The 138,704-nt window shown below is 49.3% G+C and overlaps 8 protein-coding genes, 1 long non-coding RNA gene and 2 pseudogenes across 17 annotated transcripts; 3 read left to right on the top strand and 8 right to left on the bottom strand.

Annotated features, from left to right (window-relative positions):
* The first annotated feature begins 34,767 nt into the window (after nucleotides 1-34,767).
* Nucleotides 34,768-50,987, top strand: IGLON5 (IgLON family member 5). Of its 2 annotated transcripts, none has more exons than XM_088800032.1 (8): nucleotides 34,768-34,913; nucleotides 42,816-42,894; nucleotides 43,502-43,734; nucleotides 45,098-45,217; nucleotides 46,552-46,686; nucleotides 46,828-46,948; nucleotides 47,523-47,693; nucleotides 49,016-50,987. In XM_088800032.1, the coding sequence occupies exons 1-8, from the start codon at nucleotides 34,835-34,837 to the stop codon at nucleotides 49,143-49,145; spliced, it is 1,068 nt and encodes a 355-aa protein (XP_088656158.1). In that variant the 5' UTR covers nucleotides 34,768-34,834; the 3' UTR covers nucleotides 49,146-50,987. The 2 variants fall into 2 exon arrangements, with proteins under 2 accessions (XP_088656158.1, XP_074171676.1); XM_074315575.2 differs by having other exon boundaries at nucleotides 34,769-34,913; nucleotides 47,523-47,677.
* Nucleotides 50,988-51,853: 866 nt separating this feature from the next.
* VSIG10L (V-set and immunoglobulin domain containing 10 like) lies at nucleotides 51,854-59,568 on the bottom strand. Its single transcript, XM_074315447.2, has 10 exons — nucleotides 59,418-59,568; nucleotides 58,506-59,336; nucleotides 57,779-58,072; nucleotides 57,337-57,621; nucleotides 56,662-56,916; nucleotides 55,913-56,191; nucleotides 55,399-55,695; nucleotides 53,599-53,712; nucleotides 53,259-53,413; nucleotides 51,854-52,768 (listed from the first exon to the last, which is right to left on the bottom strand). The coding sequence occupies exons 1-10, from the start codon at nucleotides 59,455-59,457 to the stop codon at nucleotides 52,697-52,699; spliced, it is 2,622 nt and encodes an 873-aa protein (XP_074171548.1). The 5' UTR covers nucleotides 59,458-59,568; the 3' UTR covers nucleotides 51,854-52,696.
* LOC141567609 (uncharacterized) lies at nucleotides 56,911-60,944 on the top strand. The gene is made up of 2 exons (XR_016021986.1): nucleotides 56,911-57,200; nucleotides 59,699-60,944. It is a non-coding gene; the product is annotated as an uncharacterized LOC141567609 (long non-coding RNA).
* Nucleotides 60,945-62,245: 1,301 nt separating this feature from the next.
* On the bottom strand, nucleotides 62,246-73,445 carry ETFB (electron transfer flavoprotein subunit beta). The gene is made up of 6 exons (XM_019718298.2): nucleotides 73,285-73,445; nucleotides 68,844-69,002; nucleotides 68,522-68,680; nucleotides 66,369-66,431; nucleotides 63,074-63,232; nucleotides 62,246-62,457 (listed from the first exon to the last, which is right to left on the bottom strand). Exons 1-6 carry the CDS (start codon nucleotides 73,423-73,425, stop codon nucleotides 62,287-62,289), a joined length of 852 nt encoding a protein of 283 aa, XP_019573857.2. The 5' UTR covers nucleotides 73,426-73,445; the 3' UTR covers nucleotides 62,246-62,286.
* Nucleotides 63,574-64,610, top strand: LOC109438431 (prothymosin alpha pseudogene; annotated as a pseudogene).
* A 629-nt stretch (nucleotides 73,446-74,074) lies between the features above and the next one.
* On the bottom strand, nucleotides 74,075-75,686 carry CLDND2 (claudin domain containing 2). 4 transcript variants are annotated; one of them, XR_012490396.2, is made up of 4 exons: nucleotides 75,240-75,686; nucleotides 74,728-74,942; nucleotides 74,444-74,563; nucleotides 74,075-74,189 (listed from the first exon to the last, which is right to left on the bottom strand). XR_012490396.2 is itself a non-coding variant. In XM_074315588.2 (4 exons), exons 1-4 carry the CDS (start codon nucleotides 75,475-75,477, stop codon nucleotides 74,116-74,118), a joined length of 570 nt encoding a protein of 189 aa, XP_074171689.1. In that variant the 5' UTR covers nucleotides 75,478-75,686; the 3' UTR covers nucleotides 74,075-74,115. The 4 variants fall into 4 exon arrangements, 3 of the variants coding, with proteins under 3 accessions (XP_074171689.1, XP_074171690.1, XP_074171688.1); XM_074315588.2 differs by having other exon boundaries at nucleotides 74,805-74,942; XM_074315589.2 differs by having other exon boundaries at nucleotides 74,075-74,563.
* Nucleotides 75,687-77,320: 1,634 nt separating this feature from the next.
* Nucleotides 77,321-78,676, bottom strand: NKG7 (natural killer cell granule protein 7). The gene is made up of 4 exons (XM_019718301.3): nucleotides 78,075-78,676; nucleotides 77,855-78,001; nucleotides 77,634-77,768; nucleotides 77,321-77,543 (listed from the first exon to the last, which is right to left on the bottom strand). Exons 1-4 carry the CDS (start codon nucleotides 78,238-78,240, stop codon nucleotides 77,485-77,487), a joined length of 507 nt encoding a protein of 168 aa, XP_019573860.1. The 5' UTR covers nucleotides 78,241-78,676; the 3' UTR covers nucleotides 77,321-77,484.
* A 7,378-nt stretch (nucleotides 78,677-86,054) lies between these two features.
* Nucleotides 86,055-89,059, bottom strand: LIM2 (lens intrinsic membrane protein 2). Its single transcript, XM_019718295.2, has 4 exons — nucleotides 88,885-89,059; nucleotides 87,441-87,590; nucleotides 86,314-86,448; nucleotides 86,055-86,116 (listed from the first exon to the last, which is right to left on the bottom strand). The coding sequence occupies exons 1-4, from the start codon at nucleotides 89,057-89,059 to the stop codon at nucleotides 86,055-86,057; spliced, it is 522 nt and encodes a 173-aa protein (XP_019573854.1).
* An 810-nt stretch (nucleotides 89,060-89,869) lies between these two features.
* Nucleotides 89,870-95,618, bottom strand: C8H19orf84 (chromosome 8 C19orf84 homolog). Its single transcript, XM_088800730.1, has 3 exons — nucleotides 95,606-95,618; nucleotides 95,455-95,524; nucleotides 89,870-91,047 (listed from the first exon to the last, which is right to left on the bottom strand). Exons 1-3 carry the CDS (start codon nucleotides 95,616-95,618, stop codon nucleotides 90,519-90,521), a joined length of 612 nt encoding a protein of 203 aa, XP_088656856.1. The 3' UTR covers nucleotides 89,870-90,518.
* A 6,269-nt stretch (nucleotides 95,619-101,887) lies between these two features.
* On the bottom strand, nucleotides 101,888-108,700 carry SIGLEC10 (sialic acid binding Ig like lectin 10). 5 transcript variants are annotated; one of them, XM_074315486.2, is made up of 12 exons: nucleotides 108,622-108,700; nucleotides 108,344-108,382; nucleotides 107,883-108,266; nucleotides 107,460-107,744; nucleotides 107,121-107,168; nucleotides 106,722-106,985; nucleotides 105,590-105,637; nucleotides 105,201-105,458; nucleotides 104,824-105,108; nucleotides 104,401-104,503; nucleotides 104,169-104,316; nucleotides 101,888-102,643 (listed from the first exon to the last, which is right to left on the bottom strand). In XM_074315486.2, exons 2-12 carry the CDS (start codon nucleotides 108,378-108,380, stop codon nucleotides 102,380-102,382), a joined length of 2,124 nt encoding a protein of 707 aa, XP_074171587.1. In that variant the 5' UTR covers nucleotides 108,381-108,382; nucleotides 108,622-108,700; the 3' UTR covers nucleotides 101,888-102,379. The 5 variants fall into 5 exon arrangements, with proteins under 5 accessions (XP_074171587.1, XP_074171585.2, XP_074171589.2 ...); XM_074315484.2 differs by lacking the exon at nucleotides 108,622-108,700 and adding an exon at nucleotides 108,572-108,590; XM_074315488.2 differs by lacking the exons at nucleotides 104,824-105,108; nucleotides 108,622-108,700 and adding an exon at nucleotides 108,572-108,590.
* A 20,015-nt stretch (nucleotides 108,701-128,715) lies between these two features.
* On the bottom strand, nucleotides 128,716-130,887 carry LOC109438397 (sialic acid-binding Ig-like lectin 5; annotated as a pseudogene).
* Between the last annotated feature and the right edge of the window lie 7,817 nt (nucleotides 130,888-138,704).

Genomic DNA, 138,704 nt, shown 5'->3' with positions numbered 1-138,704 from the left:
AATCGTTGAGTGTGGGACATGCGTTGGGATTGCCCAGATTGGGCTCCATGAAAGTGGGGCTTCTCTGCCAATCGGGCTGTCTGTCAGTCAGGTGACCGTGAGCAGCCAGGCAGTCACGAGGTCAGTTAGGTGCCAGGGCAGCTCTCTGGCCTGAGAGGCCCGCTGGGACCTCTTGGCTGGACAAACCCCAGGTCTGGGTCAGACGGTGAGGCTTCCTGAGAGCTAGCCCGTGAACTGGTCAGTTCGCTTCTATATTCTGTCTCTATATTCATCAGCCTGCCACCAAGCCCGGCACCTGGTCGGCCTGAAGGGCAGCCAAGCAGTCTGTCTACTCATGATCAGGTTAGTGCCCTTATGAGTCAACAGTCAGTCCTTTTATAAATCCATTAATCACAATCCATCGCCTTCGTAAGCTGTCCTGTTAATCAGTTAATTAGACTCCCTCTAAATCAGTCCCTTAATAAGTTAATCCCACTGTAAGGCACTCAGTCCTTAGTCACACGTTATCCCATGTGTAAGCCAGTTAATCAATTTTGCTGTTAGTCCTGGGTTTCCCTAGAAAATACATTTCCAGTCAGCCTAAGTAGGTCAGTCATCCCAAAGCCAGCCCTTCCCTTAGCAATGGTGGAAAGTCCTTTGTACCATTTGCACTCTGCCAAGGAAATATACAGACCGGAATGTGCTTAGGACACGAATATTCTGGAGGCCTTGGAACAAGAGACAACAGTAAAATTGAGAAGAGCAGTGATGGGCAAAGGGCAATGTAAGGGGGAGAAAAAAGAGGGTGCATGGGGAGTCATCCCATATGTCTCTACAGCCTGGCAGAGAAAAGCAAGAAATCAGAATTTAAGAGCTAGAGTGATCATTACATCTCAAACGATAAAACCCACTCGTGGTGTAGATGAGGAAATAAAAGGAAAATCACAGAGGGGAAAATATTTGACCAGAGTTACTCAGTGATTTACTGGCAAAGCCTGGGCCAGGACCCAGACAGGGCTCATCCACCATGCAATTTTAAATGGGAGAAGGGGAACGAAAGAAATTGCTGTGCAAAAAGGGAGTGCGTGTGGGGTGTGATGAGGAGAAGCACTTCATTACCTGGCAGTCTGTGCAGCAGCTCCTTTATTAGAAGGAGAAAGAAAATCTGTTTTGACATGTGGAAGTTAAGGGCAGGGGCAGAATCCACTCAAAGGGGTCCTGTGAAACATGTAGAAAAACGGAATAGGAAAGCAGAGAGCTGATTCTAGAACCAGAAAAGCACTAGGGAGGGATTAGAGGTGGTTAAGAGTGACCCCAAGTCAAATACTGACAGGAGCCAGGCAGGTAATTTAACAAATAGTAACTGGCATTTACTGAGTATCTACTATGCGAGGCTCTGTCCTATTAACTCATTTAATTCTAACAACAACCCTCTGAGATGGGTGATGTTAGAATCTGTGTTTGAAATATGAGGAAACAGGCCTAGGAAGAGGTAAAACATCTTGCTTACCATCACACAGCTATCCAGTCTTCACACCCAGGAGACTGAAATTTTCTTTAAAAAAAAAAAGACAGAGAAGCTGAAAGTTTTAATTTCTTTGTGAAATACGCTGATTTAAAAATGTTATCCCACCAAAAAACAAGTTTATTTTAAAAATTAAGCATTTAATCGGCGAAACAAGACCATTTATGGATCAAATCCAGCTTGGGTACCACCACTTTGCAATCTCTGAAGCAGACCAACGGTGAGGGAAGTGAATCTCCCAGATGTGGGAGACAAAGATTAGGCCTTCTGACTTCTGCTCCACTTCCAGCAAAAATCTATACCCGTCCTGAGTATACAGTGTGTCACACCAGGTCATAGCTGAAGATGTCTTCAACTCATATTACTGTGTGGGTTACAGCTCTTTCCCTGCATACCTTCCCAACCCTGTGGATGCTAGCTGATTTATTCCCATATTTTATTTATGAGAATATGACTCAGAGAGGAGAATGGACTCGACCGTATCTACACAGCGGTTTTTAAGGGAAAACAGTGTCATGCAAAGGACACTGCATTTGGAGCCAAGGGTTGAGTCTGAAATCTGTCAACCTAAGGGCTACAGATATTTGGAGCAGTCATGTACTTCTGGGTCTGTGCTCTCTTCTGTGAAGTGATGATAATAAGCTCTATCGCACAGGGTTGTGGAGAGAATTTACTGACATAAAATTTCTAAGTCTCTAGAGTTGTAAATGGCAATGATAGATGTTAGATGTTAACTGAAAAGTAGTTACCAGTTGTAGCAGCAAGTATGATAATGGGTTCATAATAGCCAAAGAGGAGAAACAACCCAAATGTCCATCAACTGATGAATAGATAAACAAAATACAGTATATTATTCAACCATAAAAATAAAAGTACTGATATACCATAAATGAACTTTGGAAACATTATGCTAAGTGAAAGAAGCCAGACACAAAAGACCACATATTGTATCGTTTTATTTGTATAAAATATCCAGAATGGCCAAATACATAGACACATAAAACTAGATTAGTGGTTGCCTAAGACTAGGGGATGGGATGAGGGTTTGGGGAAATGAAGAGTGAAGGTTAATGGGTATCAGGTCTCTTGGCGGGGGGGGGGGGGGGGGGGTGTTACGTTCACTCTGATGTGTGAAAAATGGGTCACGTAGGGGACAAGAGTGGCAGCACAGAGACCATTTGGGAAACTACTTCAGGCAACTAGATAAGGTGAGGATGGTGCAGCTCAGAGTGGTAGCTGCAGAGATTTGCAAGTCATTGTATTAAGGATATCTTTTGGGGTTCAACAGAGAAGATTAGTTGGTGAATCAGATACTGAGAAGTGAGGGAAAGAGAAGATTCAAAGGCGACTCAAGTTTTCACCCAATCAACTGAGTGGATTCATTTTATTGTATCTATCAGTTGTCTTTCTCCCCCACCAAACTTTGAGAAAATCATTGTGACATCAAAGTCACTCTAACATGGTAAGTGTTCAATGAATGTCACTGGTGAAAGAAAAGTTTTGAACTGAGAGTTGAGTTTTAGCCATGGTCCGCTGTTAACTACATTTTTAATAATTAATTTAAAAAATTGAGATATAATTGACATTCCATAAAACTCACCCTTTTAAAGTGCACAATTCAGGAGTTTTTAATATTTTCACAAAGATGTATAGCCATCACCATTATCTAATTCCAGATATTTTTTCTCTTAAACATTCTAAATTCCTCAAGCTTTGCAATTGCTGTTCCCTCTACATGCCACTTTCCTCCCTCTAGATTTCTGCTCAGATGTCACTTCCTCAAAGAGGCCTTCTCTGACTCACCCTACCTACGCTGTTTCCCCATCCCATAACATCCCGTAACTATCCTATTATCATGTATTATTTTTCCTCATAGTACTTACAGCTATCAAATTATCTTCATTACCAACTTGTTAATTGTCTGCCTTCCATACCAGAGTGAGGACAGGGATGTGTCATTCTTGTTTACTGCCAGGTGCTTAAAACAGTGCCTGGCATAAAGGAGGTGCTCAAAAATTTTGGTTGATTGAAGGAATGTTTGAAAGAAAGGGTGTCATCACACAGGCATGTGCGTCTTGAGAGAGACTCATTAGAGGGAGCTGACTACTCTTTGAAGTAGAGTGACAGGAGCTGAGATCAGAAGGAAAAGGGAGAGGGCCACACTGTGCAGAACTTTGGCTTTTACTTTGAATAAAATGAGAGCTATTGGAGGGAGAGTTTTGAAAAGAGAACCGGCAGGATGTTACTGAGGTGTTGGTGAAATCCCTCTGGCTGCTCGGTGGGGAGTAGATTGCAGGGAACTAAGGAAAAGCAGCAAGGTCAGTGAGGTTATTGCAGTGATCTGGGTGAGGATAGTGGCGTGAGTCAGCGTGGCAGCGGTGGAAGTGGTTAGAAGTGGTGAGATTTTGAATATATGAGGTCGGACAATTAAGTTTTCGAACTCATCCTAAAAAAAAAAGTACATTTCTCATTGCTGAATATCAATCACTATGGTCACCTTCGAAGGACTCCCCTTGGGAAGCTATGCACCTACGCCAGCACCTAGTCCACCCTTCAAAGCAATTTTGGACTCTTTCTGGAATGGCCATCAGAGCTGTCATCATATTACCCTTGATGTCCTGAATGTCATCAAAATGTCTTCCTTTCAATATTTCCTTTATCTTTGTGTAAAGAAAGAAGTCATTGGGGGCCAGATCAGGGGAGTAGGGAGGGTGTTCCAATAGAGTTATTTGTTTCCTGGCTAAAAGCTCCCTCACAGACAGTGCTGTGTGAGCTGGTGCTTTGAAGTGATGCAAGACCATGAATTGTTGGTGAAAAGTTCAGGTCGTCTAACTTTTTCACGCAACCTTTTCAGCACTTCCAAATAGTAAACGTAGTTAACTGTTTGTCCAATTGGTACAAATTCATAATGAATAATCCATCTGATATCAAAAAAGGTTAGCAACATCATTGCAACAAGTTCTCAAAAGCCATGCCAACAGGATTTTCTGACAATTTGGCTGGCTGTGGGACATGAGAGAAAAAAGCCCAGTCAAAAAGAGGACTCCAACATTTTGGTTTTTTGTTTTTTTTCCACAGACTAGTCACAAACATTTCTTGGCATCATCCACAGAATTAACATTATTCATCCATCTTTAAAACTTCCCATTCCACAGTGTTTACGCATAGGTAAATATTTTCTTTTATATTTCCTGTAAAACTTAACATTACTTGATTTCTTCAATTTAGAGACAAGTTTCTTAAGTTTTATGTGATTGATTTTTTTCCTTTTCCTGAGATGAGGGTGTTTAAGCTTTTACTGTTACTGTCTACCCTTACTATATTGCCGATTGGCCAGAGAATGGGGGTGGACAATAACATTTCCTGATATTGAAATGAAAAGCTGATATTGAGAAAGAAGAGCTTGCGTTTTAAATCCGCTTCTAACTACATTTGCTGAATGACCCTGGGAAAATCACATTTCTCTGAACTTTGGCTTCCTCCTCTATAAAAAGGAAATGATAACACTTAAGCTCACGGGATTTGAGGAAATAGATAAAGACCACCCAAATGAGGCCAAGCGGGACATGTATTCAGACCTGGCTATGGCAAGAGGGTCGCCCCCATCACTTGCATTTAGCAAAGGTTCTCAGGCAGGTGGGGTAGTGCGAAACCCTTACAGTGAAAAAAAGAGGAGTTTCAGATTGTGTCTGACTGGCAATTGTGATAATGAGGAAGCTGGGAATTAGCCAATTAGAAGTGGGGGCACCTAATGTGATTGGATGAGAGAGCACATTTGAATTTCTTTGGTTGGTTCTGAAGTGAGGGCAAAAATTAGGGCAAAAATGGGGAACCTGGTACACGTTGTTCAAGTTCTGACTGTTCTGGCCAGTTGCTATGGAGACTTTGGTTTGGCTTTTTGGACTGGTGGCTGTAAAGTGAGGATCAGAGTCATAGGTCATATGGTTGAAGCTTGAGGGTTATCTACAGTCTGGCCATTATCTGTTTGTGTATCCAGTCTCTCAGGTTCTTGGGAGGAATAAATGAGATGGTGCACATGTGAAGATGACAGGCATATAGTAAAAAATCAACATTAGTTTAAGTTAAAGATTTTTAAATTTTTATCATGGCTTAATTATGTAATTTCTCCTTTCTTTCTTTTGCTAATCAATCTTTGCAAAAAGAATTTGTTCTCCAGTGTAGTACATGCGTGCAAATTAATCTAACAATATCTAACTGTATAGAATAAAAACTGAACATCACCTAGTTTGTCTTTTCTTACCTAAGGTAAGTACTGGTATCAGTTTATTATGGATCTTTCCATAGCTTTGTTTTATTCATTTATGTACATATATACTTATGAATGTATTATATATGAACATATAAATATATATGAGCATATATATTGATGTGTAATACACATATACGAAGATTTTACATAAATGACAAATGATCACATTTTTATTTAAATATTATGAAATATTTCAGATATATAGAAAGGTATAAATATGGTATAACAAGACCATGTATCTGCCACTCAGCTTAAAATTTAAATCAGTACCCCTTGTGTGCCGTTTCCCCAAATACATCTCCCACTCAAACAGAGAGAAAACTGCTGTCTCAATTTTGGCGTTTACATCCTGTGTAGTAGGGAATTTAACCTAGCCTGAAATGAGCCCTGGCCTTTGCCCATGACTTCTGGGAGATAATCCCTAAACCCTTAGGATATCATGCCAGACAAGAGTGTCTTTGTTTGTTTGGGGGCCTTGCGTCACACTGAATTGTCTAAAAATGTGATTAAAGGCAGGAGCTGGCCACACCGATAGTTTCACAATGTAATCGTGTTGCATCAGCTCAACTTCAAAAGGAGATGAAGACTAAGATCAGCCATGGGGGTGGGGGGAGGGGCCGGCCCGGTGGCTCAGGCGGTTAGAGCTCTGTGCTCCTAACTCCAAAGCTCATCCCCCAAGAAGCTCCGCCCGCTGACGCTGAGCTCGACTCCCGCAAGGGATGGTGCCCCCTGGAGCTGAGCAAGGGATGGTGCCCCCTGGAGCTGAGCTGCGCCCTCCACAACTAAGACTGAAAGGACAACAACTTGACTTGGAAAAAAAGGCCTGGAAGTACACACTGTTCCCCAATAAAGTCCTGTTCCCCTTCCCCAATAAAAAAAAAAAAAAATCAGCCATGGCGGGCAGTCAGCCATGCCCACGTGACATCGTTACAAAGATGTGTAAGTTATGCTTTCCATGACTCCACAGGGAGAGGACAACTGGAAGCTCTCTGACTGGAACTTTCCTGGACTCTGCCCTATATGCTTCCCTTGTCAGATTTCAATCTATATCCTTTAGTTGTAATAAATAACGTAGGGTAGATGTTGAAGAAAATTTGCCTTCATTGGTTGATGTGAGCTTTTGTCTATTAGCTTTTATCTGTTCCTGTGTGTGAGATAATTTCTGTGCTGTGATGATGGGCTGAGTAAATTCCCCCTTTGGTCTCATTCTCCTGAGCAGGGGAGACATGAGATGAGGTTTTCTGTTTGGTCTCATTCTCTCGAGTAGGGGAGATATGAGATGATGTTTGTTGTTCTGTCTGTGCTGTGAGCTGATGGTTAGCTTAGGGTTAAAGAAATTCTTGATCAGGGATTGAGAGAATTCCCTCTTTGTTCTGTCTGTTTCGCCCACATCAGCAGATGAAGTGAAGAAGTAGCTAAGTTATATCAGGACGACGTGACAGGCACGTCGCCAGGCTTTGGAAGACCTTGGGCTGATGGTCCCAAGCAAGAACAGCAGATATTGCTTATCTGGATGAATTGGCCCTTTGGCCAGATGGGCAGCATTCATATCAGTAACTGCTGGATCCTCCCAGAACTGGCCATTCCCGGAGGGGGAGGCAGGAACAAGAAACTTGGCTCTAAGGTACATCTGAGAAAATATATAAGACAGACCTCAGTTGGCAGTGTAATTATTATTATTTCATCATTTGGTCACTTGTCATTGGTGATTTCTCATCATTCTAACATTTTGAAAACTTCCAGCAACATCCAGCTCACAACACCAGCGGATGTCCTGACTTCCAGCTGCGAACCTGGTGAGGTCTGGCTGGTTCCCGGCCTCTCCAGTGTTGTTCCCCACGGTTAGCCTTCTTGAGAACTGGTTAGCATCTAGAAAACTTGTATGCAGCTTGCAGCTTACACATCAGAAGACGCCTTGACTTCTAACAACAAAGACAACAACAGCAACATTCTTGGGAACTAGCAAGCAGCGGTGTGGGAGACGCCTGAGTTTCTCTCAGCTACAGACCTGACAAGGTTTTGATTTATAACTTTTCCAGTACTGTCCTCCCCCAGTTTGGTGAGCTTTTGACATCTACTGTAATAGTTACTATTCTATAGAGCTTATGACTGCTTTTGGATACTCCTTACTGATGTTATTTGTATATTTAGCCAAGGGATTTTTGATCAATAGTAAACATATGTTGAGATCTCTTAAACTTATATATATGTACTCCTTTGACATGACATTGTTATCAGTGTATATAGTTTAGTCTTAACCACCTTTACTTTCTAACATTAACATATTTTATTAATTACTTTGTCTTTTGCTATTACATATTGCTAAATAAATTGATTAGCCCCATTCTAGCGTGTGTCCTTCCTCCTTCCCCCCCCTCGTCATTACAAATAGTAACTATGAGTATAACAGCTTTTGGTGAATTCTGTGGGTACTTCTAATGAACCATTGAACCTAACAGTAGTGTTGGAGACCCCCAAATTTGCAATTGGTATCAGAAATGAGGGTGATTTTAGAGACCCCTGAAATCTGCAGTTTGCATCAGAAGTGAGGGCATCTGGTTGGCCTGTTCCATCACTTTGTAGTTGGCACCAGAAATGAGATTCTTGAGAACAAACCTGACACTAAAACATGTTTTAGGAGGAGGGAGGATGTGAGGACAGGAGATACTGAACCTTTGATTCCTGGATGGCTCTGAGGTCACCCTCAGATATGAAAATATAACTTGTTCAATGAGTTACAGGAGGTAAAAGTTGTGTGTTGTTGTTGTTGTTGTTGTTTTTTAATTATGGATCCAATCCCCAAGGAGTTGACTCCCTGGATGCATGAGGAAATGCAAAACAAAAAAGGAGCTAAATATGATTTCTTGACTAATTTTATCTGTAATAGCTAAGATGAAAGTAAAGAAAAGGGCTATGGTGGGTCCTGATGTTGGGCTAAGCGTGGGTTCTGTCCAGTCTGAGCTAGAGCTGCTAGCCTCAGGGTTGCTACTAGAGGAAGCAGTTATGTTGAAACAACAGATAGCAAAGCAAATTAGAGTAATTCACAAGAGAATGAGGAAAGATGAAGGTGAGAGTCAAAGGGACTCATCCCAACAGGGAGGAAATCTTTAAACAGTTGCTAAGAAATGAGATGAATAAATTGGACATTGATGGAGTCAAAACAAAGGTCTCAATGCAGCACTCATGGAGTTTGTGTGGACCTCTGGGAACCCCAGATTGTCCGCCAACGTTGAATCTCCCTAATCAAGTCTATTCTATTTACACTAGTTTGGAGGAATTTTAAAAGCCAGAAGACAAATATGACATTAAGAAACCTGACTTCAAATCGCCTGAGGTGATGTTTTCGTGATCTAATCAAGATGAAGGTTGATCAAAGGGCCTGAGTTCTTTGGCCCCACCCCCAGCTGGAGACTCAAAGCTACATGCATATTAGTAGTAAGATGGTGAGAAGAGAAGTTTCCGGGGTGCCTTAGCATAGGCGCCCCATGATTCTAAAACCTGTTGGTGAGTCCTGATGGGACTTATAGCTACATTGAGAAGACATGGAAATGCAAGCATTGATGGGATTAAAACGAGAGTTTGAATGAAAATTGTCCTGGTGTGGAATTAACCACCCCTGGTCATTCGCAGAAGGTGAAAGTATTCATGAGACTCTACAAAGTAGGAGAGCAAGGAAAGGTTTATTGAAAGTCAGGCAGAGAGAGAGAGTTCTGTTTAGAAGAGAAATATTGGCAAAAGGAATTTTTCCAGGGCAGAGTCTAATGGAGACAGCTGCAACGGGACTGTTTAGCTGGGGTTTTATATTTTTCTGTGCAGGATGTCGGGTGCTTGTCAGCTTACAGGGGGCTGCTGTTATAATTGTCTTCTCCTGGGAACTGTCCTGTTCCCATCTATGATTGGTGTTTGTTAGTGTTCAGTGGGTTGCTGTTGCAATTGGGAACTGTTCTGTTCCCTCCTATGATGGATGTAAGGTACTTGTCAGCTTGTGGGTACAGTGCTAGCCAAGGGATTCAGAGCCAAGCGGTTAATTTTTATGTTCATTCCTGCTAACTCACAAGCCCACTCCTGTTAACTCTTTACTTGTCTCATCAAAAATGGGAATGTTTGAACAAATTTTATGTGAAGTCATTGTGTTTCTTCGTTTACCTGAAAGTAAATAGTTACTGTATCTGGCTGGGAAACATTTCCCCGGCCTAGTATTATAAAGCAGGAGGCCTGTAAACCCTTCTTAAAATCAATATTGATTGGACGTGCTAAATGGAAACAGTAAGATTGCTCAAGCCCACACAGATTGTTAATTTGAAAAGTACCAGCTATGGAAGTTTCATATTTAGAGTATTCCATTTCATTCAGCATGCTTCCTTTCTCCATTCCCTTTTGCCAGTTCAGACCTTTACTCTCTCCCCTTTTATGTTTTTGTCACAAATTATCCCTATTTATGCTGTGAGTTGATTGCTGCACTGCAGTAGCAGGTTGTCTTTTTCCTCTTTTTTAAAGTATCATGATATATAGGTGATATATTACAGAATTGTACATTTGGAACCTATGTAACTTTACTAACAATTGTCACCCCAATAAACTTTAATTTTTTTAAAAAAAGTATAGGCTATCTGCTGGGAAAAAAATATTAAAAGCCCAGTGTTTGATTTATTTGGATTTTGGAGGACACATTTTCTACATCTGGGAATATTGTTAGCCCCTATGCATGAACTGCTGGAAAGAAGCTTTGGAGTCCTTATGCAGACCGCAGCTTATGCCAAAAACCGGTGAGCACCACTCAGTGGCAACCACTGAGATTTGGGGTCAGAAAGTTTCCATTAGAGAGACAACTAGCTGGCTATTGGGGTTTAATTGAAACTGCCCCCATGACTGAAGAACATAAAATAATCCTGAAGCCTGAAATGCCCACGATGTCTTGGATATTGTTGAATAAACGTGCTAAGAAGGAAGGCCATGCCCAGAAGAGTTCCATCATAAAATGGAAATGGTTTATAGAGGAACATGCTGCCAGGAGGATGTGAGGAGGCTTATGCTCAGGAGCAGGTGCTCTCATTTCCCCCTAACACCACCCGAGGAATGGCCAGGTTCTGTTGCCACTTAGATGGTGCCAAAGAATAGCTCTCAATTATGGATGGCAGTTCCAAGGTGAATGGGTTTCTCTGACTGGGAAATGCTGGTCGTGGTGTGCTGGTAAATATTCAGTAGCCAGATATCCGGGGTGGGGGGAAGCCCTGAACTGTAGTTATGCCAATGTCCGCTGCGTAAATGATCTCACCATAGTCCATTTCAAGCTACCGACCCATGATGTGGGGTTAGGAAGAGAACCAGCAGCACAGCGTCGGGCAGTGTCTCCAGCATCCAGATGTAATAGATGTAAACAGCCTCAAGGACATAGATGACAGTGAGGTGTCTTAGAGAAATTAGGAGTAATTGCTTTTGAGTAATTGTTACCTTTGTTTTTAATATAATTTGTTTAACCATAGGTTTATATCATTTAATTTGTAATAATGAATGTGTTTAACAACCAGCTAGCAACATTCTTAAAAATTTAATAATCAACTCTTGCAAGCTGGTTTATGCAGGCTCCGGCACACTGATGGATATTATTGGAAACCAAGATCTAGGTGCCAGGTGTGTTTACTGCCGTGGATGTATCATTGCTTCTAGGCTTTTCCCATGGACAGAATATGGAAACAGAATTTGTTTTTTAACCAAGGGTTGGTATTGATATTGCCAATTAAAATTAACCTTTCTTAAAAACAAGTAGCGGGGGAAGGGGGAGATAATTTCAGGAAAGTTGAGATTGACATTGAAACTTTTATCAGTGACTGTCAAACAAGGTCATTTCTGTGGAGGGCACAAAAGGTCTTCCCTTAAAGAGCTCACTCTTTGCTAGATTCTCTAGTAAGATATTTCATTTTAGTTTCCAACTAGAATGACCTAATCAGTGAGAGCTTATTTTCCTCATATAAGAATATGTACAGGGGCCAGCCCAGTGGCTCAGGTGGTTGGAGCTCTGTGCTCCTAACTCCGAAGGCTGCCAGTTCGATTCCCACATGGGCCAGTGGGCTCTCAACCACAAGGTTGCCAGTTCAATTCCTCGAAACCCCCAAGGGATGGTGGGCTCCACCCCCTGCAACTAAGATTGAACACGGCACCTTGAGCTGAGCTGCCGCTGAGTTCCCGGATGGCTCAGTTGGTTGGAGTGTGTCCTCTCGGTTTGACTCCCTCAAGGGATGGTGGGCTGTGCCCCTGCAACTAGCAATGGCAACTGGACCTGGAGCTGAGCTGCACCCTCCACAACTAAGACTGAAAGGACAACTTGAAGCTGAACGGCAGCCTCCACAACTAAGATTGAAAGGACAACAACTTGACTTGGAAAAAAGTCCTGGAAGTACACACTGATCCCCAATAAAATCTTAAAAACAAACAAAAATAAGAGTATGTACAGAGGTGGGCTGTGCAGGCTGGTGTAGCAGTTCCATAAGACCATCAGGGAAGCAGGCTTCTTGAATTGTGCAGCTACAATCTTCTTCACGAGTGACTTCTATCGTCATGGTTACCTCCTGGTTACCAAATGGCTGCTCCACCTGCAGCGTCACATCCATATTCTAGGGAGGAAGAAGAAGGAGGCGACAAGGAAGAAGGAAAGCACACCACCAGGAAAGAAAGGCTTTCCCAGGAGTCCCCAGCTCGCTCCCACTCGAACAATGTCATGTGCCCTCCCCCCTTAACTCCCAAGGCAGATCAACAAAGAAGTGCTTTAGCTTGCAACATGGCACCCCTAAACAGAGTCGGGTTTGTTAGTCATGAAGAACAGGGTAGGTATTTGTTGGTGTCCGGCACCAACACAGAAACAAATAACTCTATTATAAAGGAAAAAGTATTTCCCCTGAAAAGAACAAATAATGTGATTATTCTCGGAGGAGAGAGGTTACCCACTTCTGACTGGGTAGGCAGATCAGGAAAGGCTGCATGTAGGAAATGGCATTGAACTCAGCTTTGAAGTTGAAGTAGGATTTGCATGTGGGCAGAGGGGGGTTGCAGGAAGAAAGGCTGTGAAAGGGGGAATCCCTGAACGATGGGAGAGGTATGCTTAGAGTTGAATTTGGAACAAGCGACATTACTTCTGGCATGGAAAATGTTGGACAAGGCACAGGGGGCTATAAGGCGAGGATGGGGCAAAATTGTGGAGGACCTCATCAAAGCAGGGAAGTTTGGAACTTTTCCTATCAGTAGTAGGAATTCCTGCCCATTTTTATTCTCCCCAAGGTCTGTTAAATGTGTCCCATCCTCTCCATCCTCACAGCCTGTGCACCAGCTCAAGTGCATCATTCATTCCAGACCACCACACCAGTCTCTTCCCTGGCCACCTAGCCTGCGATCGCTCCCCATGAGGCCGTTTCTCACATGAGCCCCAAAGGGATATTCTGGACACCCAGACCTGGCCCTGGCCCTCCGTGGTACACAATCCTCCCATGGGTCCCCATTAACTTTGAGAGGGAACCCAAAAACGCTGGTAATAGGGTCCCTCCAATGGGGCTGGGACAAGGAGTGAAAGACCAGGACAGAGAAGAAAGGAGACCTGGCAATGGGGCTTCCTCGAGGATCGGGGTTGTGGGTGCCCTGTCCCTAAATCGTCTTGAGCATCTCATCCCATGTAACTCCTGCTTCTCAGGGTAGAAAGGCTTTCAGGATGACCAAAGACACAGAAGCCCCTGACTTGCTAAGAATACTTTCTGCTTTCCCTAGCCCCACATCCTCTTTTAGTCACTCTTCATCTCATCCGTCCTACCACACGATTCTGACATTGGAGCCAGCTGCAGTAAAGGTCATGGGCCTCTCCTGTCCCTGAGAACCGTTGCTGCTACAGATGGTGCTGCCACTTCAAGATTTGGGTGAGTGGAAGGAGAAGCAACACTGGAGGTCTGAGGGAGCTGAGGGCTACAGGGTACAAAGAAAGAGAACATAAGGATGTAAGGTACCAGGTAACAATATGGATCAGACATCTGTGGGCTGGATTCTGGCAGGGCTGGGCATGTCTGGGGCAAACAACAGACTGGGCCAGAGAGTGGAGTTGGGGGTGGCATGGATGCTCAGGGTGGTCTGAAGCCATGAAAGCATGAGGAGCTGTTTCAGATATCACTGGCAGATACTGGGAGCTCCAAGGGTAGTCAGGTTTTCAGCATCTGTCAGTGGCTCTCTGCAAGCATGTTTTCCCAGATGGAAAAGAAAAATAACCTAGAGGACAACGGTGGAGAAGATGCTGTGTATCACCATCCCGGGCAAATTCGTCATCCCTCTACACTGAGTGACCCAGAGGAAACATCCAGGATCCAGGGTTACAGTTTAGGGGGAAATTACCCTTTTCTTCCAGTAACCCGAACCGACTCCAAAGAGTATGCAAAAAAAAAACAAACAAACTGAGGACCGATTCCTCCTTACTAACCCATGATATTCACCCGATGGAAAACATGTCCCGCCTATCCTTTGTAGAATGAGGCAGCTTCAGATGTTTTTGCCCAGAAAATGTCATAGCAATCTTTGGATCAGATGAATGCTCAAGCAAAGGCCACCTTGGACTGGGAAGGAGACACTCTAGAAAGGTGCTCTATTTATTGAATGGGTAATGCTTTACTGCACATTGAGCTAGGAACACTGTAAACCTTAGGGCATTCATCTTTATAGCAATGGTAGTGCGGTATAGTTTCGGTGAATATCCCTATTTTCCAGACTAGGAAAGAGCAAAGAGAGGGGAGGTGATTTGCCTGACAGCATCCAGACAGTTAAGTGATGAAGGGAGAAATTGATCACAGATGGAGCTGGGAAGGGGTAGAACCCAAGGGGAGAGTGGGGATAGGAGGTAGGAGTCTAGCGGGGGGGGGGGGGGGCGAGGTAGGTAAAGGGTTATAGGCAATGGAGACCTCCAGAAAATTCTAGTCTAGGTCAAGCATTCAGGTTCAGGCCAGGTGAGGAGAGAGGATGAAAGGGGACTGGTCTGTGAGGCCCAATTCCTCTGGGCTTCCAGAAAGTCTTTCCAAAGCTCCCTGTGAATCATGAATGAGGGGAAGGCTGGGTCCTGGAGGAAGCAGAGGAGAGACGTCAGGATGCCTTGCCGACTCCTGACCCACCCTCTCCACAGTACCCGCTACGCTGCTCCGTTCCTCCTGCTCCTTGGGGAAGACACTGCAGTGCAGCTGCTCCTTCTATGGGATCCCCACACCCACCGTGCAGTGGTGGATGGGAAGGGATCTTGTGGGTGTGAACAGCCTTGATGGCAGCTCCCAGGTGATATCCACCACCCGTGGCCCCTGGGCCAACAGCACCATCAGCCTGACCAAGCAGCCAGAAGTGGGCACGCGCCTTCTCTGTGAGGGGAAGAACCACAATGGAAGCCATGCTCTAAGCATCCTGCTAATGTCAAGTAAGGATAGAGGATGAGGAAGAGCGGGATGGGGTCGGGCCATGGGGCTGACGAGCAAGCAGAGCTTTGGCTCCCATTCCAGGGTTGCAAGAGGAAACCTTTCTCTCATGCTCTCTACTTCCAGGAAAGAGTTCTTTGGTTCCCCAGACATTCATCAAAGGGCTCTTCCGGGGCTTTGTCTACGGAGCCATTGCAATCGTGCTGCTCTCCTTCTGCCTCATCCCACTCATGTGAGTACTGGGGTCAACATTGGTGAGTGTCTCCCAGAGCCCACTACTCAGCAGGCCCTGCTGCGGTGCTGGCACGGAGCGGGCAAAGACAGGCCCACTGCCCTCGAGGAGCTCAGGGTCTGGCAAGGGAAAGGGGCTCCAAACACGGTCATCGCGATCCAGGGCCGTCAGGACCATACTGAGCCGCAAACAGGCCCAAGGGGCAGAGGCTTTAGCAAATTTCATAAGGGAGAAAGCAAAGGAGGAAGTGGCAGCCCTGGCGAAGGCAGCAGAGTCCCCAGAGAACCGTGTGAGGTGGGCCTGGGGGCCGAGCACTCACTGGCTTCGTGGGAAGTAGTATGTGCAGACCCCAGGGACACATTTGAGGAGTTTCCAGTGTCTTTGTGCAGTGTCACTTGCATTGAGAGTGACCAATAATGGCTAAAATTGAAGGTGAAAAAGGTCTTTGGGGTTGGTTCATAAAGAATCCTGAAACTTGGCTAAACTTGTTGTCTAGAAGCCTAGAGTGAGAAGGCGATGGTGGCCAGAGGACAGGCGACAGAGGGGGTCAGGCAGGGGAGCCTTTGGCCAGTCCAGGGGTCTTGGGCTTGATCCTCCATTGGGAGCCATGGGAGTGTGCTAAGCTGGGAAGGAAAGCATGAGTTTGGGGTGGAACACCGACCGGAGAGGGAGAGGTAGGAGGCTTGGGGCCTAAACCAGGCCTGACCCTGGCAAGCGATGAGGGACCGTCAAAGACATGGGACTGGGGAGTGACTGGCTGCAGAGGTAAGAAAGAAGAGCAGGGTGGCAGGGCCATTTGGGGAGCTATTTTCAAAGTATAGTCAACTGGACTTAAAGACCAACAACAATCCTTTACAGTTTGCAAAGCCCTTTCATAGCTGAAGCCCACGGCCTGATAAGCAAGGTGCCCCATTGTACAGAGTATGAAACCAGCTCCCAGAAAGCACTGTGGCTCACCCTAGATAACACGGCAAGCTGGTCATGTCATTGAGGCTCTAAACCAGAACTTCTGGTCAAGACCAGAGCCCATTTGGGGGCCTTGGGGGGTAGAAAGCCAGAGCTGATCCAGGGGGTCATTTCCATAGAATGAAACATACCAAAATGAAGCAGGCAAAGAAAATTGCAGCAATCAAAACAGCAAGGAGCCCTGAAGTCAGAGAATGCCAGGAACCCAAGAGGCCTCTGCAGCCTGAGGAACCAGAAAAATCTATAATTACCCCGTCTTCTGGGAGCCAGATACTGGTGGGTACCCATTGTGTCTGGAAGTTAGTCTATCAGAATATAGTAACAAGACCCATAAGGAGAGGCACACAGTGTTTAAGGGACCCTCCTCCTCAATCCTGTGGGATGTCTAGAATACCAGAATATGCTTGAAGTTCGTCTTATAGATGAGGAACCTAAGGCCCAGGGTGGGAAAGAAGGATGAAAACGAAGAGAAACAAAGGGTAGTTAGAATCAGCGGCGCACACACACACACACACACACACACACACACACACACACACACACACACGGAGTCCTCACTGAGAAGAGGGTGGGGAGAACCCCTAGCAGCAGTCTCTGAGTGTTTGGCAGGCTGTGGTTAGTACAGTCTGTAGGTGCCACAGGCCCAGGTCAGCCCAAAGTGCTGGGGGACCACACTAAGCCCAGGTTACTTCTTCATTTACCATGCACCCCATATCCTCAGCAGGGTTTGGAAGGAACAGTGTCTGAGGTTGCTAGGCCTCACTATTATCCACCCTTGAAAATTCTCTAGGACTAGCGGTCCCCGGCTGCCCTCCTTACACCCTGTTCTAGGAGCCTGTGTCCCTGTGTGGATAAACCATGCATCTTGTTGCCTCCTATCAACATTTCCAATATACATGTGCACAATGCTGGGATCTCAGAAATGGCTCAGACACAGGCCCTGCCCTCAGAGGAAAACCAGGCTAGTGGGGAAGGCACCCTCCTAGTAACAGGGCTGAGCGGGGCGTTCCGGTTGCCCAGAGCAGGGAGGTTCTAAACCTACCTGCAGAAGCAGGCAGAACTTCCCAGGGGAGTCTGGGGAGCAATCGAGTGGTTCCTGATGCTGGTAATGCACAGGGAGGGACCAGTGAGAGAAGAAAGGGTTGCAGCCTCCAATCAGAGGATTGCCAGAAAAGGTGGAGCCAGTGCCTGTTCCTTACTGCCTTCACCAGTGCTCACAAGGAAATACTGAATTCTGTCCTTTTCAGATTTGAATGCCTCATCTCCAAACCTGTTACAACATCCTTCTTTCTTTGCTCTGCTCTACAGAACCCATGACCCTAAACTTCCAGGAAAAGCAAGGTAAACCAGAGCTGACAAAGCCTGTGAAAGCAACTATCACACCTGGAATCCTCGTTCTCCCTAGGATTACAAAACTCCACAGAATGCTGAGAGACCCCAGAAACCAGGAGTGTATAACAAACCTGGAGCCCCCGAGTGTCCCCAGCTCACAAAGCCATCTCAAACCCACCACCCCGTCCTGCACACTGGTTCTCCATTGAATAGGTTACTCAAAGGAAGGAAAAATAAATGTTAAACTGTGAAATAGGCCCACCAAGAAGTCACTTTTGAGCTCCTACTGTGTGCCCAGGACCTGGAATATACATACAAAAGCAACAGACTTTGGAGACATCATATATGGATTGATTCCCAACTTAAGGGCTTAGTGGTCATACGTCTTGGATAAGACTGTTTGCCCCCACCGCTCACTTTATCCTCACCTGAGGTGTACCTGGGTGGAGAGGGAGTGAAAAGTGGTATCCAGAGATGCAGGTGGAGAAAAGGCATAAAGATGGGCCCTGATGCCAAGGGAAGGTATTGGTGCTTTATCTGTTAGGACCTTCTCCCAACTGCCTTAGAATGTGAGTTCCACAAGAATAGGGGAGTCTCGTCTGTCTTTTTTTTTTTCCTACTTGTATCACCAGCACCTAGCATGGTGCCTAAAATATAATAATCTCCCAACAATGTTTGTCAGTTAATTGAATGAATGAATGAATGAATGAATGGTAAGCTGCTAGAAGGTTTGAAGCAAAGAATTGGAGTTACCAAGTATACAGTGAAAGATCATTCTAGGAGTAATTATTGAAGACGTATTTAGGAGTAAGGCTGGAAGCAAAGAGCCTAGTGAGGAGGCTATTGCAGTATTTCTTGGCCTTGCTGAAAAGTAGGCACACGAGGGCTGAGAATGTGATTCTGGCATAAGAATGGACTACGGATGTGTATCATTCTGCTCAGAATGGATGACAGCCTCTCTTCTGGAGCCAGATGCTGGTGGTTTTCAGCACTTGGAAACAGGGTCGTCTCTTCCTGGGGCGTTATTTGTGGGTAAATCCAGTGGTTCTCCAGTAAGTGCCAGGGGTATGGTCATCTGGGATGCAGGGCAGCTGCGTACATGAGCCTCACGTCTATGCAGGCGCACACAGTTCACAGGAGCAGGAACACCCACCTTGTGCCAGATCATGAAGCAGCCAAGCCAGACACCGGCACAGCCGCCATGGAGCTCACGGTCAACGCGGGTGCACAGACAACGAAGAAATAAACACAAGACTACAGCTGAAAATCTCAAGTGCCAGGAAGAAAAAGAAGGACAGACTACTACGATAAAGCATAAGGGACCAGAGGAGGATCCTAGTTTGGACTAGAATCAGAGAAAGCCTCTTTGAGAAAGTGACATTTGTGTTGAGACCTGAAGAATTATTAGGAGCGACTCATAGTCAGAGGAGCCAGTAGGTTGTAGGCTCTGAGGTGGGAGAGGTTTGACGAGCTCTAGGGCTCAGAGGGGGACGTCTGTGCCCCTGGAGCTCAGAGCAAGCGGTGAGCTCCCACGTGGGACAGAGCGTTCAGGGCTCCGAGGGCTCTGGTGAGAAGGTGAAGTTTTACCCTCATTCATGGAGGGTTATTTCCCCATGTGCTTTGTAATGCTGGGAAGTGGGCTGTATTCCTCAGGACTTTATCTGTGAGACTTGTGCAACAGAGTTTTGAGTTGAGGGTAGAAGCATCTAGAATAGGTCTGCTGTTTGCTTCTACCAAAGAAACAAATCCTCTAGCAGGGAGAGGTGGACAGGGACGGGGAGGAGGAGGATGGTTGGTTTGGTGAAGGCGAGGAGAATGAGAAAAAGGATGGAAACTGGCTTGGAAATAGGTCCGGGATGGGTTATCATGAAAATGGAGAACTGGGGCTTCTTCGGGTGTCTTTGTTTTGTTCGTGACAGGGGCCTTGGTTTCAGGACAGACACGAGGAGGTATCAAGGAGCTTTCTGACTGACCCTGAGGCTCATGCACTCTGCACTTTGTGCCTTCATCAATGGCTTCCAATCTGCCCATCACCTGCGCGTCCATAAGTACTGGGTTGGGGAAGGCGTGTCCCTTAATGGCTGATTAGCCTGTTGTCTCCAGAACCACCTGCTCAAGAAAGACGATTTTCCCAAGGGCTGCGGCGGAGCGGGGTGGCGCCCTGATAGAGTACACGGCGCCCAGTACTAACCGTTGTTCCGGAGGAGCTCAGGAACTGGAGACCGTTCTCCTTCGCGGCCCCTCCGGGTCCCAGCGGCTCCCACGCGCATCATCGGGCCCTGATTGGCTCCAGACCGACTCCCGCGTGCTCATTAGCGCGCACGCGGGCGGAGTTTCTACCAAGGCTGGTACCTGCAGTGACCTCTCCCTGATGGGGCGTTGATGAAACTCGGGGCCTCCTAGGCCGCCTAGTGAACTTGTTATAAGTCAGCTAATCAGTTAGCCTTCCTACCTTAGTCACTTCCCGGTGAGTTACTTAGTGGTTTTGCACAGTTATTCACTGAGGCAGTCCATCGGGTCATAGTCAGGCATTAAATCAGTACAACAATTTGTTCCTCTGAAAAGTAAGTTCTCCAGCCAGTGTTCTGTAATGTGTAGTAAGTCAGCCAGCCAGTCACTTGCTGCACTCAGCAAAAATCCGGGAGGGGTGTTCCATTTTCAAGGAAATAGCCAGGTGGAGACATGTTGAGGAAAGTCCAGTCTGGAACTTTTGGAACCTGAACCTGAGGAGGTAAATTGGGAAAGGGGAATGATCATTTAGGGGGGAGGGGAAAGGCTGCCTTGAAGACAACCCATAAATGTGTTAAAGCCTGGGGAAGGAAATAAGATTTGGAAGATTTGGAATTTTTTTTTGGCGGGGGGAAGGGGAACAGGACTTTATTTGGGAACAGTGTGTATGTACTTCCAGGCCTTTTTTCCAAGTCAAGTTGTTGTCCTTTCAATCTCAGTTGTGGAGGGTGCCGTTCAGCTTCAAGTTGTTGTTCTTTCAGTCTTAGTTGTGGAGGGCGCAGCTCAGCTCCAGGTCCAGTTGCCGTTGCTAGTTGCAGGGGGCACAGCCCACCATCCCTTGAGGGAGTCAAACCGAGAGGACACACTCCAACCAACTGAGCCATCCGGGAACTCAGCGGCAGCTCAGCTCAAGGTGCCGTGTTCAATCTTAGTTGCAGGGGGCGCTGCCCACCATCCCTTGGGGGTTTCGAGGAACTGAACCGGCAACCTTGTGGTTGAGAGCCCACTGGCCCATATGGGAATCGAACCGGCAGCCTTCGGAGTTAGGAGCATGGAGCTCTAACCGCCTGAGCCACCAGGCTGGCCCGGAAGATTTGGAATTTTAAAGTCTGAAGGACCATTGCATACTGGGCAATAAAACCCTCTGGTGTTAAACATGATGAAAGTAGGGGGAAACCAGAAAGGGGACAGCTCTCAGGTGGCTGCTCCACCTCCAGCGTTACATCCATATTCTAGGGAAGTAGAAGAAGGAGAAGGTGACAAGGAGAAAATAGTGGTGCCAATATCAAGAAAAGCAGAATTCCCAGAACATAGCCTCAGTTTGGTATTTTAAGTAGATGTCTCAAAATATTTGCTTAATAATAAGCCCAGCAGAGTCCAAGGTTTTTATTTTTGCAGTGTACATGTGGGAAAAGAGAAGAATGCAATCCCATCGATAGGCATACAATTTAGGAAAATGGTGCTGTCGATTACAATGTTATTGTTACCAGAGCAAGAAATTATCAAATAAGACAACTGGTCAGAATTCTGTTTTATTTGAATATAATTTTCTTAAGACATGGAGTAATTTCTAATATCTTTGAAGTCTCTTAAGACCACTTTGTTTAAATTGTTCTTTCAAGGGAGGATTTGTATTAACAGAGAATGGAACAAGTCAGTAACAGTCATGAATGTTAACAAAAAAACTGTATATTGCAGAGGAGAACATAAATTATATTCTTATAAACATTCTCAACATGAATGATTTGCACAATATGAAATCAGATTCCTTGAACCCTTTTAAAACACAGAACAATATATTTTGATTTAGCGTTGCATCGGAAAGGAGAATCTTCAATTCTTTCTGAGAGTTGTTTCCTTTATTATAAAAACTTATTTTTTAAAAAAATTAGGCTCTAGAATTTTATTAGCTAGTATTATATACCTTCAGAGCTCAATTGTGATAGCAAAAATGTAGTAAAGGCTAAATAGGCTTTTATTTGCTGATAATAATTTAATAGCGTTTTTCTTGTACTTGGCTCAGTGGCCAGAGCTATGTCACATGGCCACTCCTAAATATAAAAAAGGCAGGGAAGTAGAGGTTTAAAAAAAAGAAAGAACTTGGGACTTGATCACCTGAACAAATCTGAAATAATAAGGAGACACAGGAAATTGGATCACATAGGCAACGCCCGGGGTCTGCCTGAGACATTGCCATTAAAAGAGATGGACAGATAGCGGTGCTGAAGAGAGTCTGAGGCAGGAGGCTTTCTGCTTGTGGATACCCTTGCGAGCTTCCAGAACGAAGTTATATTCAACCTGTACTTGGGTAGAGAGTAGGGTTTGAACGTGGGCAGAGGAGAGAGTTGCAGCAGGGTGCCATGAAAAGGGGAGTGGCCTGAGTAAACATACAGAGGTGGGAATATGTGGAATATGTGTGGAAAGAGTACATTTTTCTCTGTGGCATTCAAAGAATCGCAGAGGTGTAGGGAAGGGGGCAGTGGAGATAGGACAAGCCTGGGGCAAAATCATGGAGAGCCTCGAATGCAAGGCAAGGGAGTTTGGAATTTACGCTGTCAGCCATAGCAATGTCTCTTACTGCTTAAATATCTCTTAGATATATCCCATCTTCTCCACCCCCCTGGCCACTGTGCCAGCTGAGGTCATATCATCTTTCTCCTGAACCCTTGCTCCTCCTCAGTACAGACCCAGAGGGACCTTTATAACGCTCAAACCTGCATCCCATGGTTCAAAGCCTTTCCATGACTTCCATGACTTCCCCCATTGGTTTGGGAGAGAGCCCAAGCTCCTCAGCCTGGCATTTGAGGTCCTTTAAAGGAGGAAGGGGCTGAGTGAAGACTGTAGGAGAGAGAAGAAGGCAAGCATGGTGTTGGGACTCCACAGAGAGTCATGGGGATGCTCCTGTGTTCTTGAAGCTCCTCGCAGCTGTTCCCATGAAGCTCCTAATTCAAAAGACGAACAGAGCTTAACCTTTTCACTGCGTTAATTGATTTCAAATTTGTTCTCCAAAATGTGTCAAAAATCTACAGAAAATAATTACAGTATTTATATTTTAAGTAAATACAGTTAAGGTGCTATATTTTATTAAAATAAATTATTACTTAAAGTATAAAAATATCCTATTGTTATTCCCTCTTGAAAAACACACAAAAATATAGAAAAATGTACATCTGCTTTCTTAAACGTCCTTTCTAGAACACTGAGCTCATGGGGTAAAGTCGAACACCACAGTCAGAGGCATGGAAATATCATTCGACGGTAGACGAACGTTGCAGTGAAAATGTTAAGGATGATGGAAGAGACAATAGCCCCTAGTAAGCAGTGGATTTATTTCTTCCCCCACCGCATGTCTTGTACTGCTGCGTCTTTCCTCACCCTTTCCAAATCCTTCCCTCTAGGACACATGGATTGAGAGCAGAGTTAGCAGCAGCATAGGTCCTCATCCTCTCTGGTCCCTGAGATCTTATAGGTGCTGATGGCACTACGACTCTTGTGGTTGGGTAAGTGGAATGAGAGGCTGGGTGGGAGGCATCTGAAGAAGCCAAGAATGGGCCGGGGTGGGTGTGAGTGGGAGTAGAAGATGGGCAAGGCTGAGGCAAGGTGAAGTGGTGAGGATCTGCAGAATTAAATACCTGATAAACAATAAGTAATAGATAAGTCCCGTTGGCATTGTGGCCCACCATGTGTCCCATTTCATCTACCCACCAACTGCCTGAGGAACTACCAACAGCAAGAACAACAAAAACCCCAGCAGGCCAGAGTAGGTTGGTGCAGTGCGGGAGTCCCCAAAGCCACCCTCAGATTCCATAGTTCCCAAAAATGACTCACAGAACTCAGCAGAACTGTTACATTTATAGTTACAGTTCATCATTGCAGAAGAGATTCAAATCAGCAGAGGGAAGAGGCACATAAGGCAGGGTCCAGGAGAGACCAGGCACAAGCTTCCAGTTGTCTCTCCCAGTGGAGTTGTGCGGATGGTGTTTACTTCTCTCAGCAACGTGTGTGGCAACACACACAGTATTGCCAAGCAAGGAAGCTCACTGAGCCTTAGTGGCCAGGGCTTTTATTGGGGGTCTGGTCTTGTAGACATGGCTGGCCACCCCACTGTCTGACTTTAGTCTCCAGCCCCTCCAGAGATCAAGCTGCTACCTCATGCCCCAAAGCCCCCACCATCAGTCACATTGTTAGCACAGACTATTTCTGTGTGGCCCCCGTCCCCAGGTAAACCAAGACACTCTTATCAGGCAGGACATTCCAAGGGCTTAGAAGTTCCCTCCCAGGAGCTGGGCAAGAGCCAAACCTTTCTAGAATAAGGTTAATCCTTGAATGCATCATTGGGATACTGGGGGAAAGTAGGTGAGTCTGTTTTCCAACTTGAATCTCTCCCCACAGGGTTACTTTCTTATGTTTTGATGGAAGTCACGAAGATACCAGTGGAAGAGGGCCTGTGCACTACAGTCCCTTGCAGATTAGAATTTCCCACAGAATCCCGAATCAATTCCATGGTCACAGGCTACTGGATCAATAAGAATATCAGCTCCCTGATAGCTCCAAACCAACCCAGTGCTACCAGAGATGATAACACCAATGGAAGATTCCACATTATTTGGAATCTTGAAGAATGAGACTGTATCTTGCTGATCCACCATGTACTCGAAAGTGACAACGTGACAGCCTATGCAGATCTAGGAGAACAAAAGAGTGCTTTACTGAGGGAGAATATTCCAGTCTCTATGTCAGGTGACATTCAATCTCATGCAATGGGTGGTCTGGAAAGAAGAAACTCTGGAAGAGGTTCTGGTAATTTTATGGTTTTTAACTTCACCAGGCACTGGGCTTTCCAAAACCTTAGTGACTTAATTTTTACAATATATGCAAAGAGATAGGTAGAATTGATAACTTTATTTTTCTGAATAGAAATGGCAAAAAGAGAGGAAGTGACTTGCCCAGCAGCATCCAGCCAGTAAGACATGGAGGCGTAACTGGTCACAGATCAGCTGGGAAGGGACAGAGCCTCCTGGGAGAATTGGATTGGAGGGAGAGAGGCAGAGTAGGAGCTGGCCCTAGGAAGTCGAGGCTGGGGAACAGATAAGGGATCATAGGCAATGTAGATCCTTAGGAAATTCACCCACCAGGGTTCAGGTTCAAGTTCTGCCACTTTAAGCAAGTTTCTTCAGTTTGCTCACCTAGACGATTGGGTATGTCCTTTCCATGCAGAGAAGGGAAATATACAAGTACTTATGAAAAAACACCCAACAATAGCAATCCCAGGTTCCATGAGTTGGAGGAGTGAGGAAGGGGTACAAAATGAGCTAATGGGTGGGAAAGCACTTTGCAAACTGCAAACACTGTGCATCAGTGAAATGTCCGTGAAGGTCCCTGTCCCCAAAGTTTGGGTCCAATCCATCTCTCTCCTTCAGACCTGACCCAGAAACCAGAGCTCTACATCCCAGAGATCCTTGTGGCTGGGGAGCCTATGACCTTGACCTGTACCATCAGAGGCTCCTGCATAGAAACCAAAGCCCTCTTCCTCTCCTGGAAAGGGCCCGCTGTGTCCTTCAACACCGATGGCTCCAGCAGCTCCTCCTCCTCCTCTTCGGTGCTGCACTTTCCCCCTAAGCCTGAGGACTACGGCACCACCCTCCAATGCCATTTGAACTTCTCCCTACCTGACTTGACCAGAAGTAACATGGCTACGCTCCAGGTGATCTGTAAGTGCTGGTGGGCAAGGGAAGATCCAGAGTCTGGGAGAAATGATAAGGCCAAGACAAAGACCTGAGTCCTGTAGGAAGGGGAGGGAAGAAGTCTGGGGAGAGCTCACATCTTGCCCTGTTTTCTGGGGCTGAAAGTTTAGAGGTAAGTGCTGAGCCAGATGAAGAGAGGATGAAGGGGAACTGCTCTGAATCCCAGCCCCTCTGGACTCCGAGAAAGCTTTTTTGAAGCTCCCTGTGAATCATGAATGAGGGGAAGGCTGGGTCCTGGAGGAAGCAGAGGAGAGACGTCAGGATGCCTTGCCGACTCCTGACCCACCCTCTCCACAGTACCCGCTACGCTGCTCCGTTCCTCCTGCTCCTTGGGGAAGACACTGCAGTGCAGCTGCTCCTTCTATGGGATCCCCACACCCAGCGTGCAGTGGCTGATGGAAGGTGTTCCTGTGGGTGTGAACAGCATGGATAACATCCTCCAGGTGACTTCCACCATCACTGCCCCCTGGGCCAACAGCACCGTCACCCTCACTGGGAATCCAGAAATAATCATGAGCCTCCACTGTGAGGGGAGGAACCTATATGGAATCCATACTTCAAGCATCTTCCTGATACCAGGTAAGTAGACAGGGGTCTAGTCACTGGGCTAGAATACCACCACCTAGGGACCAGGGACAAAGGAAAGAGTAGTAGCTCAGACTTCACAGCCTTAGGAGGAAAAAAACACTCTCACTTCCCTCTGATTCCAGATAGGAATTCAGTTTCCAGAGTGTTCATGAAAGGGCTGGTCCAGGGCATGGTGTATGGATCCATTGCGTCAGCACTCTTCTGCTTCTTCCTTGACCTGCTGGCGTGAGTATCCAGTGAACCAGCACAGCTTTTGCAAAGCATGCGACATTTATTTATGTTCTTTATGTCCTTCCAGTTTATTCTGCTTTGTCTACCCTCTTGTTATGGACTCTTATATCATTAAATTGAAGCCATTCTTCTTTTCCAATGTTTGTGTTTAAGGCTATAAATTTCCCTCTAAGCCTAATTTTAGCTGCATCTCACAAATTTTAATATAAAATGCTTTGTTATCATTTAGTTAAAATATTTATCATTTCCATTATGATTTTTTGACCCATGGCTTTCTTTTAGATACATGAATATTTTTTAAAAACCTCATTTCTTCATTTCTAGCTTAAATCCAGTAAATTTAGAGAATATACTATGCATGGTTTCAATTGTTAATTTTATTTGTGGCACCATTTTTGTTTCGTTTTTATAAATATTCCATGTGGGCTCAAAAATAACATGTTTTCTACACTCGTTGAATTCAGTGTTTTACATATATGTATAGCCTTTAAAGCAAGTTCATTAATCATGTTGTTTAAATCTTCTCTAGCTGTACTGTGATTTCTGCTTGGTGCCCTTCTCTACACTTAATCTTCCATCCCTGTTCCCTCCTCTTACCTGGCTGATGTTTACTCATCATTTAGGATCAGCTCACAGCTCTTCCATCATGGGCTCCAGGAAACCTTCCCTGGCACCTGGGTTGGGTATCATTTCAGGGCTCCCACAGCCATCTAGGCTTTGGGATATTAATACTAATACTTTCACTCTGATGTAAGTGTGGATATCTTTTTTGTTTGCTGTTACTTATATTTATTTGGCCTCTTTAATCTGTGTTCTGGTGTCTTTTATCAATTCTGAAAAATTCTCAACCATTGCTTCTTCACATATTGCCTCTGTTCTTCCCTTTCACTATGGGGTTCTCATCAAATACTTGTAAATCTTTCTTTCAACCCCTTTTTCCTCTTACCCTGTAGTCCTATATTTTCCAGGGATACACATAAGTAAACAAGTGCTAGGTTACAGGTATGTACAAGGAAGATACTAAGGGAACCCTACCCGTTCAGTATCTCCATCCTTCGGTGGGGGTGGAGCATCAGTACTTCCCAGAAGTTCTTCAATTTACCCTTAATCAGCCCTCTCCAACATAGTACTGTCAGTATTATGAATGTTTTTCTTTTTCCCACAGCTCTCTCATATCCCCTCCACTCACTCTGAGCAGTAAGGTTTACCTACTTCACAGGAGAAAAGCAACCCACAACACCTACAAAGTTATCACCATTGGTGCTGATGATTCACTCCTTGCCTTCTTCAGAGAAGGAGGCATTCCTCTTCCTGTCTGAGGTTAGCCTTACCTCCTTTGCTTAGGAATCCATCTCTTCCACACTCCATTTATCATCCCTTCTGTCTCCTAAATTTTCAATCATTCTTTCTTTACTGGCTCTTTCTCTGAAGGATATAAAAATGCCCAAATCTCTCCCACCTGAGCCCCACAAACTCCCTCAATGTACCATCCAATATTTTATTTTGAGAGAATAGCTTACACCCACTTCCTGATTCTCATCACCTTTACATTCTTCAGTCCACTACAATCTTCTCTCCAGCACCATGCCACTGAAATAGCACTTTCTAAAGCAAACAGTTATCCTTATCCTCAAAATCCAATGGCAGATATTCTGTATTTCTCTTGTTCATCTTTAGGTGGCATTTATGATTCGGGTGGGTGTGGTGAAGCCCTCCTACCCAATACCTTTTTTTCACACTGAAGGAATATGGCAAGGCCATCTGCTAAAATTGACATGGATGGGAGCAGAGGTAAGGGGTAGGGAATTTAGGAAGATTGGTTGTGGTATTAAGGGTGGTTGGAATAGCCACTGAGGAAGATGAATGCAATCTGTGCAAAGACAAGGAAGACCATTGGTTGAGCAACAGTGAAGGTCCCGTGGTAATGGGAGCTTATTCATTGTTAATGGCACCAGGTGTCACTGCTGTGCAATGCTTCCTCCTAGCAGTGGTCACTGGAAGAGAAAGAGTAGGTGATGGCATTGATCTAGGTTTGGGTCTTTGCAGGCAGAGTTCCATGGAAGGGTGATGAGGTGGGAGACAAGGGAAGCACGGAGGATGGAAGGAGAGAGCACTTCAAGTGGGTACCATTTGTACCCATCAGGGTAGGGAAGGAAGAAAGAGAAACCATGACAGGTGCTAGAGAATGTGGTGTCTTGGAACTGAAGCTTTCACCTATGAGATCAAAAATCAGGAACACGAGACTGAAATGAGAGCACAAGAAAGCTGGATAAAATAGAACTAGGCAAGTCATGAGGAATTAGGATTTAAATTTTCAGAGGTGGAAAAGTTTTGGGGGATAATGGACCCTTGGTAGTTAAAGGAGACACGTCACATTAGTCAGGACTTTTTCAATTATGAGCAACAAGAGCTGAACTCAACAAGTTCAAAGAAAAAGACAACAGTTCTGGTTATCTGTGGCTACGTCACTACCCCCAAAGCTCAGTGACTTTAAACAATGGTCATTTTAGTTTCTCTCACAATTTCATGGATCAGGAGTTTGGGTAAGGTCCAGCTGGATGATTTTTCTGCTTCCTGTGGCATCCATGTAAGTCACTTAGTAGTATTCAGCTAGCAGCTGGGCTGAGATGGAGGGTCCAAAATGTCCTTGCTCACATGCCTGGCATTTTGATGGGGGCAGCGGAAGGCTGGGCTCAGCTGGTCCTCTCTTCCTTTCCTTGCAGTCTCAGAGCTTCTCATCTCTTCCAAGGCAGAAGTTGCCCGTCCTCCTTAAGGGTAGGCCTGGAATTGACAGAGCAAGTCATAGGCTAGCCAAGGGGAGAAGCACCTCTTCATGGGAGGGCAGCAAAAATTCATAGCCATCTTTAATCTGCCACAGGAACATATTGACCATGTCTTAAGTCTGAGACTTAAACAACAGAGATTTATTTTCTCATAGTTGTGGAGGCTGGAAGTCCAAAACGAAAGTGTCAGCAGGGTTGGCTTCTCCTGAGGCCTCGCTCCTTGGTTTGCAGATGGCCACCCTCCTGCTGCCTTTTCACAGGGTGATGCCTCTGTGCACACATGCTCCTGGTGTCTCTCCCTCTTCTTACAAGGACACCAGTCATATTGGATTAGGGTCCCACTTAACAGCCTCTGTTTAACTTAATCACCTTTTTGAAGACCCTATCTCCAAGTCCGGTTGACCCCTGATCAACACAGGTTTGAACTGAGCAGGTCCATTTATATGCAAGTTTTCAACTGACCGCACAGTTCAAACCTGCGTTGTTCAAGGGTCAACTGTACAGTTACATGGATTAGGGCCCATCATATGACCTCATTTAACCTTAATTACCTCTTTCAAGGCCCTATCTCCAAATACAGCCACATTTGGAGATACTGGGTGTCGGAACTTCAACATATGAATTTGAGGGGAAGGGCACAATTCATCCCATAACAGGAAGTACCTATACTCCTGCATGACTGGATCCAGGCATGCAAATAATGTCCCTGAGAGTCTGTCTGTCCCCATGCCTTGGCCCGGCTTCTTCTGTGTTGACTTGATCTCTGGAGGTTCTCTCCACCTCGTGGACAAGATGGCCCATAGCAGCCCCAAGTTCACATCCTCCTATCTTAGCAACTTTAGCTGAAAGAGAATGTCTCTCTCTTGGTGATATGTCAATCCCAGAGAAGACTCTGATTGTCCCCACTTGAGTCACAGGCCCATCCTGGGCCAATGGCCATGTGCAGGTGAACGATGTACTTTGACGAGCCAATCCTGAGTCTGCTTGCCCTTCCTTGTCCGTTCCCATGGAAACCACAGGGAAGGCTCCTGTCCAAGCTTCCCCCCCTACCCCTTCCACCTGCTGACCCACCCTGATGCCTCCCCACGTGGTGCTGTGTGGCATGGCATGCCTCCTCTCCTGGGAGCTGTGAGTAACAAACTATCTTTTCAATAGCAGTCTCCTGATCCGTTGACTTCACCGTAGCTAAATCCAAACAAAATCCCAGGTACATTTAAAATAACTAAGGAAGAGCTAGACTGGGCAAAGCAGGGGGCCCAGCCAGCAGGCGTGCAGTTGCCAGGGCAAGAGAGGAAGGGGACCGGTCGTGTAACCAATGGTACACCCATACAACAGAACACTACACAGTTGTAGAGACAGAGAGAGCTCTCAGTGCACTGATACACACAAATGTGCCAGCAATATTAAGAGAAAGAAGAAAAGTGCAAAAAAAAGATTGGTCCAGAAAAAAATTGTGTACATATCAAGACATTAGGGGGTTGGGAAATAGACAGGAAAGGCACAGTCATGAAGGGCCACTCGGCTGGAGGGCTGGGACTTTGCTTTGTCCTGTGGGTGCAGGGGAGCCACCGGAGGACTGTGAGCAGGGGAGGGGCAGAGCCAGCCCTGGGGCGGGGGCCAGGAAAGAGGCTGGAAAGAGGATCCAGGCCAAGAGAGTAGGTATTTGTACCCCCATTTGATGAAGGGAGGGGAGGATTGGTCACAGAACTGCGAATGGAGGGAAACTTGGTCTTCTGACCTCCAGCCCAGGGCTCCTTCTGGTAACAGGAGGAAACTGAGCACAGCATTAACCAGAAAGCTCATTGCCTTAGAATGAAGGTGCTTAAATGGTGGGAGAAGAGTCAAATCCCCAAGGACAAAGAAGCCCTGATCCTCAGGAAACCAGAGCTGCTGAAGGAACCAAAAACATCCAAGGAGACCAAAGCTGAAACTCAACCAGTCTCGGTTGGAGGTAAGTCCCTGGACCTATGGGAGCCCAGGTCATCCACCAGCCAGACTGATGCACTGCTGAGCCCACCAGGGGGCACTCGTTAGAAACACAGACTCCCAGGGCCCCCTGGACCCTCCAGCTCAAACTCCCAGGGCCAGAGCCCAGAGGGTATGCGCTTGGGGCAAGCTCTCCAGCTCATTCCGATGCATGGCTACTGGCACAGAGAACCAGGGCTGGGTCTTAACAGCCTTCGTCTGGTTCTTCAAACTGAGTGCCCCTTCCAGCAGCCGAGCCCCAAGGGATACCAGGCCCAGCCCCTGCCCCACGGAAGTCACTCAGCCACCGGCAGTTGCTGCCTTGCCAGGAGAGGACAGTAAATACTAGGAAGGGAGCTTTATTAGTCTTTTCAGGCTGCTGTAACAAAGTACCACAGACTGGAAGGCTTACACAACAGAAGTGTATGTTTTCATGATTCTGGAAGCTGGAAGTCTGAGATCAAGATGGCAGCAGGGTTGGTTCTTTGCAAGGTTGCTCTCCTTGGTTTGCAGACAGCCATCTTCTCCGTGTGTCCACATGGTTCTCCCTCTGTGTGTGTGTGTGTGTGTGTGTCTTAATCTCCCTTTCTTACAAGGAAACCAGTCATACTGAATTCGAGCCCACCCTAATGGCCTCATTTTACCTTAAATATCTCTTCAGAAACCTATCTCCAAATACAGTCACATTCTGAAGTCCTGGGGATTAGGGCTTCAACATATGAATTTGGAGGGGCCCAATGCAGCTCATAACAGAGGCTTCCAGGAGCCAGCTGGCTCCCTGCATTTGTGGGAGACTCAGAGAGGGGGAAGGGTCTTGCCCAAAGCAGAGAAATGCCAGGATCTTGTTCTCCCACAGTCTAGGACTCAAGAGAAAGAAGACCATGGACACCCAAACCCCAGGATGGATCGTGACAAATACGTGACTCACAGACTCCATCTCAAATACCCCCAGAGGCCTCCATGTGACCAGCATCTTGTCAGCCCACGCCGGAGACATGCCTGCTCCCTGCCATCGAGCACGCATGAAATACAGAGGACCCTGGAAGGAGGCAGCACTAGGAAATGCACAGATACTGTGGCAGAGGCCACACGGGCACTGTGACATGACCCTCCTAAAGCCTCACGGGCACCACCAATCAAATCCAGCCTCAGCAATCCACAGAGAGAGAAACTGAGACCCGTAGCAGGGACGGGGCTGGAACACTAAACAAATCCCAAGGGTTTCTCTCCACAGAGACTTTGGGGATCCTGAAGCCCCATCCTCCACACCTTGCTTTGCAAACAGGGAAACTGAGGCTTGTAGCACCTCGGGTCATGCAGCAATACTACTTCCCCTGGTCAGGACCCCTGACTTCTGGGTCCTTGGTCCCTGATCTTGGTCTTTTTCTCCTGACCTCGTAAGACTCTGTGCAGGGACTGCAAACTCAGAAGTCCACCAGGCCAGGCAGCTAACAAAATGAGTGCAGTGAACTGGAGGGTGCGGTACGGGGAGAGGGGGGTGGAGCCGCCATCTGGAGAGCTGGTGCCCCACCCAAAGGGGACGCCTAGCAGCAGCGCACTCTGCTCCCAATTCTCACCCTACCCCCAGCCCAGCAGGAACCGGGTCTGTATTGCCAGATCATATGACTTTCTAGTTTTTCAGGGGAATCCAGAGATTCAGATTTCACTGTGAAATTTCTGGATTCGAACATGTTAGTAATTGAAACCATGTTTTTAAAAAGCAGTATAGGTCCAAGAAAAGCCTCTTATTTGCAAATCTGAGCAGAAGCATAGATAGGGAAGGGACACTCTGTCTCTGAACCCACGTCCTGCCAAAAGGAGGTGTCTTTAATCAGAATGCAAACCCCTTGCCAAGTGCAAATGGAATCCCCAGATACTGGAGAGAGGCTTAGGTGTGGAAGGGCTCGGAAGTTTCCTAGGTGGAAAAGAATGTTCCAGGTGACTCAGCAGTCCCAAAAAACCCTGCCCTAGCAAAGCTTACATTCTGGAAGTGGGGCATGGAGGGGAAGTGATTGGAAACAAACAAGTGAACTCATGAAATAAGGACGTGGTAAAGGCTACACAGAACAGAGGTAAAGAAAACAAAAACAGAGGTATGACAAATACTGTGTTGGGAGTGCGGGTTGCTTTGCCTAGTATGATCTACAAAGTCTTCTTAAAGGGGAGACCTGAGTGATAAAGAGTCTTGCTGGTGGGAAGAGCATTGCAGCAGAAGGAACGGCAAGTGCAAAGGCCCTGAGGCTGGAACAGGTTTGTGTTGTTCAAGGAACAGAAAGAGAGGCAGAGCAGCTGGGGCGGAGTGAGTGGTTGTGGGGCACCAGTTGGTTTCTGTGTTTCAGGGGTTGTTGAGCTAAGGTAGAGGCACAGGTGGAGGCCCGGAGACCAGGTCATTGGCTGCTGTAGTCAGAGTAACCGTTGGGGGGAACCAGTGGCACCTCAGAGCAGGGTGGAGTTGGCGGGGAAGAGGACAGAGTAGAGTCTGTTTAGGATGCAGTGCAGCAGCTCCTGCAAATGTGGGGAAAATGGGGGAGGATTGAGGATGGACATCCTTTTGAGGTAAAACAGCCTCTATGGTGTGACTTCAAAAATTCCTGCCTCCAGCTGCCCCAGACCTGGAGTAGGCTCAGAGACTGTTCTCCTCTCTCCTCAGAGGCTGAGCAGGACTGGACAGGGGACAGTAAAGGGAGCAGGAGGGAGGACTATGCCTCGTAAGGGGATGCACCATGGAGCCAGGTAGTCAAGGTGCTGGGCAGAGCCAGCACCTCCCCCAGGATCTCTTATTTTTCTCAGTAACCTGGAGGGAGGACGCTGAGTTTCTAGGAAGAGGAGTTACTTGTCCAAGGTCACACAGCCAAGTCTGAGAAAGAATGGGAGTGCGGACTTTTTGCACCTAAGCCCTGGATTGCCATCTCCCCCTCCCCCAGCCCCAAGATCAGGTTCCCCCAGTCCCTCTCCATTCCCGTCATCCTGGGAATGAGGGTTGGGGTAGAAGGAAGAAGGTAATTTCACTTCCAAAGTCAGTGTTATTCATGAAAGGAGAAACTGAACTGTGTCCCACAGGAAGAGGGGCTGGGGGCCAGGATTCGTGGGTCTGAGGGAGGAGGGGATGGGGGCCTGGACTCCTGGGTCTAAAGGAGGAGGGGTTCAGGGACAAGTCTCCTGGATCTGAGGGAGGATGACATTGGGACCCGAAGCAGGAGGGAGGTGGGCTCTAGAAAGGTCCCAGACCCGGGATTCCGGGGATCGAGGCAGCAGGGGGTAGGGGCCGGGCCGCAGTAACAAAGGCCTCTCCCGCCCACAAGCAACCCCTCTCGGCCCCGCCTCCCCGGCCCCCCGCCTATTCTGATTGGTCTGTCTTCCTGCCCGTCTGCGCCGCCCCCCTCCCCGGGTCTGCAGCAGCTCCGGCCGCCTCGTCGCGCCCCCCCAGCCCCCTCCCCCCGCCCCCGCCGCCCCCCGGGCCGGTGCAGCCGCAGGCGGGGTCCCCCTCCCCCTCCCCCTCTCCCCCCAGGCCTCGCGCGCCCCGGACCGGCCCCCCCTTCCCCTCCCCCTTCGCGCCGCCGCTGCCGCGATGCCCCCCCCTGCGCCCGGGGCCCGGCTCCGGCTCCTCGCCGCCGCCGCCCTGGCCGGCCTGGCCGTCATCAGCCGAGGTACCGCAGCGCGGAGGGCGGGGAGGGGGGGGTTCGGCCGGGACGCCGGGGTCCCGGGCGGGGACTGGGGGTGGGGGCTGCATCCCCGAGCGGGGAAGGGGAGTCCCCCGGACGCGGAGGTCTGGACTGGGTCGGGGGCTGCATCCCGGGACTGGGAAGGGGGTCCTCGGACTACTGGATTGGTGCCCGAGGGATGGTCCATGTCCTAGGGCCCGAGCTTGGGCCTCGGGGCGGAGGTCTGCTCCTCCGGGCCGGCCAGAGGGTCACGGACACCTGCCTCGGGCCTGGGGTCGGGACTGTGCTGCTCCGGATCAGGGAGGGGGATACGACGCTGAAGTAAGGGTCCCCGAACAGGATCTCTGAACTGAGTTGGGGGGTTGCGGGGGGGAGGGGGGGATGCCCCATCGGGGTCTTCCTCTCTGTGTGGAGAGCGTCCCTGAGGGGGTCCTGGCCTGAGGGCTAGGGCAGGCGTTTGTGGGCAAAGGTGGGGGTATGGTGTCTTCCCAGGGTCAGTAGGAGGAGGCTGGCAGGGGTATCCACAGACCTCCATCCCAGGGCCAGAAAAAGAGGGGGGGGCTGTTCTCCTAGCTGGGAAGAGGATGAAATTCTCCAGCTGGGTCATCTAGGTTGGGAGAAAGTGTTGGTATTTGGGGGGTTGCAGTTATGTGGGGTAATGGAGATACAGGAAGTTTGGGTGCTGGGCTGGGGACTCAGATGTGGGGAGCTCTGGCTGGAATACCTGCCTTCTTCGGGCTGGACAGAGGAAGGGACAGATTGAGAAGGGTGGGAAGGGAAGGGTTAACGCAGGGTCAAAGTGTTCATCTCAGTCCTCCAGTGGAGGTGGGGGCTAGACTGTGGAGCTGGGAAGGGAGAATGGAAAGTGGGAGACTGGGGTGAACGGGGCAGTCTCTGGATAGAGGATGTGTAGCCCTGTAGCGGGGCTGCAGCTGGGATGGTCCAGGAGATGCCCCTGAGGACGGGAGGGGAGAGCAATTAGGCAGGAGGCTAGCAACAGGGTTAATTCAGTGTTTCTGGAGGATTCTCCCAGGCCCTGCCTCGAAACAGGGGTCACAGAGTCAGGGACACACCGTCAGGAACAACCTAGAGCCCCCAGCAGTCTCAGTGAGGCAGCTCTCTGCCTCCCGCCCACACACACCCGGGCTTGCACAGCCTCATAAGCATGGACACCGAGTCCAACCAGGAGCAGCACCTGCAGCCGCCCACGGTCACACGTCACGGCCGAACACGAAAGTCAGTCCAGGCAGGACACAGGCCTGGGCCACAGCAGGTCTGAGCGTCAGTCCCTGCCTGGTGCAGACAGTCTGAGTGCTCCTTCACGTGTGACCTGTCTGACTCACTGTCTGACTTTCCAAGTGCCTGATTGTGTCTTTCTCTGTCTCATTCACTTGTCTCTTTGGGTCTCTCTAGGAGTCACTATTTCCGGAGGCTCCCTGACTCTGGGTGACAGTCCATGTGTCTCTGTCCCTGGGTCTCTGTCTCTCCATCCCTGCTGGTCTCAGCACAATTCCACATCTGTCCCTCCCTGCCTTTAGAACTGCTTCCCGTTGTCACAGCATGTGTGCCTCTCTGTCCCTTCCTGGCTCCCCCACACGAGCCTTGGTCCTCATTCACTTCTGGAATTCACGTCACTGACACCTCTCATTTTTCTTTTGTCCTTTCCTTGTCTCTGGCCTTCCGCCTTCTCCCTCTCCTCCCCTCACTCCCTCCCCTCTCCCTTCACTTCCCCCTACCCTATCTCTCTCCCTTTACTCTCAAGATAACTCCCATTTCCCACTTTTCAGGACCCCCGAAATCACTGGTGTCCACACATCTTGGGCTGGGAGCTTAACGGAGCCAGGAGGTGACCAAGTGCTTTCCCACCTCTGGGCCTTAGCGTCCCCATCTGAGAACTGAAGGCCAGAGGGGTTGGGGCGGGTGAACTGAGACAACCAGGTGGTGGAAAGGCAGCCCCCCCCTGCCCATTCACCCACTGACAGTTGGGGCTCCTTGAGAAAAAGCCCATGGAAGATACACAACATTGCGTCTTCTGTTTTTCATTTGTTTTTCAAATTGTGTGAGGAATGTGTGCCAGTTAGCAGTCCACTGCTGTATGTATAAGAGCAAATCCCACAGCATCCCCACTATCCCGAGAGACCCGGGTCAACAACCCAAGCACATCCTCTCACAGCTTTCTCTCACTTAGACAAAGTCGGACATGCAGAGTTCTGCATCTGTAAGGGATTGGTTTATTTGTTGGTGTTTTTCCCAAGAGAGAAACAAAATAAACCCATTTCTCTGCAATTGACTTTTTTTCTACCTCTCTGGTATCCATAGATATTGTTCTATCTTTATTTTTTTCTATATTCTTTATGACAACACACACTCACAAGTAGCTGCAGCAAGCACGGGGCAGGACCAGTGTCCCCCGGTTCAGACTATGGTCTCTGCCTTATCCATTAATTTAGCACATATCTATTGAGCCCACAGTCTTTCTTCTAGGTGCTGGGGATCTACACGTACACAGCAGTGAGTAAGCCAGACAAAGTCAGTGCCCTCACGGAGCTTAGATCCTAGTGGGACAGAGAGAGATCAAAAAACTAAGACAAAACCTAGAAACAATTCTGCAAGTAAATAGGTAATCTCAGAGGGTGACAGGTAATGTTAAGAAAATCAGAATGATTTGGGGGAGGAACTGGCCATGTGAGCTCAGGTGGTCAAAAGAGCCATCTCTGAACAGCTGCGAGTAGAGTTCAGACTGAAAGAAGGGGAAAAGTCAGCCTTCAAAAGACCCAAGGGAACAGCAGAGGCAAAGCCCTGAGGTGGGAACCAGCAGAAAATTCCAGGACTGTTGCTTAGTGTCTGGACTCCAGGCATCAGTGATGCAAAGGTCACTGGATTTCCAAGGTCAGCAGTGAGGAAGAGGGGTCTGGAGGCTCCTCAGTGGCAGTGAGGCCAGGCCCCACCCCTTCTCACTGCTCTCCCCGGCCAGAGCCACCCCACCCCCCCCACCCAACAGGTCTCTACACCCCCTTGGTCCAGCCACGCTTCTGCCACTGGCTCACACACACTCCTAAGCCTTGGGTTCCCCATCTGTGGGTTCCAGGACTGTGGAATCCAAGCATCCCTTCATTGATGGTTACCAGCTTTGGAGGGTCCCAGCTTCCTCTAAGTTCCTTCCAGGAGAGCAGAAGGTTCTTGTCTCCAACTCAAGGTCACCCAGTTGTTAGAAAGCCCCTTCTGTCTCAAGAGGAAGGAACTCACCCACCTATGGCCCTCCTCCCTTGATTTATCAAATAGGCATGAGGGCCACTAGTCTGGACTGACAGAGACTGCGGTGGTCTCTCCAGTCGCCACTGGATCCCCAAACAGGCTGGCACCTGCCAATCATCCCCCCGTGCAGCTGTTAGCAGGCATCTGACTAGCAAGTACTGTGTTAAACTCATTATTTGAATGACCTCTTTTCATGCTCTCCCCACAGCGTGATCCCCAATGAGGGAGGCATGGTGATCATCCCCATTTACAGGTGGAGAAGCTGAGTCCCTGGGGGATGAAGTAACTTGGGCAACACAGAGGAAGAGCTGGGATTTGAACCTGGGCAGCCCAGCTCCCCAGTCTGTTCTTTTAGGGGCCTGCTTATGCTGACTTGGTGGTGTCAGAGCAGAAGCTAACAGGGCATCTATCTGTATATGAGTCACCGACTCGAGTGGGTGCTGGGCACAGAGCAACTTACAACCCAGATTCGCCCTGCTCTTCCTGTGCCCCACTCCTGGGAGACTGACTCCAAACCAGGGATAGCAATAGATGTTCTTTTAAAAAGAAAGTGTGCTTTGGAACAGCTAGCATTTATTAGGCTCTTTCTGCATGCCAAGCATTGAGCTAAACATTTTGCTAGCATGTTCTTGGGGAATCCCTCACAAAAACCCTCAGTGGGAAGAACTATTACTTTTCTCCCTTTTACAGGCGGGGAAACTGAAGTTCAGACTGGCTAGCAGGTCACCCAGCCAGGAAGTGGTGGGGCAGACATTCAATCTCCCAGCCCAGTCTGCTCAGGACTTCTTTATCCAGTGTCTAGTGACCACCCATTCCCTCTACAAACACTTCCCTGCTCTGAGCTAAACACAGCCAAGATTCAGGCCCTTGGAGAACTGGCCAGGTGGCAGAGGCACCCCTGGACACTGTCCCAGCTGAGTCAGAAAGTACCCATGAGAGAGAATGGAGACTCTGCCTTGAACATTCAGGGTGGTCCTTCTGGAGGAGGGGGCATTTGACTTTGGGTCTTAAAGAGTGAGTAGGAGTTCAAGAGTTGGAGAAGCATGTTGTAGGCACATCCATTTACATTCAGTCATTCAACAAATATTTTCCAAGACCTTTGGGAGCCAGGCCCTCTGCTGGGAGATGCTGGGGACACAGACCTGAGTCAGACACAGGCCCTGCCCTCAAGAAGCTTCTAGTCTGATGGGGGAGACCTACAGTCACGATAGTGTGACCTGAGCTCTAATGGAGGTAGTCCAGGCATTGTGGGGACACAGATGGGCCTGAAGGACGCAGGGAGGACTTCCCAAAATTGAGCCAGAGTTTTCCAAGCAGAAGTCCCTCAATGTGGACCTCATGTGCACTAACTTGTTTATACATTAAACATCTCTTGAGGCCTCCTATGAGGCAGGCCCTGAGCCTAGCTGAGCTGGAGCCCTGGAGGTGGGTCAGACCCAGGCCCTGCCCTGAGGGGCTCCCTTCTGGTGAGGGAAGCAGACCCGGACACAATCCAGGGTGATCAGGGCACAGACAGGGAGGGGCCAGGCTCAGGGACAGAGCAGGTGGTGGAGTGACTAACCTGACCCCCACCCCCCATTTACTGAAGCTCAGAGAGGGGAAGGAACTTCCCCAAGGTCACTCAGCATGAGGGGCCTCCTGATCCTGGAGTCTGGGAACTATGCAAGACAGACAGACAGACCCATGACATCAGGTGTATAGACATACAGATCAGGAATCAGAGACCCACTTGAAACATTCCTTCATCACACATCTCCTGGGACTGCTCTCACCCAGGCTCCAGGGTGTGCTGGGGACACAGAAATGGTCCACTCCGGGCCTTATCATGGGGGAGCAGGTTTGGGAAGCAGACCATCCTGATCCAAGGAGCAGGGTGGAAGCTTAGTGGGCTCAAATGGGCCGTCTCTCCCAGGGGAGGCCCCACTATACTAGGTCCCTAGGGAAGGAGAAGTGTCTTGATGGGAAATGGAGGGAGAGTGGAATGGGGAGAAAAGCGGGAGATGGAAAGCTGGGCCCCATACACACTAGGGGAGAAGAGGCAGGAGAGTGACTCCAGGTCCCCAGACACCAAGTGCCAGGAAGGGCAGGGCCTCTGTGAGTGTTGGAAAGACCCCTCTGACAAGCAGTGCCACTGTCTGTCGGTACATTTGGTTAGGGTCCTGCCTGCCAGTGTGGGATGCACTCCTCACCCCAGAACCCTGGTTTGTGGACCCAGCCCCTGTGGTGTCTCCTGACTGGAGTCAGGGGCTCAGCCCAGGAGCCCTGGGTTTCTTGAAGCTTGAGTGGCACCTTGGACAGCTCCATCCTTAACCCCAGCCCGGGGTCCTCCTCCTTTAACCTGGGACAATGGCTGTCATGGGGGGCAGGCGGCGATTTTGCCCCCTAGGGGGCATCTGGCAGTGGTTGTCACCACTGTGGGGTGGGAGGAGCTACGGGCATTTAGTGGGCCAAGACCCCTTTAGTGGGATACTGCCGTATGTCCTACGCTGCACAGGATGGCCCCTCGATGAAGAATCATCCAGCCCCAAGCATCAGTGGTGCCAACGTGGAGAAGCCCTGGCCTAGGATGTGTGTGACCAGGAGTATGACAAATCCTGTGGCGCGTGTGTGTGTGTGTGTGTGTGTGTGTGTGTGTGTGTGTGGCCATGTGTGATCTGATTATAGGTGACAGTGTGACTGCATGCACCCGATTCTTGGCCCAGAGCAGCCCCTTTGTATTTCAGAGGCTGTGACAAAGCAGCTGTGTCATTACACAGGCTGTAGCTCCGTGTACGACTTTCCAGAGTGGGGGTGGGGATGAGCATGGCCCTCGGGCTGAAGTGTCAGTGTGGCCAATTAGGTCAGCGGGTGTGTGTGCACGCCCATGTATGTGAGACAGCTCCCTGGGCAGGGCTGTGACCAGGTATAGACTTTGCACCTGTGTGTGGGGGGGGCGAGGGGGTTGTTGGTGTCAGTGTAACTGGGTTGTATGTGGTGGGGTGACTCAGTGTGCAATGGCTGCTTAGCCTCTGTTGTCACATCCTTTTGTGCCTGAACGTGACAACAGAGATGCTCCTGGGAGAGAGCTGTCTTCTGCTGGGTGTGTGTCTGGGCTGTGTGTCACCATGAGTGTTTATGGGCCTCTCCCTCTGAGAAGGACCGATTGCCATTCGTGTGACTGGGTGTGGGACTGTTTCCTGGCCTGGCACTGACTCTGTGTGTCTTTCCTGGACCCTGGTGGCCGAGTGGGTGTCGGTATGTGTGTCCATCCCCTGGCCATCTGCTGTTACCAGGACTGTGTGTGACTGTGTACCCTGTACAACAGTGGAGGGCGAGCCCCTTCCCTCTTTCCTGGGGTCTTCAAAGCCCAGGAGCGACTGGGTGAGCCCAGGTTGAGGGACAGCCCACCATACTGGCTCTGCCCCAGCCCTATCCTGAGGGCCTGCTGATGGAGAGGGCCCCAGGGAGTCACTGGGGCTGTACGGGCAATTAATTCATCAGATTAATTAGCGCCTCATCCTGGGGCAGGGCAGGGCCCTCCCTCCCCAGGCGTCCAAGGTCATCCAGCCTCTCCCCAGCCTGGTGCCATCTCCATGTGATGCCTCCACTTGCCCAGCCCCCACTTCCTGGCTCCAGTCCAGCCTGCTGACCACAATCCACAGAGAGACGAATGGGAAGGGTGGGGGCTCTGCCCGGCAATGGGGTCTGCAAGCTGTACTGGAGTGAGTGGGCAGGCATGGGCCTGCACCCACAAGAGCGTGCCCAAGTGAGCATGCGCACACAGGTGTGTCTGTGTAGACGTATGAGTCTGCAAAGGTTTGTGTGTGGCGGTGCCCCATGTCTAAGGGTGTATTTGTGCATCCTTGACAGATGTGTGTCTGGTATATATACGTATGTGTGTGTGTGCGTGCTTGCATCTGTGTCTGTATGTGTGCACGTACGTGGGTGTTGAGTGCCTGCATGCAGCCAGCTCTATGTGTGTCTTTCCACGTATTCCTGAATTAACGTGTGCACATGTGTGTATCTGCATGTTGGTGGCAAATGTACGTGTATCTGTGTGTATATGTGTATCTCTGTATTCATGCATCTGAATATGTGTACCCATGACCATCCATGTGTATGCATGTATGTGTGCGTTTGGGGGTGTGTGTCTGCATATATATGTATGAATATGTTCTTAAATCCATGTGTGTCTGCACACTGTATGTATGTGTCTGTGTGCACACATATATGTGCATATGTATGTCTGTACACATACATCTGTGTACATGTATCTATGTGTGCATCTATGTGGATGTCTGTACACAATATCTGTGAATGTGAATACGTGTGAACGTACGTATGTGAGTGTTGGTGTACATGTCTTGCACGTGTACATGTGTGTTTGTGTGCTGTGATGAGGTGCTGTCTCAGTGTCTCTGGAGGTATATAGGTTTGTGTGTCCCAGTCCATCTGAGTCTGTGTGGGCCTCTGGGAAGGTATGTGTTGTGTGTCTGCTATGTGTGTCTCTGGAAGCATCGATGAACACGTGTGCAGGTGGGTGTGGGAATGTGCATGTGTGTGTGCATGAGCACAGTCTCTGCCGTGCCGAGGGCCCAGTCCCAGCCCAGGCCCTGCCACTCTGAGCCGGCCCTTCCCCCATTCTGTCCGCAGGGTTGCTGTCCCAGAGCCTGGAGTTCAGCTCTCCTGCTGACAACTACACGGTGTGCGAAGGCGACAACGCCACCCTCAGGTACAGGTCTCAGAAGACCTCCCAAAGACTGGGGTCCTGCCCCCTCACCTTCCGTAAGGAAAAACAATCCTGACCTGAGGCATAGCCCAGCACCTTCCCGTCGGGAGAGAAGCCGTTAGGGGCATGGACTCTGGGCCTCAGTGTCCCCATCTGTCAAATGGGCAGAGGACTGGTAACCACTGTGTGGGTTGTTGTGAGGATCAAGGGTCTATACACACACCACACAGCATTCTGTAACTGCTTAATAAAGGAGAGTCAGGATGATTTCCCTGGAGGTCTGCCTCTGTCCACTCGGGGTTTCTGTCCCCTCTCTGGTTCTCTGCCTTCCTCTCTCTGGGTCTCTGTCCCTCATCTTTCTGTATCTCTGTTCCCCTCTCCCAGAGTGTCTTCCCTCCTCTTTTTGGGTCTCTGCACTTGGGCTCACAACTTTCCCTCTGTGAGGCTCAGTTTACCCACCTTAAAGTGGGCACAGCCACCTCTGCCTCACAGGACTGCAGCTGGACGTAGAGGTGCAGTGAGCCTTCCTCTCCCCCTCACAAGCCCCCACAATGGGGGAACCAGGCTGGGGTGGGGGAGAGAACCTTCCACTCCTGGTCCTCCCCGGCAGCTGCTTCATCGACGAGCATGTGACCCGAGTGGCCTGGCTGAACCGCTCCAACATCCTGTACGCGGGCAATGACCGCTGGACCAGTGACCCACGGGTGCGTCTGCTCATCAACACGCCCGAGGAGTTCTCCATCCTCATCACCCAGGTGGGGCTGGGTGATGAAGGCCTCTACACCTGCTCCTTCCAGACCCGCCACCAGCCGTACACCACTCAGGTCTACCTCATTGTGCATGGTGAGCCTGCCTCCATCGAGGCCACTGGGGCAACAGCAAGGGAGGGCGAGCGGGAGAGGACCCTTGTGTTCCCCGATTCCAGGATACACCCACGTGGAAGGCAGACACAGGATTTCAGCCAAGGAGAGGGAGGGACAGTGACACAGAGAGTGACGCTTCAGCATGACAGCTTCTAGGGCAGGAGAACTACAGGGTGAGGGGAAGGTATACTCATAGGAAGACCACATTCATTCACTCAATCCCGCTTATTGAGCACCTACTATGTGCAGGCATTGCTCCAGGCACTGGGGATAGAGAAAGAGCCCGTCAGCAGTGCCCGCCCCTTTAGAGGTGACTTTCCAAGGACAGGCAGCTTCCCAGACACAATGTCTGAGCTGAGACCTTCAGCTAGGCACAGAGCTGGTGCCAGAGAAGGAACGGTATATGCAGGGGTAGGGAGAGAAAATGAATGAGGTATGCAGAGGTGAGTCCCATGTGGCAGGATGCGCCAGAATTCAGAGAGGAGAGATGGGGCTGGAGAGATCCCTGGAGGGGGCAGGAGGCAGAGAGAGCAATGAGGCTGCCTCAAACAGCATCAGAAGTAGGCTGGAGGGAGGAAACAATCAGAGATGGGAACCCAGACACAGGGACAGCCCAGCAGGGCCATGACAAGCCCCACTAGGGCACCAGACCATCTGGGTTCCAACCTCAGCACCACCACCCACCAGTGGAAGGACGCTGAGCAAGCAGGGAGGTCTCGGACTCCTCACATGCATCAAATCCAAGACATCATTAATTGGCAAGGGGACCTTTATTTTATGCTCTGCTAGAAAAGAAAAAACCCTGCCAATTGAACTCTGGCATCCTGATTAGAGAAATGATCAAATGAGGTAAAAAAAAAACACAAAAAACCAAACCAAACCAAAAACACCCACATGTGTTAGAATTGATGAATATAGCCACATCCACCCCAGAGAGTGGTAGTGAGGGTTTACTGAGTTAATTTTTATAAAACACTGAGAACAGGGTCTACCACACAGTAAGCACAATATGAGTATTTGTTAAGTAAGTTAATTTTAAATAATAAATAAATAAATAAAAATAGAGATGAGGAGGGAGAAATTCAGAACAGAAGATAGAGAAACCAAGTTAGGATGAAGGCAGAGAGAGAGACAGACTGAGAAAGAGTGAAGAGGACAGAAGATGAGCAGTTAGACAAGGAGCCAGATGCAGAGGCATGGGAGAAACACAGAAATCTTGCAGAAAGTTGGAGGGAATGTCAGCTGGACTCCTGGGTCTGAGGGAGGAGGGGCTGGGGCCAGGACTCCCGGGTCCTAGGAGCCCATACCCAGCCTCTAGCTGACCTCTCGCCCCACCCCCACAGTCCCTGCCCGCATCGTGAACATCTCCTCACCTGTGACAGTGAATGAGGGGGGCAATGTAAACCTGCTTTGCCTGGCTGTGGGGCGGCCAGAGCCCACGGTCACCTGGCGGCAGCTCCGAGGTGAGGATCCCACCCCTGGCCCAAAGCCCCTTCCCCCACCCCACAATTTGGGCCCCTCATTTACCTATTTCCCTAGCTAGATTCTCCAGTCCCCCTTTCCTCCATTCCTGATCCCCTGAACGCTTGTGATGACTTGATTCCCCCTACCACCCCAATCCTGTTATTTCCCCAGCAGCCTTAGAGCCTTCACCATCTGCCGTCTAGGCCTGGGCCATTTCCTCCAAATCACCTGCTAGACCCCAGCTTGCACCCCTCCCCAGTCCGCCGCATCCCTACCCCCAATATCCCTAATGTCTTCCCCACCAGCCATAGGATTCTCCTGGACTCAGATCCCTGTCACTAGGTGGCCTGAGCTAGGTCACAGCCAGTGGTCCCCACCCATGATTGTATTTGCTGGTCGCATCACTACATCTCTGCTGCATGCTCCAGCCCAGTGGTTCTCAAAGCGGGGTCTCCCTGACCAGCAGCATCAGCATCACCTGGGGACTTGCCAGAAATGCACGTTCCTGGGCTCACCCCGGACCTGATGAATAGAAACCACCACCCCTCAAAACTGTTGTAACAAGCCTTCAGGTGATTCTGATGGTTGAGCTGAGAATCACGGCTCTAGGCTACCCCCAAACATAGTATCAGGGTGCCTGAACGTGATTTCCCAGATCCCGACAACCCCGCTGCCCCTTTTACCTGGATCTCCACTGCCATTTCCCAGATCCCTAGATCCTCATTCATTTGGTCTTTGGAGACCAATGGTCACTGAATCCCCTGAGATCCCAAACTAGGTCTCAGACCCTGGGCCCTCCCCCACTGGGTCATCTGAGCCCCACATCCCTGGTCTTGAGATCTTGGCTCCCCAAATGCCCTAAGTCCCAAAGGGTCTTCTGAGCCTGATGATCTGTCCAAGACCCCAGATATCTGAATTGCTGATCCCAATCACCAGATCCAGATTCTCTGAACCCCAAAAGCTAGACCTCAGTACTCTGGACACTCCCCATTGGGTCTGCATTTCCTGGATCTTTCTGAGCCCCGAGATTCTGGGAGCCTCCTCACTGGGTCCTCTGAGCCCCAGGTTTGGAGTCATGTGCTCCCAGATCCTTGGACCCCTGGTACCCGCAAACTCTAGACCCTCCCCATTCCCAGATCCTCACTCCCTGCCCCGCCCCTGGCAGGAAATCCCAGCCCCCTGCACTTCCACATCCCCTCCTGTCTCCCACTGACCCTGGCACTCCAAGCCCTGGGGTGCCCACCCCGCTGATGTATGTCCGTGTTGTACCCGTGTTGTCCCGTGTTAAGTGTTTGTGTCCGGCCCCGCCCCCTCCCCTTCCCAAACCCCACAGATGGCTTCACCTCAGAGGGCGAGATCCTTGAGATTTCCGACATCCAGCGGGGCCAGGCTGGGGAATATGAGTGCGTGACTCACAACGGGGTCAACTCGGCGCCCGACAGCCGTCGTGTGCTGGTCACAGTCAACTGTGAGCTCCCCTGGCACTGGGTCCCTGGGGAGGAAGGATCTGAGGGAAGAGAGGGCTGGGAAGGAGGGAGGATGGGCTGGGGGCAGCAGCCCTTATGCCCCACCTGGCTGGGAGAATTCTCTGACTCTCGCCCCTCGCCAGATCCTCCGACCATCACTGACGTGACCAGCGCCCGCACAGCCCTGGGCCGGGCCGCCCTCCTGCGCTGTGAAGCTATGGCGGTGCCCCCCGCGGACTTCCAGTGGTACAAGGATGACAGACTGTGAGGACAGCACGGGGTGGGCTGTGGGAGGAGGGCATTCCTTGCTACCTTGGACTGCGGTGGGGTGGGGGGGGTGCACGCGGAAAGTAGCTGAGTCCTAGGTCCCAAGAACTGGGGGGTGGTCCAGCTTCTAGTTGAGGGGTACACTGGGCCCCAGCAAGATTATGGGGACTTTCTGGAAACTTGGGTCCCACGATAATGAATGCTGGAGCCCGGTCTCCTCCAGTCTCCTCAGGCTATTCAGGAAGAAGGTCGGGGATCAATGCTGAGGACCTGGCAGGAAGCTTTAGGAGACCATTGGGGCTGGGATCCAACAGGGCCTGGGAGCCCCTAGAGATTGGGGGCACAAACCTGGGGAGTCCAGCGTCCCTGAGGGGCAGGGGTGCCTGGAGAGGGGCATCGGTGGTTGCGGCCTGGGATTCATGAGTTGCTAGACTCCGAGGCCAGGGGTCTCTGGAGTCTCCCTGGAATCGGGAGCCTGAGAGTCGGGGGGTTGGGCTCTGCGCCCTGAGGGAATCCCGACCTGGTCCCTGACCCGGGTCCCCAAAAAAGTCAAGAATGCATTTTTGGACAGGCTGAGCAGCGGCACGGCGGAGGGCCTGAAGGTGCAGACCGAGCGCACACGTTCTATGCTTCTCTTCGCCAACGTGAGCACCCGGCATTATGGCAACTACACGTGTCGCGCCGCCAACCGGCTCGGAGCGTCCAGCGCCTCCATGCGGCTCCTGCGTGCGTCTGAGCGCCGGTCGGCGGAGGGGCGGGGCCTGGGCAGATGGGCGGGACCTAGGCGGGTGGGCGGGGTCGTGGTTTGGTGAGCCGGGCTTGGACGGTGGAGACGCCCCAAGACTCACCCGCAATTTAGGAAAGACGGTCGCTGAGGCTCAAGCAATTTGAGTAAGCAACCAATCGCTTCAATGAATATTGATTTGCTGAGCGCCCACTAAGGGCCAGGCGTTGGGCACTGGGGACACGGCGGTACACAAGAGACAAGGTCTAGGGACTCGCAGAGCTTTCTGTCTAATAGGAGTAGAAAAGCAATAAACAAGTAGACAAATAAAAAAAAGCAAACACATACACATAAATAAGTGAAAAATAATTTTGGATATCAATAAGAGCTATGGAGAAAATAAATAATAGGATTGGGAATGGTAGCATTAGATAAGTTCATCAGAGAAAGCTTCCTGGAGGGGGTAACATTTGAACACCTGAATGGTAAGCAGTTAGCACAGCCCAGATCTTCTGGAAGAGCTTTGCAGGCAGAGGGAACAGCAAATGCAAAGGCACAGCAGGAAGCCAGCTTGACCTGAACAGAGGGGTCAGGAGGAAGGGAAAGCCAGAGTCTCATGGGCCATGGTAAGAATTTTGGATTCTATTCTAATGCAAGGCGAGGACACTGGAGGCCACATGGGAGTGACATGTGGTTGAGGCTTCTCAAGAGAATCACTTTGACTGTTATGTGAGGGATGGGCTGTGGGGGACGCAAAATGTAGGCAGAGAGACCAGAGAGGAGGCTACTGCAGTCATTCAGGAGAAGAGTGGTGCGGGGCTGGCACAAAGTCTCTGTATCCGGGAGATGTTTGGGAGGTGGAGGGAAGAGGAGAGTGGAGGAAAGCGATTCCATAGTTGGCTTGAGCAGCTGGGTAATTGGGGATGTAGTAACGAAGTATTGAAATGGAGAAATAGTGGGGGGTGGGGCAGGGCAGGAGCCAGTCTGGGGAACAAAAGTCAAGAATGCATTTTTGGATATGCTGACTATAAGATGCTTTGTGGCAATGCTGCATTGACAGAAATTGTATGACAGAAAGACAGACATTGACAGCCCCAGGCAGACGCCTGGAAAAGAGGTGGAGACCTGAGCAAATCAGAAGAGACAAATGCTCAGCAAGATGCTGAGACTCGAAACACTCAGAGAAGTAGGCACACGGAGTGAAAGGCTCAGAACTGCCCCCGGAGAGGTAGCCTCAAACGAGACCTTCAGGGACCAACGTAGAGACAGGCACCTGAGAGACATATACATGGGGTCTCCTCCTCTCAGGCCTCCTCCTGTGACCCTCTCTCTTTCTTCAGGCCCAGGGTCCCTGGAGAACTCAGCGCCGAGGCCCCCAGGGCCCCTAACCCTTCTCTCTGCCCTCGGCTGGCTGTGGTGGAGGATGTAGGAAGAACCCAGTGCAGCTCGCCTCCCCCTGTGGGGGCCTGAGGCTGAAATCAAGAGAAAAAGGGGGAGCAAGCGGCATGGGTCTCGAAGGGGTGGAAGAGCTCTCAGACACCGAGGAAGAAGAGAGGAGGAGAAAGAAGAGGAGGGAAAAAGATCTTTAGAGAACCCATCACTGTGAGGGATAACGCAAAATTATGCATCTTTCTACAGCCATTCTCGCCACCGTTCACATTTCCGATTGTGACCCACCCCCCCACCCATCCTTGCCACCCCACACCCCTCTCTTAGCTCAGGCTGTCAACTGGATCGCATGTGTATAGTGAGTGTGTGTGCGCGTGAGCCTGTACGTGTGTGTATGTGTGTGTGGGGTGGTTGGGTGGGGTAGGGAAGGAAGCTTGGTAATCTTCCTTCCTCTACACCCCCATGTCCACTGCCCCCAACTCTGCTGCCTCTCCCCTCGGGCTGGAGGTAGGTAGTGGGGCTTTGTGGTAGAAGATGTGAGGGGAAGTTTTCCAAGCTCCCTGCTTTCCCAATATATGCACGCACACTGCCCCCTCCCTTCCCTGCTGAGAAGGTGTCTCCTGGGCTGGTTGGGAGTGGGGAGGGGTGCCGCACTCTCCTGCAAGCTGTCATTCAGCCTTTGTGAGCAGGTGGGAAATCTATCTGGGCTCTGGGCCCCCCTGCTGTCAGCCACCAACTGTCTGTAGCCAGAGGCCCCATCACTGGCTCAGCGGCCTGAGACCTTCCCACTTTCCCTGTCCCCTCTTCCCCAACCCTGGACTTTCTGGCCCCCTCCTGGGCCAATCGGTGCTTCCATCCCACTGTCAGGCTGGTGCCTGTGGTCACCTGTCTGTCTCAGTGCTTTGCCCTATCCCACCTCCACTCCCTTCAGCCACCTGTGGCACCAACCAGCTGCCCTCAGCGCCCCTGCAGCCAGCTCACACCTGTGGGCTTGCTGGTCTACTACTCCCTGGCCTCTCACCAACTGTACCTCCCAAAGACTGACCTGACCGCCCTCACACACACTCAGATAGACACACACACAAACACACACACCAGCGACTGACCAGCAATAGCCCCCTGGCTCCAGCTGTCCTATAGCCAGTGACCAGCTGTCATTCCCCCAAGGGTGGGCAACTGTTGTCAGGAGGGGACACGGAGAGCCTCAGCTCTGATTGTAGGAATACCCCACCCTGGCACACATCACGCAAAGTGGGGGGGAGGCCTCACACAGACATCCCGAGCCCAGACCAAGATGCCAAGTCATCAGCTCCAACTCCCTGGAGACCCTCTATAAATACCCACCCCAAACCACACCACCCAGAGCTTGGGAGGCAGGGGGAAGAGGGCAGAACAGAGGCGGAGGGCAAGGGGCAGTGACTGTACCTCAGACAGGGGCGTGGGCCCCATCCCACATTGTCTTCCATTCCCAGGGTCCAGGGGACAGGGTGGGGAGGGGGAGGGATACAAGGGAGGGGGTGGGGGACCCTGGGGGCCGTGTGTTCCAATCCATGGGGAGTGTTGAGACCACCACACCAATAAACGCCTTTTTCCAAAGTCTCTGCCTGCAGGTGTCAATGTCATTAAGGATTTGGGTGCATGGAGGGCAAAGAGTCATTGGTGGTACCTCCCCAGCATCATTTCTACCGTCTCCTGAGGTTGCTTTTCTCCATCACATGGAGAGATCTTGCTTATGTGGGGACACCAGTGGTAGGAAAGACAGAACGTGTAGCCTGAGAATGATAGAAACAATATGGAACGGAGAGTGAAAGTTCTGAAGAAACTAAGGCCTTGATGACATCATTTGAACGGCTGGATCAGAACTTAACCTGATGCCCATTTTCACTTACACAAGCAATAAAGTCCTTTGTATGTTTCAGCCAACTTGTGTGAGGTTTTATGTCTCTGGTGATCAATAAGGAAATGAAAACTCTAACCGATATAGAAGAGATATAGAGGGTCCAGGTAGCCAGGACCCCAGCCCTCAACTTTTCAAAATGATCCAGGAGCTCTATTATCCAAAGGCCTCTTTCATCCCGATCTTTAACCAGAATGCTTCACACCCTTTCCTTCCCTGAGACAGATTTTGGTTTTCTATGCTTTAGCAATTTGTTCCCGTCAGACCCACATCCCATGATACAGGCGGAGATGTTTGGTTTCCCTGCCTTCCTTGCAGTGATATATTCCAGCCAGTTTTTGGTCAATGAGACCTAAAGGAAGTTTTCTGATAGGCTTCCAGGAAAGTTTTCCCCACGCATGAGGTTGGTCAAGGTGAGGGTGTAAGAAAACCCTCCTCCCCTCTTTTTGTCTTCAGATACAGTTGTGTGAAGATGTGATGCCTGGAGCTGCAGTAGCCATCTTGCTAAATGAGACAATGTGCCAACTCACTGAGGATGGCAGAGCAGAAGGATGCAAAGAGCCCAGGTCCTTGATGGGGTCACTAAGTTGCTGAGCCAACCTTGAAACCACCCACTTCCATATTTCTTGCCACCATTTATATTGTTGCTTGCAGCCAAAAGAATCTTCATTGATGCACCCCCTAAATTTCCATCTAGAAACCCAGCTGAGAAAGGAAGACACGTTGAGGAGAGCAGCAACAAACCCCGCCCTTCACAGGCACCAAAACATATGACCAGTTAACCAATATTCATTGATTGCCTGCTGTGTGCTAGGCTCTGTGTTAAGTTCTGGGGATAACATCATGGTCTCTGTCTTCATGAAGCTCTCAGTTTAGAAAGGGAATCAGAGGCTAAACAAGTAATGATGTATTTATGGATGAGAAGCAAAAGGTTCAAGGTCCCCAGGACCTAATCCATGACAGAGGCAGGGATTAGAGAAGGTCTCCAAAAGGATTTTATGTAGGGACCCTTCCAGTTTGCCCCTCACTCACTAACCATTACCTTTACACTCACAACGGTTACCTTTACACTTGAGAAACGAACAACACAAGGAAAAGAGTTGTGCTCCCGGCAGAGTGAACTCTAGGAGCAAAGGCCTAAGGCAAAAATAAAGTGCGGCAGAGAGAAAGCCTGTGCTCCTGGAGTGGCAGCAGGGAAAGTACTGGAAGGAGAGGTCAGAGAGGCCAATGGAGGCCAAACTACTAGGCTTTGAAGGTCATGATGAGTTTGGACAATATCAGAATGGTAATGGGCAGCCATAGATGGGTTTAAAGAGAAGAAAGATGTGATCTGATCTGTTTTAAGATAAAGATTCTGGAAACTGGGTGGGTATGGCCTGGAGGACGCAAAAGTGGATATAGGAAGACCTTTTCAGAGATGAGGCAGGGCCGCCCTCCTACTCGGAGCAGCACAGCAAGCACCGCTTTGCCGCAGCACAGCCCGCATGTCTTGGCTGCTTGGTGGTCCGCAAACCACACTGTTAGGTAAGCAGGGGTCTCTCCCAGCCCATGAGTCCCATCTCCTTAGTTGCACAAATACGGGTAGAGTCTTCTGAGGTGAGAGAGGGAGACAGGAAGTCCCACATTCGGGGTCCAACCTTCAGTCATAGCACGACAGAAAGGCCACGCCTGCTGCTGCGGAGAAACAGGAAGTCCCATCCAAAAAGTCCTGCACAGAGCAGGCCATTAGTCTTGGTCACACCTGTGTGGCTGCTCGAACAGTTTTCGGACCACCACCTGGAGAGATGACTGGACTGGGGCTGGTGGCCTGGAAGACAGAGAAAGGATGGGGGACCAACCCCAGGGATTACCCTGGATGTGACGTGACTCATCCTTTTCTAGTGCTAGCTCTCGTAATTCAGAAATTAGCTGGGTTCCTTCCATTTGCAAGGTATAAAAAAATGTCTAGCTACCCTCGGGAAAGATAAGACATGAAACAACCCAACTTTGTGGGGAAGAAGAAATTCCATCCCACTTTGGAGAGAAAATGGAAGTTTTGACCATTTGTGTGGGCAAAAAGGTCCCACCTTACTCTCCTTTGGGAAAAGACTGTAATGTCAGTCTTCTTTTAAAATCCATGAATGTTGAATGGGAAGCCCTGTCCAACATTTACATATTTAAAAAAGTATAAAATTTTACCAGCTCTGTAAACCAACATGTAAAGCTGGAAGAAGAGAATTCAGACCATCATAGGTCCCTGACTAAACAACAAAAAATTCCACCCTGTCGCCAGGGGTCACTGGGGCACCCGCACTTACTTGGTGAGCCCTGATTATGCCAGCGTCCTCCATTGGGGCTTTGAGGGGCAGAGGCTGTGGGGTCTGCGCTGGGACAATGCTCTGCATCTTCTTTTCTGGTGGGCGGGGCACAGACTTAAAGGTAGGGAGATACTTCTTTTTCTTGGGAGTTTCTCCTGGGAAAGAGAGAAAAAAGAAACAAACACGTGATTGGCTGCTCCAACATGGGTGGACCCTTAATATAATTGGCTGACATGGAGGTAAGAAGGCCGGACGGATGACCTGTAACTGCGCTAAATAACTCCGCCAGGTCTCCAATAGGATTTTATGTAGGGACCCTTCCAGTTGGCCCCTCACTCACCCTGAAAACGGCGCAGGCAGCAGATACACAGGAGAATAAGCGCTGCCAGGAGTGCCAAGCCTAGTAGGGAGCCCAGGACGATGCCAGCGATGGCCCCGGGGCCCAGGGTGGGGCCTGGAAGAGACAAAGAGAAGGATAAGGGAAGCAGAAGCCAAGCAGGGCTGGACCTGTCTCCTACGCCTCCTGCCCCAATCCTCTCAGAACCCAGGAATTTGTGACTCAGCACTCTCAATTCATTTAACGTTTACTGAGTGACTGTGGTGTCCCTGGCATTCTACCAGGTGATGAAGATTCACTGGTGACAAACCAAGACATCTACTTTTGTGGGGATTAATTTTAGGAGGGAAATCAGAAACGAATGTGTAAATAAATAACATAATTACAGATTGCACTAAGAAGAAAAATAAATGTGTTATAATAGAAATAATGGAAGAGGAGGTGACATTTAGAAAGAGTGGTGAAGAAAGGTCCTGAGGAAGTAAGATTTAAGCAGAGACCTGGAGAATAAGGAGCCAGGCATGTTAAACAAGGGGAAGGGTATTCCAAGCAGAGGGAACAGAAAATGCAAAGGCTCAGAAGTAGCGAAGAGTTTACCCTGTGCAGTGAAGGCCAGTGAGGGTAGAAGATGTGGAATGAGGGAAGAAGAGGTAGAGGATGACAGTGGAGGGGTTAGCAGGGCCAGAGCCTAGGGGATCTTGTAGGAATTCATGAAAGACTTTTAAGGAGAGCAGCAGCAATATGATTCGATTTGTATGACTTTGTGTGGTGAAGAATGGGTTGTAGGAGGGCATGAGGGGACATAGAGACCAGGTAAATGGCTGTTGCAATCCAGGCAAGAGAGGATGGTGGTGTCTGACCAGGATGGTGAGGTGGAAATGGAAAGGAATAGATGGATTAGGACAGCATTTTGCAAGGAAAATTAACAGGACCTGCTGGTATTTGGGATGTTGGAGGCGACCTGAGCACGTGGGTGTTGCCATTGACCAGGATCAGAAAGACGAAGTTGTTGGGGGGTGGGGGACGGGAGGAGGGGACACAGTTTGGGGCAAAAACATCAAGACGTCTTTTTGGACATGTGGAGTTCAAGATGCCAGTTGGACATTCAAAGTAGAGATGTCAAGTAGGGAGGTGACTTTTCAAATGTGGAGTTCAGGAGAAAAGTCTGGGTTCTGGATCAGACATTTGAGAGTCATCTGAGTAATGATGATATTCAAGGCAATGAGAGTGGACAGAGTCCCACTGGGGAGAAATACAGGTAGAGAAGAGGTCTGAGCACTGAGCACTGAGAGATCCAATACTTAGAAGTTTGGGTTTATTATCCGTTGAATTGTCTCCCCCCCAAAAGATATACTGATATCCTAGCCACCAGTACCCATGAATGTGACCAATCAACTCAAGGTAAGATTATTAGGGTGCTGCACCCTAATCCAATATGACTAGTGTCCTTACAAGAAGAAGACAGAGACACCACAGGGAGGAGGAGGCTGGGGAGCTGGAGGCAGAAATGAGACTGATATGGCTGCCAGCCAAGGAACACCAAGGATTGACAGCCACCATCACAAACTGGAAGAGGTAAGCAAGGATTCTACCCAGAGTCTCAGAAGGAGCATGGCCCCAGTGACACCTTCATTTTGGACTTCTGGCCTTCAGAGCTATGAGAGAATACATTTCTGTTGTTCTGTCCCGTTCACAGTCCTTTGTCATGGCAGCCCCAGGAAATTAATACAGGGAGAGAGGGAGCATCCAATGAGACAGATTTAGGGAGAAGCCCAGGAGAAGGCTCTGAACAGCCCAACTCACCCGCATTGTAGACCCGGCTTTGTGATGGGGTCCCTGGCAGGCCACCCAGGGTGGGCAGGATACGCAAGGCCCATGTCCCGGGGTTCCGAGGAGGGAAGGGCACCACAGCTGACCGCTCCTGAGGCCCCAGCATGAGTAGGGAGACCCAGTCTTGGTAGGTATTGGCTCTGCCCGGGTCAGGTCCTTCTGTCCGTGCCTGGATCTCAAAACCGCTGATAAGGGCCCCACGCTCCACATCCCAAGTCAGCACTGCTGCATCCTGGGCTCTCTGCAGCCTCCATGAGGAGATGGAGGGTCCTGGGGAGATCAAGGTAAGGGTGGGATTTGTGGGTCCTAGAGGGGAGAGGGAACGGGGCTGCGGGCCTGGAGTCATGGGTCTCGGAGGAAGAGGGTCTGAAGAACCAGACTTCTGGGCTTGTGAGAGTAAAGGGCTGGGGGCCTGGACTCCTGGGTCTGATGGAGGAAGGGGCTAGAGGACCTGGACTTCTGGGTTCTGGGAAAGGACGGAACTCACCAATGAGGGTGATCTGGTTGCCACCAGCACCCAGCGCCCCACTGCACAACACAGAGTAATTTCCCAGGTCCCAATCCAGGCTGAAGTTGCTAATGAGGAGCCTGCGCCCATCTTGGCTGAGCCGCAGTCTCCCCCTGCCTCCTGAGGCCAGGGGCCGCCCTTCCCGTGCCCAGAATGCTCTTGATGGTGGCTGACAGCCAGAGGCCTCCAGTGCCACCTCTGCCTCCCCTGACCGTGTCTCCTCCACCACTGGATGCAGTAGCACTTCTTGAGGGGCCTCTGCGGGTGCAAGAAACCCAGTTAAGGAAGTCAAGACCTTGTCTGAGAGTCAAAGAACAAGTCCTGCCACTTTTGGTGAGTCAGTAGCAGTGAAACCTCAGCACCTCGGCCAAAAGAGGAAGGAATACCCATTCCCTCCCACCTTTGTTCACTCATCATCTGCTTTCCTTAACAAGGACTTATTGAGTACATACTAGAGGCCAGGTCCTAACCTGGGAAACTCGTTACTGTCTGCCATTTATTGCTCTGAACACGTGGGAAGGTGTCAGCCCTCTTCCTGGGGCCAGGAAAGAAATTTTGTCCCTGCCCCTGTTTGAGGTTTAGGGAAAACCTGGGTCTTTCTGTAGGGTTAAAGAGGAAGGAAATCCCTTTCCTTGGAGTTGGGAAGTCCTCCTTTCTCGTGTCCTAAAGGAGCTAAGAAATACCCCGTCCTCCTACGGAAATTGGAAAGAAGTCCCACACGCTCTCACCTGGGGTGACAGTGCAGGTGCGCGTGGTCACCAGGTGTCGAGCAAAGCAGGTGACAGGGACGCCGCTGAGACGGGGGTGCGCGGGGACAGCCGCCAGGAGCACAGAAGGTACCGGCCCCGCGCGGACGCCTTCAGGGAGACCCTGAAACTGCAGGGAGGCGGCAGGAACCCCGCCGGGCCACCAGCAGCGGAAGCGGAGGCTGCGTTCCTCGGGACCGCCTTCGACTGAGCACTGTGGGGACCCGGGGGGCAGATCTGTGGAGCCGGCAGAGAGACCACGAGGTTAACCTCACGGCCCTTTCCCCTCTAGCCCCGCCTCTCCGCGCGTTCATTCCACCCCTTTTCACTTAGCCCCGCCCCCTAGGGCTGAGCGCGCCCCTCCATACTGGCCTCGCCCCCTCTCCGGGTATCTCAGCCTCTCGCTGTTCCACTCCTTCTCTTGGGCATCCCTGCCACTTTCACGAGGAATCTCCGCCCTCCCTTGCGGGCCTGGCGCTTCAGCGATGGCCCCGCCCTTCCCTGCGGCCCCGCCCTCCCAGGTATGTATTCCAGCCCCTTACTGGTTCTGCCCCTTCTCCTGGGCAACCCCTCCCCTTTTACAGGGCGTCTGTCCTTCGTTGACCGCCCGGTCCTCTCCGGTACCTCGCCCCTCCATCCCGTCTCGGCTGCTCTCACCCGCGACGGTCAGGTTGAGCAGCGAGCGGCGGCGGCGACCTGTGCGCTGGTTCGCGGCGAGGCAGCCGTAAGCGCCGGCGTGGCCCGGCCTGACAGCGGGCAGCAGGAGGCGCGGGCCGGCGGGCACCGCGGCCTCGGCGGGGTCCGCCAGGCTCCACGCGATGTCGGCTGGCGGCCGCGAGGCGGCGGTGCAGCGCAGCGTCACGTTGCTGCCCGCGGTAACATAGAGGGCGGGGGTGGCGTCGCGGTCTGAGGAGATCTGGACGACCGGCGGATCCGGGCCGTCTGGGTAGAGGGAGGGGATCGGAACCGCGAGAGTTGGGGTCACCCGGGACTCATCCAGATACCCCGGAGACTAGACCTCCAGCCCCCTCCTCCCCGGGGACTCAGGAGCCTGGACTCCCAGGTCCCTGCCCCCAACCCGAAGCATCCTCCAACTCACAGAAGACGCTGACGTTAGCCGCGGCCTCGGTGTGGCCGAAGGGGCTGCGGACGTGGCAAGTGTATCGAGCGTGGTCGCTACGCACAAGGCGCGCGATGAGTAGCTGGTCGCCCTCCGCGTGTATCCGGGGCGGCTCCGCACCCTCCGGGTCTGCTGCCTCCAGTGCGCGTCCGTCCCGGCTCCAGCTCAGCTCCCCGCGACCCGGCCCCCACCCCAAGCAGCGCAACCGGAGCTCGGCAGCCCCTTCCTCTGTCTCCGGGGCCTCGGGCTGCACCGACAGCTGGGGCAGGGGCTCTGGGAGACGGGAAACGTGCTGAGGACCCAGCCTCCTGCTCCCTTGTTCCTTAGGTTCAAGACTCCAAGCCCCAGCCCCCACACCCCCTACACCTAGGACTTCCAGGTGCAGTCGCACCTCCTCTTAGCCCCAGGAGTCCTTCTCTTCTCACAGACCCGAGAGTCTGAGTCTCCAGCTTTCTCCTCTGGAGAACTCAAGAGTTGAGGCCCCCAGGAGTCTTGATTCCCCAGGTCCAGCTTCCCTCTGGTGCCCCTACCTTGGCCCCTAGCCCCTTTTCTCCTCCCTCTCTCCAACTCAGAAGTCCCCTCTCCCCTGCCCAGGAACCCCTTCCTCTGGGAAGGAAACACATCCTCACAGAACAGCAGTGACCTGCCCGAAGGCCTGGCAGAGCAGCCCCTACAGCCTGCATTCTGGACCTTTGAGCCCACTTACCATACACACCCACCGTGAACTCCCGAATCTGCCGAGAGACCCCAGCCCGGATGACCTCGGCAGTGTAGACCCCGGCATCCTCCAGCTGGGCAGAGGCGAGTTCCAGGCCCCCTCCAGCCTGGTCAAATCGTAGGCGGTCTCGGTGAGCCGGGTCCAGGCTAATCAGAGGAGCCCCTGGCCCCAGACCCCCAGCTGCCAGCACCTTGGAGCCCCGGCGCCAGACCACCAGAGGGGCAGGGGGCCCAGGGCTGGGTACTGGAACCAGGGGGAGCTGGATGGTGGTCCCCACCAGCACTGCAAGAGGCCCCCCCACCTGCTGGGGGAAGCTTGCCCCTGGGGTGGTCTCTGCAGGAACTTTGGATTCGAGGCTGTCGGCAGAGATTTTAAGACCCAGATCCTCGGTGAAGAACTTTGAACCTGGGTCCTCCACAGATACTTTAGTATCGGAGACTTGAGTAGAAATGTCTGGGGTCTCAACAGAGAAAGAAGGTTCTGGGTCTTTGGCAGGAACTTGAGAACCCAAGATATCAGGAAATACTTGGGAACCTGGGATCCCGGAGATGTTTTCCATGCCCAACTTTCCGTCTTCAGCAGAAATATTTGACCAGAAGGACCCAGGCGTATCATTCGAATTCAGGGCCTCAGGAAACCATTTGGAATGGGGGATCTCAGCAGTGGCTTTTGAACCCGGAGACTGATCCAGAAATTTCCAGCGGGGGGATTTGATGGAGGGAACATTCGAACCCCAGCCCTGGGAAGAGCTTTCTGAGTCAGAGATGGAATTGGTTCGCTGAACTCCAGAAGAGGCTCTGAGGGCCTCTACTCCGGAGGCTGCAGAGGAGAGGAGGGGAGGGTGTTGGGGGGCTGCTGAGAAGGGGGACTGGTGGAGAAGCAGCTGAGCAGGGGACTTACCGAAGAGCAGGAAGAGTGGCAGAGCCCATGAGGTGTCCATGGTGCTGGCCGCAACTGAGAAGACACTGAAGTGAGACTCAGGGCCGACACCTGTCCCTCCAGGGACGAGTCTGACAGGACTGGTAGCTTCCTGGGCGGGGAAGGGAGCCAGACCCAGTGGGAGGTGCCAGGATCTCCCACCCGATCTGGTGGCCCAGCAGCCCACCCCACCCCACTGGTCCTAATCAGCTGGTCCTATTTGAGGAGAGGCCCAGCCTGAACCCTGCCCTCCCCATCCCCAGGGGGAAGATGGTGAGAGCTGAGTTCCTGCTGGAAATGTGGGAGCAAAGCCAGGAAGACTTCCTGGAGGAGGGTGAGGTGACTTCAGAGAGTCCCATGTCTGGTGGCCTTAGCCTCAGCTAAGGCTTCCTCCTCCCCAGCCTCCTGGCCTTGGGTCCACTATGTCCTGCCTGCAACCTCAGATGCCCATGTCTGACCCTGCTACTCCTCTGCTCCAAACTCTCCCATGGCTCCCTGTTGCCCTCAGGACCAAGTCTCAAGTGGCTATCTCCCACCCAGTCATCTCTCCTGAGACCCATAGCTGCACCTCCGTGTCCCCAGAGTCTCCATGCCCTGCATCCCACGTAACTCAGCATCTTCCTTCTAACCCGACCTTCCTTCTAGGGTTCTCTATCTTGTATGGTTCCACCATCTATGCAGGATCTGGGAGCCTGCCTTCCTCCTCCCTTCCCATCACTGCTGTCAGTCTCTGAATCCCATCCCTCTTGACCCCTGCATCTCTCTGCCCCATCTTTTCTTCTCTGTTCCCACTGGCCAGGCCCCAGCACAGGCCTCATCCTCTCCCTTTGCCCCCTCACCTAGCCTTCTCTCTCCAGCCTTGTCTCCTCCAGTCCGAGGAGTCTTTCTATACCCAGAGCTGCCCTGCCCCTTCCCTGCTCACAGCCCTCCCGTGGCTCCCCAGCTCCCTCAGGAGACATCCAAGGAATTTCCAGACCCTGTGTGGCCTAGGCCCACATACTCTATCCACTTCCTTCCTGCTCCAGCACTTATTCTTTGAACACCGTGCCATTCTTAGGCCCCAACTCTCCACTCCCAGATTTGCAGGTGGTTTCCTCTGCCTGGAATGCTCTCTCCCCACCCCCTCCAACCTGGCTAAACCACAACTTGTCCTTCAGGTCTCTTAAGAACCAAAATTGTAATTACCACTTCTCATGTTCCAGGAACCGTGCAAAAGTGCTTCCCAGGCATTACAGGGCAGAACCCTTCTAAACGCCCTATGAGCTGGGTGTTTACAAACCAGGGGACTGTGGCTCGCAGAGGTTGAGGGATCTGCGGGAGGTTACACAGCCAGAGGGAGACGCTGGGCGTCAGCCCAGGATGATCAGGCTGCTCATTCCTTCTGAAAGCTTCTCCTACTACCCCATGCTGGCCTCCGTGCCCCTGCTTGGCTCCCAGTCCTTTGAGCTCCCCCAGGCACAGGTCTTGAAAGCTGATAATAGTAATGGTAATAATACATAGTGAGCATTTTCTGTGTGTCAGGTGTGGTTCTGAGGATGCCACATTAACCCTTCAAAACCCTATGGGGTAGATTTTGTAACTTAAAGACAGCTGCAAATGCGACCCTCCTCCCATTAAGGAGTAGGGTCTCTGTCCCCGCCCCTTACATCTAGGTAGGCTCTGTGACCGCTAAACCAAGAGAGTACAGTGGAAATGGTCCTGTGTTTGTGCATCTAGGCCTTGAGAGACTGGCATATTCCACTTCCTGTATCACGGAACACTCCCTCTTGGAACCCAGCTGCCATCTGTGAGGAAGCTCAAGCAGCCTCATGGAGAGGAATCATGGCCCCTGGTCAACAGCCAGATTGAGCCAACAGCCCCAGCCAGCTTACAGGCCACCTGACTGAGCCATCTTGGAAGTTGACCCTCTGGCCCCATTTGAGCCACCCCAAGTGATGGAGGAGAAGCAAGCTGATCCTGCAAAGCCCTGCCCAAATTTCAGATTTATGAGCAAAATAAATGACTATTGGTTTAAGCCACCAAGCAAGACAATCAGATCACAGGTATTGTTACTAACTTCACCTGATGGAAGAGGAAACCCAATCTCAGAGAGTAGGATCTCGCCAAGGATCCTCCTGGAGCCGGGGACTGACCAGGCTGGGATCTGAACCCAGGGTCTCAGGATCCAGACCCCAGGTCCTTAACCACTGCACTGAGCTCTGCCTGCTTTGATCGGCCAGATGAGAAAACTGAAGTTCAGAGATGGAAAGTAACTCACTCCCGATTGCCCAGCTGAGAAGTGTGAGTAAGGGTTTGAGATCCCTAAGTCTGACTCCAGGCCCCAGCTCTTCATCGCCACACTAGGTTTGGATTGTCTGTTGCTTGTCTGTCTCCCCAACTAGCATCGAGCTTCTGGCCTCATTCCCTCTCAAGTCTCAGCAGGGGCCTGGCACCCAGGAGTCCCAAGCAAACATTTTGCAGATGAAAGCCCATCCCCCACCACACTGAGATTTGTCTTTCAAGACTCAACTTAGATGCCACCTCCCTGGGAAGTCTCTTTGCCCCCACAGGCCAGGTTGGATGCCCCATGTGGGCTCCCAAGTGCCCAGTGCTGCCTCTGCTTATAGCACACAGCACCCCACATCACAGCTACCTTTGCCCAGGTTCGTCCCCTCTTCAACATGGAAGCTTCTTGAGGGCAGGGACTGGATGTGACTCACCTGGGTCTCCAGTGTCTCCCAGCACAGGGCCTGGCTTGCAGGAAACCTAAGTAAATGTTTGTTGAATGAATCAAAGAATGGGTGTCCATGGAATGAGGTAAGAGACAGATGTTGGGAGTCATAGTTTTATTGTCAAGTTTCACGGAAGGGGCTTAAATCCGCCCAATCTCCCTCAGCTTGGCCACCAGGTCCTCTGTGGTCTCCACCTTGACACCGGCCGTGCGCTGGGGCGGGTCCTCCACACTAACCACGGAAAGCTTGGAGGACAGGTCCACACCCAGGTCCCCGGCCTTGAGCACCTCGATCTTCTTCTTCTTGGCTTTCTACACACAGGAAGCCACGGTTCCCAGGACTGCTGAAGCCCCAGCCCACCCTCCTGCAGCCCCTTCCATAGTGTATGTCTGCAGATCCACGCCCACTGGCCGAACCCTTCTGGACCTACCCACTGGCTAGGACACGTGTGACTTCCGGCTGTGGACAATTCTTGGGAAGCCCCCGCTATTGTGGGAGTCCTCCAGCTTGGGAAGCTTTTCAGCTGGCTGAAATGAACTGGCAAACTCACCCTTCCAGCAGTAATAACTCACTGGACTTTTGGCCAAGCGGACCCACTGAACTCTCCCTGTTGGCTGAGATAACCCACTGATCTCTTCCTGTTGGCGGAGATGACCCAATAAATCCTCCCTGTTAGCCAAAACAGCCCCTATGGACTATCATTATTGGCAGAAATGACCCAATGAGCCCTCTCTGATAGCCAAAATGACCAGTGATTCCTTCCTTTGAATGAGATGTCCCTTGGATCTTATCTCCCCCCATCTGACCACCAGGGAGGCGCTGGGCCTGCAATATTCACCCACTCCCAAACCCTGAGTGACTTTCACTCCCAGATCCTCAGTGACCACCCCTCGCGCAGGCCCTCAGACCCATCTGCCAAGTGCTCACCATGATGTTAGGCAACGTGGCATATCGGGGCTCATTGAGCCGCAGGTCGGCAGTCACCACAGCAGGCAGCTTCAGGCGCAGGGTCTCCAGGCCCCCATCAATCTCCCGCTCCACTTTCACCTTGTCTCCTTCCAGTGTCAGCTGGGAGGCGAAGGTGCCCTGGGGAGGGACAGCGTGCGGGGAATAAGCACATTAATTCAGGGCAGGCCCGGAGCAGTCCTCCTCAGGCCACTGCACTCACAGAGGAGAGAATGAATGAGAACAGAAGAAGGAGCATCCTGCAATGTGACCTATAGACACTGAGTTCCAAACGGGAGGAAGCCACAGAAAGAGATCTCAAAAAATCTAGGAAGGGCCCACTGGCTGCTCTGAAAAGCCATCTTTGCATTGTTCCTGTGTCTGGCTCCCCGCTCGACGCAGCCACGTCCGCCACGCGCCTCTCCTGCCACCACTGTGGACTCAGGCAGCTTTAGAGTTCTCGAGCACTCGCTTTCTTTTGAATCCGCTGCTTAGGATCACCGGCGTGCCCAACCGTGTCAGATGCAGCTGTGGACACCAGCTCCGAGATCACCACCAAGGACTTAAAGGAGAAGAAGGAAGTTGTGGAGGAGGCAGCAAATGGAAGAGACGTACCTGCTAATGGGAACGCTAATGAGGAAAATGGGAGCGGGAGGCTGACAATGAGGTAGATGAAGAGGAAGGAGGACAGGAGAAGGAGGAGGAAGTGGAGGAGGAGGAGGGTGATGGTGGAGAAGAGGATGAAGACGAGGAGGCTGAGGCAACTACAGGCAAGCGGGCAGCTGACGATGATGAGGATGGCGAGGTTGACACCAAGAAGCAGAAGACGGACGAAGGTGACTAGACAGCAAAAAAGGAAAACTTAAAAAAAAAAAGCCGCCATGACCTACTTACCTTGCACTTTCAGTCTCAGAATCTAAACGTGGTCACCCTCGGGTAGAGTCCTGCCCGCCGGCCTGCCCACCATGGGCAGTGCCACCCGCAGATGATGACACACACTCTCCACCACCCAACCAAAACTACAACGGGAATTTGCAACAGGGGAGGAAAAAAGAACCCAAACTGCCAAGGACCTGTTTTTCTTAAAAGTACTTTAAAAAGGAAACTTTGCTTGTATTTTTTTATTTACATTTTATATTTTTGTACATATTGTTAGGGGTCAGCCATTTTTAATGATCTCGTGTGACCGAACCAGCCTTTGGAGCGTTCTCTGTCCTACTTCTGACTTTACTTGTGGTGTGATCACGTTCATTATAATCTCAAAGGAGAAAAAAAACCTTGTAAAACAACAACAACAACAAATCTTATTCTGAGCATTCCAGTAACTTTTGTTGTGTATGTACTTAGCTGTACTATAAGTAGTTGGTTTGTATGAGATGGTTAAAAAGACCAAAGATAAAAGGTTTCTGTTTTTCTTTTTTCCTATGAAGTTGCTGTTTATTTATTATTATTATTAATTTTTTTGGCCTGTTTGATGTATATGTGAAACAATGTTGTCCAACAATAAACCGGAATTTTATTTTGCTGAGTTATTCTAACAACAACAACAAAAAATCTAGGAAGGGTGTCTTTACTTTCACTGGAAGCCAAGGTGTAGGTCCTACCATCCTGAACCTGCCAGTTGGGTCTCCCTTAATGATAATGAACATGCATTGACTATAAGGCACCGTTCTAAGCAACGTAAATGTAGTAAGTCAGCAGAACTCTACGAGGGAAATGTCGTTATCCCCACTTGACAAATGAGGAAAACTGAGGTAGAGACAGGCTCAGAGACGTGCCCACTATCACCTACAGCTGACAAATCTGAAAGCAAGCAGACTCCATGTCATGCTGTCACCGACCCCCCATTCTGTCCCCAAGTGGCCCCTTCAAGGACACTCTGCAGGGCCAACAGCAGCCTGATGTGTCACCTCCATCCTCAAAATGTCCTCTGGGGTCTCATCGTCTCCGCTCAGTGCACTCTCTGGCAAGGCCCTTTGCCCCTTAGTCCTGAATCACTTTCGGATGTGACCTACACCCTCTTTGTCTAACCAATCTGTTCTCTCCATTCACTTACTCGCTGGAAAAGTCTTTCAGGTCTTAGGTGGAATGTCCCATTATTCCCAGTCTCCTCCGAGTGCCCCGAGTCTGGCTTTGGGGATACACCGTGAACACAAACAACAAGGCCCCAGCTTTTGTGGGCACTTACCCTCGCAGGGAAAGCCACCAGTAACCAAGTGAACACACACTCGCCACTGGCCATGTGTGGCTCCTGAGTACATAAAACGTGGCTACTGTGATTGAGGGAAGGCAGAATTTTTTATTTCATTTAATTATTTTAAATTTAAAAGCCAATAAGCAAGATACATTATCAGGATTGTGGTGATGGCTTCATGGATGTATACATGTGTGAAAGCTTATCAAATTGCACACTTTAAGTGTATGCTGTTTATTATAGGCCAGTTATATCTCAATAAAGCTGTTTAAAAAAATGATACTCGATGCAGTTATTGGAAAACATTTAAGTCTGTTTGGAAAAACTTGGGTGTAGGAATCTACTTTTTCAGCTATGAATCTTAGGAATCTAGTTAAGTATTTCTGATGGAAATTTACCATCTGAATTGAGATGTGCTATCAATATAATATTCACTGGCTTTCAAAAATTTTGTATAAAAAGAAAAAAGAACGTAAAATAGTTCAATATTTTTATATTGATTACATACATATTGAAATATTTTAGATATATTGGGTTAAATAAAATATCATTAAAATTAATTTGCCTGTTAGTACTTTTTTAATGTGGCTATGAAAAAATTTAAATCACCAATGTCGCTTGCTTGCATTTCTATTGGACTGGCACAAGCGGGGATTGGGGGACCTGGAGTTTGGAATGGGCATGAGTATTTCACAGAGGGTGAGCAAGGAAGGCCTCTCTGAAGAAGTGAGCAAGGAAGGCCTCTCTGAAGAAGTGATATCTGAGAGGTCTCTACCTGAAGGAAGGGAGTGAAAATCCCTGAGGAAATCTAAGGGAACCGTGTTCCAGGCTGAGGGAACAGCAAGTACAAAGGCCCTGAGGCAGGAATGAGTTTGGAGTGGTTGAGGAGCCGCAGGCCTGGAGGGGCTGGAGCACGTGAGGGCCTGGAAGAGGCCTGGTGTCCTGGCTGGGTGCTCCTCCGTCCTACCCGTTGGAGTAAGCATCCTGCTTTAACTGCCTCCCTCCAGAACATCAAGGACAAGGGCAGGTGTGTCCTAAGCTCCAGGTCTGGCCCTCAGCAGGTGCACCCCACTCCAGCCTCACCTGTGGCCAGTCCAGAAAGCCGGCTGTCATCTGCCCCGTCTGGTTACAGTCATCATCGATGGCCTGAATGGGGACAAAGAGGAGACTATGACAATGGGGCATCTCAGACACAATGGGGGCCTTTGAACAAGAGTGGACAAATGTTATCTACACTGGCTCAGACAGCAAATATCACCTGGTCTGTCACAGCAACCCAACTCTGTTATAGTGCACGAGCAGCCAGACAATACGTGTCTACACAAACAAATGGGTGTGGTGGCATTTCAATAAAACTTTATTTACAAAATCAGTGGTGGCCAAAGCCAGTTTGCTGACTCCTGGTCAGCCCATGTCTAGAATGATCCCATCCCTTCGCATGGGCCCAGGGACAGACAGTCACTCATCCAGGGCACATGAGAGCACCTGGTATCCCCAATGCTAAATTTTTGCCCAATTTAAATATTCACAGAAGCCTCCAGGGAGCCAGGCCCTGGGCAGGCCACACTGGGAAGTGAATAAACAGGATCTGGACCAATAAGAACATTCTATCCCCAACCCCAGTGATTGGATCAAGGATAAGCATGTGACATGTGACTCCAGCCAGGCCAATGAAGAGTTTGCCCTGGCAGCTTTGCTGGAGCCCTTGGGAAAGAGGCCCTTTTCTTTCTGCTAGGGTCACTGGGCTGGTGGGATGTGAGCCTAGAGATACACAGAGTGAAGTCAAGACAGAGGAGCATATTGTATAAGACCCCGGATCAAGCTATGCCTGAAGCTTGCATTACATAAGCTAATAAGTTTGCTTTTTGGCTTAAGCCAGTTTGAGTCACAATTCTGCCACTTACAACAAAGCGTCCTGACCAGTTCACCCAGCATCTCCCCAGCTGGAGGCCCAGGCCCCAGAAACTGTTCCTAACAACTAGGACATGCAGGACATCAGAGTCTGAGACCCACCAGCAAATGCAGGGGGCTTCAACAGGCTGTGCCACCAGCACCCATATCCTGGGGAGCTGGTGTGAGACCTGGGGCTCCCGAACCCCACCCAGACCATGCCTTTTTGGCCTGTTCTCTGGTTAGGCCCTATGCCTCAGTTTGCTGATTTGTACTCCGACTCCCCTGCTGTCATCTTTCGCTTTCTCTGCTTTCTACTGCCTGACTTAGGCAGGACACCCAAAGACCTACTAGGACTCATCAGCCTCCCCATTTCCCCAGGGACTAAGCCAACCCTCTGGAATCCCTGTCTCTCCCCACTGGGGCCCCAGTTCTTTCTCTGAGTCTTGCTGACATCTCTGAACCCTTCTCCCCTTGCTGTCTCTGACCTTCTTTCTCCGCCTCCTGATCCCCTCCCTGTCTATCTGAGGCTCTTCCAATGGCCAGCCCCTCTCTGCCGCTCCCTGGGCGAGGCCCTGAGGTCTGCCCTCAGATGGAAGGGTAGCCCTGGTATCCTATGGGAATGAATGAGCCCCAACGCACGCCAGCCTCGCCTGGGAGTGCCACATGCTAAGGAAGGTCTAGTTGAATCTTTGCTCCAGCACTGTTAGTGCCCAAGCTCCTCCCCAAATTCCTGGCCTCTGGTCTCTCCCCTTCCAGTCCATTCCTCATGCATCCAGAGCTGGTCCCATCCCTCCCCTGCTCACAGATCTCCCCTGGCTGCCCAGCGCCCTCCAAAAGGCTCAGATCTCTGTTTAAGCCCAGGCTTCAGTCCTGAACACAGGATGTCTCCCCACATGTCCCCCTGGGCCCTTCACACTTCCTCTCACCTGTTCTTCCAGGGTTTCCCTCCCTGAGCCTCCAAACCAGACCCTAGTACCACCCCCACCTCCTGCCTCCCTGTTACTCCCTGGGGAGGACGGAGACCTGCAGCCCTCTGCCTCTCGGCTCTGTCCCTCTGTCCTGTTGGCCTTGGCCCAGGCCTCCTTTTCTTCCACGAGGACTATCATCATGGCCTCTGGGGCTCCAATCTCACCCCACAGGACCACAAGGGGTCTTTCTCAGGCCCGTAGTGACCCTGCCCTCTCTGCTGAAACTCTCTAGTGGGGGGACAGCAAAGCCACAACCTGCTCAGCCTGAGACACCTGAACCCCAGGCCTGAGTCACCTGCAGTCTCCCCTCACGCCCATCCCTCCAATCCAGAGCAGGGTAGAAGCGAAATGTGGGGAGGGGCTGGGCACACCCACCTGCTTGCCCAGCAGCACCAGGTTCACCTTCTCCTTCTCTGCCAGCTTGGCCAGGACCCGGGCTACCTGCAGGGGACCGAGGCGATCTGCCTCTGCAGCTGGCACTTCCACATGGATCCCTCGGTCTGCGCCCATGGCCAGAGCGGTGCGAATGGTCTCCTGCCAAGGAGAGAAGGGGCTCGACATGGCTTCTAGCCCCAGGGGGACCCAGGATCTGGTCCTCAGCCTCCTCCTCCCTCAGACCCCGGAGTCCAGGCCCCCGGCCCCTCCTCCCTCAGACCCAGGAGTCCAGGCCCCCGGCCCCTCCTGGAACCCTGAGCACCTGGCACTGGGTAGGCCCGCAGCTGACAGCGATGACTTCTTTCACCAGCTTCTTCTCCTTGAGCCGCACCGCCTCCTCCACAGCGATCTCACAGAAGGGGTTCATGGAGTGCTTCACGCCATCTGTGACCACACCTGTCTTGTCAGGCTTCACCCGGATCTGCCCAGCCAGGAGGGGAAGGGACAGGGTCACGGGGAAGCAGGAGAGAAGGAAAGGGCACAGGGGCAACCCACGCACAGGCTGAATGGAGACAACAGGGACCTGGAGAGGTCCCACAGCTCCAGGGACAGAACGGGGTTAGAACCCACAGTCGGGTGGAGGGTCGCCCTCTCACCCTCTCATCCAGACATTCCCTAAGCACCAGGGACATTTGACATGCTTATCCCGACTCTGTCGCTGCTCCTTGGGCCTGAAAGAGTGTTTCTTAAAGTTTTGTTTATCATAACCCACAGTGAGAAATACATTTGATGATATTCCCAAATGTATCATATACATAACATATCTTAAACTATAAACACCACTGCAATGTGAGGTTTGGTGAGCGATACTTACCCTTACTTCATACACTATACCCTGACATTTTCTGTTTGTTTTTTTTTGTTTTGTTTTTTCATTTCATGATCAACACGTGGTCATGATCTACTTTGAAAAACACCAGCATCAAAGGCCTCTCTCTGCCACACAAGCAAGGGTGGGGGGCAAGCAAACCTTTCCTCACACGGTGTGTCTTCACTGAGCACCGACTGTGGCCTGGCCCTGAGCTGGGCAAGGTCGTCCGGATTCTTGGTGGAAAAAATTGGAAAAATGGCAAGAGTGGAAGTGAGTAGGTAGCGGGGCAGCCGTGAGTCACTGAAATAAGAGATGACAGTGGCTCAGACAGCTGTGACAGTGGGGATGGAGGAGTGAGTGGATCAGAAAGGTCTGTGCAACTGACAGAACTGGGCACTCGGTGGGGAGCTGGGGGAGGTGAGAGAGAACAGCCAAGCAAGACTCTCGGGTTTCTGGTGGGTACTTAGTACAGCGGGGAGGACTAGGAGGAGCCAGCCATGTCGAGAGCAGGGGGCACGAGGGGAAGGGGGCAAAGCCATGTGCTCCAGGAACCAAGAGAAGAAGTGGCTGGTTGGGGATAGGCCCAGAGATGGAAACAGGTTTTCTGGGGCCCGAAGTTTCCATTCTTTGGAGGGTCCTCTTTAACAAGGTGAACACCAAATCACCAAATCATGGACACAAAATTGTTCCAACCTCTCCTTGGGCCTTGAGAGAAGCCCTGAAGGTTAAGCCTCATCAGCCTCATGGAAAACGTGTCCTTGGCCAGAACTTGAGTTGCCAAATACCTATTAATACGCTAAACACACACACACACACACACACACACACACACACACACACACACACACACTGAGCAGAACATTTGTTATGTTTTGAATAAATGACCAAATAAACTTCCATTACTAATACCATCAATAATATTCACTGAGTGCCAGCCAACACTTACCACGTGCTAGGCACTGTTTAAGACCTTATTTAGTCTTCATTACAACCTAATAAAGGAGGCACTAGCATTTTCTCCGTTGTACAGAGGAGGAAAATGAGACTAAGTAGCTAAGCAACTCCCCCAAGGTCACACAGCAGAAAGCAGACCTGGGTGGCCGGGATCAAAGTCCATACTCGGAACCATTCTAGCAGTGACCTGCTGTCTGAGATGGCAGCGACTACATCAGACCGACTGTCCTCCCTCTCCCTGCTAGAGTTCAAATACTGGAAGGGGAGACTGTCACGACAGCAAGAAATCAGAAAACTATACCATGAGTTACAAAGTGATAAAAGTATGGGGGAAAATACAGCAAGGAAGCAGACAAGGACTGTGAGGGCTGTGATTTTAAGTAGGTGACCAGGGACGGCGTCACAAATGTGACCTTTGAGCAAAGATTGGAAGGAGGTGAGGGAGGAAACACAGAGGTGGGTCAGAGCCAGCATTCCCTGAAAAGAACTGCCAGTTAGTGTGTGTGTGTGTGATCTGGGTAAACAGAGGATCCCAACCCAGTGTGGGGAGGGCTGAGAAAGGCAAGCCCAGGGGACCACAGGAGCACCCAAGGACGCACCAAGGTAGCCTGAGGGGGTGTAATGGGAGCTTTCTGGAGGAGGGTGCTGCCAGAGAATCACTAAACTTTGATACAACAATGGGTCAGAGTTAGACAGGACAAGAGAGCGATAAGAAGCAGAGGTTGGAGGGTAAGGCGGGAAGGGTGCCCAGGTAGACGGCACAGCAGGGGACAAAGGCCCAAGGCAAAAAGCAGCCTGGTCTGCCAGGAAAGTACAAGCCAGCTGGAGCTACGGAAGCACAAAGGGTGAGGAACAGGGGGAAGGTGGATGGCCGGACCATAAAGGGTCTCAAATACCAGGCTAAGGGGTAGGACTGTGTCCTGAGGGGGCTGGGGAGCCACTGGAGGACTCTGAGCAGGGGAAGGGCAGGGTCTGGTGCAGGGAGACCCCCTAAGGCAGGGAGGGTTCAGACTGGAAGGAAGAGACTGGGAGATCAGGAGATTGGGGCAAGGGTCCAGGTGGGAGAAGATGAGGCCTAAACTCTGGGGCTGTGAGGATGGAGAAGAGGAAACAGAGCAGAGAGGTGGCGAGGGCAGGAGAGACGGGGCTGAGAGCGGATGTGCTGTGGGAGGTGAGGGAGGACAGGTGCCTGGGGTCTGGCCTGGTGACTAGGTAGTTGGCAGTGTTCAAATAATTTATTTGTTCAGAAAGGACATCAACAGACACATCCAGCGAGACAGGATGCAATGGAGGGGGCCCAGGAGCACTGTGGGAGGGGCAGGCAGCATGCCCACTTCAGGAAAGGACAGGAACTAACACAAGGACACATTCACTCTTCCTCTCGTGGAGCACACACACACCGGAGGCACTCATGTGCCAGGCCCTGTGCTGGGTGATGCTGGGACCCACCGCTGCGTCAAACGTGGGCCTGCCTAGTGGGGGAGACAGATACAACCCCAGATACCTCAGGTCAGGGACCAGTGATGAGGCTGGGTCAGGGCTGACACAGGCCCAGGGGCTGTGGAGCCTAGAAGAACAGAGGTGCGAGGAAACCAGGAGCATCAGGTCCAAGGACCCCAAGAAGAGCATATCTCAAAAAGCCTGAAGGCAACAGCCCTGCCATCTGCTGCCAGAGCTGTCATGAGGCCCAGTGGCTGTTGAGTGGAGAGCGGAGGAGCACAGATTGGAGCAGGACTTGCCTGCATTTCAATCCTGACTGCCCATGGTTAGCTGGATGACCTGGCAAGTAACAGAACCTCCACGGGCCTCAGTTTCCTCACCTGTCCAACAAGACTAATAATATCTAGATATGACAAGGGCTGAATGGGTTAATCTCAGTCAAGGACGTAGAATGCTGCCTGGTGAACGGTTAAGTACTCACTTAATGTGACCTGTTATAATCACTGAAATGTTCCTGCTGGGGCCTGGCTCCTGGCTCCTCTGATCAACTATATACCCCACCCGGGCAGGGGCCAGTTTCACCCAGGAGGCCTCTAACATTCCAAGCGTCGTGCTGGGCAAGGCTTGGGGACATGGAGGCAGGCTTCCAGTCCGGGGGGACAGACACGAATGGACAGTCACCCCTTGTCTGGTGTAGGCCAAGTACTGACAGATAGTGGCCTGTGAGACTATCTGTGATTAACCTCTGTCCACACCAGCTTCTCTCCTGGAGACAGGCCAGGCCCTAAAAGACGTTGTCCCCCAACTGTCTCATGGAGCGTGTGAGCCATTCCACCAACTCATGACTGGCTTTCCTCTCGAGCAAACACTTCTCCCTCCCTGCCTAGCTCTCAGGCCTCCTCACTCACCCTATAACTATGGAGGGTGAAAGATAGCTTCTGGATTCTCTCAGCGTCCTGTCACCCCAGACACCTCAGGCCAGGGACCAGGGCTGGGGCAGGTTTCCTGTACTGTAATAGTCGATTGGGTTTGCAATGCAGCCTAGTGGGTCAAAGCGTGGCTTGTGTGCAAAGCTCTCACTGGGGTGAGGAGTCAGAGGGACCAGTATAGGAATCGCGGCTCTGCCCCTTCCCGGCTGAGTGACCTCTCTGTGCCTCAGTTTCTCCGTGTGTTAAACAGGGACCATGACTTCTCCAGAAGGTAAGAAATGCAGAAAGTAACTGGTCCTGCACGCAATTATTAAGACAGTGAGTCCAGCACCAGGGGAAAAGGGAACGGGGTCATAACCCTAGACGTATCGGGTTTGAGTGAGGAGCGATTGGATGTTAGAACCTCACAGTCTTTGATCTTTGCCCTCAGATGTGACTTTGACGTTTGGGGGAAGAGTAGTGGCAGAGATCAGAGGTTACAAGAGGACCCCCCCACACAGTGTGCACTCGTGATCCCAGAAGCACACCGCCGCGGGGCACAGGGATGAGGGAGAGGGGAGCCCGGTCACCTTCACGGCGAAGTCTATGACCCTCTTGACAGCAACGAGCGCACGCAGTTCCGCCATCTTCCTGCCGCAGCCACCTGCGGGGTCAGGCGGCACCTTCAGCCTCAGGGTCCGGACGACCCGCCTCCGTCCTTCTCCGCGCATGCGCCCCGAGCCGCTAGCCAGTCAACCGCTGCGGTGGACGCCTCCGCCCCGACAGGGGACCAATCGGAAGGCCGGAGTGAGGGAGGAGTGGCGAGCGGGGAGAGGCGGAACCCGGAGGGGAAGGGACAGGGGCTGTGAGAAGGGGGCGTGGCCAGGAACTAGGGGAAAGGTCGTTCCGGGGCGGGGAGGCGCCCTTGGAGTGGAACTCCTAATCGTCCTAAACTTTTCTCGGCGTCCTGGGATCTACCCCTTCCCCCAGTTCTTTTCCTCTTCCTCGCCTCATTAAGTCGAAGTGCCTGTGTCCCCACGCCCACCCCTTGCCGGTGCCCCCACGCCTCTGAATCCTCCTGTGTCCGTCTCCTTATTTTCTCCGTGTCTGTGTCCTCACATCCTCTCCATGCGCCCATCCCCTCCTGACCCCACTCCCCCGTGTGCCCGTTGCCCCCCACATCCATGTCCCTTATCCACTCCAGGTTCGTGTCTCCATGCCCGTGCCCTCCAGGTCTCCGTGTTCCCTATAGGTTCATGTCCTCATGTCCTTCCTGAGGCTCCATGTACCCCCGTGCTCTTCCTGTTCGTGTTCCACGTCTGTTCATGTCGCCTGTGACCGCGTTCTCACGTCCCCCAGAAAGGCAGGCGGAGCCGCGGCAATGGAAGCCGATCCTTTATTCTGCCCCAGGCAGGCTGTGGTCACAAGCACACGGGGAACCCACTGATGGCCTCTGTGCTCTGCAAGATCATGTCCGCCAGCAGCAAGCAGAAGCCTAGCGGGAGGGAAACGGAGGACGGGTAGAGGACGGTGGGCCTTGGGGTGGGTGGCCGGGAGGGCCCTGGAGCCTGGGGTTTGAAGCTCCAGGGCGTCTCTGCCGGGTCTGCAATAGTCGGAGTGGAGTGAGTGTACTGGGGAGTCCTTGAGAGGTCAAAATGGGGGTTCTTGGGAGGGCGGCTAGGGAGTCTCTGCGTGGAGGGGGTGTCCCTTGGACAGTCTCCTTCACCCTCTTCCCGCTGTCCAAGTTACCCGCGAGAAATGAGAAGGGTAAAGCCAGCCACCCCGAAAAATAGGACCAGGAGAAGAAGACGTCGTTTTTCCACGCATTCTTCGCGGTGTAGCCTGTCAAGACGATCAGCAGCAGCAGGCCTGGGCACCGCCCACCCGCGGGGTGAGCTTGGCAAGGGGGACTGCATGCAGGCCCCACCTAGACCGCGCCCACCGTCCCAGGTCTTGCCCCTTCTGGACCCACCGCCCCGCTCGAACAGGCCACGCCCATCTCTTTCCAGGCTCCGCCCTACCCCTGCCCCCACCTCTGCGTCTCCAGCCCCTCTCCTCCGCTGGGTTCCCCCAGGCCCACCCTGAGCCTGGGGGCCCGCTGCGGTCTCACCGCAGAGAAAGAAGATAGCGCTCGTAGTCTGGCCCCGCGAGTCCCCCTGGTGGCAGAGAATCCGCAGCCCCATCACCAAGCCCACGATGCCAGAGCCCGCCGCCAGTACCATGCACGCCCCTGTCACCGCCTGCATGGCTGGGGAGAGCCGGCCGCCTCAGCCCAGCGCTAGCGCGGTCCCTGGCCACCGCCCCCGCCCTCCGGTATGGGCCTGGGAGAAGAGTCAGGGGTTCGGATAGGGACTTGGAAGTTGTCATGAGGGGTTGTGAAATCCGTGGTGGCCTGGGTCACGGAGGGGCAGCTAGATCTGAAGCTGCAGCGGAAGGGATGGGGTAGGACGTTCCTAGCTCTTGTGCTGAGCAAGGGAGCCAGCTGTGGTCAGTGCTGGGGTAGTCTGTGCAGTGGGGGTCTGACATCCGGGCGGCTGGGCCTCACTCTGGCAGGACATGTTGGAGCAGATGCCGCCATTGCACTCCTGCCACAGGCCACTGTGGCCCCCGGGGAAGCGGATCCAGTAGTTGGTGGCAGTGGAGAGAATCATGAGGATATTGGCCAAGAAGCCCAGCAGGGTGCCCCCGCTCTGAAGGCTCCGCTTCACCCCCATGCCAGGGAGGCTGCTGCAGGGGTCCACACACACAGTATTGGCCAACATTCCTCCCACCCCCAGACCCATCTCCTGGTTCCTTCAAGTCCCTGACACCCCCTCCCTCAAGCCTCTCCATGTCCCAGCCTTGCCTGGTGCCCCTGTTTCTGGGGACGTGGAGATGCCTCCCCTCAGTTGCTCTCATTCTGTGGGCCCCTCCCCCAGTACCCCTAACTGGAAACTTGGAGACCTTCCCTCCCAGGAGTCACTGCTTAGGAATCTCGCTGTTTTCCAGAGACTTCCATCCCCCAGTGGAAAGTCCCTTTGGCCTGTCCAGTGCCCCCCCCACACACACCCACCTAAGTGACACATCTAGCTCCCAGGCCTTCTTAGACACAGAGCCCAGAGAGGTGGGGGAGGGAGTCTGGGCCTCTGTGAGGCAACAAGAGTTCCAGAACCACCCCTCCCAGCCACCATTTAAAGAGATAACCACCCACTCACGCATCCACACACACAGGCAGCTCTCCTAGTAGAGTGATGGCTTGGAGTCAGATGGCAGGTCTGGGGGGAGTGTGAGGGCCCTGACATGGTAGGCCATGTCCTTCTAGAAACTCCTCTTTCCTTTACCCCATAAGTGCTCCTGGTCTCCAGCTCTGACTGTGCCTCCCAGGCCCCCACATAGGTTCCTGCTCCTCCCGCTCCCTTCACTTCTCAATGCCGGTCTTCCAGGAGGCTCCTTCCTGCACCTTCTACCAGGTGAGCTTCCTCAGTACCACAGCTCCAGGGGCCATGATGCTCTGATAGCACCCCACACTCCAGTCCAGGTCTCTCTCCCACGCCTTAAACTGGCCTGTTCCTGGCTGTCTCCCAGACCCCAGGCACTCAACCGCCTCCCACCTGACTCAGCATCTTCCACCAAACCAGGGATGACCTCAGTGTCCCACCCCTGGCCACTTGCTCCCTTCCTGCCCCTCACCCTTGGATCCCCAAGTCCGGTTCCTCCTGCGCCCTGTATCTGGCTCCTTCGCTCCTTTCCATCTCATGCCCTGATCCCAGTCAGGCCTGGTCCTGCCTCATGCTGCACCTGTTACATTGCCAAGTAGCTCTTTTCCTTTCTTCCCTGCCCCCCGCACCCATGCTGCACAGAGGGCTTTCTGGCACCTGGAGCTGCACAGCCTGGCTCCCCGCTCCCCTCAGGAGAGAGTCAGTTGTGGCCATGAGGGGTCCTGGCTCACACCCAGCTCTCCATCCTCATTTTCCACCTCCACCCCCCATCCTACATCCCAGCCACAAAGCACCATTCTCCATCCTCTGAACACTTCCGGCCTTCTCATGCCTCCACCTTGGGATCCCTCTGCCTGGATTACCTACCTTTCCTTGGCCCTCCAGAAGTCCCTACACACCCTCTCCCCAGTAAGCCCACTTCCACCCCCATAAGAGGGTCAGCCTTTGTCCCGTGCCCTCCCTGGGCTCTTCCTGCCATCCTGTCTGTATTAACAGTCTCCCCCCACTGGACTTGCAGCCCCCAGTGGTCAGGGCCCAGGTCTGACTCATGTCAGCATCCCCAGCGAGTTCCGGCAGAAAGGATGGGCTCAGGAAAAGCCAGCAGAAGGAGTGAATGAATTAATGAAATGAGCAAGGAGGACTAGAGTGAAGATGAGGTGACAAAGTCAGAGGTAGCAAGAAGGAAAGAGTGCTAAAGTGAAACACAGGGAAGAAAAGAGAAAGAAGGACAAAGAAAACAGACAGAAAGGGAGAAGGAGGAGGGAAGAGAAGGACGTGGGGCAGTGCCTGAGTGCACACTGGGCCCCACACTGGGCAGGAGTCCCCGGAAAGCAGGTTGAGGGTCTGACTCTTTTCTGAGTATCGCCCACCATGGAGCTGGTGTGCTGTTGGCTTATGCTGTGGTTCAATAAATCTCAGAATAACAAGCTTCCAGCAAATTTTTGTTGAATGAATAAAGAAACAAATGAAGGGGCTGTGAAAGGGCTGGGGGTGAGGGCCGAGGGAGGGCCAGGTGTTCCCATTTCTCCTGATGATGCTTTCAGAGAAGGGTGCTCCAAACCCATCCTGCTGTCCTCTGTCCTCGCCTGCGGCTCACAAGGTGTCGTAGCCAGGCCGGGGGGCACTGCAGTGAGCACCTAGACTCAGGCCACCTGGGGTGGCCGGGGAGGTTAGCATTTATCCCCACCCTGCTCCCTCATAGCCCCCGGCAGGCCTTCCCAAGCTCCCGGGGCAGCAGTCACCTGCACTGAGAAAGAGGGGAACCGAAACCCAGCCTAGGTAGAAGGACCAGGAGAAGAAGGTCTGAATCTGGGGGTGTCCAGGTTGGCTCCACCGCTCACTGGTATAGACCACCATGGCCACCATCACAGAGAGGGCTGGGGACAAAAACAAGAGAGCCTGCTCTGCTCCTCTGTGGGAACTCAGAGTTCCCAGTGCCCCCCAGGCTGCCTGGAGTCCTTACCTGCTGCAAAAGCTGTGATGGACGAGAAAAGGGGCCCACGGCCGGGGGCAGATAGCGAAGGGATGCAGGACAGGACCAGCAGGCCCACAGACACCAGGCCATGCAGGGCGGCCAGAATGCTGAAGGTCTGCGTCACACGGATGTAGCCTGCTCAGATACAAGTCCTCTGAGGGCCTGTCCCCTCAGGCAGTTCCCCCCACGAGAGACCACGTCCCCTTACCTGCTGTCAGTACTACAAGGTCCTGATTCCCTTTTGGCCAGAGGCCTGAGTGAGATGAACATGTGGGCCCTATGGCCTCGAACCAGAAATCCGTGCTCAAAGCAACAAGGATAGCTATCAGGCCCAGGGAGCCAGCCAGCAGGGCCAGCGACCGGCAGGGCTCCATGAGGGTGAGCGTTGGTTTCTGGGTTCTGGAGGTTGAAGAGGCTGGTGATCCTGGTCTCTGGGTCTCTGAGAGAGGAGGAAGCTGTGCACCGGACTCCTCGCTCGCCTGAGCTCAAGAAAAAGAAGCCGGCAAGCAGTCTGCGTGGCTAGGCGGCCCGTGCTCTGTAAGACCAGGCTGCTTCTGTTCCCCCCAGTTCAGTTACTGGCAAGCTACTCTTGTCACATACCTCCCTTCCTGGATTGCACCGATAATGTCTCCCCTCCCCAAGGTCCTCACACTGTATGGTGGGGAAGGGTGTCTCATCATCAGTGGTTTGGTTGGTGGTTCAGAACCTGCCTCTCTAGCTCAGATTCTGTGCCTCCCACCCTAGGAGCCTTCAGCACCAGAAGGGGCCTGCCGGAAGAGGTGAGAGAGAGGCTTGGAGGCTCAGAGGTGGAGGTGGCAAATGAGGCCAGGGTGTGAGTTCAATGGCAGGGGGGATGTGGCCAGAGGGGACAGTTGGGGATGCGTCATGTTTTCCTGTGGGTTCTGCAATCTTCCGTTCTGGGGTGGTGGGGGTGGGGGAACCCACACTAGGGTCTCCACAAAAGGAGGGGGCAGGAGGCCAGGATGCCTGGGCCTGAAGGAGGAAGGAGCTGGAGACATGGATGCCACATCCTGAGGGAGGAAGGGGTGGTAGGACGGCATGCGGGGCCTCAGACTCCTGGATCCCTCTTTGGAGCTTATGCTCAGGGCAGGCAAAAAGTGGAGAATCACAATTCTGAAAGTCTTTGGAAGGGAAGACACACTCACATCCACATCTGATAAATGAGTTCACCACACTCTGCTTTGAGCATGGCCGGCTTCATCACGAGGATCATGGTACCTGGCGGGGGGCCAGGCGCAGGGATGTCAGTGCAGGACCCTTTGGCCCTCCAAGCATGAGCCTCCTCCTCCCACATCAGCCTCAGGTCCTGGGCAGCACCTCACCTATGAGCAGGTATAAGGTGACAGTGCCACAGCTCAGGCAGAAGGCCCAGGCAAACTTGACCTCTATAAAGCTGGAATGGCCCTGAAGAGGACCTCTGTTGTGAAGACAAATGAACCAGCAGACCCAGGACAGCTGGAGAAAGGGAGAACCAGTGACCCAGAAGGCCATTCATCTTCCTTTGTTGGAGACTCCAGTTTGCAGCCCCCATCCCTCACCCAGACCCTCACCAGTGAGGTAACGGGCCCCTCCTGAGAACATGGTCATGAGGCTATAAGAGGTGGAGCCAGGTCACCAGCTGCAGGGGCACCAGCACAATAAAAATGGCTGTGGACATGGCTCTGGCCAGGAACAGCATGACAGGCTTCAGGAAGTCTGGGCTACAGGTGTGTGGTGAGGGGCCAGTCAGAGCACAGAGCCCACCTGTGATCTTGACCCCATCCCAAACCCAACCCCATCCCTGTCCTCCAACCCAACCCAACCCAACCCAATCCCATTTCATCTCCAAACCGAACCCCATTCTTTTTTTTTTTTTTTAAAGATTCAGCTTTAGGTAAAGCCTGGTTAGTTTGGTTAGTTTTGTTGTTGTTGTTTGTTTGTTTGTTTGTTTGTTTTTAATTTTTTTAAATCGGGGAACAGTGTGTTTTTCCAGGTCCCATCAGCTCCAAGTCAAGTTGTTGTCCTTCAATCTAGTTGTGGAGGACACAGCTCACTGGCTCATGTGGGAATTGAACCAGCAACCCTGTTGCTAAGAGCTCACGCTCTAACCAACTGAGCCATCCAGCTGCCCCCCAACCCCATTCTTAACGGTAGCTCCAAGCTCAAACTCAACCCCCCCCAATTCCCAGCCTAACCCCATTCTCATTTCCAAACCCAACTCTAAACTCAACGCCATCCATAATCCAGCTCCAGCTCAATTCCTCAAACCAACTCTAAACCCAATCCCATCCTCGATCCCAAACACAATTCATTTCTTCACCCCAGCTCCAATCTCTAATTTAACTCCATCCCTATCCTCCAATGTAACCCCATTCTTATTTGCAAATCCAACCCCAAACTAACCCTCACCCCCAAACCCAAGCCCAGCCTCATCCTAAGACTTCACCCTATCCACATTCCCATTCCCACACCTAATCATATATCCAGTCCCAACTCCAGCCCCAGACCCACACCCACTTCCTTCTTCACACTTCTCCCCAAACCCTGTAACTCCTACCTCAACCCTGCCCTTTTTCATCTTCATCTCATTTTCAGGTTCAAGGCTGTAACCCTGTTTCTCATTTCCCTAAGTACCACCACCACCACCACCACCACCACAACCATTGACCAACGAAAGGTTGACTTTGCTTGGCTCCTGGAGGGAACCTCTAAGCCCTTGGAATGTCCTGCCTGATAATTGCTTCTGTTTACCTGGAGTCCTTGGGCCACACCAGATAGTTTATGCTATTAGCGTGGTTTATGGGGGCAGAAGGGCTTGGGTTGCACTTCATCAGTTTGACCCCTGGAGAGGCTGGAGACTGAATAACTAAGGGCAGCCTTTTGAGTGATTCATGCCTACGAAACTGACCTCCAATAAAAACCCTAAACTGAACAAGAAGAAGAAAAAAAAAGATTAAAAAAATGAATAACAAAATGGCAATAAGTAATATCTATCAATAATTACTTAAAATGTAAATGGATTAAATGCTCCAGTCGAAACACAGAGGGTGGCTGAATGGATAAAAAGGAGATCTTTACATATGCTGCCTAAAGAGACCACACACAGACTGAAAGTAAAGGGATGGAGAAAGATAGCTCATGAAAATGGAAACAAGCAAACAAAAAGTTGGGGTAGCAATAATTATACCAGACAAAACAGACTTTAAAACAAAAGCTGTAACAAGAGACAAAGAAAGACCCAGTAATTCCGTTTCTGGACATTTATCTGAAGAAACCTAAAACACTACTTTGAGGGCACCTGTGCATCCATATGTGCATTGCAGCATTGTGCACAATGGCCAAGATGTGGAGGCAGCCTGCTGTCCACCAGTGGATGAATGGATAAAGAGGAGGTGGTACATATACTCGTATACAATGGAACTTTACTCAGACATAAAATAAAGAATCAAACCTTTCCATCTGAAACAACATGGATGGACTTAGAGGGTACTGTGCTGACTGGAGCAAGTCAGACAGAGAAAGACAAATATCATACAATTTCACTTATATGTGGACTCTAAAGAACAAAATAAATGAACAAACAAAACAGAAACAGAATCACAGATACAGAGAACATTTTGAAAACCAGATGAGAGGGGGGTGGAGGGATGGGTGAAAAGGGGGGAGGGATTAAGATGTACAAATTGGTTGTCATGGGGATATAAAGTACAGCATAGGGAATATAGTCAATAATATTGTAATAACTATGTGTAGTGTCAGATGGCTACTAGATTTATTGGGGTGATCTCTTTGTAAGGTATATAAATGTCGAACCACTGTATTGTACACCTGAAACTGATATTGTATGTCAACTGTAATTGAAAAAAAATTATTTGGTAAAAGAAAACTTGTTCTGAATTAAAAACAAACAAACCCTAGACACGAGCTCCTCTGGTTGGCAGCACTCCATGTGTGTTATCACACATCATTGTCGGGGAGGTGCTGTCCTTAGACTCCACTGCGGAGAGATAACTGGAATCTCACACCTGGTCTCTCCTAGATGCTGCCTGATAAGGCTCATCCCTTCGCTTATTTTAAACTGTATCCTTTCACTGTAATAAACTGCAACTATGAGTGTAACAGTTTTCCTGAGCTCTGTGAGTCCTTCTAGCAACTCATTGAACCCTAAGTCAGCCTTGGGGACCCCTGAACTCCAGCGAGTGAGGGGGGATTAAGTCAGAGAGTTAGCCGGGGACAGAACCCTGGCATTTTGTATGACCTTGATAGGCTTTAGCTTTTCATCTGAGATGGGAGCCACTGGAGGGCTTAGAGCAGGAGCGACATGACTTTAATAAAAAACCCTCTAAAAGAGGCAACCAACCAAATGGGAAAAGATTTTTGCAAACAACGCTTCCGATAAGGGATTAATATCCAAAATATACAAGGAACTCATGCAACTCAACAAAAAAAAAACCAATCCAATTAAAAGATGAGCAGAGGACCTGACTAGACATTTCTCCAAAGAGGACATACAAATGGCCAATACACATATGAAAAAATGCTCAACATCACTAATCATCAGAGACATGCAAATAAAAACCACAATGAGATATCACCTCACCCCAGTCAGAATGGCTATCATCAACAAGACAAATAATAAGTGTTGGAGAGGCTGTGGAGAAAAAGGAACCCTCAGACACTGTTGGTGGGAATACAGACTGGTGCAGCCGCTATGGAAGGTGGTGTGGAGGTTCCTCAAAAAATTAAGAATAAAATTACCATATGACCCAGCAAGCACTCTCCTGGGTATCTACCTAGGAAATCTGAAAACATTTATCTGTAAAGATATATGTGCTCCGATGTTTATTGCAGCTTTATTTATGGTGGTCAAGACATGGAAACAACCAAAGTGTCCTTCGATAGATGATTGGATAAAGAAGATGTGGTATATATACACAATGGAATACTATTCTGCCATAAGAAAAGATGAAATAGTGTCATTTGCAACAACATGGGTGGATCTTGAGATTATAATGCTGAGTGAAGTAAATCAGACAGAAAAAGTTGAGAGCCATATGATTTCACTGATATGTGGTATATAAACCAAAAACAACAAAAAAAAAACAAGACAAACAAATGAAGAAACAAAACCTCATAGACACAAACAATAGTTTAGTGGTTACCAGAGGGTAAGGGGGGATGGGGATGGTAGATGAGGGTAAAGGGGATCAAATATATGGTGATGGAAGGAGAACTGACTCTGGGTGGTGAACACACAATGGGATTTATGGATGATGTATTACAGAATTGTACACCTGAAACTTATGTAACTTTAGTAACAATTGTCACCCCAATAAAGTTTAATTTTTTAAAAGAACAACACTCTAGATGCTGCCCAGAGAATGAACTGCAGGGGCAGGGGGAAGGGCACGGGCAGGGGCAGAGGAGGTTAGGAAGAGGTGGCCACAAGCCAGGTGATAGATGATGGCGGCTTGCATCAGAGTGGTAACTGGCTGAGCAAGACAGAGTCAAATTCTGAACGCATTTCAAAGGTAGAGTCGACACTATTTGCTGATGAATCAGCTGTGGCATGTGACAAAAAGAAAGCTGAGGATGACCCCAACCATTGTGGCTTGAGCAGCCGGATAAAAATGGTGTTGTCATGGATTTCTTCAGATAAACACCCAGAAGTGGAATTGCTGGGTCATAAGGAAGTTCTATTTTGTTTACTTTTAAATTTTATTTTTAATTGAGGAACAGTGTTTCTCCAGGGCCCATCAGCTCTAAGTCGTTGTCCTTCAATCTAGTTGTGGAGGTTGCAGCTCAGCTCAAAGTCCAGATGCCATTTTCAATCTTTAGTAGCAGGGGGCACAGCCCACCATCCCATATAAAGGAACTGAACTGGCAACCTTGTTGTTGAGAGCTCGCGCTCCAACCAACTGAACCATTCGGCTGCCTGGAAGTTCTGTTTTCAATTTTTTGAGGAGTCTCCATACTGTTTTCCGTAGTAGCTGCACCAATTTGCTATCCCACCAATGGTGCTATCTATGGTGCCACGTGGGTACTAGACTAGTGAAGGAAATCACGGCATAAATTATATAAATGTCTAACCACTATGCTGTACACCTGAAAGTAATATAAAATATTGTCAACTCTAACTGAAAAAAATATGTTTTAATAAAAATAAGTAAAAAATAAAGAAGCTGTCGACACTCCATACCAAAAAAAAAAAAAAAATAGAGGTATCATTTACTAAGATGGGGGAGACTGTGGGAGGAGCAGACGTGGGGTGTGAGAGATATCAGGAACTCAGTGTCATATATGTGAGGTTTGAGATGCCTCTTCTCTTCAAGTGGAAATGTTGAGTAAGAAGTTTGAGGTGTGAATCTGAAGTTGTAACCTCATTATCATTGCTAGAGTAGAGTAAGCCCCTGGAAATACTGCTGGCATAAGCCTCAGTAAATATTTCTACTTAAAGAGGCCTCGGTAAAGTATTATTAGAGAAGGCCTCAATTATCATTATTATTATTATGAGAAGCCTCTATGAGTATAGTATGACTGTTTTTTTGAGGAGGCCCCAATAAATGTTATGGGTAGGGAGTAAGCCTCTATTAATGAAACAATTATAAGCATAGACTATGATAAATATTATTAGAATCATCCTTGCTAAATAGTCTTATTAATTTATGATTGGCATCAGTAAATCTCACGGCAGTGAGCATCAGTTTATTGAATGAACTAATGAATGAGTGAATGAAGAGAAGGTCAAGGTCATGAGTGGTGTGTGAAGAGGCAGGTGCAGGAGGTGAAGGCTCAGCGTTCTGGTGTTTCTAGTTGTGGGGGCCTATCAGGGAGAGGGGAGGAGGTTGGGAGAGCCAACTGGAAGTGGGGCTAGGCTGGTGGGCTGGGAAGTTGTTCTTCCACAGAGCTTTTCACTTATCCTGTTATCCTACTGTAATATTGTGATTTATAACAAAATATATATATATATATTTGGTCTGAGTCCTGATTGAGACAGCTCCTAGAACCCCTGGAATTTCTTAAGTGATGAAAGCCACAAAGGAGTTTGTTTTGCTATGTTAATGAGGTGACTTTTGAACCCCATCTAAGGATGGGGAGTGGTTGCTAGTGGAGCCAACCATGTGATTAGAGGATTGGAACTTTCAGTCTCAGCCCCTGACCTTGGGGAGGAGAGAGAAGTTGGAGGCTGAGTTCAATCACCAATGGCCAAGGATTTAATCAATCGTGCCTATGTAATGAAACCACCATAATAACCCAAAAGGAGAGGGTTCGGGGAGCTTCCAGGTTGGTGAGCACTTGGAGATTTGGGGAGAATGGTGACCTTGGAGAGGCCATGGAAGCTTCTTGGCACCCTTTCCAACTACCTGGCCCTGTGCATCTCTTCCATCTTGCTGTTCCTGAGTTATACCTTTTATAATGAACCAGTGCTCTAGTAAGTAAAACGTTTCTCTGAGTTCTGTGAGACGCTCTAGCAAGTTAATGGAACTTAAGGAGGAGGTCATGGGAACCTCCGATCTACAGATGGTTGGGCAGAAGCACAGGTGACAACCTGAACTGGCAATTAGCATCTGAAGCAGGGGGCAGTCTTGTAGGACTGAGCCCTTAACTTGTGATATCTGATCACAAGTTATCTGTCATCTCCAGGTAGATGACATCAGAATCGAGTTAATCGCTTGGTGGTGTGGGGGGAAACATACACATAGGAATTGGTGTCAGAATTGGACCTACACATCAATTTCCTAGAATTTGAACTGTCCTCTGGGTGGGGGCTGGGTGATTTATCTCTGTCCGCATGCCTTCAGAAATAGCAGGTTGAGCTGCCATTAACACTCCCCCACCACCCCATCCACCACACTCACCCCAACCCTCAGGGTCACACTATAATAGTTTCACGTCAGTTTTATTAGACTCCAAAAACTTGCTCTAATGGATATTCCATTTCTCAGACACCCCTCCCCTACTGACAAGTGGGGACTTGAGTCTTCTCGACTCCCTCCCACCAGGCCCGATTCTTCCTTCTTCCCCCACTGGATTCGGGAGTCAGGAGCCCCCAGCCAGACTCCAGGAGCGAGCCCCCTCATGACCCCAGGAACCGGGATTTCAGACCTCTAGACCCTCCCCTCCTCTTCTCCCATTCCTCCTCTCCCTCATTTTAACTTCCAGGAGAAGTTGGTGGATACATTTGGGCTCAGCGGGGCGTGGACAGGCGCCGACATTCATGCATCCGGTAGGCACACATGTAGAAAATTCCTGTGTGAGAAAAGGTCCCACTGGACGCCCCCCAAGCCCCTGCCCCAGCATTTCCTTTCTCTCCAGGTGCCCACAGGGCCTGGGGTCTGCCTTCTGGCTCAGTGCTGGGGGACCGCGTGGGACACCCATCGTCTCACCCTCTGGAGTGTTGCCCGCTCTGCCCCAGACACTGCCCTTCCCACCATCAACCCCCGTACCTGCAAAGAAGGTCATGAGCAAGGCCACCCAGCCCAGGATGTAAGACCAGGAAAAGCGCCAGTCCCCAAAGCGGCGACCGAGGAAGCTGACGGTGACTCCAGTGTAAATGGCCAAGGCCAGCAGGACGAAAAAGGCTGGGGAGAAGAGGGTGTGGGTGGGAGTTGGGATGGGGGGGGGGGTTAGGTGTGGAGATGGGATGGACGTGAGATTGAGGAAAGGGGTGAGATAAGGTGGGTGGAGGTGGAGATAAGGGTGAGGACATTGAGTTGAAAGTGAGAGCAAAGACGGACAGGGAGTGGGAAAGGGGTAGGGTTGTCTCTGGTTCCTGGGAGGCTGGCTCTAAATCCTTGTAATTTCCTGAGTTATGAGAGTGTCTTTGCTATTCTTGAGCCTCTGGGATCCCACCTGTTGTTGAGCTGAGATGACTCAGGATGAGAGCTGGTCACTAGAAAGACCAACAGGGATAGAGAGTTGAGTTCTGTTCCAGTAGATATCAGCCCCTCTGGGAAGGGGAGTGTGGCTGGAGATTGAGTTCAGTCCCCGGGCCAATGATTGAATCATGAAGCTCCAGTGAACACTCTGGACGATGGAGCACACCAGAGCCTCCTGGGACATGCTGGGAGGGCGACAGACCCTCTCAAGCTTCTCCCTCTGCATCTGTTTCTTTGGCTAGTCTTGAGGTGATCCTTTAGAATAAAACTGGAATGATCAGTATAGTGCTCTCCTGAGTTCTGTGAGTTGTTCTAGCAAATTTTCAAACCTGAGTGGGTCCCAAATTTGTAGCCAAATTTGAACCCTCAAATTTTGTAGGTCAAAAGTGCAGGTGGCCTGGGGACTCTAGTTGCAACTGGAGTAGGTGTGGTCTTTTTGGGAGCCATATCCTTAAACCTGTGGGATCTGAAGCTAGCTGCCGGAGGTTATGCCAGAACTGAACTGCTGTGGTGGAAGAGGTGGAATTAGAAATAGTCTTGGAGTTGGTACTGGGCGAGGGGTTGGAATTAGGTTGGGAACGAAGCTGAGAGTGAGGAGGAGTCAGAGATAAGAATGGTGTTGGAAGTAGGGCTGGATTGGGCTTAGAGAGTGGCAGGGAGTGGGAAGAGGGTTGGGGAAGGGTGGGTCCACTCACTGGAGGCAAAAAACATGATGCCAGCAGAGAAGGGCCTGGAGACGCGGGTGAAGGTGGGCTGCTGAGCGAAGGCCAGGATGCCCATGATGATGCCGGAGGTCGCAGACAGGGAGGACAGGATCATGAAGGCACGAGTGGCATTCCAGTACACTGTGAGAGCACCCCATGGTCACTCCCATGCCTCCCGTGACCTCGATGGTGAAGGCTGCTACCTCTGAGGGCAGGAATGCCTTGCCACTCTCCATGTCCCCCCTAACCCAGTTCCTCCTTCACCTCTCAGCAAGTGCCTTCCTCATCACCTGGCAAACTCCTATTCATCCTCCAAAGCCCAACTCCCAAGTCCCCTTTTCCAGAAAACATCCCTTTGTCCCTCAGGCATCATCCTCATCCCATGCTCTATATTGTGCTTCTTGCCTATCTCCCCCTCCAGCCTGATTGCTCCCTGAGGACAGGACCTGGGTTGATTCTATGTTACAGATACGCACAGCAGAGGTTTGCTTTGCACACGGGCTTAGAGAAATATTTGTTGGATGAATGAATGAATGCTGATGCCCCATATTTTCCTGCTAAGCATTCTTTATCCTCTCTCCCATTGCTCTATTTCATTTCCTTTGTACTACTTGCCCATATCTGAAAATGTCCTATTTATTTATTTATTTATTTATTTATTTATTTATTTTTAACTTGTTTATGATGTCTGTCTCTCCCCCCTGAATTCTCAGCTCTGTGAGGACAAGGTCTTGCTTTCCCATTCACTGCTATATGCCCAGTACCTAGTGTCTAGCACATAATAGTTGCTCAATAAACGTGTTGAATGAATAGATATTGAGCACTGGGGATCAGTCTTCTCTCTTTCTATAAAATATATATTGTGTAATATGCTATATTGCTATGTGTCTCTAGAGGTACACAGAGGTATAGTATATTACATAATATATATTATATACATATTATACATATATGTATATAATATAGATTGCAAGAGCCCTATACTGGAAATACTACTCTTATCCCCACTTTTATTATATATATATATATATATATATATATATCATGGCCTGGCACATAGCAAGTAATAAAAAAATACCTCATTCAGTATTTAGCAAATTTAGGGTCCATCTTATTTTTGTATCCCCCAATACCTAGTAAATATTTAGAAAATGCTATCCGCAGCCACACCCGCCCTAGCCTGACTTCTATTCTGTGCCAGGAGATGTAACCTCTCCCTATTTAATTCCTCAATCCTGTAACATCCTGTAACTGTAGTAGGAAGAAATCCCAGCTCTGCCCCTTCCTTCCATGCTGAGTGATCTTGGGCTGGTCCTTTTCCCTCTCTGAGCCATAGGGTTCTCCATCTGCAAAACTGGTGGCCCTTTGGCTGTGAGGTTCTGCCCCACAGGGCTCTGACCCCAAGCACAACCCAGACCCTGCCCCGCAGTCTCACCGATGCTCTCTGTCTGCAGGTAGCACTTGCTGCCCAGGCAATACCGCCATAAGCCCTGGTGGGCAAAGGACCCCGAGAGCCGGTACTGCATCCAGTGGTCTGTAGCTGTGGCCACCACCAGGAGGATGGTCCCCACCCAGGCACAGAAGAGGCCGCCACTCATGAAGCTGTACATGGTGATCTGTGGGGAAGGGGAGAGATGGGGTCAGGAACTGGACTCCTGGGTCCTCCTTGTCCTGGAGGAGGAAAGGGCAGGGGAACTGGGCTCCTGGGTCCTGGGGAAGGAGGGGCTGTGAGTCTAGACTCCTAAATCTGAGAGAGGAGAGATTGAAGCCCTAGACCCGTAGGTCCTGGAGGGGAAAGGGGCTGGGGGCCTGGACTTCCAGGTCCTAAGCCGGGAGGTGGGCTGGGCGCTGGGACACCAAATCCTTGGGGACGATAGGAACTGGGGACCTGGACTCCCAGGTCCTAAGCCGGGAGGTGGGCTGGATGCTGGGACCCCACCAGGTCCCTGGGATAGAAAGGAGCTGGAGGACGGGAGGCCTAAGTCTTGGGGGAGGAGGGGTTCACAGGTCCCATGCCTGGTCCCTACCTGAATGACACCGACTGTCCTGAGCCCTCCGTCCGCCTCGGCCCCTCTGTGCAGACTGAGTAGAGCCAGGTCGCTGGCCTCTTTGCTCCCTGGGTCCCCCAAATCCCTTAAGCCTCCCCACACAATGGCCCCATGGCCCAGCAGCTTCCAGCAGGCAGAAGTGCAACGGTGGCAGAGGCCCCAAATGGAATTTGCTGACACAGGGATCCAGGCGCTCCCTCCCTGCAGCCCCTGACCCTATGGCCTCTCTCTGTGACCACCCCACCACCCTCCCACCCTTTCACAGGCCTCGCTCATGGCACCCACTGGGTTGGCCTGAGCTGCGTAAGCACACACACAGACACAAGACATCAGAACAGCTATCCATTTATTGCTCAACCAGGGCAGGAAATGAGGTGGTGTTTGGATATACTGGGCCTATGGGGTTCTTTGCGGGTGGGGTCACAGGGCATGTAGCAGTTGGGGCTGGGACAAGAAAGAGGTTGAGGACGAGATGGGGCTGGGTGGGGGGTGGAAGACGGGCTGGGTCTGGGATCCAGTTTAGGTGAAGGGTGAGGATTGGGTTGGCCTGAGGCAGGTGGGGAGTGAGGATGGAGAAGCTGGGAATGAGGTGGGCTAGGGTGTAGATGGGGATGGAGATGGGAATGAGTGGGATTGGGAATATGGCATTGAGAGTGGGGATGGGGTGGGGGCTGCACAGGTACCTGTGAGTAGCTTTGGGGTTAAGAATGGGGTCTGGATGGAGTTGGAGGAGTCCCTGGGGTTGAGAATGAGGTGAGGGTTGTCGCTATAGTTGGGGTTACTGTCAGAATGGGGAGAGTCACTGGGTATGAGGTTTACGGCTTTTTTAGGTTGGAATCCAAAGTCAGGTCCAGATTTCACCAGCTGACTCTTAGGCCCCACTCCTAAAGCCATGGTTTTTGGGGAAGAAGGCTGGGAGCTGGATGCTTCTTAGGGTATCTTTGACAGGGTTGACATGGCTGGCGGCTCCAGGAAAACCCTAGCGGTGACCCCGAGCCGTGCCCTCCCCGCCACCACAGTCCTAGTATTCAGCATCCCAGTCTTCAGCCACAGGTGACGGGTCCAAGGGTGGCTCCGCACCTTGCACGTCCTTCTTCCCATCCTGGGCAGGCGGTGGTGGTGGTGATGGCGGTGTCATCAGCGGGGTCCTGAGGCCAGCCCCAGATCCCCCTGCCCAGCCCTTCTCTGGCTGCTCAGCCCTCCCAGGTCCCCATCGCTGCTGGCCCCGGCCCCGGCCTGGCCTGCGTGGGACATCCCAGCCCCTGCGTCCCCTGGATGGCCTCTTGGTGGTGGTGCCCGGGTGGGGGCAATTTGCTTGGGGGCTGCAGGGGCAGGAGGGCAAGGACTGTTGAAAGGTGTATGCCCCCATCAGGGCGCTGTGCAGAAGGTAGGAGAGGGCATCCAGACGGATGGGGACCGTGACAGAGGCCAGGTTCTCGGGGAGACCCAGGTGGGCTGGATCTGGGGTGCCGAAGAGAGCAGGTGGCAGGGCTGGGAAAGGCGGAGGGGGCCACGACTCAGTCCCAGGTGATGGCAGGGGCAGGCTGTTCCTAGAATGACAAGAGGATCAAGTCAGCGGTTCTCATCATCTCCTTACGTCTTTCCTAGTGCAGCCTGGCTGCCTCTGGGCTTCTCCCCGCATCCACTTCTCTCTATCCTGAGTTCTGCGTCCACCTCTGCCGCCCTCACCCCCTTCTCCCCACCCCTCTCTCCTTCCACACCCCTCTCTGTTTCTTCCCATCTCTCTTTACAGAGAGACAGGCAGCTCTGCCAAAACTTCAGCACCAGACAGAACTCTGTTCCAGTTCCAGGCTGCCTGTCTTGCTCACGATGTGTCTGTGCCCAAATCACTTTCTCACTCTGAATCTGAATTTTTCATACCGAAAGATGGCTTTTGATGGTATCAAAGGTGCCTATTAAAGGGCTGGGTCTGGGACATGTTCAAGAAATGTAGATTATTATTATTATTATTATTTCTCCAGCCCTACAACTGTTCCTGACATCTTCCATTCTCCTGGTTCTTCCATTCTTGAAATTTCTGTTCCATGAATACCTGTTCTTATCTCTCTGTCTAGTTCTAAGTATCTCGCTCAACTCTGTCACCAAGATCCCTTAAGATTCTTTCTATGGGATGATAGCTGAGACTTTTTTTTTCTCTGATACTTTCTCTGGCTTTATTCACCACTCTGATTTTCTCTGTGCCCTCTTTTCTCTGGGTCTCTGTCCGCGCAGGTCGTGAGTCTCTCACCCCTCAGGCCCAATCTCTTCCTTTCGCTGTTCCATCCTCACAGGGATCTCTCAAGTTTTTTCTAGCACCTTCCACTTGATTTCTCCAAGATCCACGGAAACGGGAGGGGCCGGGAAGAAAGTGGGCGGGGCTTTTTCAGAAACGGGGCGTGGCCTGTAGAGCGTGAGTCGCCATGGGAAAGAACCACAGGGTGGGTTCCTGGCAGCTAGTTCCTCAATCCCACTTAGCTCAGGACACAGTGCCCACCTCCCCAATACCTAGGAGTCTAGGCCCCCAGCTCGTCCTCCCTCAGACTCAGGAGTCAGGACCCCCAGCCTCTCCTCTCTCTCCATTGGTATTCCTGTTTTCTGGTGGCCTGCTGGTGTTCTTTAGGATTAAGGGGACATTTAGACAGGGAAATCTGGACGTCTGAACCCTCCCCAGGGTAGAGAGGTTACTAGATGAGCTGGGAATCTTAGGAGCTGGATTCCATTCTAAGCTCTGTCTCTGACTTATTCTTATGTCTCTGAAGCATAGACCTTAAGTTTATGCTTCATTTTCCCCATCTGAGAAATGGGGCTATTATTACCTCCCAGGTTCTTGGGAGGTTTAAAGAATACGGCGTATGTAAAGTCGTCTACACAGAAGCTGAACTGTAATTAGTCTCAACAAATCGAGAGTCACTTATCGTTATTGCTGATGGTATTTTATTAAGAAGCAGTAGTCATTCTTATATCCATTCATTTAAGAAATACGTACCAGTGCCTGTCCTGTGCTGGGCTGGGCACTGGGGATGTAGCTCAAGGCAAGACAGACAGAGACCTTATTCCCATGGAACTTACATGTGGCAGAAAGAGACGTATAAGACACAAACAATACATTTCCTGTAAGTGCTGTGAAGATGTGAAGTCAGGGCTAGGGGATATAGAGGCACTGGGGCAGCTACCTTAGCTAAGATGGTTATGGAAGGATCCAGAAAACGTCGGACTTGAGTATTTCCAGTGGAGGGAACAGCAAATGCAAAGGTTTGAGAGTAGAATTAGTGTAGCATTTGAGGGACTGGGCAGGAATGAGCTAGGAAGAGAGGAATAGGTGTATTTTTAAAAAAATAAATTATTTATTTTCAAATTCTTTATATTTACAGAAAAGTTACAAGGATGCTAAGTACAGAGTTCCCATATACTGCTCACCCAGCTTCCTTAATGTTATCTTCTTACATTGTCGTGGAGCCTTTGTCACAAGTAAGACACCAATATGACTGTTAACTAAACTCCAGACTTTATTTGGATTTTACCAATTTTTATACTAATGCCTTTTTTTTTCCTTCTGTTCCAGAATCCAAGGCAGAATACCATTCAGTCATCACATCTCCTTTGTCTTCTCTGGTCTGGGGCAGTTTCTGTCTTTCCTTGTTTTTCACGACCTTTATATTTTTGAGAAATATTAACTAGTCAGCTATTTTATAAAACAGAGACCTGTTTCAATTAATAATTCTAACTCATTTAATCCTCATTTCAAACAGGATCAAATTGTGCCTCAGAGAGGTTAATTGCTGCCTTAGGGCACAATGGGGATTTGAACCCTGGGCAGCCTGGCTCCAGAGTCTGTCCTTTTAATGGAGATACAAGTAGAAGCCAGATTGCAGAGGACCTTGTAGGCTACAATAGAGACTTCGGATGCTTTTTTTTTTTTTTTTTTTTTTAGATGACTTTGAACATTTGAAAGCAGAGATGTGACATAATTTGATTTATGTTTTACGAAGAGCACTGTGTCTGTAGTTTGGAGAATGGATTGTGGTGGAAAGCAAGAGTGGACATATGGGAGCCCAGGGAGGAAGCTGCTATGGTCCAGGCAAGGGGTGGTAGTGACCCCAAGGAAGGTGGGATTAGTAGGGATGGGAATGAATTTGAGATGTATAGTTGACCCTTGAACAACATGAGTTTGAACTGCAAGGGTCCACTTATATGCAGATTTTTCTCTTCTGATAAATACATAGACTATAAATTCATTTTTCTCTTCCTTATGATTTTCTTAATAACATTCTTTTCTCTAGCTTACTTTATTGTAAGAATACAGTATATAATACATATAACATACGAAATATGTGTTAATCTACTGTTTGTGTTTTCCTAAAGGCTTCTGGTCAACAGTAAGCTATTAGTTAAGTTTTGGGGGAGTTAAAAATTATACATGGGAAAATCTGCACAGGGATCCAAACCCTAACACCCACAGTGTTCAAGGGTCAACTGTATTTTGGAGGAAGAACTATCAGGATTTGCTGTAAGACTTCTGGGGGTGAGTAATGGGGAAATAATGATGCAGTTTTCCACCTGAGCAGTCCCTTGGAACGTGAATCTTCTTTTGAGAGGTTCACAACAACATCCCATTTTAAGGATGAGAAATCCCAGATACTAGCTTTCACTTTCTGAGTTCTCTTGAATCCAGGCCCTTTGCTGGATGATGCTGGTGACACTGAAATGATGCAGAACCAGCACCTGCCCTCCAAAGGCTCTCAGTCTTGAGGGGTGGGGGGCAGATACAGAAATGGACAGTAGCATTCCAGCATTATCATGTAACCAGAGGCCTAAATGAGTCCGGGGCTCGTGCTGCCTGCGCCACTCAGCCAATAGATTGACACAGGAGTTGAGTCATAGAATAAGCGTTTATTATCAGAGCACCAGACACCTCTGAAAACTGCCTTACAGTCTCAGACCTGCTGGGATATTTAAGAGAAAATCAGGGCACTCTCCCAGAGGCTGCAAGACAGTCCTGGAGGTCTGTTCTCCTATCATGATGCCCCCTTCTCTTATATCTCTTGTGGTGCCAGCGATCCCGGAACGGTGGGGGAGTAACATGGGGAAAATGCTAAGCCATGGAGTTTGTAAAAGCAAGCATTTACAAGGTGATCGTCTAAGATAAGGAGCTGGAACCAGGACAGGGCATCCCACAGGCATTCTGAGTACTGGGGGCCCAGCTGGGCCCTGCTTCAATCAGACCCAGGACACAAGGAGGAACAGAAGCAGTGAGTGCCCTAAGGAAAGGGGTGGAGGGTAAGGTCAGGGAGGTGTTTCTAAGAGACGGAGGCCCAGTGAGCAAAGGCCAGGTATCTGGAATCTAAAGATTGTTTTTTTTATCAAGAAAGCAGGCTTGCCTTTCCTGGCGACTGTGATTAGGATCTGGGTCCCCAGATTTTTAGTCTGGGTCTATCTGTCCCAGTTTATGTCCGGACGGTTTGGAAAATGGGGGTTCGAATCCCTGCTCCGCTATTTACCAGCGCAAGCTGGTGAGGCTTATTGAGTCTCCGTTTCTTCGCGAAATAGCGCTTACTGCTCGATTCCAGCGTGATGGGAATGCTCCTTGTTTTGTGCCGTTATTGTTTCTCCTGTTTCTGCAATGAAGGTCAGACCTCCTCATTTACCACCTACCTGGCCCTTTAAGGGGTCTCTCCCACGCCAGGAGGGCGGTGGACGGAACGCTCGTCTCTAAGGAAATGATTTTGATACTCAGCTTCCAAAATTGACAGGCAAATACTGAAAAGTGACCAATCAACTGCTGCGTCGGGGAAGCGAAGCTTCCGATTCGTGGGAATACTCTGGTATTGATTGCTCTGAGCCCCGCCTACTCCTTGAACGTAGCGCAGCGCGAGACATGGTCCTCGGCTCTGATTGGTGGATGATCTTCCGTTTGTAACTGACGTTTTTTTGTTTGGGCGTCTCTTGGGGTCACTTGCCCGCGCGCGCCAAGTGTGGCGTCGGCCGCGTCGGTCGAGTCGGCCGCGTTGGGGGAGACACAGTCTAGACCTAGAGATACAAACGAAGCTGGGAGAGGACAAGAGGCCCTGGGCTGAGAGGGGAATCTCGCCTAGGGGTCTTCTTGCCCACTAGAGAGCCCCATTGCCCCGTCCCCGCCTTAGGACCAAACCATTCCTTTCCCTGCTCCCCAGCCCGCTCCCCCCCCCGTCCCCCCCATCCCCCCCCCGTCTCCCCTTCCCCTCGTCCCATCCCCCCCCCCCCCCCCCCCCCCCCGCCCCAAGGCCTCAGACCGTCCAAGTCCAAAGATTCGACCCACGGGGCTCACGTATTTTCTTAAGTCCCCGTCCTGGAGACTCTGGGGGCCCTGCTCTCTCCCTTGAGCCGTAACCACTCATCCAAGCCTTCCACTTGGAGGCCCTTCTGAATGCAGGTTAGGCACAGGGCCTTCCGGTCTTGGGAGCGCCTCTCACTGCCACCCCTACCTGCCCTTATTTCCTCCTTCCACCCTCCAAGCCCCCAGGTCCAGGAGGTCATCCTTGCCTCCCTTCCTTGGAGGAATCTCCCACCTCACTGCTCCCCGCCCAGCCCTTTCAAGGCCCAGGGGTCACCTTTAGACTTTGACCCAGAAGTTCTGCTTTTTCACCACCCCTTATTTCTAGACTCTATTCCAAATACGTACTTTTATCTAATTCAATCCTCACAACAGCCCTAATAGGTATTATTCTCATGTTACAGATGAGGAAACTAATAATTTACTCAAAGTCATGTAGCCAAATGTACGGCCTTTCTTAGCTGCTCTGGCAATGTTGTTTCTTAGGTTTTATATCCTCTTAGAGCCTCTTAGAGGAAAATAAGGAATTTTGAACTGACATTAGGTGGAGATACACCTGTGAAAGTAGATCATCTGGTGATGGCTTCTGGGGAAGAGAGGATTGAGAGCTATCGCAAAGGAGATGGCACAGAATACCTGGTATGTAGGGTAAAAAAGTGATAGCTCAAAGTTGGCTCCTGTTGTGTAATGAAGAATTTGGCCTTTGTCCCTGGCTCCTGGGAGGGAGCCTCTAAACCCTTGGAATTTTCTGAGTGATAGGAAGGTCTTTGTTATCTGTAGGACCCTTGGACCACACCTGAATTTAGGCTAATAAGGCTGGATACCAAGGCCAGGGGGAGCTTCCTGGCTGGTGACACACATCCACTTGCTGGGAAGGCAATGCATCTTGACACAGCGTTGCATTTGGGACCTTCCCTGACTTCTCCCAATGCATCTCATCTTTTGGCTGGTCCTGATATGTAGCCTTTATAATAAAACTGTAATCACATGTACAGCACTTTCCTGAGTTCTGTGAGTCGTCGTAGTGAATTACTGCACATGAGGTCATGGGAACCCCTGAATTTATAGTCAGAAGTGCTGGTGGCCTGGGACCTCTGAGCTTGTGGCTGGTGTCTGCAGTGGGAATGGAGGTAGTGCAGCCCGAATCCCACAGTCCAGCATGGTTAGGATGTGTGAGTCAAGTGGGTACCGAGGCGATAACTGGGCCTCAGCCGTCTAGAAGGTATCTCACCCAAGAGGTCAGCGAGAGGCCATGTGGCATCTGCTAGTGGTGGAACTGGAGAAGGTGTCAGTGAAATAATAGAAAACATATATATATATATATATATATATATATATATATATATATATATATATATATATATATATGTTGGTCTTTGCCTCAAACTCCTGGCACAGAGCTCCTGAAACCCTTGGAATTTCCTGAGTGATAAGAATGTCTTTTGTTCTAATGAGGTGACTCTGGGTGAGCTTCTGGATGGGGGCTGGTCACCAAAAAGACCAAGCCATGATTAGAAGCTTGGACCTTTCTGTCCTCTGGAAAGGGAGAGGTGCTGGAAATGGAATTAATGATGTGATGAGGCCTCCATAAAAATCCCCAAAATACGGGGTTTGGGGAGCGTCTGGGTTGGTGAACACATGAATGTGTTGGGAGGGAGATGCATCTAGGGAGAGCATGGAAGTTCTGCACCCTTTCCCCATACCTTGCCCTATGCATCGCTTCCATCTGGCTGTTCCTGAATAATATCCTTTTATAATAAACAAATAAACGTCAGTAAGGGTTTTCTTGAATTCTGTTAGCCATTCTAGCAAATTATCGAACCCAGGGAGGAGGTGGTTGGAACCTCCAATCTATAGCTGATCGGTCAGAAGCACATGTGACTTGTGACTGGCGCCTGAAGTTGGGGGAGGGGCAGTCTTGTATGACTGACCGCCAGGTAGATAGTGTCAGAATTGCGGTAAATTGTAGGACACCCAGCTGGTGTCAAAGAATTGATGTGTGGAAAACACACACATTTGGGGTAAGAAGTGACATGGAGTATGGTGGTGTGAGAGTAAAGGAGGAGCACACAGGAGGGTTTTCGTCCCTTACAGTGTGGGGCGGGGGGGGGGGGGGAGAACCCTCATGTCAAGAAACAGAGGAGTCCAGAAAGTCCCTGGGCACACCCAAATCCTCACACTTTGCTCCATGAGAGAGCCAGTGTTTGGACACCTGCCACACAGAGGGCCAGCAGGGTTAGCCAGAGAAGCTGCTTCAGCCAACAAGAGGCCATAGCTGCAGCCAGTTAGATCACGAGTCACTTGTCGCCATACCTGTCCCTCCAATATGTTGGGAAACTTGAAGTGGAAATAGAGAAGAGGTGTGTGAGGGACAACTGGTATCCCTGTCTTCTCCAAGGAGTCCGGTGTCAGCTTAAACCTCTGCTGGATGGAGAGGGGAGTCAATGGCACCTTAAACCAAGTCTGAGGTGAAGATTTAAGACCAGGCTGAGTTCTAATCATCAGAGCTGACTAGAAAGTTACGGAATGTCCGAGACACTGTTAAGGGCTGAGAAAAAGTTTTAACAGAACACAACTGAGTAAGTGATTAGAAATATTTATATTTCCTGGAGTTGACAGTCTCTGATTAACTAATTACAGAGGATATTTGGCAATGCAGCAAGTCCAAGCTGGGTCTTCTGACTCCAGGTAGAGTTTTGGTTTTCTTTAACTAATTAATGTTTTTCATCTACACAACATTGCCTTTCCCCAAGAGTACTGGATAACAACATCATCCCCACCACCCCCTCCGATCCCAAGTCATGATTGCAGAAGTCAGGACCTTAACACACACATTTCAAAGTTCCCAACCCCTGGTCAAACCTGTTGCCCTAGCAACAGAACCTTGTAATCTTGCAGTTTCCCAGGTCAAACAAACTTGGAAGGATTGCTCTCATGGCAGGATTTGGGGTTTGAGGGAGAAAAACAGAGGTCCCTCTCGTATCTTCCCCGCTCTAAGTTTATGAAAAGGAATTCATGTCCTGCAGTGCTCATCTATTTTAGGACCTGTCTGGGTTTTGGATTTCACTTCTGCTATTTCATGGTGTGACCTAGGCAAGACCCTGTCCCTCATCCATAAAAGGGGGTGGAAGCACTGAGAGACCACATCCGTGAGTCTATAATTCTATTACCGTGTACCCCTGCTTCTGGAGGCCAACTTCAGTCCTTGAAGCCAATTTCAGTTTTTTATTTTATTCAATACCTGGATGTGCTGGCACATTTGGAAGCAAAACATGTCAGAGTGGGCCTCCTTACTGTATCATCAACTACCCGGTAACTGCAACGTCAAACTCCTGGCCAGAAGAAGGGAGACTTCCCTGGTCTTTGGTCAAAAATTCCCTTCACATTTTGTGAGTTATCAGGTGGGATAATAGAAGCATTAAGCAACAGCGCCTGTAGTAAGTGCTCAATATATGTTAGTGTTACAGACATTTCCACAGATAAATAGCTCTGGAAGTTGAGAGGGTTTAGCTGAAGTGGGTATTATCTCTGAGCATCCTCTGTTTTTCTCTCGCTCAGGACATCGGCCACACACCTCTGCTTGTGCTTAGAAAACGTTAACTTGTTTGTTCATAGCTTTTTCCTCTCAGTCTAAGTTGTCACCTTTTGAATTTATATGCCTTCCCTTCTAAATCTTGCCCTGCTCTTTAGCATCTCTTAAATTATTGTTATTTATTTCCCCTTTGGCAAAAGAAATGTTTATTATCAAGTGATATGTTTTTTTACATAGAAAATCCCAAATAATTTACAGCTGAATTATTTAAAGAGGCAAATTTCACAAGGTTGATCGATACGAGGTTAATGTGCAAAATTCAAGTGTATTCCTATATACCAGAATCAACAACAAAATGAAATCAAAAGAAATACACCATTTTTAATAGAACCAAAAAATATCAAATACCTAGAAAGAAATCTAACAAAAATATGCATGTGTTTTACATGGAAGATTACAAAACATTATAGAGAAAAATAATTTTAAAGGACACAAATAAGAGAAAATACCATGTAAAATATTGACAGGATTTTATAAAGATGTCAATTGTTCCCAATTAAATAACATCTTTTTAAAAAAATTACGTTCCAATTACAATTGACATACAATTATATTAGTTTCAGGTGTATAACGTAGTGATTAGACATTTATATACCTTACAAAGTGGTCATCTGGATAAGTCTAGTACTATCTGACACCACACATAGTTATTGCAATATTATTGACTATATTCCCTATGCTGTACTTTACATCCCTGTCACTGTATAACTGGCAATTTGTGCTTCTTAATTCCTTCACCTTTCGCCCATCCCCCCAACCCCCTCTCATCTTGATCCTGTGGACTATAAGCTAGATCCTTTAGGTCTCAGTCTCTCCACAAGCCACACCAAATGCCCAGGGCTCTGAGTCTTTTTCACTCACGAGCGCTCTCTTCAGGAAGAATTGCGAAGTACAGGAAAGCTGTGGTTTTATTAGAGTCAGCCAGCCAGTTGAGATTCCTGACTGCCCATCTCTCCTGGTGCCTTCATGTAAGTAAATTCACCTCTATGAATCTCAGGTATCTTCACCATGAAGATATTCCTTATCATACACCACGAAGATGCTCTTTATCATGCACAACAGGAACTACACCACAGAGCTCAATTAGAACTATGAACTCTGGGGAAGGACGAAGAGACAGCTATAAATAACTTACTCACAATGTAATACCTAGGAGGTGCTTAAAAATATGAATTTCCTTCCTCCCCTTCCCTCCCTCATAATTACACTGCCACTTATGAGGTCTGACAATTAAGTTCGTAAACTCCTAGAACAAGTGCTACATACCTCATTGCTGAATATCACTACAGTCACCTTTGAAATACTCCCCTTGGGAAGCTATGCACTGATGCCAGCACCTAGTCCACCCTCCAAAGCAATTTTGGAACTCATCTTCTGGAATGGCCATCAGAGCTGTCATTATATTACCCTTGATGTCCTGAATGTCATCAAAATGTCTTCCTTTCAATATTTCCTTGATCTTTGGGTAAAGAAAGAAGTCACTGGGGACAAGATCAGGTGAGTAGGGAGGGTGTTCCAATACAGTTATTTGTTTACTGGCTAAAAACTCCCTCACAGACAGTGCTGTGTGAGCTGGTGCATTGTTGTGATGCAAGAGCCATGAATTGTTGGTGAAAGTTCAGGTCATCCAACTTTTTCACGCAGCCTTTTCAGCACTTCCAAATAGTAAACGTAGTTAACTGTTTGTCCACTTAGTATAAATTCATAATGAATAATCCCTCTGATATCAAAAAAGGTTAGCAACATCATTGCAAACAAGTTCGTGAACTTAATTGTCCAACCTCGTATGTACAGTTTGTGATCTGAGACAATCCTATTTGACCTGCTTTTACCCATATTTTGTTCAGCTTTACTTATAACCTCTTCTGCTTTATTCATACTTTTTTTAAGCTCTTCCTGTCTTCCAACTGTGTAATTTATCACTTTAAAAAAATGCAAAGACCAACATCTTTTCTGAATCCCCAGTTTTCTGCCTGACAACTAACGACCATGCCCCAGGGGGACTGTTCATGAAACAATTAGAACTGTGAGCTCTGGGGAAGCACAAAGAGAAAAGACATGCTTTGCTGTGTGAAACAGACTCTTTTCCTCTGTTCACCAGCTGGTTGTATCAGAACATGTTGCCAGTTTGCTCTTCATTCCATTTCGCCAGTGTTCCTGTTCCCGTGCCCTCAAGTCTTTGCTCTTCCCTAGATTGGGGGTGGACAATGCATTCACCCCCAACTTCTTTGTGCCTCATATCCTCACCCTGGGAACCTTCCATCTAGTCCCACAGACTGTCACGTAGGTCTTGGCTACTTTTGGCCCCTTTCGGAACCTCTGCTTCTGTTTCCTCTTCTGTGAAAAGAAATAGGTGAGTTTACTTTAGACTAGATCTATAAACTTTTCCTGTAAAGCAAACACTATGTATCTTAGGCTTTTCAGGCTAGCAATTCAACTCCACATGAAACTTGCCATAGACAGTGATACATAAAAGAATGGGTGTGTCTGGGCTCCAATAAAACTTTATTAATGAACATCAACATTTAAATTTCATATTTCCATTCATCACAAAACATTCTTCTTTTCTTGATTTTTTTCTCCCCAACCATTTAAAATGTAAAAAACAAAAAAAATTCTTGGCTGACATGTGGAATGAAAATAGGCGTAGGGCCAGGTTTGACCTGCGAGGTTAGCTTGCTGACCTCACACAGATGGTTGTTGAACGTCTTTAAAGACCCTCCCACTGTTGAGAAACATGAGACTGTGCGTTATCAGCTAGGGAGGTGCTGAGTATTTCAAAGGGAAAGCTTACCCTTGTGTATTCAGAGGTCACTCTGGAGATTTGTCAGGCAGTTCGAATGCCAGGTATGGGATGGGATGACCCATCCTTTGAGGAGTGAAAAAAAAAGAGAGAGAGTGACTTTGCCCTCTTCCTCGTCCTCTCAATGGCCCTGCCTTCCTCCCTCGCCTGGATCCCTGTCCCACAGCCTGTGGACCCTCAGTGGAATCTGATTTCTGCGTATTCTGAGCCAGTGTCCTCGGACTCCTGGGTCTCCCGTGGTCTGCGGCCTGGGAAGTTGAGGGCAGCATAATGGAGCTCCTCCTCATTGTCCCCTGATTTTGGGGCTTGTTGGGGCGCTTTGGGTCCTGGCCCACTGTGGGAAACACAGCGTAGCTCCTGGCTGTTCTTAGACTGTGGAGAGTCAGCATCTGCAGGAGGGGTCCGGGAAGGATTGCTCGGTTGGGCCTTCCGATTCCGAGCCTAAGGGAAAAATGACATTCATTCATTCATTCATTCATTCATTCATTCATTCAATCCTTGAGTGCCTACCACGTGCCAGGCACAGATGAAGGAACTGGGGTTACATCAGGGAGTAAAACGAAGTCTCTGTTCTTGCTGAGCTTCTATTCCATCTTGGGGCAGAAACAATAAACAAGTATCTGTTGTTTAAGCCACTCAATCTGCAACTCTCGGCCACGGCCACTCTAGGACTAGCACAGGTAGCCTGTGACCACCAACACAGCAAGATGCAGAGCTCCTCCAACACCACAAAGACCTCCCTCTCACCACCCTCCCAGCACCAACTCTGGGCAGCTACTAATCTGTTCTCCATTTCTACAATTTTATCATTTGGAGAGTTATATACATGGAATCATGCGTATGTGACCATTGGCGATTGGCTTTTTTCATTTTTGTTGTCCCTAAGCTCTATTTAACTGGTTGCCTGTATCAATCCATTGTTCCTTTGGTTGTGTTCAAGAGGGTTGATGGACCTATTTGGGTTTTAAATAGATATCATGTACAGAGAAATAGGCTGGGGTGTGGGGAGCAGAGATGGCCTACAGAAGGCAGCAGTGGTCTCCAGGGGAGAGATGTTGGTAACCAGACTAGGGAGGTGGGGAGACGAGTGGTTTGAATGTATTTTGAAGGGCATTTGCTGATGGATTGATTGTGGGGTGATGGAGAAGAGAGGCATGGAAGATGAGTCTGAGGCTTTAGGCTTGAGCAGGGGCAAACGTGGTGCTATTTGCTGAGATGGGAGGATAGAGGAGACAGAGAAGGGCTGGAGTGACTCATAAGTTTGCTTTTGGAGCAGCTGGTTAGACATAGAGATGCTGCCTAGACAGCTGGATATGAGTCTAGGGTTCACGGGTGACTCTAGAGTTCAGGGGTGAATCTGGGAGATGTAAATTTCAGAGTCATCAGGGTATAGAGGGTCTCTTCTGGAAAATATCCAGCATTTCTGACACTTACTATGTGCCAGGTGCGATTATAAATGTTTTCTAGGTACAATTTGAGCATATCAAATACCTGGAGAGATCCTAGGTGGCAGGTACTACTATTTTCCCCATATTATAGTTCAAGAAATTGAGGCACAGAGACGTTTAGTGACTTGCCCAAGAACACACAGCGATGGAAGCAAGATTGAACCCAGGCAGCCCTGCTCTTCATCACTAGATCATACTGCCTCTCAGTGATATTAATGATTGTTACATCATTAATTATAATGAATAATGTCATCGGTGGTGGCAATAATGGAATAGCTGCTACATATTGAGCAAGGGCAAGTGTTGTACTCCGCAAACCAGCTCTCAAAGCAAAGGGAGGAGGAAATGGAAAAACAGAGTGATTTGGTCAAGGCCTCATAGATAGTAGGTGCCAGGAGAATCATGATTAGAATCCAACACGCGTGCTTTCCCTCAGGCAAAGGGTGGGAGCAGGGCTGGGGAGGAGCGAGTTCAGGAGTCACAGAGAGAAAGAAGAGGCCGCCCCTTCAGCCACCCACCAGGGCACCGATGTTAGGGACCACGTTGACGTAATCCAGGATCGTGCTCCTCCTCGTGATCCTGGGCCTCCGCGTCTCCGCCTGGGTCGCAGTCTCTGCCTGGGTCAGAGTCTCCGCCTGGGTCTGTTTCTTCCTCAGAGTCTTCACGCTGAGGAAACGCCCTGCCTCTGTGTGTGCCCTGACACCTCCCAGTCCCCAGACCCCACATCCCCCTCTCCTGCTCCTCACTCACAGAACTCGCATGAGGCAAAGGCAGAGGAAGAAGAGGAGGGTGGTGACGCCAGTGCCCAGGGCTATTCCGTTGGAGAATCCTTCTGAGATGAGTCCCTTTTTGTCTGCACGAGGGATGGTCAGACGCCTCTGAGCCTCTCCCATCAACCTGGGTCCTCCCGCCCACCTGCCACCAGGCATGCAGGCTTCCAGCTCCCCCCATTCCAGATTCCAGACGTCTTACCTACAATCCCTTTTGGTCTATTTCTTTAAAACCCAGCTGCACCCTAGGCCCAGGTGTCAGGCCTTCCAATTTGTATGTTCCCCTCTGCACCCCCAGCCACAAGCGCCATGTCCCCAACTCCAGCTCCTGCTCCAACCACAGGACCCTGCCCCTGCCCCCCTCAGCCTCTGCCTCCAGGGGGCATCCAACAGGCCCCCTGACCTGGCAGCTGCAGGACAGTGACACTCTGGGTCCCATGGACATTCTCAGCCTTGCAGCTGAGCCTGAGGCTGGAGCTGAGCCCTTCGCTGAGGCTCAGGGAGCTGTTGGCCCAGGGACCCTCTGAGCTGAAGGAGACCTTGAAGGAGGCATTGCTGAGGTTCCCCTCCAGCAGCCTCTCTCCCAGCTGCCAGCGCACGGAGGGGGCCGGCTGGGCTCTGGAGGAGCAGCTGCAGTGCAGACCCTCCTCCTCCCAGGAGCAGGAGGGTCCCAGCAGCTGTGGGGGGTCTGTGGGGAGGGAGGAGAAGGGTCAGCGGTGTCTCTCCCCTCCCCAGCACCCATGTGTCCTGCCTACGGGGGGTCTCCCATCCCCCACTTACAGTGCACAGAGAGGCTCAGAGAGACATACTGGGAGCCCAGCAGGTTCTGAGCATGGCAGATGAATTCTCCTTCGTGCTCCATTTGTATCTGAGGCAGCTCCAGGACCCCAGGGTCTGAGGGCTGGGAAGGGTGCAGAGTCTGTCCCCCCCGGGCCCAGCTCAGCAAGGCTGGGGGATTGCTGTGAGTGACACAGAGCAGACGCAGGCTTTGGCCCTCCAGGACTGGGAGGGATGTGCCATTCCTGAGGTTTTCCAGGACTAGGGGAGGGAAGAGGCAGGACAGAGGCACAGCTGAGGGCACAGGGACCCTGTTGAATGCTGACCTTTCCGACACCTAGGCCCCCAATTTGGGCACTGAGAGGCCCTGGCTCTTCTGCCCCCCTTCCTACCTGTCCCGTTCGCTTGGGAGACCGTCACTCTCAGGTTCTCTGGGGCATCTGAAACAGAGACAGGGCACCAGCTGTAGCTGGGCAAGAGGCTTCACTCTGGGCAAAGGGTCCCTGGAGACAGCGGCAGGCGGGGGAGGAGGACGGAATCACCTGCTGAGTGTGATCCACCACTGAGTGACACAAACTACCCAAGGGAATAGATGGCTAAGAAGGGTAGGTCCCTGTGTTTACTGTGCCAGTTGCAGGCACAGAGCTTCTAAAACTGTTGGAAATTTCTAAGTGATGAGAGCGATAAAGGTTTGATATTAATAACAAACCCCTTTTTTACCACATTTGAGTTTATGTTATTGAGGTGACTTTTGGAAAGCACCTAAGGGTGGGATTGTTGCCAGGGGAACCAACCATCCAATTGGAGGGTTGGGAATCCCAGCCCCAGCCCCAGCCCCTGACCTCCCAAAGGGGAAGGAGCTGGGGAGGGTGTTCAGTCACCAACAGCCGAGGATTTAATCAATCACGCCTCTGTAATGAAGCCTCCATAAAACCCCAAAGATGGGGTGGAGAGCTTCTGGGTTGCAAATTCATGGAGAAGGTACCCCTGGAGAGGGCATGGAAGCTCCACATTCTTCCATACCTGGCCCCACGAATCGCTTCCATTTGGCTGCTCCTGAATTCTTTTGCAACCAATTGGTAATCTAGTAAGTAAACCATTTACCTGAGTTCTGTGAGCTGCTCTATCTAGCTAATTAGTTGAACCTAAGGAGAGGGTCATGGAACCTCCCATCTGTAGCCTCTGATTTATAGTCAGAAGCACAGGTGACAACTTGGACTTGAGATTGGTGTCTGAAGTGGGGCCAGTCTTGTGAGGGTGAGCCCTTAACCTGTGGGATCTGATTCTATCTCTGGGGCGATAGTGTCAGAATTGAGTTGAATTGTAGGACACCCAGCTGGCGCCAGAGAATTGCTTGGTGATGGAAAGAAGAATACCTACATCAGAATTGGAATCAGAATCCTTAGTCCCTTAAACCTGGGGGGGGAGGGTTCCAGGTCCCTTTGAGCTCTAGGATCCTGCCCCCAGCCCCTGCCCCCTCACCCTCTCTCCTCCCAGAAATGGGGCCCTGCTGGCCACACTCACACTGCACAGAGAGGTTCAGGGTGCGGTTTTGGAAGCCAAGCCTGTTCTCGGCTCTGCAGGTGTAGTGTCCCGCGTCAGCAGGCTTCACCCTGGGCAGCTCCAGCTCCAGGCCTCTGGACCCTGAGGAGCGGGACCAAGAGAGGACTCTGTCCTCCAGGGCCCAACTCAGGGTGGCAGGGGGCCTGCTGTCAGCAGCACAGAGCAGCCGCAGGAACTGGCCTTCCTGGGCTTGCAGATACAGGCTGTCTCCCTGGGGCTCCAGGGCTGCAGAGCAGGAGGCACAGAGAGAGACAGAGAAAGGGCTGAAGGGACAAATGACGTTTCCCCAGCCTCCTGACAGGTTTTCCTCCATGAAAGGGGACTGGCACAGCCCCACCCTGCCCCACACGCCTGTGGTACCTGATCCTTTGGCTGGGGAAGTGCTGATAAACAGGTCTTTGGGAGGAACTGCAAAAAGATTGTGAGCTCGAAGAGGGAAGGAACGTTTGGTTCCCCACAGCCAGAGAGAACCCCCTCAGGGAACAGAAAGTGTGACTATCCTCAGGAAAGACAGGTGACAAAGGAATGACAAAGGCATGCTTAGGAGGGAGGACCAGAGGGAGGATCAGATGACAGCCACCTCCCCTCCCACCTCCACACCTTCTCCGCTGACACCCCACCCAGGGCACCCAGCACCGGCCACCTGTCCCCCCGCACCCACTGGGGGTGTTGATCACCGGAACTCTCACACCAACTCACAGGCCACATTAAGGCGGACAGTGTTTTCAGTGCTCATGCCCTTGTTGGAGAAGTCCACTCTACAGGTGAGGTTGGTGCCGTGGTCCTGGGGTCTTGGCGTGAGGGTGAGCATGGACACATGGGACCCTGTCGGTCTGGTTTCTTGAGAGGAGAGGGCAGCCCCCATCCAGGAGAAAGTAGGGGCTGGACATTGCTCAAAGTCTGAGTCAAACACACAGATGACTGTTACCTGACGCCCAGGCTCCAGCATCTCTGGGATGTAGACATCTGGCTTCCGTGTCAGGGCTGGACGAAGAGAGGACACAATCCGAGTTCTCAGATGGGATACTGCAGGGGGTATCCCCGGATCCATTCCCCACAGCCCCTACCAGTATGAGAAGCAAGGGAGGTCCCACCCCAATCCACCTCGAGCCAGTTCTCTACCTGTCACTTTCAGAAAGAACATATAGTTCATGAAATTATATCGCACGTAAGAGCCTCTCTCGACCCGAAAGAAATACTCTGCCGTGTCTTCCTTCTGTGCGTCTCTGATCAGCAGGGAGCAGCTCTTGTCCTGGGGACTGCCCACGAGTTGGAATCGGCCCTGGGTTTTCTTTTGCACCTTTTGAGACTGGTTGTTTGTGGCCACTGGAGGATCAGTGGTCAGCTTGACGTGCCTTTGGAACCAGTAGCCGTAAGCTGGGGTATCTTCAGTCCAGTTTTTGCTTGGGTAGGAGAGGTTGCAGGGCACGAGCACACACAAGCCCTCCTGCACTGTCACCGTCCTCTGCACGTTCAGCAAGAATTCTGGGTTTGGAACTGAAGACCCTGCGGGAGAACAAAGGCTCAAGCTGCAACCTCAGCCCCGGCCCCCACCCAGGCCCCTCTGGCCCTCAGCAACTCACCGCCCCTCAGCACGGCAAAGAGCAGCATCAGGACCATCTCTGCACAGGAGAAATTGGACCAAGACAGGCTCATTCCCCAGACCCTGTGACTGGCACTGGGCAGGGTCAGAAGGGGAAGCCGGGGCAGGCGGAAGCTGAGCCTGGGGAGCTGATGCGTGAAATGAGCTTCTGGGCTGAGACCCACGGGAATCTCCCTTTCTCCCCACTCCCCACCCCTACTTCACCCACTTGGACTCAGTCTTTTCTTGGGGGCCCTGCCTGGTGTTGGGCTCGCTGACCTAGTCCTTCCTGAGTCACCTCTGGGGGAGGGAGTGGAAGATATGTGTCTAGCCCTGGTGCCTGGCTGGGGGTGGGTGGAAGGTGGGGGCTGCCCTGCCAGGCCCCGGGTCATTGCAGAAGCAGAAGTGAAAGTCCACAGTGAGCCCTTCCTCCAGGCGCCCCTGGAGATGGAAGTGAGTGCAACTGACGATGGGTTTCTGGGGGGCGGGGGGCAGGAGCAGGGCTGGCCTTGCCAGATAAAATGCAGGATGCCCAGTAAAGCTGACTTTCAGATAAACAATGAATCATTTTTTTCGGTATAAGTATGTCACAAATATTGCATAGGACATACTTATACTAAAATGATATGTTGTTTCTATCTGAAATTCTATCTGAAATGGTGCCTTCCATTTTTATTTGCTAAATCTAGCAACGATAGGCTGACCTCAGGCCTACCCCCATCATCTTCCCTGGTGGGCTCACTGACCCTGGTCCTCCAGGAGCACCCACCCCCAAGACCTGAGTCTGCTTGCCCATTGCTTGTTCTTCTGTCATGCAATCGGACACACTTCCTTGTAACACCTGTCGGGATAAGAACATCTGCACCCAGAGGTGATGCTGCTGGTGGGAGTTGCAGCGACATAAAGGGAATGAGGAATGAGGAGGGAGTGAGATAAACTTCCTCAGATGTTGTCCCCCTCACCCATCCTGTCTTCTTGAAATGACTGTGTTTTGGTCACAAAAGGACTGCTAGTCCATTGAACCTCCTGCCCTGGGACCTCGTGTGTGGCAGGCGCTGTGCTGTACGGGGGACACACAGAGACATCAGACACAGTGTCTGACCTCAAGGGGACCCAGTTTGGTAAATGAAGATACTTAGAAACAGAAAAGCACTGACACGTTCATCATTGCCACCCCTACCCCTCATCCCCATTAATGGGCCTGCGGATGGAAGGGTCACTTTTTCATGGTGAAGGGAAGTCAGGCGAAGGTGACCTGGAGGAAGTGACATGTATCTGTGCCTGCCCTTACTCTTACCTCCACTGTACTCGTTTGCTTGGACTGCCACAGACTGGGCAGCTTAAACAATAGAAATTTATATCCTCACAGCTCCGGGGGGTGGAAGTCCAATATCATGGTGTCAGCAGGGTTGGTTCCTTACGAGGCTTGCTGATGTCTGTCTTCTCCCGGTGTCCTCACATGGTCCTCCCTCTGTGTGCGTCTGTGTCCTAATCTCCCCTTCTTCTAAGGACCCCAGTCCTATTACATTTGGACCCACCCTATGACCTTACTTTAACTGAGTTACCTCCTCAAAGGCCCTATCTCCAAATACAGTCACATTCTTAGGTACTGGGAATCAAGACTTCCGCATACGAATTGCAGGTGAGACATAATTCAGTTCCTAACATCTGCCTTCCTCTCCACTCTGATCCTTGGTACCCACTGCCCAACCTGGGCTTTCTTGGGGACAGACAGGTTCCTTTCTCCCAGGGGAGCTCATGGAGGAGCAGACTGTCCAGGGAGAAGTGAGAGGGAGGGAAGGATGCCTGGTCCTGCTGGGGCCTGTCCTGAAGGAACTGAGACTGGAGTCCCCCACCCCGCCTCCCCAGCTTAAGCCCAGCCCCACCTCTGCCTTCGAGCATTTCCATGCGTCTATGGGACTACCTGGGGCAAGAACCAGGAGAATGGCAACCTCTTGGTCCTTCGGTGGGTTCTCCACACCACTATTCAATGCTGCCCCTTCAGCTGGAGAAGGGAGAAAGGACCCTCTGCCAGCCTGGGGCGAAATATGTCAATCTGTGGCCCCCTGGCTCCTCCAGGCTGACTTGCAAGCCTCAGAACCCCACCTCAGGGTGTGGGCCACCCTCAGGGGTAGATGTCCCTTCAAACCTCAGAGCTGATCCCTCAGGTGTGGGGCCGAGGAGGCCTCCGGTACCAGACGAGGACCTTGGCAGGTCTAACCACATTGACAGGGAGAGGTGGAAAGTGAGGTCAGGCGACCTTTCAGTGACCCTGCCTGTAGAATCACGCTTCCGCTTCTGGCAGCAGCTGTCGAGAGGTTCCTGGGGGTGGTCTTAAGACCATCAGCCCCCTGCTCCCCTTTTCCCAAAACTCTGAGGGTTCTCTCTTCTCTTCACAGGAAAACTTCAAGGGCCAGTCCTCCTTTATTGGTTGTGCATACTACCCAACAGTCCAATCTTGCCTTCATTCCCATGTCACTCAAACTGTTCTTGTCAAGGTCACCAAAGTCTCAAACGGCTAACACGCACAGACAATTTCTGTCCTCATTTTATGTGGACGCCACCTCTCAGCAGCATTTGACATGCTCAGCCACTCATTTCTTCTTGAAGCACTACAGTCCGGTGCTGCCATCGTGGGCCAGTCTGGGACAGCATCCCCGTCTTCTAGCAAAGTCACATTTTCCTCTCCCGGTTCCTTCCCACAGCTGCCTGTGCCGCAGTTCAGGACGCCGCCTCCAGGTGGCGTTCCATTCCACTGGCACAGAATGACCCCTGTGAAGCCCTGGGGAACCAGGATCTGGGACAATCAGCGTCCCAGAGAAGTACAGCTCTACAGGGACTATTTCCCAGGTTCTGGACACATTTTCAAATGTTGCTCTTCTGGAAAGGCTGCATTCATTCTCACTTCACCTACAAATTATGACTGTGCCCTTTTCACTGCCCCTCAATAGAACCGAGTCTCTGCCAGGGGGGCAATATCAATTTAAATTCTGTCACCATGACCCTGCAAACATTTCCGTATCTTCCCATTCTCACTATCTGAAATGATTTCCACCCAGACACACTCATCCTGTGATGTCCACATAAGAAAATGGGTTCCCTTGGTGTTTTAGTCCCTTCTGGCTGCTATCACAGAATACCACCATAGACTGGGTGGCTTAAGCAGCAAACATTCATTTCTCACAGTCCTGGAGGCTGGATGTCCAAGATAAAGGCACTGGCAGACTCGGGGTCTGTGAGAGCTCACTTCCTCGTTCATAGATACTGTCTTCTCACTGTGTCCTCACATGGTGGAAAGGGCAAGAGAGCTCTGTAGGGTTTCTTTTATAAGGGCATGAATCCCATTCATGAGGGCTCGACCCTCATGTCCTAATCACTTCCCAAAGGCCGCACCTCCTAAAACCAAAACATTGAAGGTTAGGTTTCAACACAGTTTTTTTGGGAGACACAGTCTATAGCATGCGGGGTTATTCAGGTCACATCTTTGCTCTATTTAGGTTAAGGTCATGTAATACCATAAGAGCTCTTAGCTGGGCCTTCATACTTTTCTCCTCAAGTCAAGATAGTATATTATGAGGCAAGAAGGTGACTGAAATGCTACAATAGGGTAACCTGGATTCACTAATTTCCAGTAAAGGGAAAGCTTTGCAAGTTCAGTACTTTATGATTAATTATGATTGCTACTCACTGGTGTGTGCGTGTTGACACTCAGCGTGAAGTATTTCTTTTCCAAAAGCAAATACCACTCTTTACACTACTACCCAAGGCTGTCTGTGATCTGACCCCTGTTGACTTCTCCAGCCTCCTATCTTTATACCCCATTACTCTAAATTTTTTTCTTTTAAGAAAGAGTACAGCAGCCCCTGCTGGCACTCACAGGCAGGCTGCTGTTCTCCTACTGAACACATACAACATCACAGGGTGTCACAGCAGAAAGGCCATTGTGACCAGGGTGGAACAAGACCACCCCAGTCATGTCTCCGCACAGATACAAGCAAGAACATTGTCTAAGCCACAAAATGACCAAATGCACCTTTATCCTGAGTAACATGAATGACTGATGACTCTTGACCAACTACAGCTTCAGCATCTGCTATGGACTGAATAATATGTCCCCACATTCAGATGTGGAAGCCCTAATCCCAGTGTGATGGTATTTGTTGGTGAGGCCTTTGGAAGGTGATTAGGTCATGAGGTGGAGCCCTCATAAATGAGATTCGTGCCCTCACAAAAAGGACCCCAGAGAGCACTGTCACCCCTTTCACCATGTGAGGACACAGTGAGAAGATACTGCCTATGAACCAGGCAATAGGTCCTTCTCAGACACCTAACGGCAGTGCCTAGAACTTGAACTTCACAGCTTCAGAATTGTAATAAATTTTTGTTGTCTATAAGCCACCCAGTCTACGAGGCCTGACGATTAAGACCGTGAACTTGTTGTAATGATGTTGCTAACCTTTTTGGTATCAGAGAGATTATTCGTTATGAATTTATACCAACTGAATAAACAGTGAACCAAGTTTACTATTTGGAAGTGCTGAAAAGGCTGCATGAAAAGTTAGACGACCTGAACTTTTCACCAATGATTCATGGCTCTTGCATCACAACAATGCACCAGCTCACACGGCGCTGTCTGTGAGGGAGTTTTTAGCCAATAAACAAAGAATTGTGTTGGAACACCCTCCCTACTCACCTGCTCTGGTCCCCAATGACTTCTTTCTTTACCCAGAGATAAAGGAAATATTGAAAGAAAGACATTTTGATGACATTCAGGACATCAAGTGTAATACGACAGCAGCTCTGATGGCCATTCCAGAAAAAGAGTTCCAAAATTGTTTTGAAAGTGGACTAAGCACTGGCGTCGGTGCATAGCTTCCCAAGGGGAGTACTTCAAAGGTGACCATAGTGATATTCAGCAATAAGGTATGCAGTACTTTTTCTAGGATGAGTTCATGAACTTAATTGACCTTATATGGTTCTTTCTTACAGCAACCAGAACAGACTAAGAGCTCCCATGGGAGCTCAGAGACATCACTTGGTGAGACTGGCATATATTCCTCTGAAACCCTGATCAAGATAGGGAGCATTTCTGTCACCCTAGAAAATATGACTCACCATGCCCTTCCATATCACTCTCAATATTCTCAGCATGCCACTCTTGTGTGACAACCTCTGCCCCATGTACTGAGGGGCATCCTGAAGAAGAGAGTCCCCAACTTTTCAGCTGCATTCACCTCAATGCAGAGCTGGCAGGGGATGGAAAATGCTAGCAGTCTGCCCCTCCTGAGAAGATACTATATCCTTCAACTTGGGACTTGGAGGGGAGGGAGCACTGTGTTCTTGGCACCATGCAGCTGGAAGGGAGTTTCTTTCATACTGAGCTGGACTAGGGATGGGAGGGTGTAGATGGTACTCTTAAAGCCACAGACTCACATCATTCCTCCCGAATTTTAGCAAATTTTCTTAAATACCTGTTTCACCATTTGATGCTTGCCTTAGGACAATTTCCCGAGAATGCAATTGGTTGTTTTTTAAAACTAATTTTCGGGGTGGCTGGTTGACTCAGCTGGTTAGAACACTGTGCTCATAACACCAACATCACCGGTTCTCTTCCCACATGGGCCAATGAGCTGCGCCCTCCATAACTAGATTGAAAAGAACAACTTGACTTGGAGCTGATGGGTCCTGGAAAAACACACTGTTCCCCAATATTCCCCAGTAAAAAAATAATAATAATTTTCACTAGTTATGCTTATTTGATGGGAGAGTGAGTCCTTGGAGCATCTCACACTACTATTTCAAAAGTGGAACTAACAGTCTTACTCTTTTTTGAGGGAAAATTTAAAAACTGAATATTTATTTGAAACAACATAGTACAGTAGATATTTTGAATATTTTCACTTTTTCTAATTGAGATTATTTTTTATTATTATAAATTATTTAGTTTTTTGTTTTGTTTTTAACTCTCTTTTTAAAAAATTTTAGATTTTTTTTCAACTATTCTTAAAGCCACACTGGAAATGATCTAAATGTCTATCAACTGGTGAATGCATAAACAAAATGTGGCATATAACCATACAATGGAATAATATTGAGAATAAAATGTAATCACTTTTAATTAATACAATAAGATGTATTGATTTAAAAATTAGTGACATGTGCTCCAACATGGATGAACTTTAAAAACTTCATATTTAGTGAAAAGTAACAGACACAAGAGACTTTGTATTATATGATTCCATTTATATGAAATGTTCATAAAAACAGATCATTACAGCTTGAAAGCAGACCAATGATTTTTTGGAGCTGTGAAGAGAATGGGTCTCAAGTGTCCTTTCTAGGCTAATCTAAATGTATGACAATGGTTGCACAATTCTAAAAACTTACAAAAAATCATTGAACTGTATACTTACAATGAATTAATTTTATGTTACATAAGTTATACCTCCTTAAAAGAGTTTTCAAAGGTCTGCTGAGGAATTCTGCCTCTGAGCATGAGAGACTAACAGACTCCAGAATTAATATTCTTCTATAAACAACTAGAATACTGAATATAATACAGGGAACCCATATTTTTATACGTGGGACACAGACAGGGAATAACTATGATCCTTGAGAAAAGGAAAAATATGAGATGAGACTTACAATCACCCAGGTTTCCTGCTAGGAGGTAGTTTGTAATGGTAAAATAACCTGATATTTCACTGAATTGAGAAGCCAGACATTGAGCATTAATTAAGGAGACATGGCTGAAATACGTACATCAGAGTTTTAGATAAGAAAGAACATTGCAGAGAAAGGGTTCAAGGTCTTCATCAAAGGTCCCTTGAGTGGTTCGCAAAATGACAATTGGCACATGCATGGGGTGAAACCCCATAAGGCCAACAAAGACAATTTCTAAGGAGAAAATAATTACCAGAGAGCTGTCAGATGGAAAATTCCTGGAACTTACAAAGTCCTTGGACGTGTGCATAGTCCCTCCAGACACAGTGAAGATACCTCCTTGAATATAAAGGGCATTCAGTCAAATCTCCAAAAGGGGCATGGAATTCAAGTGAAAGAAAATTAGCCCTAGAATAAAGGCAACACCAAACCTACTTAGGAGAGGGGCTAAAAACTAAAGAGCCTTAAAAACAATGGCCCAACATTAAAGTAACTTAACTGACTTCAAGAAAAAGGACCAATGTTCTTAAAGAAATACAACAAAACCAAGCATTCAGCCTCATAAAATTAACAATGTCCACCACTCAGTGAAAAATTACTAGACATATAAAGAAGTATGAACATGTGACATGTAATAAGAGAAAAACCATTCAATAGAATCATGCTCAGACATGATAGAGGAGATGAATTTAGCAGACAAAGTCATTAAAAGAGTCCTTACAAATATATTTCATATACTCAAGCATATAGAGGAAAACATTACCATAACAAGAGAAATATAAGATTAAAAATGAAGGAACTGTAACTTCTAGGGGAAAATACATTATCTAAAAGGTGAATTTCACTGGAAGAGATTAACAGCAGAGTCAACATTGTAGAATGTTTAATGAACTTGAAGATGTAGCAAACAGCAAACAGCTCCTAAGTTAAGAATATAAAGGAAAAAAGCTGTATAACAGTGCACAGATGCTGAAGGCCCTGTGAGATAATATTGGGCAATATAACATATGTAAAATTGGAGACTCAGAGAAGAAGAGACAAGAAGAATAAAAAATATACAATTAAATAAATATTGGCTTCGATTTTTACAAATTTGATCACAACTGTAAATCCACAAATCCAAGACACTCAACAAACTCACAATAGTATTACCTCTCTCTCTCTCTCTCTCTCTCTCTCTCTCTCTCTCTCTCTCTCTCTCTCTCTCTCTCTTTCCTTCTCACCCCCTCTCTCAAACACACACACACACATGCATACTCATATACACACAGTCACATACACATCCAACACAAAGGCACATATTAATCATATCATTTAAACCCAGTGAAAAAGAGAAAATAAACCAGCCAGAGAAAAAGACAAACTGCAAACAAAGAAAGATTAAAAAAAAAAACTACACCAGAATTCTCGTTAGAAACTATACGAGTCCAAAAACTTTTCCAGACAAACATCAGCTGACAGAATTCATCACCAGCATACCTGCACTACAAGAAATATACAAAAAAGTTCTCAAGGCAAAAAGAAAATGACAGGGAGGAGAAAATGGAGAAAGGTGGTCAGAAGATACAAACTTCCAGTTACAAGATAAATAAGTACTAGGGATGTGCTGTACAACGTGATGACTGTAGCTGACACTGCTGTACCATATCTAGGAAAGCTGCTAGGAAAGTAAATCCTGGGTTCTCATCATAAAGAGAAATATTTATTTTCCTTTTTTCTTTCCTTACCTTTGATTGCGTTTATATGAGAAGATGGATGTTAGCTGAACCTATTGTGGTAATCATTTCATAATATATGCAAATCAAACCATCATGCTGTATAAACTTATATACTGATCTGTGTCAATTAATTTTCAACAAAACTGGGAAAAAAGAAAATGATACTATAGGGAAAGTTGAATGTATGCAAAGAAATAAAGAGCAATCAAATAGGTTAATATGTGGATAAATATAAAAGTTGCTTTTTCTAATTGAAAAATTACTTTAAAATTGACTGTTTTAGAGATAAGATGTCATGGAATTTATAACAATATATTACGGGGTTGAATTATGGGTTTACCAAAACTTACATTTTACAAAAGCAAAATATCGCATGGAGTATGATTCAAATTAATCCAAATTAATACTTTAAAATTTTTATTTATCTCCTCACTTGCCCTCCCAACCATTGAGGTACAACTATCAGGAAGAGCCCTGGGAACCAGAGGTGAAGGGTTATTTCTGGGTCGGATGCAGGGCAGAGTCATCCAGCACCTCCTTACTCCACAGAGCTGTGCAGACTTGGTCTCGGGATACGCTGGCTGGCTGGCTCCTCATCCACCTGCCAGGGCTCTGTAGCCCAGATCTCAGCACCACCTTGAAGAAGGGGCTCAGTCACACCTTTCAACCTTATCCTGGTGGAAGCCTCTGACCAATGGGAGAAACAGGTTCTAAAATGAGAGACTAGTTCTGCGGAGGGTTTGCTCTGGAAAAAACAAAATGGGTGAAGCCAAGGTGTCTCCAAATCCAGGACTTCTTGAGAAACCTTCTCACCTGGTGTAGTAATGCAGGTGAGGTCATAGGTGAGGAGGAAGCCAGCTCCCAGGAGGAGGGTGAGAACCAGGGCCAAGAGCCCTGCTACTTCCCACGAATCTGAGGGCAGGAATGGGAAGCACCTAGGAAAGGAAGGGGAGGGGGGAAGGTGGAGGTGTGAGTTTCCTTATATCCACACCTTAATCCTGCTCATGGCTTCCCCTCATAATGCAGGTGTCCTGTTTATACTCACCCTGCACAACTAGGTTCAGGAGATGTGGTAGGAGACCCGTCCCATGGGTGCTGAGCTCGACAAGTGAATTCTCCTCTGTCATGCAGGGTGTAATGGGGGTCTCAGCTCCCACTCCCCACATAAGAATGCAGGATACGGTGAGGCCAAAAAGGAACACCCACGGAGCCATAGATAGGGGAGCAGTACCGCTATATTCTCGCTGGCCGCTGGGTTGGAGACACAGGAAGCAGGAGCCCCACCATCCGCAATTCGCCGTCTGCTTCTCTGCCTGCCCACCAGCCAACCAACCAACACAGTCACAGCAGTTACATCAGCCGCCAATGACCAACCACCACCTGAGCCAGCACCCCCCACGTGAGGCCCAGAGCCTGGAAACTGCTCTCTGGGACTCTGTCCCCACATCCTTCATCTCCTGAGACCACCAGGGGCAGCTCCAGGACCCCAGGATGCAAGGGCTGGAAGGGGTTCAGTGTCAGGCTCCCCCGGAACCAGCTCAGCCTGGCAGGGGGATTGCCATCTGTTTCACAAACCAGGTGCAGGGACTAGCAAGGAGGTGACATTGCCTAGGTCCTCTGAGACTAGGGAGACAGAGCGAGCCAAAAGGGCAGGGTTGAGAGGCCCTCCTTTCCTCTGTCCTCCCACAGACACAGGAATGGAAAATTCCGGTGTCTCTGAGTGTCTCTGAGAAAAGCATTGCAAGCAAGGGCCAGTAGGGGTGAAGATCCATGAGATGAGCCTGGGGAAGGAGAGGCAGCCTGATGATGCCAGGGCAGAAGGAAGGACATTTGAGGAAGAGCTCATTCTATCTAGACCAGGGGAGACCACCCAGGAGGTAGACCTTGTGACATGGTGCAGGAGCACTGACACACATAGGTCTGACCACAGAAGCTTACACACAGGTGATGCTCTCAGCCTCCCCGCTGAGGGATAGGGGAGCCATGGTGGGATCTAGGCAGGGAAGGAATAGGGTCAGATCCGGGGTATGTAGAGATCCCTTTGAGGCTTGAATTGTGGCAGGCTGGAGGGGGGAGACTCCAGGACCTCTCCCACCTGCGCTGTTTCCCCAGAAGACACGGACAGTCAGGTTCTGTGGAGCATGTGAACAGAAATATGTAATTGGCCACTTGCAGTATGATGGGGTGGTCATGAGCATGGTGGTTGGGTCTGGGTGTTCTTTCCATCTTCATCCAGCCATGCCTCCAAGAAGAGTCCCCAAGTATCCTCCACGCAGGCCCTGCCTCCCCTTCCCCGACACCCACTGCCCTCAGGGACCCGGTGTCCTGGTGGGGCACTCACACACATTGAGCTGGATGGTCCTCTCTGTGCTCATGTCAGCTCCAGGGAACATCACTTGACAGGTAAGGTTGGTGCCGTGGTTCTTGGGCCCCAGCGTGAGGGTGCCCACTGAGAGTGGGGAGTTCCCGGGACCCAGGAAGGTGAGGTTGACCCCAATCCAAGAGAAGGTGGAGGGAGTCCCTCTCTCACAGGCCCATGGCACTGTACAGGTAATGTTCTTTGGGTGCCCAGATTCTAGGGTCCCCTGGATGTGGATATCAGGTGTCAGTGTCAGAGCTGGAGAAAAGAGACAGAGACTCAGGCCCTGGAGATGGGGTCCCCGAGTGTGCCCCGCAAGAGCAGCCTGTGCCTCAGGCCAGCCCCAGCGTCCTCTACCCCTGTATCTCCCTGGGTCCTTCCTAAGATGAGGAGCAGCATGTCTCATCCCAGCCCTGCCCTGGGTGCCCTCAGGACCCATCCGTGTGTCCTCTCCTTGACCCCTTTCCTCACATGCACAAAGAGCTGGTTCTTTTTGTAACTATATGTCTCCATAATACTCTCTTTCAACCCTAAAGAAGTATGTCCTTGTGTCCCTTCTCTGTGCGTCTCTGATGTTCAGTGAGCAGTTGTAGGTCCGGAGTTCCGGAGGAGGCGAAATCGGCCCTGGGTTTTCTCTTGCACTTTACAGTACGGGTTGTTTGTGGCCGCTGGAGGATACTTGAGTTCTTTTGCCCCTCCCTTCCCGGAAGCAGTAGCCCTGAGCTGGTGTAGAGTCAGTCCAGTAGTACCGGCGATAGGTGACAGTGTACAGCACTAAGACACACAGGCCCTCATGCACCGTCACGTACCTCTGCACTGTCACCCAGTGGTCTTTATCCTGAGCCAGGGACCCTGTGGGGAAAGGAGGGTCAGCAGCAGCCCCTGTCCCGCCCCCTCCCCCACAGCCACTCACCTGCCCAGAGCAGGGGCAGCAGCAGCGGCAGCATCTGGGATTCGGAGGGTTTCTGGGCTCCTGTGGGAGAAAAGAGAAGGAAGGCAGTGTGGGGGAGGGGGTTGGGGAGAGACCACGGAAGCTGGGGCAGAGCACCCGGCCTCCTGGTTCACAGAAGAACCTCAGAGCTGCAGCTCGTTCCCCCTCTGTACTGAGAGGGTGGACACCCCACAAACCAGAGACCTCAGCGATCCTGTCAGAGAAGAGCAGACAAGGAGCAGACACCAGGTCCTGCCCCATCTTGGGGGCTTCCCTCCAGCATCGGAGCAGGACAAGGACCTGTGAGAACATCTGAGGATGCGACACGCGAATCTCCTTCAATACCCACTCCTGGTATTGTCTTAGCTTTTTTTGTTGTTTGTTTGTTTTTTTTGGGGGGTTGTGTGTGTGTGTGTGTTTTTTTTTAATGAAATCACACCTATGACCTCATGGGATGTTCTGTATGACCATTGTATGAGGAGGAAACATCCCACCTTGGTTTACAAATGGTTCTGACGATATGCTGGAATGGCAAGAAATGGACCATTACACACCCAATCACGAGGAACCTGAGAGACACAGCGCTGAAGGGAGGCCCCCTAGTGGCAGAAATTCGTCAGTACAATGGTTTTTCATTTCATCTGGGCTGAGAGATGGCCACGAGTACAAACAGACACCTGCTGAATAATGGCTCGGGTTTGAGTAACATGTTTGTCTAGGAATTCGCCCATTTTTTACAGATTTTAAATTTATGGTCGTAAAAGATTTTCATTTCTTCCTGTTTAGTTCCTGCTACATCGAGTGATGTCTTCTTTATGTTCCTGGATGCTGGTTATTCTTGTCTTCTGTATTTATTTCTGGATTAATCTCAACTGAGTCAGTTTTATTGTTCATATCAAAGAACAGTTTTTGACATTGTCACTCTATTAAATATATTTTCTATTATATTTGCTTTTACATTTAATATTTTCTTTCTTCAGATTCCTATTGGTTTATTTTATTTTTAATTTTTCTAAGTTCTTAAAATAAAATCTTAGCTTATTAAAATTTAGCTTTCCTTCATCTCTAATATATACATCTGAATTTATATATACATGTTTATTCTAATAACTATTTTAGTTTTATACTATATGTTTTATAATTAGTATTTTCATCATTCAATTTTAAATAATTTTAAATTTACATTGTGATTATTTTATCTATGACTTATTTATAAGGAATTTTCTAAATTTCCATTAATAATTACAAACAGCTATATAGAGAGTGATATTTTTATTATATAATATATTGTGCAATCATAAATGTAATATATACATGTTATAAATGTAAGCTATGTTTTTGTTTTGGATTTCTACCTTAATAACCCTGGAATCAGAAAACATATTCTGTGTGATTTCAATCTGTTGACATGTGTTGGAATTTATTTCATGGCGCAGTGTATGGTAAAATATTTTGAAGTGCTCCATTTCAAATATTTTTATGCGCAAATAGAGTGTGTATTCCTCCCACATTGGGAGAAGTTTTCTATCTATGGCTACAGGTTAAGTTTGTTAATGTTCACGTGTAGTATAATGACATATCCTTAGTGATTTTCTTGTCTGTGTTATTGTAAAATATACATATATTAAAATTCCCTCTATGATGGAGGATTAGCATAAGTTTTTTTAATTTGTCAGTTTTTGCCTTATGTTTTCATGTGCATGCACATTTTAAATGTATCTTCCTGATAGATTGACTCTTTAATTATTATGAACTAGTCCCATTTACCTCTTATTGTAAAGTATATATTTTCTGATATTAATACACTTGTGATGACCAGTTTTATGTGTCATCATGACTAGGCTATAATCCCCAGAATTGATTGACTAATCAAACACTAATCTAGGTTTACATAGATCTCTTGTAAACAATATATACCTGCATTTGTCCCCAGTCTGATTACATTTGTATTTTATTGGGAGCACTAAGTCCATTTGTCCCTAATGTGATTTTTAAAAAGTATTTGGTTCTAAATACAGAATCTTATATTTGTACTCTATATGTTCTATTTTATTTTTTTCTCTTAATCTCTCATTTCTTGTTTCTCTGGTTGATTGAGTAACTTTTACAAAACCTTTGCTACTTCCTCTCACTTGGAGGTGATAAACATGGTGTCAATTCTTTTAGAAAATTTCCTTGAGATGACAACAACAAAATATCAAAATCTGAAGTTTATTGTAACATTTAATTTTCTCCTGAATAATGTAAAGACTTTATAAACTACAAACTCTATTTACACTTTCTTGAATTATGTTACTATAGTATGGTATTTCAATATTATATTTTATGTTTGACCCCTCTACATATCATCATTATTTCTCACAATAAATATTTGTTTCCTTTGCTCCCATGTTTGCACTTTTTTTAACGTTTTCATTCCCTTTTGCATCTCAGAGCTTACATCTGGGTTCACTTTTCTAATACCCAAATTATATCTTTTAGAATTTACTTTGAGAAATCTTTTGGGCATGAATGCTCACATTTGTTTTTTGGTTTGTCTTAAATATCTTTATTTCACCTTCAGTCTTAAAACATAATGTTCATTAAGTAGAACTTCTAAACTTACATTTAATTCTCTCAGTAGAGCAAAGATATTTTTCCATTGGATTTGGACTTTCCATATTGCCCTTGAAGGGCCAACCTGGTGGCTCAGGTGGTTAGAGCTCCGTGCTCCTAACTCTAAAGGCTGCCAGTTCGATTCCCAAATGGGCCAGTGGGCTCTCAACCACAAGGTTGCCAGTTCAACTCCTCAACTCCCACAAGGGATGGTGGGCTGCACCCCCAGCAACTAGCAACGGCAACTGGACCTGGAGCTGAGCTGCGCCCTCCACAACTAAGACTGAAAAGACAACAACTTGACTTGGAAAAAAGTCCTGGAAGTACGCACTGTTCCCCAATAAAGTCCTGTTCCCCTTCCCCAATAAATTCTTTAAAAAATATATATTGCCCCTGAAAAAATCACCTGTTAGTCTGTGGTCTTTTTAATGTATTCTGTCTTTTTTTTTTTCCTGGCTACTCTTAAGAATTTCACCTTCTTCTTGGTCTTCATTTATTTTCTTCAGTCATTGTGGGAGTGGAGGCTGGAGATCTAAGAGAAAGCTGTTGGAATTGGCATGGAATATGGGTGGCTAGTAAGAAATTAGGTTGGCGAGGTCTGCATGGACAAGAGTGTGGAAAGCCTGGAACAGAAAGATGAAGGACATAAACTTTATTTGGGGGACTCATGAATACTTTCGAGCAGGTTGTGACACAGATATCTGATGCTGTGGCCTCTGGGACTGGTCCCTCCAAGTCATAGGGGAAATTGCTAGCAGAAACTTTCTGTAATAACTAACAAAATTCCTGGCACAAGCAGTCAGTGTTCACAACAAGCTTTGTGTCAGGCCTTTTGTTAGCTGTTTCATGTGTACTATTTTCTTGGTCTTTCACAATAATCTGATTAGATAGGGATGATTTCTCTGCTTTGCAAAAGCAAGGCATGAGAAGTAAAGTGACTTACTCAAGTGGTATAGATGGATTTAAACTCAGTTCTTTTGGACAGAAGTCCTGTGGTCTTCTACATAGGGGTTTCATACCATTGCCAAGATTATTTTAATTTTAAAATAATCAGACACTGAGGATTATGGACTGAAAATCATAAAATTAATAAATTGTAAGTCCTAACCCCCAGTACCTCATAATTTCTCCTTGCAGCTCTGTTAGTTTGGGAGATAGGGCCTTTAAAGAGATACTTCAGTTAAAGTGAGGTCATTAGGGTGTTTTAATCCAACATATCTGGTGCCCTTATAAGAGGAGATTAGCATACAGACACACACAGAAGGATAACCATGTGAAGACGCACAGAGAAAACCATCTACAAGCCAAGGAGAGAGGGCTCAGAAGGCCACTGACACACTGATCTCAGACTTCCAGCCTCCAGAACTATGAAAAAATAGCTCCTGACTTATGTGTCTTGATCTCTGAGGACTCAGTGTTGGCACCTTCTGGCTCCTGAGGCTTCAGATTGTGAAATCTAAGGAAAGTGTAGGGGAACTCATGTTCCTCTTTGCCATCAGGGGCCAGGTGGTCTGAAGGGCTGTCTGTCCAGAACTGGTGCTGATGTGCCCGAGTGGAAAGAAGAGAAGGGATTCACGGCTGGTCAAAAGGGTCTGGGGGGAAGCAGCCAAGACCAGAATGGGATTGGGAACTGATGGAACTTTCATCATTTACCCACCCAGTTATTTTAAAATGTCTAATAATTAAGCTTGGCAAGTTCTTAGAGAGTATTTGTATTAATCCCATTCATTCTTTTAGAAATGCTGGTAGAGGATGCTGTGACCATATTCATCTTACAAACAGAAAAACTAAGGCTAAGAGAGATCATATGCATTGCCTTTAAGACAAACATTTATAGAAATACATCACTGAGCCAGAATCAAAACCAATGTTTCTAACTTTAGTGCCACCCCTTGTTTAGGCAAAGTGCCAGGCGCTGTGTGTGGAATGAAGAAAGCAGACACAGCCCCTGATACCGTGCAGCTTATGGTTTTCCAGGAGAGGAAGTTACAATACAAATAAAGAACAAATATATTTCAAATTCTAAATGGGGATAGGAGATATTTTGAAATATAAAGTAAGGGCAGGAATGGCATATCTTAGAAGGCAGAGCAGACATCAGGTCCTGCAGTAAGGAGGGCAACCAGACAATCTCGCTCACATCTGCTGTCTGCCCACAACACCCTCAGGCTACAGAAACATGACCTGGAAACCCTCAAACAGTAGCTCAGAGAGGCAAAGACTAATAGTTCTCAGACGAGGAGGAAAGGGCTTCACTGTAGCAGAGCAAATAGAAGACAGAAAGAAGGCTGTCCATGTTAAGAAACAGAAGATGAAAATACATGACAAGTCAACTGCACAATTCTACTATAGCCAAAGCACAGAAAAGACAAAAGAATGTGCTGTTAATAACCATAACTAAAATATGTGTATGTGGATGAACCTCACCAATCAAAAGATATAGACATAGATTTTAATAGAAAATGAGATCCACAATATGGTTATTCAATGATATAGTATTTGTTGAGTACCTGCTGTGAGTTATATGATAAGCACTCCTCTAGGCCCTGAGTACGCAACAAGGAATAAAACAGTAACAATAGCAGCAAACCGCCCTTGGGACTTACATGCTAGAGAACAGAATGATTCTGAATGGTATAATGAGTACAGTGCTTAGTATATGCCAGGTACTATTTGAAGCACTCCTCATAACTACTCTACGATACAGATACTCTTAACATTTCTATGTCACAGAAAATAAATAGAGATCAGAGAGGGTACATCATTTGTCCAAAGTCACACAGCTTGTAAGCAGGGAAAGACGGGATTTGAACGCAGGCAGTCTAGCTCCAGAGTATATGTTTTGAACTACTATGTGATACTGACTAAAAAAGGGGAAAGAAGTTTAAAAGAAAAAACTTTACTGAAAATTTGAAAATAAAGTAATGGAAAAGATATATCATGATTCCTGACAAGATAAGGATTCAGCACACACTAAGGGTTTCATTCCCTGAGATCCACCAGCAACAATAATATGGGGAATTATATAAATTACAAATAAAAATACCCCCACAAATTTCTATTTACTTGTTCTCTCAGGTACTGAGAGAATACTTGTGGAATAATTGTGGACGTAGCTATTTCTCCTTGCAGCTCTGTCAGTCTGGGTTCATTTATTTTGATGAATGATGCTCTGTTATTGGGCACATACACATTTAGTAATTTTACATTTTTTCATAACGTGATAGAAACTAGATATGTAGAGTAAATGTTGCATGGTTCCATTTATGTGACATTCCAGAATGGACAAAACTAATCTATGGTGATAGAAATTGGTGACTGCTAGAAAGGGCGTTGACTGGCAAAAGAAACAGAGGAATTGAGGGGCATGATGGAAATGGTCCTGATTTTGATTAGGGGCATGGTTACAGGGTATACACATTTGTCAAAAGTCATTTATACTTAAAATGGGTGCATTTTATATAAATGTAAATTATACCTCAAAAAAGCTGATATTAAATAAATTTCAAAAATGCAAAACGGGAGTGTGAATTGTGACTTTTGGATGCTGTCCATGCCGGGGCTTGTGTACAGCACTTCCTTGTAAAGGAGTTTGGGTCACTAATCTTCCGCAGTGTTCAACGCCAGAAGAAAAGGCTAATATTTCAATTACTCAGCCATAAAAAAAGAGGAACGAGGGCCATTTGTGACAACATGTATAGTATGATGCTAAGTGAAGTAAGTCAGATGGAAAAGAACAAGAACCATATGCTTTCACTCATATATAGGATATAAAACAAAACCAACTCAGACACAGCAACAGAAGGACACCAGAGGGGAAGGGAGGGGTTCGAGGGAGGACAAAGAGGGCAGAGGGGTAAAATATATGGTGATGGAAGGAGACCAGACTTTGGGTGGTGAACAGGGGTATACAGATGTCACATTGTAAAGTTGTACACATTAAATTTATATAATGTTATTAACCAATGTGTCCCCAATAAATTTGATTTAAAAAAAGAAAACCAGAATAAAAATTAAAACTCATGAAACTGTACACTTGAGATATTTGCATTGTGTTGTGTGTAGAGAAAATAAAATATTCCAGGGAAGGTGATAATCTGACAGATGAGGCATAAACATCCCCAACAAAGCAACTGGACTACATTCATATTTCATCAGAGGCAGAAGCACTCAAGTGGTTGAATCTATAGTTTAAAACAACCAATTACGGAACTCTGGGTAGCGTGGGATGTTAATAGGGAAAAGCCTGAAGGCCCTTACGGCGAGCGGCATCCCAAAGGAATAATGCTGAGTGAGAGCTCAGTCCTGTCACTCGCCCTGGAGCCTGAGCCCACGACCCGGTTCACATTGCGGTCTGTGCTGTGCACGGGCTGGGCTGCTTTCTTCCTGCGGGCCTTCTCTCTAAGGGAACAACCCTGGGCTTTTCAGCCTGGTTATTTGCGTCATGGAGTCGGCACACTGTCCCTACTCCCTATGAAGAGAATGCAGTGAGGAGGGTGGAGGGGGGTCCAGTCACCAGGTGCTCCCCTAACCCAAGAACTGACCCAGGGGTAGTTGGGAAGAGACCCCATACTTGGCCCATTGGTTATGGGCTGATCTATGCCAGCACTCAGCCTCCCTTCGCTAGCTCCTGGCTTTACAACCAGCCGAGGGTCCTCCAGCTCAGGTTTTCTGCGGTCCCAGGACCTTAAGCTCTTCCCACCCCAGGCCTCTCCCTCGACCCTTGGAGCTCACTCTCGCCTGAAGATGACACAAAAGGAGAGAGAAAGCAGGACCATGATACCAACTCTCCTGACCACTCCCAGGACCATGCCAGCCCTGGGTTCTGGTTTACCCATAGATAATGTGAGTTTTGTGTCAATTCTAACTCCATTCCACGGCACCCTCCCAGCTGGCCACTTCTGTCTCTGTGTGTTCCGTTAGTGTCCCAGTCCCCATCCAGGACTCAGTCACTTGGCATTGTGCTGCCTTGTATACCCTGGACTCACCCCTCTCCCTGTGCATTCCCCTCCCTGGCCTCAGGACTGGAGCTTTTACACCCCCCAGCCCTTCCTGTCTGGGACTTGGGATGTCTCTCCTCCAAACTCCATCTCTCTGGGGTTGTTATGGCTTGAATTGTGTGCTCCCCACACAATTCATTAGATTCATATATTGCAGTCCTAACTCTCCTGAACCCCACCAGCACCCCCATACCTCAGAATGTGACCTTATTTGGAGATAGGGTCTTACAGAGGTAATAGTTGAAATGAGAGCACTAGGGTGGGCCCTTAATCCAATACAAGGTCAGACAATTAAGTTCACGAACTCATCCTAGAAAAAGTGCTACATGCCTCATTGCTGAATATCACTATGGGCACCTTCGAAGTACTCCCCTTGGGAAGCTGTGCACTGACCCAGCGCCTAGTCCACCCTTCAAAGCAATTTTGGAACTCTACTTCTGGAATGGCCATCAGAGCTATTGTTGATTACCCTTGATGTCCTGAATGTCATCAAAATGTCTTTCTTTCAATATTTCCTTTATCTTTAGGTAAAGAAAGAAGTCATTGGGGACCAGATCAGGTAAGTAGGGAGGGTCTTCCAATATAGTCATTTGTTTATTGGCTCAAAACACCCTCACAGACAGTGCCATGTGAGCTGGTGCATTGTCGTGATTGTTGGCAGAAGTTCAGGTCGTCCTTTGCACGCAGCCTTTTCAGCACTTCCAAATAGTAAACTTGGTTCACTGTTTGTCCAATTGGTACAAATTCATAATAAATAATCTCTCTGATAGCAAAAAAGTTTACCAACATCTTTGCAACAAGTCCATGAACTTAATTGTCACGCCTCGTATGACTGGCGTCCTCATAAAAATGGGGAATTTATACACAGACACACAGAGGGCAGAGGGCATGTAAACAAGAAGGCAAAGATTAGAGTGATGCTCCTACAAGCTAGGAAACGCCAAGGATTGCCAGCAAACCCCCAGAAGCTGGGAGACACCTGTAACATACTCACAGCCACAGAACCAACCCTGCCGACACCTTGACCTCAGACTTCCAGCCTCCACAGCTGTGAGGTGTTTTGTTATGGCAGCCGTAGGAAACTCCTACAGGGGTCTATGCTCCTCTTCACCCAGACATCAGTCCCCAGCAGACCCCCTGATCTGGCAGCTGCAGGACAGTGGCACTCTGGGTCCCAGCCTTGCAGCTGAGCCTGAGGCTGGAGCTGAGCCCCTCGCTGAGGCTCAGGGAACTGTTGGCCCAGGGACCCTCTGAGCTGAAGGTGACCTTGAAGGAGGCATTGCTGAGGTTCCCCTCCCTCTCCCCGCTGCCAGCACAGAAGGGTGGGCTGGGCTCTGGGGGAATAACTGCAGTGCAGACTCTCTTCCTCCCAGGAGCAGGAGGGTCCCAGCAGCTGTGGGGGGTCTGTGGGGAGGGAGGAGAAGGGTCAGCGGTGCCTCTGCGCTCCCCAGCACGCAGGGGTCCTGCCCCCAGGGGTCCCCACATTCACAGACCACAGAGAGGCTGAGAGACATTTGGGGAGCCCAGCGGGTGCCGGGCTTGGCAGGTGAACTCTCCTTCTTCTGCAATCTCCACTCGAGATAGCTCCAGGATACCGGTGCTGGAGATGGAGGTGGTGTTCAGAGATGGGGACCCCCGGAACCAGCTCAGTTCTGCAGGGGGGTTGCTGTCAGCAGCACAGAGCAGCCGCAGAGCCTGGCCCTCCAGTATGGGAAGGGGCGAAGTGGTTTGCAGAATCTCGAAGGCTTTGGGGAGAGAAGTGCAAAGAGAGGGTGACAGAGAGAGAGAGAAAGGAGAGAGAGAGAGAGAGAGAGAGAGAGAGAGAGAGAGAGAGAGAGACAGAGACAGAGACAGAGACAGAGACAGAGAGACAGAGAGACAGAGAGACAGAGAGACAGAGAGGAGACATGAGGTGAGCAAGCTGGAGTCTCTTTCATCCTGCGATGTCCACACTAGCTCTGAGAAGGAAGGGGACTGGCAGAGTCCCAGTCTCAGGCCTCCAGAAGTGGCCCAGATGGTTTCCCTGGAGCTGCCCATGCTGTCCAGTGGATGGAAGACAGAGGGCTCAGGACAGGGGTATGGCATACTAATGCAGTTATGGGCCAAAGATGAGCCTGGGGAAGCTGGAGGAGGTAAAACATCAGAGAATGGTGAAGCGAGAGGGATGCGAGTTTCCTTTGGATATGGTCACAGAAAGCTGTGAGCAAGCAAAAGATTAACTTCAGGGAGTTGAGCTTTGTGGGGCCTTTCCACCTGTGCTCTCTCCGCATCTGTCCTCAGTGTCTGGCTTCTTGTATATATCACACTTATTCTCCAGCCAATTGGAGCTCTGAGACCAACTAGACCCTGCATCTATCCCAGCCCTGGAGAGAAGAGGTCCTTTCTTACCTGTGCTGTTTCCTTGGAAAATGCTGATGGCTGTGTTCTGTTGAGTATCTGCGACAGACGGATATGGCAGCCTTTACATCCATGGTGATGGATGGGTGGACACTGAGCTTTTCCCCCCATGAGCCATGGAAACAGGTAAGAGCATTCCCTTCCTGGTGAACTATCAGGACCCCAATTTCAAGCCCTGGTCCAGCTCTGCCCTGGCTCTACCCCTTAGGAACCCGGGCGTCCTGGCCCAGCTCTCACACCTGATGTTGAGCTGGATGGTTCTCTCCACGGTCACATCAGCTGCAGGGAACTTCACCTGACAGGTGAGGTTAGTGCCGTGGTCCTGGGACCAAGGGGTGAGGGTGATCATGGAGGAGAGGAGGGTCCTGGGGCCCAGGGAGGTGAGGGCAGCTGAGGTCCAGGAGAAGATGGGGGACGCGCCCCGCTCACAGGCCCAGGGCACAGAGCAGGTCAGGTTCCTGGGGTGGCCAGACTCCAGGGTACCCAGGATGATGATGTGAGGTGTGTGGGTCAGGGTTGGTGAGCAAAGAGAAGAGGTTAGGGCCCCTTGGTGTGTTGTCAACCTGCCCCCATGGTCTTGTCATGGCTATTCTCGCCCCAGCCCCAAGAGGAACAGAACCTTCATTTTTCTATTTCTGGCACCCCATACCCTAGGGCCTTTTCTTGGATCCCTACCATCTCTGTCACCTTCAGAGGGAGCATCTTATCTAAATATGAGTAGTTCATGAAGGGTTTCTCCATTTGAAAGAACTGTGTCCCACCATCCCTCAGGTTGCCGTCTCTGATGGTCAGGGAACAGTTGTTGGTCTGAGGATCCCTGCGGAGGAAGAATCAGCCTTGTGTCGTCTCCTGCAGCTTCTGTTTTGGCTTGTTTGTGGCCATTAGAGGATCACCATGCATATCCACCCCTTTCTGGAATCAAAACCAGTGGAGAGGTCCAGAGGTAATATTGGGGTAGAAATATTTGCATGGTACAAAGACACACAGGCCCTCCTGCATTATCACAGACTCCTGTAGGTCTAGCCCGTACTTCAGGTTCTGAGCCAGGGGTCCTGGGAGAGGGAGAAACTCAGCCTGGAGCTCCCGGGTCTCCCCAAGTGGGGTCCCCTCTCCCCTTGGCTCACTCACGTCTCCACAGCATGGGCAGCAGCAGCAGCGGCCTCAGTGACACCCCTTCTTCAGGCCCTGGGCAAGCATGCCTTTTAGGGTCCCTCAGAGGGAGGAGAAAGCTGCAGATGAAGGAAGGCAGAAAAAGGTTACACAGGAAGCCTGTGGCGAGAACAAAAGGCCAAAGCCCAGAAGAGGGGACTTTAGACTCACAGTCTGCTGTGATTGACTCTTTGAGGTCATCCAGCCCCATTTCTGCACATGGCAAATGAACCCTGAGGCTCAGAGGAGGTGAGGACCTTGCCCAAGTGAGGCCGCAAAGAAGGACCAGGGCCCCCGAGTCCTGCCCCCTGGGCCCATGCAGTCGTCTGCACTGGAAATGCAGGTCCCTCATAGCCATGGCCTTGGGACCTTCATGGAAGTGGCCTGCTAGGGATGTGGATGGGCACCAGGAGCAGAAAAAGGTTCAGATGAGGTAAGAGAAGCACCACACACCTTCACTCATTTCATTTATTCCCTTGTTCATTTGCAAACTAACATAAAAATATTTGAATCAGTCCTGATGCTCAACTAGTTCAAGCATTGGGGGGAGACAGACAAGTGATGGGCTTGAGCTTTATCTGAAGGCAATGGGGAGCCATGGAAAGTTCTTGAGCAAGAAAGTGGCACAGTCACAGAGGTATTGACATGGTCCCTCTGAAGCCAGTGTAGGAAAGAGCTGGAGGGGAAATACAGGAGGCCAAGAGACCAGAAGGAAACTTGTGAATTTTGGGGAAGGGGAGAACAAAACCTGCATGGTGATGGAGGAAAAACTTGAGATGGAAGACACTTTGGGAAATGAAATTTGAAAGGAGGTGTGGTGGGGGGGGGGGGGAGGGAGGCATCCAGAATGACTCCCCAAGCCCTGACTCTAGTAGCAGGGGAATGAAGGTACCATCACCAAGAACAGAACAAACGTGTATGGCTGGGCTGGGAAGAAGGTCATAGAGAAGACAGCAGAGTTGGCCCATGGGGTACTTTCCTGTGGACCCTTGGCTACTTGTCACTTCAGAGATAGTGTCATATATTGGGAGCTATATTTTGCATAATACCTCTCAATCCGAAAGTATTCTCACTTTCCTGCGCTTTGGAGAATCAGATGTTCAGAGGGCAACTATGTGTTCCTGGGTCCCCAAGGAGGTGGAATCGGCCCTGGGCTCTCTCTTTCAGTGTTGCTGTTGTTGTTTTTTAACATATTAGTAGCCACTGTGCCTTGGGTACATGACCTGGGATGTGGAAGACACAGCAACCTTTTTTTAATTTTATTTTATTGGGGAAGGGGAACAGGACTTTATTGGGGAACAGTGTGTACTTCCAGGACTTTTTTCTTTTCCAAGTCAAGTTGTTGTCCTTTCAGTCTTAGTTGTGGAGGGTGCGGTTCAGCTCCAGGTCCAGTTGCCATTACTAGTTGCAGGGGGCGCAGCCCACCATCCCTTGCGGGAGTCAAACCGGCAACCTCGTAGGACGTGCTCCAACAAACTGAGCCATCTGGGAGCTCAGCCGCAGCTCAGCTCAAGGTGCCGTGTTCAATCTTAGTTGCAGGGGGCGCTGCCCACCATCTCTTGCAGGACTCGAGGAATTGAACTGGCAACCTTGTGGTTGAGAGCCCACTGGCCCATGTGGGAATCGAACCGGCAGCCTTCGGAGTTAGGAGCGTGGAGCTCTAACCGCCTGAGCCACCGAGCCGGCCCCCTCTCTTTCAGCTCTTGATAGGGCCTGTGGCCAGAGGAGGATTCTGGTGTCTGTTGGACCACCTCCAGGATCTAAAGGAGTGAGTCGAGTGGGCTAAAGTCAGGTCAGATTATCCATGGGTTCGACTGGAGAATGGGATAGGATGCACAGGCAGGCCCGCCTTTGCTGTCACTGACTGAAGGTTACAGATTGAACCTGCACCATCCTCCAGGGACCAATGCGGGCAACAGAGTCTGACTGCAGCGCTACCCAGAAACCTGTTCCTCAGACCCTCTGCTGCCCTCACAGTTGTGGCAACAGCAGCTGCAGCATCTCAGGGCTGCAAAGGATCATGTAGATTCATTTCATGCCACCTGATTCACCTCTTCCAGCCCAGAGGTAGGGGTGACTCCTGGGTGGTAAGAGACCTGAGGACTCTTTCTGGATGGAAATGTATGGTTTGTGCCCCAAACTTCTCTCTTCAACAGGGAACACCCCTCTCTCCCTTGGGCCACTGCAGGGGAAGTGAAAGCAGAGCTCTTCTCCACCTGGACCACAGCAGGGTGGACCCTTCCTTCCTCCTGTACTCTGAAACTCTAACCTCCTAAAGACCAACACCTACTTCCCTCAAGAGAGATGTGGAGTTTTAGTGTCTAATTTCCCCAGATAGATTTTTTGGAGCCCCTCTCATGGGGACAGAGGAACGGGATTCCAAAAACTCTCCTGGCATGGAATGCACTCCATGTAGGACATACCCCAGGGTTGGATCACCCCTGAGGCCTCAGGAAGCATTGGGTGAACTCCTGAATTCATCTGCAGGGAGAGACCCTATGGATAGAGCCTGGGGCTGAGGTGGAGCATTCACTGCAGTGCCAGACAGGCGAGCAATTTGGGTGCAGGGTGAGACAACTTATGACTGGATTTTAGCCCCTCCTCACAGTTCCTGTGAGCCCAGCACACAGGCGTACAAAATATCCCTCCCTGTCTTCGCACAGCTCCTCCAACTTCCACAATTCCTCTTCTCCATGGGTGACCACCTAATTTCCCTCTCCTTACGTATCTCCCTCTTGTAGCCTCTAGGTCTCCCATTGGCAGTAATATATTCCTGAGGTTACAGCTCAGGTTTCCCAATCTAAGCAATGTCCCTCATGTGCCCAAACGCACTGAATGTTTTCCATCGCTTTCAAGACGATGTCTCCGTCAACCTCCTTACAGCTCTTTCCTTCATTATCCGACAGACACTGAGGCATATCTTTTTAATCTTCCAGGATTTGGTACCAAGCTAGAGACAGTAAAGAACTGTGTGCCTTGCTCTGTCTGCCAGAGCTCCATTTGAGTACCAGCCAGAGACTAAGCAAGAGAAAGTTAAGAGAGGAAGAGGAGAGAGAGAGAGAGAGAGAGAGAGAGAGAGAGAGAGAGAGAGAGAGAGAGAGAGAGAGAGTGAGAGAGAGAGATGAATCAGCATGTTGGGGAAAGAGGCCCTTACCGCCTATAAGAAGTACTGGAGGAGGGGAAGGGGGTTTACCCCAGACAGGGAGGGATTTCTGAAGAGATTGGGGTGGAGTCTGCCCTTCGAGGCAAGAAATCAAGGGTATGTGAGCAGTCCCTCTCTGACTGAATATAGGGCCTGTATTTCCTAGGGTGGCAAGACGTCTGAGAAGGGCAGACCTAGATTGGGAGGCCCTTATCCTGTTCATCTCCGGTCCCCAAGTCTCTTCCCATTCTCCCATCAGTGTTTGCCCACGGGGAAGGGGGCGGGGCTCTCTTTTTAGCCAAGACACCCAGTCCAGTCCTTGGCGAGTCCCAGAGAGGGTGGCTGGTGCTGTCCGTGGTGCTGAAGGAGGACAGGGTGCTGAATTTAGGAGTAACTGGGCTGTGAGGAAGGGTCTGGATATTCAGGAACCGGGTCTGGGCCTCAGGCCGGGAAAGCAGCTGAATCAGACGTAAAGGCCGGCCTAGGAGGTAACTGGCCGCCCCTCTGGTCTGGGGGCTGGGCTTCCCCCGTGCCCCTCCTCCCTCCTCCTTCTTTACCTCCCAGAACTTACTGTGATCTCTGCCAAGCCGCGGAATGAAAGCTAGCACAGTCCATCTCTAGACTTCTCCTTATGTGACAAAAATAAAGCCCTATTTGTTAAAGTTCCTGAAAGCCAGCCTTTTTGTAACTTACAACCAAACGCGTTTCTGACTTATCAGAAATATGTGGGGAGTGGAGATGACTCCTCCAATTCCATTTGAAGCCAACAAGACATTTTCCAAAAGTGCCCTACTCGTGTACATCTCCCAACAGCACATGACAGTTCCTGGTATTATTGACTTTTTTCACTTTTGCTAACTCAAGATTAGAGAAATAATATTACATATTTTCTTTACATTGATGTGAGTATAAATAACTTTTCCTATATTTTTTAATTGACTGTAATTCTTTTTTGTGAGTTACCTATTCCAAGGGTTTACACAGAGGGACCTTGGAGTTTTCCTAACCAACTTCTCTAAAGATATTAATCTCATCCCCATTATGTGCCTTAGAGAATAACATATTTTTACTAATGAAATATGCATCCCTAAATTTCAAAGTTTAGGTGTTACTATTTTTGACCTTAGTATATATGGCATCATACAGTCTGCATTTTTTATAGCTACTTCCCTTCAATATTAACTAAATTTTTTATATTATAAAGTGTATAACATGCAGAAGATGCAAATGGCTAAGTGCGCAGATCAGTGATTTATCACAAAGCAAATACAGTCAGTTCATGAAATAAAGTATTGCCAGTCCCCAAAATGCCTCAACAGTCTACGCTGCCACCATCAGAGCACAAGGGTCCTATTTCCTCACATCTTTCCCACACTTGCTGCTATCTGCCTTCTTGGTTTTCTGATCCATTGAGTATCAAGTTGCATCTCGTTTCTGTTTAATTTGATATTTTCCAATTACCAGTGAGTTTGAGCATCTGAATGTGGATTTGCTTTCCTCTTTCCACACTTGGGAAACACGTATTTATGCCTCTTGCTTACTTTTATGTTGGCTTGTTTTCCTTTTCCTTGGTGATTTATGAAAGTTTTTGTGCATTCTAGTTAAAAAGTTTTGTGAGCTTAAATGAAGGAAATTATTTCTTCCATTCTGTCATTTCTTGATTAAATTTGTCTGAGTTGCCCTCTGATGGAAACCTTTATGATGCAATCAAGTGTGTCATACGAATTGGTCTCATTTCTCTGTCAGACAAAACTGAATATTTCTTGAGCTTTTTAAAAAATTATCTCATTTATGAATATTGAGCTGTGTAGGAAAGAAGCACTTGTAAAATGTCACCAAAAGATGAGTGTCAGAGCATCAGATTTCTCTTACCTTGTCAGTTTTTTACTATAATTTACTGTTATATATTTTATATATATAAATGTATATATTTTTACTGATATATACAGAGGGTACCAAAAAATGCCTACACATTTTAAGAAAGGAAAAAACTGTATTAAAATTGTAATACTCAATATATACCGATAACAAAAGATGAAGACAAGTCAAGTGTATACATTTTTTTGGCACCCCCAGTATATGTACTAGTATAACCATATAGATGACATTAGCCAAATAGTTAGAAAGCAAAAAGTAGTGTAAGCACAACACAGACCAAATAATAAAACACTAATGACCACACTCTAGATGTCCCTTTATATGTCTCTCTGATCTCAACACTCTGCATCCCCCTGAAAGTATCTGTGCTTCCATACTCTTGGCTTTTACTTTAACCATTTCCATGTTTTCTTTATAGTTTTGTCACCTATCTATGTATCCCTAAAAAGTATAGTTCAGATAAACCTACTTTGAATTTTTTATAAATTAATTGTATGTTGTTGCCTATATCTTGCTTCATTTTTTATTGTGGTTTAATTTACATGTAATGCATATATATGTAATTATATTTACATATTTATATACATTTATATACATATATTTATGTACATTTATAAATAATGGATTTATATAACAAGTGATTTTTCTAATTAAGACTTTATTTTTTACAACAGTTTTAGGTTTACAGAAAAATTGAGTACAAAGCACAGAGTTCCCATATACACCCCACTTCCCTCCCAATTTCCTCTGTTGTTGACATCTTGCATGAGTGTGGCACTTTTGTTACAATTAATGAACCAATATCCATACGTCATTATCAACTAAAGCCCATAGTTCTCTCTTTGTGGTGTACAGCTCTATGGGTTTTGACAAAAGCCTAATGTCATGTACCCACCATTACAGTGTCTTACATACATATTTTATCACATATGCATGATATACTTATCATGTATAACATACTTATATGTTTATATCTAACACATTTTATATAATGTATTTATATATAGTGCACATATTTTAATGAGTTTTGATAAATGCATGCATCTACCCCAATTGTGATGTAGAATATTTCCATCACTACACAAATTTCCCTCATATCACCTCCTCCCTGAGGCAGCCTTTCCTGATTTGTCACCATAGCTTAGTTTTGACCATCCTAGAACTTCATAAAAATAGAATCATACTCTGTACTTTTTTATGCCTGGCCTCTTGTGATTCTTGCATGCTGTTGTATATATCAGTAGTTTATTCCATTTTATTGCTGAGTAGTATCTTGGGAACAGGGGGTCCAGAATTTGCTGCTTCTTGTGTCTGTTCTGAAGTTCTGGAGAACTGTCCTTAGGACTCCTGCTTACCTCACATGATCCATCCTTCTCCTCTGGACCCAGGACCTGGGGGCTCTGGGGAAAATTCACATCAGTAGGCCATGTCCTTTCTGGGCTTCAACTTTTGGTCTCTTTTGCTGACAGCTCCACTTTTCCCAGGAGCCCAAAACTGGATGGGCATCTGGGGGTTCCAACCAGAGCTGCTGGAGAGAGTCATGCTAGGCTGTGAAGGGAGATTCAGGGGCTCTGCAAAGGCACCAAGAGCCTAGGAAAGGCAGTGACCACATGGTCACTTACCTATTTTTCACTTCTCATGAATTCCTGGGGTCCCTTAAGTGAAGGTCACTGTGCTAGACGTTGAGAGTAGATGAAACTCAGAAAACTGGAACTGGTAAGAGGGTCACATTCATTGAGTAACATCCTCATCCATCTATTCATTCTTCCATTCATCCATCCATCTATCCATCCATCCATCCATCCATCCACCTATCCATCAGATGCATAACACCTGTCTTTCCATTTGTCCATCCATTCATCTGTCCATCTCTATCAGTTAAGGTCCAATTACAAAAATAGAAATCACTCCAGGTATTTAAAATAGAGGAAATTTAATCAATGAAATTGGTTACACAGTTGTTAGAAGGGATGAAAAATTAAAGAGGACAATGAAGCAACCTAGAAATGAACAACAGCAGGAGGCCACCACCAAGACAAAGGAAGAGGCAGTGTGCCAGAGCCCAAAGATCAGGGACCCCCAGAGGAAGCTGGACCATGGCAGGTCTTCTTCCCCTTTGGGAGCTGGAGGCTCAGAGGCGATGCAGCCACTGCCACAGATGTTGCACGATGCAAATAGAGGGGAAGAAATAAATACTTTGGCTTCTTCATTTTCTTCTTCAATTTTAATCTCCAACACTTGACTCTCATTAACTGAACCTATTGGGAAGCCAGCTAATAAGGGTACCTAGAAAATGTAGCCTGCAGGGATAAATCCCAGTAGTATGGAGCAGTGTAGAGGAGGGACCAGGAAATGGTCTGAGAGCACACCAGTCAAGGACTAGTTCATCCATCACTTCATCCACTCTCTCCCATGGGACCAGTTCAAGAGACCAGACATGAAACTGGACTGAAGTTATTTCTGGCTGAAAAAAGTCAGCAAGTGCCTCCCTTGTGCACAGAGTGGCCTTTGGTGAGACAGATGCCTGGGA

This window comes from Rhinolophus sinicus, chromosome 8 (assembly GCF_057876585.1).
Source record: "Rhinolophus sinicus isolate RSI-liver-muscle chromosome 8, RSI-T2T, whole genome shotgun sequence".
Taxonomy (NCBI): domain Eukaryota; kingdom Metazoa; phylum Chordata; class Mammalia; order Chiroptera; family Rhinolophidae; genus Rhinolophus; species Rhinolophus sinicus.
The sequence above is the reverse complement of the archived record's forward strand: the minus strand, read 5'-3'. Positions and strand labels throughout refer to the sequence as shown.

Coding starts and splice junctions, on each gene's coding strand:
- NKG7 (XM_019718301.3), bottom strand. CDS start 78,240: ATGGAGCCCTGCCGGTCGCTGGCCCTGCTGGCTGGCTCCCTGGGCCTG. Junction 78,002..78,074: donor CCTTGTAGTACTGACAGCAG/GTAAGGGGACGT, acceptor GTATCTGAGCAG/GCTACATCCGTGTGACGCAG. Junction 77,544..77,633: donor TCCCCTCTTTCTCAGTGCAG/GTGACTGCTGCC, acceptor CGGCCACCCCAG/GTGGCCTGAGTCTAGGTGCT.
- ETFB (XM_019718298.2), bottom strand. CDS start 73,425: ATGCGCGGAGAAGGACGGAGGCGGGTCGTCCGGACCCTGAGGCTGAAG. Junction 69,003..73,284: donor TCATAGACTTCGCCGTGAAG/GTGACCGGGCTC, acceptor CTGGCTGGGCAG/ATCCGGGTGAAGCCTGACAA. Junction 63,233..66,368: donor GCTTTCTGGACTGGCCACAG/GTGAGGCTGGAG, acceptor GTCCCTCCCCAG/GGCACCTTCGCCTCCCAGCT.
- IGLON5 (XM_088800032.1), top strand. CDS start 34,835: ATGCCCCCCCCTGCGCCCGGGGCCCGGCTCCGGCTCCTCGCCGCCGCC. Junction 43,735..45,097: donor GGTCTACCTCATTGTGCATG/GTGAGCCTGCCT, acceptor CCACCCCCACAG/TCCCTGCCCGCATCGTGAAC. Junction 46,949..47,522: donor TGGTACAAGGATGACAGACT/GTGAGGACAGCA, acceptor ATTTTTGGACAG/GCTGAGCAGCGGCACGGCGG.
- CLDND2 (XM_074315587.2), bottom strand. CDS start 75,477: ATGGGTCTGGGGGTGGGAGGAATGTTGGCCAATACTGTGTGTGTGGAC. Junction 74,943..75,239: donor CTCCAACATGTCCTGCCAGA/GTGAGGCCCAGC, acceptor GGCTCTCCCCAG/CCATGCAGGCGGTGACAGGG. Junction 74,564..74,804: donor CGCTATCTTCTTTCTCTGCG/GTGAGACCGCAG, acceptor GGCGGTGCCCAG/GCCTGCTGCTGCTGATCGTC.
- SIGLEC10 (XM_088800031.1), bottom strand. CDS start 108,416: ATGAGCCTGTCTTGGTCCAATTTCTCCTGTGCAGAGATGGTCCTGATG. Junction 107,169..107,459: donor TGTCCGCCTTAATGTGGCCT/GTGAGTTGGTGT, acceptor ATCTTTTTGCAG/TTCCTCCCAAAGACCTGTTT. Junction 104,504..104,823: donor CACTGTCCTGCAGCTGCCAG/GTCAGGGGGCCT, acceptor TCCCTCGTGCAG/ACAAAAAGGGACTCATCTCA.
- VSIG10L (XM_074315447.2), bottom strand. CDS start 59,457: ATGGACACCTCATGGGCTCTGCCACTCTTCCTGCTCTTCG. Junction 56,192..56,661: donor CACCTGCACTGTCACCCCAG/GTGAGAGCGTGT, acceptor TTGCACCCGCAG/AGGCCCCTCAAGAAGTGCTA. Junction 53,414..53,598: donor CTGCCTGCGCCGTTTTCAGG/GTGAGTGAGGGG, acceptor TCTCTTTCCCAG/GAGAAACTCCCAAGAAAAAG.
- LIM2 (XM_019718295.2), bottom strand. CDS start 89,059: ATGTACAGCTTCATGAGTGGCGGCCTCTTCTGTGCCTGGGTGGGGACC. Junction 87,591..88,884: donor CCTGCAGACAGAGAGCATCG/GTGAGACTGCGG, acceptor GTGCTCTCACAG/TGTACTGGAATGCCACTCGT. Junction 86,117..86,313: donor GCTCATGACCTTCTTTGCAG/GTACGGGGGTTG, acceptor TTTCTCACACAG/GAATTTTCTACATGTGTGCC.
- C8H19orf84 (XM_088800730.1), bottom strand. Junction 91,048..95,454: donor GCCACACTTGGCGCGCGCGG/GCAAGTGACCCC, acceptor TTGTCATTCTAG/GAACAGCCTGCCCCTGCCAT.